This window comes from Bufo gargarizans, chromosome 2, assembly GCF_014858855.1.
Source record: "Bufo gargarizans isolate SCDJY-AF-19 chromosome 2, ASM1485885v1, whole genome shotgun sequence".
In the NCBI taxonomy this organism is placed as follows: domain Eukaryota; kingdom Metazoa; phylum Chordata; class Amphibia; order Anura; family Bufonidae; genus Bufo; species Bufo gargarizans.
In genome coordinates, this window is record NC_058081.1 from 545,139,464 (window position 1) to 545,283,642 (window position 144,179).

Sequence of the window (144,179 nt, forward strand, 5' to 3'; positions counted from 1 at the left end):
ATTGGAAGCAGTGGAGTGGCCTGGCTTCTGCTCATCGCACAGCAGAATGTCGTCCTCGGTCTCCTCCCCCCAGCAACTGACAGCCTGCTCTTCTTGGCCCTCCTCCTTCTCCTCCTCCCACCAGCCACCATCCTCCTCTGACTCCTCTTTAGACTCCTGCTGACTTGTCTCAGATGGAGTAGCCCCCCTGGGAATTCATTCAGCATTGCGACTTCATCATCTTCCAGCTCCTGCTCCTCGATGGCTAGATCAATGACACAACGCAATGCACACTCCAGAAAGAAGGCGTAATGTACAATGTCACTGATTGCGCCCTGGCTGCGACTGACCAGTTTAGTTATCTCATCAAATGACCGCAGAATGAACAGTCACTGGCACGGTAAAAAAAAAAAAAAAAGCTCCCCAGGGCCTGTCCTGCCGCAAAGTTCGTACAGGTTAACGGCACGTTTCTGCTGGAGCAGCCTATCAAGCATATACAAGACGGAGTTCCAGCGCGTTGGGCAGTCACAAATCAGACGTCTGACTGGCAAGTGGTAGAATAATACAGGATAAGCAGCACTACAGATTCCAACAATTGGAAGAAGTGTCTACCATTAGTAGGAAAGGTGGTGCTAGCGGGTAGAGATCCTGGCTGGGGGTCCCGACATGTACCAAAAATATGTAGAAGTCCGCAGCACTCTTCCATTTCTGAAAAAAAATCTAGTCTTTTATTTAAATCATCAGCATAGAGACAGCGACGTTTCGACCATCTCTGGTCTTTATTGAGCAGTGCTTGATAAAGACCAGACATAGTCGAAACGTCACTGTCACTATGCTGCTTAGTTAAATAAAAGACTGGATTTTTTTTCACAAATGGAAGAGTGCTGTGAATTTCCACATATTTTTGATGATCAAGTGATTTCGACGCTGAACATCAGCAAGGCAAGCCATGGCTGTGTAAGATCTTCTAAAATGTCGACAGATTTTCGTGGCCTGCCGCAAGATGTCCTGGACCCCGTGGTATTTTGCAACAAATCGCTGCATGACTAAGTTCAGGACATGTGCCATGAACGGCACGTGTGTCATTTTTCCCGGTTTCAGCGTGCTTAGCAGATTGTTACCGTTGTCCCATACCACTTTACCAACTGTCAAATTGAGCGGGGTTAGCCACTGATCGGCCTGCGACCGCAGAGCTAAAAGGACTGCAGGACCAGTGTGGCTCTTGGCTTCCAGGCACAACAGCCGCAGCACAGCATGGCAACGTCTCACCTGGGATGTCGAATAGGTTCTAGGGAGCTTGGGGGTTGCAGCGGAAGAAGCGGTAGTAGTAGAAAAGGAGGAGTCAGCCGAGGAGGAGACGGAGGATGGAGTAGGAGGAGGAGAAGAAGAGGCAGTCCTGAATGCAATCCGTGGCGGTAACAGCAAATTCAAAAGGTTGCCACGGGTTACATGCTTGACAGCCGTCAGAAGGTTTACCCAGTGGGCAGTAAATGTTATGTATCTTCCCTGCCCGTGTTTGCTAGACCACGTCTCTGTGATCAGATGTATCTATCTTTGTATAGTTCAGGGATGCCCTTCTAGGAGAAAAATTTCCTTCCGGGGACCTTTCATTGCAGGGTGTCAATGGCCACAAATTTTCTAAAGGCCTCCGAGTCCACCAATTTATATGGCAGTATTTGGTGGGCTAGCAGTTCCGACAAGCCAGCCGTGTGCCTTTGGGCACGAGGATTATCCAGTGTCATCAATTTTTTTACGCTCGAACATTTGGGCCACAGAAGCCTGCCTTGTGTCAGATAAACGCGACGATGGCATGGTGGAAGGTGGAGTGGAGGACAAATATGAGGAGACCAAGAAGAGGCTGGACGTGGAGCGCCGAGAGTGTGGCTTTGTGGGTTCTGACAACGTTGCGCCCACTGGGCTTCTTAAGGCGTGTGTCCCTAGGTGAGTGTTTTCGCTTACCGCAACTTATGCATTGACAGAAAAGGCTACAGTTGGCAACACTATTATCAGCAGTTGACATGTTAAAAAAAAGCCCACACTGCGGAACCGTGTGCCTGCATCCTGTGAGTGCAAGATGTGACCGTGCATGGTGGATGACTCGCTCCAGATACAATTGCAGTCTGCTTTTTGCCTCCTGTGCACTGCGAGTTCTGCCTGCTTCTCTTCCTTCTCCTCCTTATCTGCTGCTCCGTCTCTCTTCTTACTCTCTTGTGGGCACCCATCAACACGTCATCATCGTCACCTTCACCACCACTGACATTAGAGATCTCAAGGTAGGCAGCAACAGCTGGGACCACCCTAATTGGGCTGATCTGGGTACTGTTGTCAGACTGCTGGGTGGCGGATGTTGCTACCTCCTCTTCCTCATCCGATGCCAAAAATAGCTGTGAATCGGTAAGGTCTGGGAATGGATGAAAAAAAAAATCTCTGATTTGAGTGGAGGAGCTATGGTAGTGGTGGTAGTGGTGGTGGTGTATTTGCGGGGGGAAACAGCAGAGGATGTGGAGGGTGCAGAAATGGAAGGCTGAGTGAGCCACTCAACCAACTGTGGTGCACCCTTTGAAGTTATCGTACAGGCCTTCTATAATCTCCCACTTAGGCTCCGGCCTGGTGCATTTGCCCGAACCCTATCATCCCTGCTGAACAGTCTGCATCTTCCTCTGCCTGTTTTCTAAATGACCCTCTGCCTAAGTCCGTATAGAAGAGCAGTATTTGTGGAAGAAGGTATATTGCAGCCCTCGATCAGTATTTGGTGGAAAAAAGCATATAGCAATAGCACCCCTCAATCAGTATTTTGTGGATGAAGGTATATGGCACCCCATAATCAGTATTTGGCAGAATCAGGTATATAGCACCCCTCAATCAGTATTTGGCGGAAACATGTATATGGCACTCCTCAATCAGAATTTTGTGAAAGAAGGTATATCGCAGCCCTCAATCAGTATTTGGTTGAAAAAGGTATATAGCAATAGTACCCCTCAATCAGTATTTTGTGGAAGAAGGTATATGGCAACCATCAATCAGAATTTTGCAGAAACTGGTATATAGCACCCCTCCATCCATTTTTGGCAGAAACAGATACATGGCACTCCTCCTTCAGTATTTTGTAGAAGCAAGTGTATTGCAGCGCTCAATCAGTATTTGGTGGAAGAAGGTATATAGCAATAGCAACCCTCAATCAGTATTTTGTGGAAGAAGGTATATGGCACCCCTCAATCAGTATTTGGTTGAAACTGGTATATAGCACCCCTCAATCAGTATTTGGCAGAAACAAGTATATAGGTGCCTTCAATCAGTATTTCGTGGAAGAAGGTATCTAGCAATAGCACCCTTCAATCAGTATTTAGTGGAAGAAGGTATATAGCAACAGCACCCCTCAATCAGTATTTAGAGGAAAAAGGTATATGGCACCCCTCAATCAGTATTTGGCGTAAACAAGTATATAGCACCCCTCAATCAGTATTTAACAAAAACAGGTATTTGGCACCCCTCAATCAGTATTTTGTGGATACAGGTGTATCACAGCTATCAATTAGTATTTGGTGGAAGAAGGTATACAGCAATAGCACCCCTCAATCAGTATTTAGTGAAAGAAGGTATAAAGCACCCATCAATCAGTATTTGGCAGAAAAAGGTATATGGCACCTCTCAATCAGTATTTTGTGGAAGCAGGTGTATCGCAGCCCTCAAATCAGTATTGTCACGGAAGGTGTACAGGAAACAAGACAATGCAAAATGAATATATGACTCACTGGATCCAAAACTAAGGAACAAAAGGGAGACCCCTGCATCAGACCTGGCTCTCTCCCTGTCTGCTCAGCCTATGTGAAAATCCCAATGGTGGATGATCGCATATCCACGTACCTCGACTATATACCACCTGAACACCCTACAATAGTGAGGGGACACGACCACCGGCTCCCTACACTAGACACAGAGGGAGTCAGGGTCACCTGGGATCCAGCAAACAGAAAATCACAAATAAATGTACAGCACTTATCTTGTAGAAGGCTGGAAAATAGGATCAGCATGCACACACACTCCAGGAAGTTGTATAAGCCACACACTAATGCATTATGGGGAGGAATTTAAAGGGATGCAATCAGTCCAACTACATGACAGCTGAGAGAGGCTAACGAGATGAGGAACTGAAATTCAAAACAAAGAAAACTCAAGGAGGAGGTTCTGAAAGGCTTCTGTCAGAGCTTCTCAGCTGTCTGGTTGTGACAAGTATTTGGTAAAAGAAGGTATATGGCACCCCTAAATCAGTTTTTGGCAGAAACAGGTATATAGCACCCCATAATCAGTATTTAGCGGAAACAGATATATGGCACCCCTCAATCAGTATTTTGTGGATACAGGCGTATCACTGCTCTCAATTAGTATTTGGTGGAAGAAGGTATATAGCAATAGCACCCCTCATTCAGTATTTAGTGGAAACAGGTATATAGCACCTATGATTCAGTATTTGGCGGATACAGGTATATGGCACCCCTCAATCAGTATTTTGTTGAAGCAGGTGTATCACAGCCCTCAATCAGTATTTGGTGAAAAAAGGTATATAGCAATAGCACCCCTCATTCAGTATTTAGTGGAAGAAGATATATGGCACCCCTCAAGCAGTATTTGGTGGAAACAGGTATATAGCACCCATGATTCAGTATTTGGCGGATAGAGGTATATGGCACCCCTCAATCAGTGTTTTGTTGAAGCAGGTGTATCACAGCCCTCAATCAGTATTTGGTGAAAAAAGGTATATAGCAATAGCACCCCTCATTCAGTATTTAGTGCAAGAAGATATATGGCACCCCCTCAATTAGTATTTGGTGGAAACAGGTATATAGCACCCCTGGTTCAGTATTTGGCGGATACAAGTATATGGCACCCCTCAATCAGTATTTTGTTGAAGCAGGTATATCACACCTCTCAATCAGTATTTGGCAGAAACAGGTATATAGCACCCCTAATTCAGTATTTGGCGGATACAGGTATATGGCACCCCTTAATCAGTATTTTGTTGAAGCAGGTGTATCACAGCCCTCAATCAGTATTTGGTGAAAAAAGGTATGCAATAGCACCCCTCATTCAGTATTTAGTGGAAGAAATTTTCAATTATAATTTTCAATTATATTCAGGTCTGGGGACTGAGATGGCCATTCCAGAACGTTGTACTTGTTCCTCTGCATAAATGACTTAGTGGATTTTGAGCAGTGTTTAGGGTCGTTGTATTGTTGAAAGATCCAGCCCCGGCGCAGCTTCAGCTTTGTCACTGATTCCTGGACATTGGTCTGCAGAATCTGCTGATACTGAGTGGAATCCATGCGTCCCTCAACTTTGACAAGATTCCCAGTCCCTGCACTGACCACACAGCCCCACAGCATGATGGAACCACCACCATATTTTACTGTAGCTAGCAGGTGTTTTTCTTGGAATGCTGTGTTCTTTTTCCTCCATGCATAACACCCCTTGTTATGGCCAAATAACTAAATTTTAGTTTCATCAGTCCACAGCACCTTATTTCAAAATTAAGCTGGCTTGTCCAAATGTGCTTTAGCCCTCCTCAAGCGGCACTTTTTGTACTGTGGACTGAGAAAAGGCTTCCTCTGCATCACTCTTGCATACATCATCTCCTTGTGTAAAGTGTGCCGAATGGTTGAACGATGCACAGTGACTCTATCTGCAGCAAGATGATGTTGTAGGTCTTTGGTGCTGGTCTGTGGGTTGACTCTGACTGTTCTCACCATTCGTTGCTTCCGTCTATCCTAGATTTTTCTTGGTCTGCCACTTCGAGCCTTAACTTGAACTGAGCCTGTGGTCTTCCATTTCCTCAATATGTTCCTAACTGTAGAAACAGACAGCTGAAATCTCTGAGACAGCTTTCTGTATCCTTCCCCTAAACAATGATGGTGAACAATCTTTGTCTTCAGGTCATTTGAGAGTTGTTTTGAGACCCCCATGTTGCTACTCTCCGGAGAAAATTAAAAGAGGAGGGAAACTTACAATTGACCCCCTTAAATACTCTTTCTCATAATTGGATTAACCTGTGTATGTAGGTCAGGGGTCACTGAGCTTACCAAGCCAATTTGAGTTCCAATAATTAGTTCTAAAGGTTTTGGAATCAATAAAATGACAACAGTGCCCAAATTTATGCACCTGCCTAATTTTGTTTAAACAATTATAGCACACTTTCTGCAAATCCAATAAACTTCATTTCACTTCTCAAATATCACTGTGTGTGTCTCCTATATGATATATTTTACTGACATTTTTTATCGCAACAACCAACGATTTATACAGGAAAATCATGACGATTAACAAGGTTGCCCAAAATTTCGCATCCCACTGTTAATGGCACCCCTTAATCAGTATTTTGTGGAAGCAGGTGTATCACAGCCCTCAATCAGTATTTGGTGGAAGAAGGTATATAGCAATAGCACCCCTCAATCAGTATTTAGTGGAAGAAGGTATATCGCACCCTTCAATCAGTATTTGGCAGAAACAGGTATATAGCACCCCTCAATCAGTATTTGGTGGAAACAGGTATATGACACCCCTCAATCAGTATTTTGTGGAAGCAGATGTATCACAGCCCTCAATCAGTATTTGGTGGAAGAAGGTATATAGCTATAGCACCTGTCAATCAGTATTTTGCGGAAGATGGTATATTGCACCCCTCAATCAGCATTTGATGGAAACAGGTATATAGCACCCCTTAATTAGTATTTTGTAGAAGCATGCCAAAAAAACAATTCCTCTCTACCTGGAGACGAATCCTGTCAAGATTCATGCAAGTGCGGTATGGGCTGCTCATCGACTAATATACTTCTGAGGAAACCTGCCTGGCATGAACAGGCCTTCAGTAGCTACAGACAATGAGAAGACAAAGCTTAAAGATAGCTTGGAGCCTGGAAGAGTCGCAAAGTTAATTAATATTCAAACCAACCAACCAGGCCCCGGTCTCTTCGTCTGGTGAAAACATTACGGGTTCCCAGTCATCATGGAATTCAAAAGGAGTGCATCCTGTGGTGCACGGAGATGGAGCAGGTCTTCGGATTCCCCCTGCACTATACTGACATCTCAGAAATGAACTGCTGCTCCTTTGAAGGTCATTGAGCGTCCCGGTCATCCGGCATCTATTTGCCCCGCTGAAGGATTATTTTGAAAGTGTGTAGAAGCCGACATGGGGCCTCCACGCTGCAGATTTATCAGGGAGACACAGGATTTTACAATATTAAAATATTATTTTGTGCATTAGCAATACTGATGGATTATTGAGCAAATGCTGACCGAGTGAAGGCGGATGCTCCACAGACAGGAACCGTTTTTTGTGGGTTATTGTTCTGACGGATCAGAGGAAGGGCAAAATAATCAGTGACTTCAACACAAACTTACTGCTGATGCCTTCTCCACTCTGTCGGGGGGGTTCTACTTGTCTAAGCGTTTGATAGAACAGGTTCTGTTTACATCTATGTGGAATCAGCTGACAACGGTGTAAAAGGAGCGTGCTTCTTCTTGACACTGACAACGACCTGTAAGGCTGAGTTAATACTTGAGTTATTTGGTCAGTTTTGGCCCCGTGACTACCCAAATAAGTGAAGTGTGCAGTGATTCTAAGAGCGACGCCTGTCATCTGCGTTTCATACTGACAGTATTATTTCACCACCCCAGCACACTCCCTATGTGTGTCACTGCAAGGCTCAGTGTTCTACACCCATATAAAGGCTCTATGCAGACCTGAAATAGCAATTTTTATCGCGATTCTTCCCCAAACATTTTTGGAAATTGGCTCATTTCTAGGTATAATACATGCTGTTCTATGCTTCTGCTAATTCATGTTATGCCTTATACTTATACAATCCATTTGTATTCTTATAGTTTTACCAATTCACAATCCTGTTGACCAATAAACTACATAAGACTACATAAAACAGACTACATAAAACAGTCCTTTTATTTGGAAGACAGGAATGGTTTATACTGAATGTCAGATTGCACACTGTGTGAACGTGTATGAAGACAGAACATATAGGGATGTCCAGAGTACAGAACTTCTTCATAGGGGTTATGCAGAATTAGAAAAAAGGACCTGCTTTGTATCTGAAAACAGCACCACGTCTGTCCACAGGCTGTGTCTGGTATTGCAGTCATCCCTAATAAACTTAATCGGGTGAACTGCAAAACCAGTCACAATGCCAAGATAGAGAAGAATAGTCTGAGCGCATGTCAATTTGTATACAACTTTTGTCACTGTGTGCCATGTGTGCAGTAAAATAGAATATAGGAGGCCTGCCATCAATAGCTACGAGCTGCAGGATCCAAACAACCTGTTAGCTGTCGCCCGTGAAGCTTCATCATACAAACATGGATCCCACTGTTACTGCATGCATTTATTTTCAATATTGAATTTATTTTTTTCATACATTAAGAAAAGTAACAATTTCCTTTACTAGGTTAATCTGTCAATTCAAAACTAGAACTTTTGATTGGTAGAATGCCTGTTGGCCTGTTATCTTTGAATGCTTGTATCCCAAGGAAACTTCACGCTGAAATTCTGCATTTCTTCATTGTAGAGCTTGTCAAAATATTCATTTTGAGCGACAGTAAAATTATTTTTCCAGTCTCCAACTATTCCTGTGGGGAATAAAAAGTGTGGCAACAAAATATTTTAAGTTAGCTTCAAGAGATAAGTTATGTGCATATAGTAAAACCTTAAAAGGTAACTGAGTTTTAGAGCTTCTCACAAATTAATTTCTGCTTTTGCTGGGCACAGTGTGCGAAACCATTCCAGTGTACCCCAGTGCTCTGGTCTTATATTGACTTCTAGCTGCCCCACTGTTCTGCCCCTGCATCCAGGAGTTCTCCAGGCTTTAGGAGAGCAGTGCTGGTATAGACAGGAGCAGGGATGTGTTATGGAGCTTCTGCCAATCAGCTGTTTTAAGGGGCTATACTGCATAACGCTACACTGGGATGTTTTTTTTGCAAAGCTTTAATAAATCTTTCACTCATTTAATTAAAGCAGCTCATCTTGTACTGACCCGTACCTATCTCTAGAATGGAGCCAGGCATGCAAAGGAGAGTGGACCATGCAAGCACAGCTGCCCTTTATTCATTTCTATGGTTCTACTTAAAATAGCCAAGCGCTGGCTGAGCTATTTCCATCAGGCCAATAAAAGTGGAAAGAGCACTGGCCATACTTGCGTTTGAGCTTCCCATTAATTTCTATGGGACTTCTGAAAATAGCCGAGCGCTCTGCTTTGCTATTTTTGGCGGTCCCATATAAATGAATGGAGGGCGGCCGGGCATGCGCTGTCCGTTCTCCTTTACTTTGCAGGCTCCGTTCTAGAGATAGGTGTGAGTCTCAGAGTTGCTCATATAGCAATTAGAGATGAGCAAACCACTTGAGATTTGGTTCAGTTCAGATTCTCCTAGGACACTGAATTTTTAGGAAAAGTAATCTCTTTTCGTTGATTGTTTATGAATTTTCTATTTTTTCCTCCCACCGCCCCAAACTCTGGAACACAATGACTACAATAGTAAATGATGTGTGAGTGAAACTGATATACGTTGCTAGGAGTAAATGTTTGTTTGACATCCTTAACATACAGTGCATTTAAAAACACGCCGCTCCGGCACATGTTATACTTTTTCATATTCCATTTCCATTACCCTGTGTATTGATGTGCTGATTATGTATATGCTTGTTTCATTAAATTGATTTTAGAGGGTGAAAATAGGGAAAACATTTTTTTTAAACAAAAGGTGTGTTAATAATGGGCAACATGGGGATAAAGCATGAGGTACATGAACAGTAACTTACTATTAATGTTATCGGCACTGTCTTATGAATTTTGACTTCCATCATTCCATGTGCCTCACATTAATAATAAGTGGCCTGTATTCTGTAACTCACATTAACCCCACGTTGCCCATTATTTGAGAAGGTATAATACTCACTAATAATGTGAAGCATATGGGGCCCACTCCAAAAGCATGTGCCCATCCTGAAATTAAAAATAAGTGACCCCCTATTCATGTTTAAAACATGGCAGTGGCAACATTGGGGTTAATGAGTCACGTTAACCCCAATCTTGCTGGTTGCCTGGTATATATGTTTTTGCCTGCCTTTATTTTCAGGCAGGCTAATCACTTTTGTACTGGGGAGTTTCCTGCTGGCTCCTGATGAGTGCAGCCCGGGCTGATACTGAGGAACACAGGACAGTCAGGAGGGAAGGCTGCTGCTGCTGTTCGTCACGCTCACAAGTTCAGGCGGCACAGCAGTTTTTTTTCTCTCCCCAGTCCCTCCTCCTCCTTTAATTATCGTCATATTCATTGGTGGCAGTGGTGAATGCAACTTCAGAGCCTGCAGTTTTCATTGGTGGCAGTGGTGAATGCAACTTCAGAGCCTGCAGTTTTCATTGGTGGCAGTGGTGAATGCAACTTCAGAGCCTGCAGTTTTCATTGGGGCAGTGCTGGCCACATGATAGGAGGGAGGGACTCTGTCCCTCCTTCTATGCTGTGCTGCCAAAGTGAACATGACGCACGCCAAGCAGCGCACTGCGCACATGCTGCAGATGGGCAGGAATGCTGCCGGCCAGGCTGTCCATTATCCATGCCACATAGAAGCGCTGGGATCTTTCCTCTTCCTCAGTAGGTATCGTACATGCCAGGATCGATGTCCGGTCTATCGCAGGCTTATGCAGTACAGCCTGTGATGTATCGTCCACCCCTCTGTATTTGTTCTATAAGATGCACTATCATTTTCACCCCACTTTGGTGGCAAAAATTGTGCATCTGATAGGTGAAAAATATGGTAATTCCAATCATGTAGAGAAAGAAATAAACAGAAATGGACAATTGAGGCCTGACGCTTAATATCACTCACAGATAATTTGGTGCACTACCCTGTGTATTAGTGTACTGATCACCTATATGCTGGTTTAATGAAATTGAACAACCTTCCCCCCCCCCAAAAAAAAAAAGTGTTTGGATCTGTCTGGAGTTAGAAATAAACTGATTTAGACCTAATATTATAACTATTAACCACTTAAGGACCACAGGTTTATACCCCCCTAGTGACCAGGCCCTTTTTTACAAATCGGCACTCCACAACTTTAGCGGTTTATTGCTCGGTCATGCAACTTACCACCCAAATGAATTTTACCTCCTTTTCTTCTCACTAATAGAGCTTTCATTTGGTGGTATTTCATTGCCGCTGACATTTTTACTTTTTTTGTTATTAATCGAAATTTAACGATTTTTTTGCAAAAAAATGACATTTTTCACTTTCAGCTGTAAAATTTTGCAAAAAAAAAACAACATCCATATATACATTTTTCGCCAAATTTATTGTTCTACATGTCTTTGATAAAAAAAAAATGTTTGGGCAAAAAAAAAATGGTTTGGGTAAAAGTTATAGCATTTACAAACTATGGTACAAAAATGTGAATTTCCGCTTTTTGAAACAGCTCTGACTTTCTGAGCACCTGTAATGTTTCCTGAGGTTCTACAATGCCCAAACAGTAGAAAACCCCCACAAATGACCCCATTTCGGAAAGTAGACACCCTAAGGTATTCGCTGATGGGCATAGTGAGTTCATAGAACTTTTTATTTTTTGTCACAAGTTAGCGGAAAATGATGATGATTTTATTTTTTTTATTTTTTCTTACAAAGTCTCATATTCCACTAACTTGCGACAAAAAATAAAAAATTCTAAAAACTTGCCATGCCCCTCACGGAATACCTTGGGGTGTCTTCTTTACAAAATGGGGTCACTTGTGGGGTAGTTATACTGCCCTGGCAATTTAGGGGCCCAAATGTGTGAGAAGAACTTTGCAATCAAAATGTGTAAAAAATGACCGGTGAAATCCAAAAGGTGCACTTTGGAATATGTGCCCCTTTGCCCACCTTGGAATATGTGCCCCTTTGCCCAAAAAAGTGTGACACATCTGGTATCGCCGTACTCAGGAGAAGTTGGGGAATGTGTTTTGGGGTGTCATTTTACATATACCCATGCTGGGTGAGAGAAATATCTTGGTCAAATGCCAACTTTGTATAAAAAAATGGGAAAAGTTGTCTTTTGCCAAGATATTTCTCTCACCCAGCATGGGTATATGTAAAATGACACCCCAAAACACATTCCCCAACTTCTCCTGAGTACGGCGATACCAGATGTGTCACACTTTTTTGCTGCCAAGGTGGGCAAAGGGGCACATATTCCAAAGTGCACCTTTCGGATTTTGCAGGGCATTTTTTACACATTTTGATTGCAAAGTTCTTCTCACACATTTGGGCCCCTAAATTGCCAGGGCAGTATAACTACGCCACAAGTGACCCCATTTTGGAAAGAAGACACCCCTAAGTATTCCGTGAGGGGCATGGCGAGTTCCTAGAATTTTTTATTTTTTGTCGCAAGTTAGTGGAATATGAGACTTTGTAAGGAAAAAAGAAAAAAAAAGAAAAATCATCATTTTCCGCTAACTTGTGACAAAAAATAAAAAATTCTAGGAACTCGCCATGCCCCTCACGGAATACCTTGGGGTGTCTTCTTTCCAAAATGGGGTCACTTGTGGCGTAGTTATACTGCCCTGGCAATTTAGGGGCCCAAATGTGTAAGAAGTACCTTGCAATCAAAATGTGTAAAAAATGGCCGGTGAAATCTGAAAGGTGCTCTTTGGAATATGTGCCCCTTTGCCCACCTTGGCTGCAAAAAAGTGTCACACATCTGGTATCGTCGTACTCAGGAGAAGTTGGGCAATGTGTTTTGGGGTGTCATTTTACATATACCCTTGCTGGGTGAGAGAAATATCTTGGCAAAAGACAACTTTTCCCATTTTTTTATACAAAGTTGGCATTTGACCAAGATATTTTTCTCACCCAGCATGGGTATATGTAAAATGACACCCCAAAACACATTCCCCAACTTCTCCTGAGTACGGCGATACCAGATGTGTGACACTTTTTTGCAGCCTAGATGCGCAAAGGGGCCCAAATTCCTTTTAGGAGGGCATTTTTAGACATTTGGATCCCAGACTTCTTCTCACACTTTCGGGCCCCTAAAAAGCCAGGGCAGTATAAATACCCCACATGTGACCCCACTTTGGAAAGAAGACACCCCAAGGTATTCAATGAGGGGCATGGCGAGTTCCTAGAATTTTTTTTTTTTTTGCATAAGTTAGCGGATATTGATTTTTTTTTTGTTTTTTTCTCACAAAGTCTCACTTTCCGCTAACTTAGGACAAAAATTTCAATCTTTCATGGACTCAATATGCCCCTCACGGAATACCTTGGGGTGTCTTCTTTCCGAAATGGGGTCACATGTGGGGTATTTATACTGCCCTGGCTTTTTAGGGGCCCTAAAGCGTGAGAAGAAGTCTGGAATATAAATGTCTAAAAATGTTTACGCATTTGGATTCCGTGAGGGGTATGGTGCGTCCATGTGAGATTTTATTTTTTGACACAAGTTAGTAGAATATGAGACTTAGTAAGAAAAAACAAAAACAAAAACAAACAAAAAATTTCCGCTAACTTGTGCCAAAAAAAATGTCTGAATGGAGCCTTACCAGGGGGGGGGGGGGGTGATCAATGACAGGGGGGTGATCAATGACAGGGGGGTGATCACCCATATAGACTCCCTGATCACCCCCCTGTCATTGATCACCCCCCCTGTAAGGCTCCATTCAGACATCCGCATGATTTTTTACGGATCCATGGATACATGGATCGGATCCACAGAACGCATGCGGACGTCTGAATGGAGCCTTACAGGGGGGTTATCAATGACAGGGGGTGATCAGGGTAATCAGGGTGATCACCCCCCTGTCACTGATCACCCCCCCTGTAAGGCTCCATTCAGACATCCGCATGATTTTTTACGGATCCATGGATACATGTATCGGATCCACAAAACGCATGCGGACGTCTGAATGGAGCCTTACAGGGGGGTTATCAATGACAGGGGGTGATCAGGGTAATCAGGGTGATCACCCCCCTGTCACTGATCACCCCCCCTGTAAGGCTCCATTCAGACATCCGCATGATTTTTTACGGATCCATGGATACATGTATCGGATCCACAAAACGCATGCGGACGTCTGAATGGAGCCTTACAGGGGGGTTATCAATGACAGGGGGTGATCAGGGTAATCACCCCCCTGTCACTGATCACCCCCCCTGTAAGGCTCCATTCAGACATCCGCATGATTTTTTACGGATCCATGGATACATGGATCGGATCCACAAAACGCATGCTGACGTCTGAATGGAGCCTTACAGGGGGGTTATCAATGACAGGGGGTGATCAGGGTGATCACCCCCCTGTCACTGATCACCCCCCCTGTAAGGCTCCATTCAGACATCCGCATGATATTTTACGGATCCATGGATACATGGATCGGATCCACAAAACGCATGCGGACGTCTGAATGGAGCCTTACAGGGGGGTTATCAATGACAGGGGGTGATCAGGGTAATCAGGGTGATCACCCCCCTGTCACTGATCACCCCCCCTGTAAGGCTCCATTCAGACATCCGCATGATTTTTACGGATCCATGGATACATGTATCGGATCCACAGAACGCATGCGGACGTCTGAATGGAGCCTTACAGGGGGGGTGATCAGGGAGTGTATATGGGTGATCACCCGCCTGTCATTGATCACCCCCTGTAAGGCTCCATTCAGACGTCCGCATGTGTTTTGCGGATCCGATCCATGTATCCATGGATCCGTAAAAATCATGCGGACGTCTGAATGGAGCCTTACAGGGGGGTGATCAATGACAGGGGGGTGATCAATGACAGGGGGTGATCAGGGAGTGTATATGGGTGATCACCCGCCTGTCATTGATCACCCCCCTGTAAGGCTCCATTCAGACGTCCGTATGCTTTTTGCGGATCCGATCCATGTATCCGTGGATCCGTAAAAATCATACGGACGTCTGAACGGAGCCTGACAGGGGGGTGATCAATGACAGGGCGGTGATCAATGACAGGGGGGTGATCAGGGAGTTTATATGGGGTGATCATGGGTGATCAGGGGTTTATAAGGGGTTAATAAGTGACGGGGGGGGGGGGTGTAGTGTAGTGTGGTGTTTGGTGCGACTGTACTGACCTACCTGAGTCCTCTGGTGGTCGATCCTAACAAAAGGGACCACCAGAGGACCAGGTAGGAGGTATATTAGACGCTGTTATGAAAACAGCGTCTAATATACCTGTTAGGGGTTAAAAAATTCGGATCTCCAGCCTGCCAGCGAACGATCGCCGCTGGCATGCTGGAGATCCACTCGCTTACCTTCCGTTCCTGTGAGCGCGCGCGCCTGTGTGCGCGCGTTCACAGGAAATCTCGCGTCTCGCGAGATGACGCCTATTGGCGTTAGTGTGACCTGGGAGAGCCGCCGCGATGACGCCTTTCGGCGTTAGCGTGGCGGCAAGCGGTTAAGTTATCAATTAGTGATGTTTTTGTCCACTACCCTGTGTAGTTTATTCGGTTTTTAAAACATAAAAAAAAATTACGTTAACTATGTGAGTTGCCCTGACATGGAATTAGGACTAGTATTTCAGATGTTTTCAATGAGATTTAAAATGCTAGATTTATGTTAGAACATGCCCCCCCCCCCCCCCAAAAAAAAAAAAAAAAGTTATTTCTTGGCAGGTAGATGTTTTTGAGGTTTGCAGCAGCTGTAGCTGTTCTAGGAGGCAAAGCCAGCCTCAGCTCCTCACTTCTCACTCCCTGGCTGACAGCTTTCCCTGCCTTCTAAACACACAATTCTTCTTCTTTGTAATTCTAGCCTTTTCCTTCACTGTTCCTGGCAGTAGAATACAAGCTTTATTGACTTTTCACTGTCCCTGACTCACAAAGATGTTTTTTCTGGCAGACACACTGTAAGACCCATCCACCCTCGGTCACAGCCCATCACAGGTTGACGCTCTGCTCATTCTGCAAGGGCATCTCTTTGCCCACTGCAGAACTGATTGGCTTATCTAGGCTGTCTGTTGGCCTGTGAGCCAATCAGGTCTAGCCCTCCCTCCACTTTCCCTCAGGGTCATATGAGCATCCTTCATCTTAGGCCTCATGCACACGACAGAATTGCTTTTTCAGTGTTTTGCGGTCCGTTTTTTACGGATACGTTGTTCCGTTTTTTGTTTCCGTTTCCTTTCCGTTTTTCTGTTCCGTTTTTCCGTATGCCATATACAGTATACAGTTATTACATAGAAAAAATTGGGCCGGGCCGATGGTTCAGCAAAAACGGAACAGATACGGAAGACATATGGATGCATTTCCGTATGTGTTCAGTTTTTTTTGCGGACCCATTGACTTGAATGGAGCCAAGCACCGTGATTTGCGGACAAGAATAGGACATGTTCTATATTTTCAAGGCACGGAAATACTGAAATACTGAAACGGAATGCACACGGAGACACCAGTATTTTTTGCTGAACCATTGAAATGAATGGTTCAGTATATGTTCTGCATACTGAACTCAAAAAACGTCCAGTATACTGAACGTGTGCATGAGCCCTTTTCTGCTACTTATCCTTGTATCATGTACATTTTACCTACGTGTAACAATAAAGACTGAATTAGATTATTTTATGGGTATAGGATGGCTCAGTTATTATTGTGGGTGTTATATTATTCTTTGAGCTTTACCTAGTGATAAACATTAGTATATATCAGAAGCACAATAGCATTGCCTTATACATTTCTGTTTAATTGGTTATGAGTGCTTCTACATTTTGGTATCTTTTGTGTGTTCAAAATTTACAAAGAAACTGCTGACATTTAAATAAATAAATCAGTGACTGAATATAGCTGCCCTTCTTTTCAATAATAAATTATAAGCCTTCCATCCATGGAGTCTGTCAGTTTCCTATATCTGTTGAAATCAACTTTTTGTGCAGTATTCGCATGAATGACTACTGCTCCATTCAGCGTACATGAGATTGACAAAGATAGTCAAGTGCTGTACTCATTTTTTCTCTGTTAGTCGCATAGTTTCAGCTGTCTTCATCTGTCCTATAGACAGTTTATGGAGTCCTGGTCATGCGTGGACACTACCACTTCTTTCACTCTTTCACACTCGGGAGATGTGTGGATCCCAGCAATGTGACCCCCCAGCAATCATACATTTATCACTTATCCTGTAGTTAGGTGATAAATGTGGTTTATGGAAAAAAAAACACTTTAATGGGGCTCTCAGGGAATTAAGAAAATGAAAATACATGAATATTACTTTATTATAAATGTATTCCTAAATACCTTTCATTAGTTATAATGGCTACTTGTTTTAGAGAGCAATTATTAGGTGAATAAAATGGCAACTGTCCCATTACTACACACAAAACCTGCCCTAATCACATAGTGATTAGAACAGGTTACTTCAGAACACTGAGCAAAAGAGCTGTTTCATCTTCATATCTGCTCTGCTTGTCAGGGATTATAATTCTGAAGAGCTTTAGTTGAATCTCTGTAAGAAATTAAGTTCATGAGAAAACAAGTACAGAGAGGAGGTGGGGATGTGGCTAATGAGCAGCAGTATTTGTATGCAGTCGGCCACATTACCACAGCACCACATTACCGCAGCCCCACATTACCACAGTCTGTCTTGTCCGTCCTCTCTGTACTTCAGATGTTTCCTCATGAACTCTTTTCCTACAGAGAATCATCTGAAGATCACATTAAACTGTATTCAGGATCATAATCCCTGACAAGTTTAGCAGAGAGAAGGATGAGGCAGCTCTTTAGCTCAGTGTTGTGAAGTAACTTGTCCTGCTGTGTGATTAGAGCAAGTTTTGTGTGTACTAATAGGACAGCGGCCATTTTATGTCCCATGATGATTTCTCCACAGACAAAATGAGCAATTACAACTAGTGAAAAGTATTTGGGAATATATTTGTAATAAAGTAATATTTAAGTATTTTCATTTTCTTAATTCCTGGAGAACCCATTTAATTCCTGGAGAACCCCAGCAGTTTCCACTACACCAACATTGTCTTGCATAAGACAGACAATGTTTTTATGCTTGCTACCATATTTTGAACAACACTGCTGTTAGGAACCTGGTTGGTTGATCTATTAGTCTGGATGCTAGGCCATTCAGGTCCCTGGCTGGGCATCCAATCCCAGAGCTAAGTGTGGGATATAAATCAGGCACTTTCTGTCTTCCTGGTTCCTCTTTGCCCTGTGTTCTCAGAACATTGCAGCATTTTTGCTGTGAATTGACTTCAACTTGGTTCTGGAATAACCTCTTTTAAAGTGATTAGGTTTTAGCTGATTCTCCTGGCTTTTACTCCTTGGTCTATTTCTGGATTAACCCATTGTCTTCTGTTTTGGCTTTTATTAATTTTCATGTCTTTGACTCTGGCTTGTTTTTCTCTTCTATAGTGATGGATGAACATCAAATGTTTGCAAACTGCGCGTTTGCAGTGGGCCTTATTGACTTTAATGGCAGGCAAACCTAAAAAACCTTCAGGTCATATTTGCAGCCACCAAATACTGACTAGAAGTGCACAAATAGTCTCACAACATGGACAGTGACATACCAGAGGGGGATCATTGGCAAAAATTCCCCCCAAAAATATGTATTTTAATCAGGGGCCATTTTTATGCATCTTAAAGGCAAACTCTCAAAAATGTGCCCTGCTGGAGCCTAGAAATCTTTTACTTTAGGCTACGGGCGTACAGGCCCCAAAAATTAGTCATTCACCTGACAGAAAAGAACTTGTGATGATGTGGCTGTAGGTACATTAGGCGGTCACTGGATACAAATTGTACTGTAGGCCACTGGAGTACAGGCCCCAAAAATTAGGCAGTCAAAAGAACTTGTGATGATGTGGCTGGAGGTACAATAGGCGGTCACTGGTTAAAAATTCTACTGTAGGCGAGTACAGGCCCCAAAAATTAGGCATTTACCTGACAGAAAAGAACTTGTGATGATGTGGCTGTAGGTACATTAGGCGGTCACTGGATACAAATTGTACTGTAGGCCACTGGAGTACAGGCCCCAAAAATTAGGCAGTCAAAAGAACTTGTGATTATGTGGCTAGAGGTAAATTAGGCGGTCACTGGTTAAAAATTCTACTGTAGGCGAGTACAGGCCCCAAAAATTAGGCATTAACGTGACAGAAAATAACTTGTAATTATGTGGCTGGAGGTACATTAGGCAGTCACTGGATAAAAAATTTACGGTAGGCCACTGGAGTACAGGCCCCAAAATCTAGGCATTCACATGACAGTAAAGAACTTATGATTATGTGGCTGGAAGTACATAAGGTGGTCACTGGATAAAAATTTTACTGTGGGCCAGTACAGACCCCAAAAATTAGGCATTCACCTGACAGAAAAGAACTTGTGATTATGTGGCTAGAGGTACATTAGGCGGTCACTGGATAAAATTTTACTGTAGACCACTGGAGTAGAAGCCCCAAAGATTAGGCATTCACCTGACAGAAAAGGCCTTTTATGCTGCTGTATATACAGAAGACAAGGACCATTCTTTGCTTATGTGTGGGCTGAGGAAATTTAATTACACGAGATCGTCACAAGTGTTGAATTTCTCAGAGATCCATGCCTCATTAATTTCTAGAAATGTGAGGTAGTCCACACTGTCTTCAGCTAGGCGAGTGTGCTTATCGGTCACGATCCCCCCTGGTGCATTGAACGTCCTTTCAGACAGGACACTCAACGACGGACAAGCCAAGAGTTCCATGGCTAATTGTACCAGCTCTGGCCACAACTGCATACCCAGTAGTCCAGGGGTTCCTCACTTCTCAGAGCATCCACATCGGCCGTTAACCCGATGTAGTCGGACACCTTTCAGTTTAGCGTTCCCTGAGGCTGGATCTGGAGGGCGGCTGTCGATGGGTTGTATGCAAGAATGACCTCATATCCGAACTGACCAACACATAGGATTGGTACCCGCATCTGTTTCTCTGTGTGTGTAAATTCCTCTTCCAGCGCCCGCAACAGCAGAATGCAGCATCTCTCGCAGCAAGACCTGGAAATGCTGCATTCCAACAGCCCTCTGTGATGCTGGTAACATGTCCGCCATTTTGTGTTTGTACCGGGGGTCTAAGTACGTTGCCACCCAGTACTTGTCCTTTCCCTTCATGCTTTTTATACGGGGGTCCCTCTTCAAACACTGGAGCATGAAGGCCCCAATTAGCACTAAATTGGAAGTGGTGGAGTGGCCTGGCTCCTGCTCATTGCTCAGGAGAATGTCGTCCTCAGTCTCCTCCCCCCATACACGGACAACAAGGATCCCAGAAAATTGCTCCTCCTCCTGCTCCCCCCAGACACCATCCTCCTGTGACTCCTCTTTAGACTCCTGCTGACTTATGTCAGATGGAGTAGCCCCCCCTAGGAATTTATTCAGCATTGCAACTTCCTTATCTGCTCCTGTTCCTCGACGGCTTGATCAATGACACGACTCAATGCACGCTCCAGAAAGAAGGCGTAAGGTACGATGTCACTGATGGCACCCTGGCTGCGACTGACCAGTTTGGTGATCTCATGAAATGGCCGCAAAAGTCTGCATGCGTCGCGCATGGGCAGCCACTGGCGCTGTGAAAAGAAACTAAGCTCCCCAGAACCTGTCCTGCTGCAGAGTTCGTACAGGTAGTCGTTAACGGCACGTTTCTGCTGGCGCAGCCTATCAAGCATATACAAGGTGGAGTTCCAGCGCTTCGGGCTGTCACAAATAAGAAGTCTGACGGGCAAGTGGTGTCGACGCTGAACCATGGCCATGTAAGACCTTCTAAAATGGCCAGAGATTTTCCTGGCCTGCCGAAAGACGTCCTGGACCCCGGGGTATTTGGCAATGAATCGTTGCACGACTAAGTTCAGGGCGTGTGTAATTTTTCGCACACCACTTTACCAACTGTCAAATTGAGCGGGGTTGGCCACTGATCGGCCTGTGACCGCAGAGCTGAAAGCATTGCAGGACCGGTGTGGCTCTTGGCTTCCAGGCACAACAGCCGCAGCACAGCATGGCAACGTCTCACCTGGAACGTCGAATAGGTTCTGGAGAGCTTGGGGGCCGCAGCGGAAGAGGCGGTAGCAGTGAAAAAGGAGGAGTCAGCCAAGAAGGAGACGGAGGATGGAGTAGGAGGAGAAGAAGAGGAGGCAGTCCTGCATGCAACCCTTGGCGGTAACACCAAATCCACACGGGAGACATGGGTTACATGCTTTACGGCTGTCAGAAGGTTTACCCAGTGGGCAATACAAGTTATGTACCTTCCCTGCCCGTGTTTGCTAGACCACTTATCTGTGGTCAGATGTATCTTGGCACCGAAACTGTGTGCCAGAGATATATTCACTTGCCACTGAAAGTGGCCATATAGCTCTGGGATGCCCTTCTGGGAGAAATATATCCTTCCAGGCCACAACTTTTCTGAAGGCCTCTGAGTCCACCAGTTTATATGGCAGTGGTTGGCGGGCTACCATTTTCGACAAGCCAGCGGTCAGCAGTTGGGCAACAGTGTTATGCGGCATCATTAACATTTTACATTTGGGCCACGGAATCCTGCCTTCTGCCAGATGAATACGACAATGCAACGGTGGAAGGTGGAGGACAAATGGGAGGAGAGAGGAGAATAGGCAGGACGTGGACGTCGGGAGTGTGGCTTTGTGGGTTCTGACGGCGTTGCTCCCACTGGGCTCGGTAATGGGAGGCCAAGTGCCTTCTTAAGGTGGTTGTTCCTAGGTGAGTGTTGGGCTTACCCCGATTTATGCATTGACAGCACAGGCTGCAGATGGCAATACCATTGACAGCAGCTGACACTTTTAAAAAAAAGCCCACACTGCGGAGCCATGTGTCGGCATTCTGGGAGCGCCAGAAGTGACCGTGCATGGTGGATGGCTTGCTCCAGATACATTTTGCAGTCTCCTGTGCCCTGCAAGCTCTGCCTGCTTCTCGACCTTCTACTCCCTCTCTGCTGCTCCGTCTCTCCCTCTGAACTCCCCTCCTCTTCCTCTCTTATGGGCACCCACGTGATGTCCATTGACACGTCATCATCATCACCTTCACCACCACTGACATTTGAGATCTCGGAGTAGGCAGCAACAGCGGGGACCTCCCTCCTTGGGCTGATCTGGGTACTGTAGTCAGTTGCTACCTCCTTTCCTCATCCAGTGTTAAGAATGGATGCGTATATGTAAGGTCTGGGATTGGATGGAAAAATAATTCCTGTGACTTGAGTGGAAAGGCTATAGTGGTGGTGGTGGTGGTGATGGTGTATTTGGGAGTGCACACAGCAGAGAATGAGGAGGATGCAAATACAGAGGATGAGGAGGGTGCAGAAGCGGAATATATCACAGGCTTCAATCAATATTTGGTGGAAACAGGTATATCGAACCCCTTAATCAATAGTTTGTGGAAGCAGGTATATCGCAGCTCTCAATCAGTATTTTGTGGAAGCATGTATATCAAACCCCTTAATCAGCATTTTGTGACAGCAGGTATATCGCAGGCCTCAATCAATATTTTTTGGAAACAGGTATATCGAACCCCTAACCAGTATTTTGTGGAACCAGGTATATCGCAGACTTCAACTAGTATTTTGTGGAAACAGGTATATCGAACACCTTAATCAGTATTTTGTGGAAGCAGGTATATCGCACCCCTCAATCAATATTTGGTGGAAACAGGTATATCGAACCCCTTAATCAGTATTTTGTGGAAGCAGATATATCGCAGCCCTCAATCAGTATTTTGTGGAAGCAGGTATATCAAACCCCTTAATCAGTATTTTGTGGAAGCGAGTATATCAACGGCCTCAATCAATATTTGGTGGAAGCAGTTATATCAAACCCCTTAATAAATATTTTGTGGAAACAGGTATATCTCAGGCCTCAATCAATATTTGGTGGAAACAGGTATATCAAACCCCTTAATCAGTATTTTGTGAAAGCAGGTATATCGCAGCCCTCAATCAGTATTTTGTGGAAGCAGGTATATCAAGCCCATTAATCAGTATTTTGTGGAAGCAATTATGTCGCAGGCCTCAATCAATATTTGGTGGAAACAGGTATATTGAACCTCTTAATCAGTATTTTGTGGAAGTAGGTATATCGCAGCTCTCAATCAGTATTTTGTGGAAGCAGGTATATCAAACCCCTTAATCAGTATTTTGGGTATAGGTATATCGCAGCCCTCAATCAGTATTTTGTGGAAGCAGGTATATCAACCCCCTTAATGAGTATTTTGTGGAAGCAGGTATATCGCAGGCCTCAATCAATATTTGGTGGAAACAGGTATATCAAACCCCTTAATCAGTATTTTGTGAAAGCAGGTATATCGCAGCCCTCAATCAGTATTTTGTGGAAGCAGGTATATCAAGCCCCTTAATCAGTATTTTGTGGAATTAGGTATATCGCAGCTCTCAATCAGTATTTTGTGGAAGCAGGTATATAACATGCCTCAATCAATATCTGGTGGAAACAGGTATATCTAACCCCTTAATTAGTATTTTGTGGAAGCAGGTATATTGCACCCCTCAATCAAAATTTGGTAGAAGCAGGTATATTGAACCCCTTAATCAGTATTTTGTGGAAGCAGGTATATCACACCACTCAATTATTTTTTTTTACCAAAACAGTTATATCGCACCACCCTGTTTATTTGGGGCAATAGGTATATGGCAGCCCTCATTCAATATTTTGTGGAAGAAGGTATATCACACCCCTCAATCAGTATTTTTGGGGGACAACAGGTATAATACACCCGTTGCAATTAGTTGTTCCAATAGTGTTTGTTCCTCTATATAGCTACGGTATCGCAGCAGAACCGCACAGAACTGCTGTACAATACAAATGCACTATAATATACTTTCTATGTTAGAAAGTATAAGTATATCACACCCCTCAGTATATCACATCTATCTATAGCACACCTATACCAGTCCTTAAAATTTATGGCCCTATTAGCTAGCAATTGGTGCCCCTAACAGCCTGTCCCTGCTCCACAAAGCAACCTCTCCCTACACAGAATGTAAAATGGCTGCCAGATTGGGTTATTTTATAGGGTTGGGGTGTGTCCATGTGCTGAAACGTCTCAATTGGCTGTCCTGTCCCACCTGATGGATGTGTCATGGGTCAAAGTTTGGCGCAATGCAAAAGAATATGGTGCCGGCGGACATCCCCATATGTTCGCAAGTTCAGCGAATCGCGAATGCGCAAACGTGAAACGACCGCCGGGTGAACCGCAAAGCCGCCTCTACTCTTCTACTACATCTAATAGGTCTGCACACTTTGCACTTACACCTGTTTTTTGCTGCCTTGTTCCACAGACATAATCTGAGTCTCTAGCAACCAAGTTCAACTGGCCTTATGGTGGGCTCTGGTGACTACCTATGGTAGCCTTACAGTAGTGAAGAAAGATAGGTAGCAGATTTAGAGTTTGCTGGTGGTGGCTACAGACAGTGACCCTGTACTCATTTCTTACCACTCTATTCTTATATCTTAGTAGAGATCATTTGGGACAGCCTAGACTCTAACATTGTCCTGATAATCCTTGAAGCATGATGGATATACTGTAGCAATTTGTAGAGAGCAAATAAATATTTAAAGACTAAATAAAGGGAAATGTCTAAACTCTGATCAATCTATCACTTCAAATACCTAGATTTGTTTTGCTGTACAACATACAATTTAGGTTTTACCCTTCTAGAATGAACATAGTTGTACTGACGAAGCCAGTCAGTAAGGCAACATGGTTTTCCATCTATTAAAGATGTAAGCTTGTAATCATATATGTTTACTTTCCACTGTGATACATGTTTTTACCTTTTCTCATAAAGTGGCTCTTCTCATGGTCCATGTAACCAGGTGGGAGCATAGTGAAATTCGCCATCTTGTTCTCTTTCATGTTCTTGAAAGAAGCATTTTCAACCACAGAATCTATTGCTTTGTCATCTAACTCCTTTCCAATAAATTTGCAAATGTTGATTACGCTTCCTCGTAGATCCTGTAGCAGATTTGCACAGAGAGTAAAAATCATAATTTTGCTTCATATTAGAATAAGGGCTTATGCACACGACCATGTTTTTTGTCTGTATTCGATCTGCTTTTTATGGGTTGGGTGCAGACCTATTCACTTCAATGTGTGTTTGCATCTGTACGTCTGTTCTGTGTTCCTTCCAAAAAATTGAACATGTCCTATTCTTGACTTTTTTATGGACATGGATTGGACAATTCTAGCAGTGTGAACCTACCCTAAGGCATGTGTGCATAATTACAAGGAAGTAGTAAATATATAATACAAGTACAATGACTGTCTCCTCCTTATGTCAACTGTCTTATATTAAGGACTAGCAGAAGGACTCGACTTCGCACTGGTATATTTCATATATTTAATTTAATATTTGTGTGTGTCCTTAAAAGATATCGACAGTATCCCCCATAAGAGTGACCTCTACAGCACCCTGCCCCCTTAACAGTGAACTTCACAGCCCCTCACCCCTTAACACTGACCCCCCCACAGTGCTCCGCCTCCTTAAAGGGTTTCTACCACTTCGGTGTCACATATTTAGCTGTCAGACACTAGCGATCCGCTAGTGTCTGCTCTGCCCAACCATCCTAATATAATTGCTTTTGGGGCAGCTGTTTTGCTAAAAAAAGAACTTTTATTAATATGCTAATGAGCCTCTAGGTGCTATGGGGGCGTCATTAGCACCTAGAGGCTCCGTCTACCTTCAGAAACTGCCGCCGCCCAGCGCGTCCCTCCAGCCCGCCCATCTCCTCCTGAATGCGATCCTCCTTGTGAGCGTATGTATTCTGCGCATGCGCAGTGAATGTCTGACCGCTTCCTTGCTCAGACATCTCCACTGCGCCTGCGCGATGACGCCATAGTGCTCCGAGGAACAGGCGTAGTGGAGATGTCTGAGCAGGGAAGCTGTCAGACATTCACTGCGCATGCGCCGAATACAGGCGCTCACAAGGAGGATCGCATTCAGGAGGAGATGGGCGGGCTGGAGGGACGCGCTGGGCGGCGGCAGTTTCTGAAGGTAGACGGAGCCTCTAGGTGCTAATGACGCCCCCATAGCACCTAGAGGCTCATTAGCATATTAATAAAAGTTCTTTTTTTAGCAAAACGGCTGCCCCAAAAACAATTATATTAGAATGGTTGGGCAGAGCAGACACTAGCGGATCGCTAGTGTCTGACAGCTAAATATGTGCAGCGAAGTGATAGAAACCCTTTAAAATGGGACCTCCACAGCAGCCCACCCCCTTGACAGTGACCTCCACAGGGGCCCGCCCCTTTAACAATGACCTCTACAGCATCCTGCTTGTTAACACTGACCTCCATAGCAGACCAGTCCCTTAACTGTGACCTCCACCGTTCCTTGCCCCCTTAACAGTGACCTCCACAGTACCCCATCTTGTTAACAGTGATTTCCATAATAACACGCCCCCTTATACAGCTTTTCTCTTAGAGTCTGACGACAGTTGTCCAATCGAATTCCTTTTTTTTTTACGGGGTATTATTGTCTTTAATTGACAGTATATAAAACCCCACAGAATTAGTATACACTTAAGGTCATGTGATTTCCATCAGCCTCTACAACAACATTGGCTAAGCATCACAATCGAAATAATATTAAGTCACGCATAAGCTGTCTTATACTAAGAATGTCCTCCGTTGCCTATAGTAACCAATCAGAGCTCATATTAATGACCTGTAGCAAAATAGAAGCTGAGCTGTGAATGGTTGCTATATGCAACCTGCCAACAGACAATGGCTTCTATAGTTTGGCAGTTAGGTTACTAAGCGTATTGTGTGGCAAATAATTGGAATGCGCGGAGTAAAAATTTCCACTCAAAACATAGTCTATGACGTTCCCCGAGTCACAGGAGGCGGCTGTGCAAAATGTCGTCATTGTAAATGTGAGTGTGTGGATTCTTTTAGCGGACATACATACATATATACAAACATGCACTCAGCTTTACATATTAGACTAGCATTTAATGTTTGTGTATGTGTCGTGAAAAGATATCGACAGTATCCCCCATGACAGTGACATCTACAGTACCTCACCCCTTAACAGTGACCTCCACAGCCACACACCCCTTAACACTGACCCCCCACAGTGCCCTGCCCCCTTAAAATAGAACCTCCACAACAGTCCACCCCCTTAACTTTGACCTTCACAGCAGCCTACCCCTTTAACAGTGAGTTGCACAGCGCTCCATCCCCTTGACAGTGACCTCTACAAGGACCCCCCCTTAAAATTGACCTCTACAGCACCCGCTCCTTAACACTGACCATAGGTTACAGTGCCCTTAACTGTGACCTCCACCATTCCAGGCCCCCTTAACAGTGACATCACAGTACCGTGCTGCCCCTTTAATAGTGGCCTTCACAGTCCCCTTCTCTCTTAACAGTGACCTCCACAGTGCCCTCCCCTTTAACAGTGACCTCCACAGTGGCCTGCCCCTTTAACAGTAACATCCACAGCACCCTCCCCTTTAACAGTGACTGCCACAGCGGCCGCCCCTTAAAACTGACCTCCATAGCAGACCGTCCCCTTAACAGTGACCTCCACTGTTCCCTGCCAACTTAACAGAGACCTCCACAGTGCCTGCCCATTTAACAGTGATCTCCACAGCATCCAGCCCCCTTAACAGTGACCTCCACAGCGGCCTGCCCCTTTAACAGTGACCTCCACAGCGGCCACCCCTTTATCAGTGACCTCCACAGTACCTCATCTCCTTAACAGTAATTTCCACGACACCACGCCCCTTTAAAAGTGGCAATCGGCCTCTTAACACTGACCTCCATAGCGTACCGTCCCCTTAACTGTGACCTCCACAGCACTCCGCTCCCTTAACAGTGTCATCCACAGCGCCCTGCCCCTTTAAAGCTGACCTATAGCACTAAAGAGCCACTGAGGAAGGGGAGAGACGTCCCCGAAACGCGTCTGGCTCGTTCACCCCCATAAAGAAGGATCCAAAGGCTTTAAGAAAGTTTCTCAGATATCGGAGCGCTCCATAGAAATCTGACTTGTAATCACCCTGAGAAGAAACAGACCGGACCTCTTAACAGGCAAATCCCGCGAGACTAGCATCACGTGACAACTGTCTTGAGCGAGGACGCCAAACAGCGTACACGGAAGCTGACAAGACGTGGTGAGTAGCGGTGAGAGGGAGAGACTTTTCAGTGACCGGACCCGAACTTGAGGGTAAGAAAGACCCGGCCCCGCTGTAACCTCAATCTGCAGCATTGTATCCACTTTGCGACTCACCCTGTGATACACTGGTATCAGCTATAACCACACGCCTGAATTGTAACGTAAGCAAGATCCGGCCCCGCTGCAACACCAATCTGCAGCATTGTATCCACTCTGTGACTTACCATTTGATACATACGCATCAACCATAATTATACACTTTTTTCTCTGGATCAGTATTCTTATCTAGCCACAGGCCACTTCCGGACAAGTGTTGATTATTACCAGAGGATTCCATCAGGAAGGTTATTACTCCACATTAGGATGCACCTCGTGCTCTTTTAGGGACACTGACAACCACCCACAGATTGTTGTCCCCAGTGCTCATTCATTTGCGGTCTTATTCTCATATATTGTTATATATATATTGTTCTATATTTCCACAAATTTTAATCATTGTTTTACCACATTCAATATATGGTTTTAATTTTATGTCTGTTTTTTATCTGAATAAATCATCATCTTGATTGATCCCACATAATTGAGTGCCAGCCTTATACTTGCTCCACTAAAGAAAAATGGCTGGATTGTTATGGAAACCTGGTGAAAAACTGTGTGTATGCGGAGAGTAAGTGCCTGCAAACTTCTATTGGCTAATAAGGGTCATGTCACCGTGTGTATGGCAGTTTCTATTGGATAATGCATCTTTTTTAGAATATCTCAGGAACGGTACGTCCTAGAGAGCCGAGACCCGATCTAAAACCTTCCCGACACCTGATGTACCTGTGTGCAAAATTTCGTGATTGTAAATGCGACAGTGCGGATTCCTTTAGCGGACATACAAACACACTAGTGTTTATCGAGCATGCTCGGCTGAACACCAGTTCGGCTCGAGCATCTCGATGCTTGACACATGGCGGTATTCGGCCAAATACCGCATGTGCTCGAGTGCAATGCTCGAGTCTCCTCCACGCAGATTTGTTGCCTGCTACGCAGCCAATAAATGTGCAGGTAGGTGCTGCCCCTCTCTGTAATGCCGTAGCCATGTTGGTTACTGGCATTACAGTGATTGGCTGGCTGGAACGCGTCATCCAGTGCTATATAGCACCCGATGACATGTGTTCGGCACAGTGTTAGTCAGAGAGAGCTGTGCTGAGGAAGGGAAAGATAGTGGTTTTTTTTTTCTTGTCAGAGACTCAAAAGTCCTTTTAAGGACTATTATTGTGTGTGGCAGCAGCAATATATATTTTTAGCGCAACCTGCGCTAAATTACAAAAACTTTACAGACCCAAAAGTCCTTTTAAGGACTATTGTTGTGTGTGGCAGCAGCAATATATATTTTTAGTGCAACCTGCGCTAAATTGCTAAAACTTTACAGACCCAAAAGTCCTTTTAAGGACTGTTCTGTGTGACAGCAATATCTATTTTTAGCGCATCCTGCGATAAATAGCGTGCAATAGTTAGGCCGCTGCAGACAGCGACATTATCTGCGCTACATCTCCTGTGTAACGGGTGCGCATCTAAAAAATAACTGTGTCATCAAGTGTAATTTTTCCGTAGATGGTGTCCGCTGTGGACAGTGACATTAGCTGCACTACATCTCCTGTGTAACGTGTGCACATCCAAAAAATATCACTGACATCCAGTGTACTTTTTTCCGTAGATGGTGTCCGCTGCGGCCAGTGACATTAGCTGTGTTACATCTCCTGTGTAGAGATGTCCCGAACTATTCGCCGGCGAACAGTTCCTGGCGAATATCGCATGTTCGCGTTCGCCAGCGGCGGGCGAAGATATGCGATGTTCGATCCGCCTCCTATACGTCATCATTGAGCAAACTTTTACCCTGTACCTCACAGTCAGCAGACACATTCCAGCCAATCAGCATACCCTCCCTCCCAGACCCTCCCACCGCCTATCAAAGAGCAAGGACAGCATCCATCTTAGATTAATTCTGAAGCTGCAGTGTCACAAAGTTGTAATCGCAATGCGATTAATACAGGTTATATTAATCGCATTGAGATTACAACTTAGAGCTAGGTTCCTAATGGTTATATTGATAGAATATAACGAAGATTGAGAATATAGTGCTATATTCGTTATCAATTCTAGCAATACAACCATTAGGAACTCAGATCTAAGTTGTAATCGCAATGCGAATAATGCAGGTTATATTAATCGCATTGCGAATTCAACTTAGAGCTAAGTTCCTAATGGTTGTATTGCTAGAATTGACGAATATAACGAATATAGCACTATATTCTCAATCTTCGTTATATTCTAGCAATACAACCATTAGGAACCCAGCTCTAAGTTGAATTCGCAATGCGATTAATATAACCTGCATTAATCGCATTGCGATTACAACTTTCTCAAATCCGACAGTACATTCTAGCATGGAGTCGTTCCCATGGTTATGGGGACGCTCCATGAGCATGGAAGTCGGCAGGAGCTCTATGTTGAAATCGCAATGCGATTAATTAAAGTTCTATAAATCGCATTGCGATTTCAACTTAGAACTTCTGCCGACTTCCGTGCTCATGAAGCGTCCCCATCACCATGGGAACGGCTCCATGCTAGAATGTACTGTCGGATTTGAGAAAGTTGAAATCGCAATGTGATTAATTCAAGTTATATAAATCGCATTGCGATTTCAACTTACCACACTCTGCGTCATCTATGTAATTTTCCATGGGAGTTTTGCCAATGGATCCCCCTCCGGCATGCCACAGTCCAGGTGTTAGTCCCCTTGAAACAACTTTTCCATCACTATTGTGGCCACAAAGAGTACCTGTGGGTTTTCAAATTCGCCTTCCTATTGAAGTCTATTGCGGTTCGCGCAGTTCGCACTTTCGCAAACATTTGCGGAAATTTGCGTTCGCCGTCCGGAAAATTTTATGTTCGCGACATCACTACTCCTGTTTAACGTGCACGCATCCTAAAAATATCTGTGACATCCACTGTACTTTTTCCGTAGACGGTGTCCGCTGCGGACAGTGACATTACCTGAGGTACATCTCCTGTGTAACGTTTCCACATCCCAAATACCTGTGACATTCCCTGTAATTTTAAATTAGCCGCTGCTGACATCAGCGACATTATCTGCGGTATTTCTCCTGTGTAACGTTTCCACATCCCAAATACCTGTGACATTTACTGTAATTTTTTATAAGCCGCTGGTGACAGCCATGACATTATCTGCGGTATATCTCCTGTGTGACGTTTCCACATCCCAAATAGCTTTTTTTATTTTTTTGCGCATACACTTACAAATCCAACGCTACTGTACGTGTGACATACTTTCAAGCATATATAAAATTTAATATAAAAAAGGCGAGCAGTAAGGGACAGAGAAGTGGCCGTGATGCTGATGGTGCACGCAAAGGCCCTGGGCGCGTTGAAACTGTGCCTGCTGCCAGAGCACAAGAAAAATAATCATCCACAATACCTAGCTTCATGTCCCAGCTTGCAGGGCAGCGCAGGACAATGCTCTCGAAGTCTGACGAGTGCGACCAGTTGGTCAGTTGGATAACAGCAGAAAATGCTTCCAGTCGGTAAAGCACCACCCTGTCTTCCACCAAGTCCAGGCTCAGTAGCTAAAAGTCTGGTCAACACAATCCTCACCCTGATCCTCCTTCCTCCCACCATGGTTTTGCCAAACAAGTGATCCCACATTCGGATATTCCGAGAAGCGCCATTCCTTCAATTGGGCCTCTCGACAAGCCCGTTTGAAGAGGGACATGAGATCTTGTGCCCTGATTCCAAAACTCTTCAGCATCCACAGTCACAAGAAGATGACGGCGGAAAACTGCAATTAGTGTGTCATGAGGTGGATGCTGATGATGAGACACAGTTGCCAATAAGTCAATGGCAATTAGTGTCTCAAGAGGTTGATGATGAGGATGAGACACAGTTGTCAATAACTGAGGTTGTTGTTAGGTCAACAAGTCAGGAGGATGAGCATAGTGAGGAAGTGGAAGAGGAGGTGGTGGACGATGAAGTCACTGACCCAACCTGGGAAGGTGGCAAGCAGAGCGAGGACAGCAGTACAGAGTAGGAAGGATCCGCAGCACCGCAAAAAGGCTGGAAGAGGCAGTGGGGTGGCAAAAAGGAGAAGGCGGGCCACACCAAACAAGCCCGCAACTGTTCCCCGCAGCACACACTTGCGGAAATCTCCCTTGCCAAGGGGTAGGTGTTCAGCAGTCTGGCGCTTTTTTGAGGAAAGCGTGGATGACAAAAGAATTGTAATTTGCAAACTGTGCCATACAAAAATGAGCAGGGGCGTGAACACTAGCAACCTTAAAACCACCAGCATGGCATCAAAGCACCGTAATAGGTGGGCCGAACGCCTGGGTCCACAATCTGTGTTTCGGGTCACACCACTACCTCCTCTTCCCCTGTGTTATGTGCTGGCCAATCCCCTATCAAATGTGCAGGCCCGGATGCCTCCCACCCTGCACCTGGACCTTCGCAAGCACCATCAGTGACCACATCCACTTCCGTTTCCCAGTGCAGCGTACAAATGTCTTTACCTCAGGCATTTGAACGCAAGCTCAAATACCCAGCTACTCACCCACAGGCCATAGCACTAAATGTGCAACTTTCCAAAATACTGACCCTGGAAATGTTGCCATTTAGGCTTGTGGACATTGAGGCCTTTCACAGCCTGATGTCGGCAGCCATCCCTCGTTAAGCAGTCCCCAGCCACCACAATTTTTCATGGTGTGCCGTGCCCTCCTTACATCAGCATGTTTCCCGTAACATCACACGTGCCCTGACCAACGCAGTTACTGATATGGTCCACTTAACCACTGACACGTGGACAAGTGCTTTCGGCCAGTAATGCTACATTTCCCTGACGGCACACTGGGTGAACGTTGTGGTGGCCGGGAGCGAGTCATACCCTAGGATGGTACAGGTGCTACCGATGCCAAGGATTTCGGGCCCTAATTCCATCAGGGTTCTGCCACCACCTACGTTAGTGACTCCAACCCCCACTTCTCCTCCTCCACTTCCACCTCAGAATTATCCTCTTGCAGCACCAGTCAGCCATCAGTCGGTAGCTGGAAGCAGTGTAGCACTGCAGTGGGGAAGCGTCAACAGGCCATGCTTAAGCTGATCTGCTTACACCGCCGCAGAGCTGTGGCAGGGTATAAGAGACCAGACTGATCTGTGGCTCTCGCCACTCAACCTACAACCAGGCATGGTTGTGTCTGATAATGGCCGTAATTGGTGGCGGCTTTGGAGCTCGGCAAGCTCACACACATCCCATGCCTAGCCCACGCCTTCAACTTAGTGGTTCATTCGTTTCTCAAAACCTACCCCAATTTGCCTGATCTACTGGTGAAGGTGCGCCGCGTGCGAGCCCATTTCCGAAAGTCATCGACAGCTTCCGCTGGTCTGTCAATGCTGCAGCAGCGCCTACAATTTCCAGCTCACCGTAGGTTGTGCGATGTGAGCACGCGCTAGAACTCCACGTTCCACATATTGGCCAGATTTTGTGAGCAACAGAGTGCAGTAGTGGAATACCAGCTGCAACATGGTCGTCGCCTTTCCAGTCAGCTTCCACTCTTCACAAGCAAGGAGTGGGCATGTATGTCTGACCTCTGTGAGGTTTAAAGAAAATTTGAGGAGTCAACACAGATGGTGAGCGGCAATGCGGCTATTATCAGCATCACCATCCCACTTCTGTGTCTACTCAAACGCTCGCTACTCACAATTAAAGCCGACGCTTTGCATGTGGAACAGGTGGAAATGGGGGAAGACATTATACAGGGTGATAGCCAGACCACCCTCAGTTCGTCTTCTTAGTGCAAATTGGATGATGATGATGATGAGAAGGAGGAGGAGCAGGAGACGGTTGCCTCCACTACAAAGGGTAGTACCCATGGATGTTTAATTCTATCTGTTCAGCGTGGATGGGCAGAAGAGGAGGAAGAGGATGAGGAGATTGAGAGTCATCCTCCTGATGACGACAGCAAAGTCTTGCCTGTTGGGACTCTGGCACACATGGATGACTTTATGTTATGCTGCCTTTCCTGTGACCCACGCCTTTTGCGCATTTTGGACAACACCGATTACTGGTTGTTGACCCTTTTTGACCTCCGCTACAAAGAGAACTTCTCATCTCTCATTCCTTTGGTGGAGAGGACAAGTAAAATGCTGCAATACCAGAAGGTCCTTGTGGAAAAATTGCTCTAAAAATTTCCAGCTGACAACGCTGGCGGCAGAGTACGTAGTTCTTTGGGCAACCGAGGGGACGAGGGGAACACACAGCAGTTTTAACAGAGGAAGGGCAACACTCTCCAAAGCCTGGGACAGTTTTATGACACCCCGCCACGCGGCCTAATGTCACACGGAGGGAAAAATCTTCTAAGATGGTGAAGGAGTACATAGCATGCCGTGTCAGCTTCTTCAATGATCAATCTGTGCCTTACAACTACTGGGTGTCCAAGCTAGACATGTGGCACGAACTGTCTCTCTACGCATTGGAGGTGCTGGCCTTCTCTGCCGCCAGCGTTTTGTCACAGTGGGTATTTAGTGCTGCTGGGGGCATAATAACTCATAAGCTCATCTGCCTGTCAACTGAAAATGCTGACAGGATGACTCTTAAAAAAAATGAAAAAGGCCTGGATTGCCCCTTGCATTCTCTACTCCACCAGAGGAAAGTGGCTGAACATAAAGACACTTTAAATGTGTTTTTTATAATGTACTGAATACACTGTATTCCCATGCACCCCTTCCACCACAAAAAAAAGGTATATGGTTCAATCTTCCTTTTCTCGTCCTCCTCCTTTTTTTCCATCATATCAACATGCTTATTAGTCTGCCCCCGCTCCTAATGTTGTAGAGGTTCAGCTGACCTGCAGGCCCTGGCATATAAGGTTTTAGAGGGTCAGTTTACCAGCAGGCCCTCACCTACAATCTTTTAGAGGGTTAGCTCACCAGCAGGCCTTCGCATATAATGTTTTTGAGGGTCAGCTTACCAGCAGGCCCTCACCTACAATCTTTAGAGGGTCAGCTCACCAGCAGGCCCTCAACCATAATGTTTTACAGAGTCAGCTCACCAGCATGCCTTCACCTACAATCTTTTAGAGGGTCAGCTCACCAGCAGGCCCTCGCATATAATGTTTTTGAGGGTCAGCTCACCAGCAGGCCCTCAACCATAATGTTTTACAGGGTCAGCTCACCAGCAGGCCCTCAACTACAATCTTTTAGAGGGTCAGCTCACCAGTAGGCCCTCAACTACAATATTTTAGAGGGTCAGCTCACCAGCAGGCCCTCAAATATAATGTTTTTGAGGGTTAGCTCACCAGCAGGCCCTCAACCACAATGCTTTACAGTGTCAGCTCACCAGCAGGCCCTCGCCCATAATTTTTTTAATGGTTAGCTAAGCAGCAGGCACTCGCCCATAATTTTTTCGATGCTCAAATCAGCAGCAGGCACTCGTCCCTAATGTTTTTGAGAAGCAACTCTGCAGCAGACCCTCACCCCTAATATTTTAGATGGTCAGCTCAGCAGCAGGCCCTTGTCCGTACTGTTTTTGAGGGTCACCAGCAGGCCCTTGCTCCTAATGTTTTAGAGGGTCACCAGTAGGCCATCAATCATAATTTTTCAAGATTGTATGATGCCCTCCATTATGTGTAATAAAGGGTGTATTGGAGTGCCGGTTCCTTGTAATTTTTAGAAGCCCTTTCACTTAGTGCATAGGCTTTATGAGTGTAGGAGTCCCACTACCTGAACAATTGTACCACAATGTGAATGAGGCCCTTTATTATGTGATATACAAGTTCCTTGTAATTTTTGGCAGCACTTGCACTTTATATACAAGTAAATATACAGGAAAGAATGTTTCCTACATTTTTTTCCTCTAAAATCGATTTTATCTTCGGTTTTGTGCGTATTATTGTTAGTCTGTAAAAGTGGCGTACTACTCAGACAAAATCGTTCCCAGCAGCGACCTGCGAGTCCAAGATGCATCCAGACATCCTCCCCATTCTGTTCCCGGACCATTTCAGTGGTATTTCCATAAATTTCTGACCTTTTCCTATGAACCAGACACCCTCCCCTCTTCAGAGCAGGGGGTGCCTGGTTTAATGCTTGAGTTCTCATATTGACTTCCATTGTGCTCGGGTTGCTCAGTAGAGCACCCGAGCATCCCGAGGCGTTCGACCCGAGAACCCGAACACCCGAGCACTTTGTTGCTCGATCAACACTAATACACACACACATGCATACACTCAGTTTTATATATTAGATTTACCCTATGAAGATCCTCATAGGTTTGAAACATAAAGTTTTCTTTTCCCAGCATTTCCATCCATTCCTTGACATGAATAAACCAAGATCCAAAGGGAACTGAAACAGACAAGATATGGTAACATATGTTTGGCATTGAAAAAGTAAAATGTAAGCTTGCATTCATTTTGACGACTTACTGTTTTCGGAGAAGAAACTTTTCAGAAAATGATCCATACTTTCCGGATCTTTGTAGAATCCACTCATTTTGGAAAAATAATAAAGGGACACTGCAGTATCTTTGGGATTTCTGATTGTATATATGACCTAAACCAAACATTTTAAAAGCAAGAAAAACTTTTTTTTGTATGTACATTTATAAAATACAAAAAAATCATCACAACATTTATGATTAAATTATGGGTTAAATAGCCAAACTACACACGTTGGAGGAAAAAATATCTGCAGCACTTGTCTACTTCAAGCAATGGTTATTTTATTTCACCAAAAAGCTGAAAACATGCTTTTTGGTGAAATAAAATAATCATTGTTTGAAGTGTAGGAGTGCTGCAGATATTCTCTCTCCCTATATGCTGGGAATTGGAGCCAGTATCGAACACTGCATGCACCAACACCCAGTACCCAGTTACTAGGAGTTACTTTGGAGTGCTGCTTTCATTCTATTTCTTCAAACTACACAGGTTGTCAGGGAGAAAACTAAGGGTGAACATTCAATTTATTTGTAATTATTAGAGATGAGCAAATTGATTCTGCACAAAGAAAATTAATTAGGAACTTCCCAAAAGATTCTAAGTTTTTAAAATCTGAAACTTTTGTTATTCATCCTGCACATTTTGCTCAAAATGGAAACCATTATTTTACAGTTCTGAAGACAAAGAAAAAGGCATTTACCACCAAAGTAGTTAAAAGGGTTTTCCGGGTTCATCCAGGTAGCCCCCTGATATTAGTATCATGCAGGGCAATGGCATTTTGTTTATATTTTCGCACTGCTAGGCGGAGGCTCCGACTAGCAGTGTATTCAATGATGTCACCGGCTCTGATGGGCGGGCTTTAGCACTGCCCTAGCCATTTTACAGGCTAGGGCAGCTCTAAAGCGTGCCCATTAGTGCTGGTGACGTCACCAGGCTCACTGCTAGGCAGAAGCCTCCGCCTAGCTTTCCCCATGGAGATCCCAATACATCACTGGATCTCCAAAAAAAGCCTTTGCCCTGCGCGATTCAGCGCAAAGGAGAGCATCGGAGCATCAAATGCTCCGCTGCTATTATTACGGGGCATGCCAGGGTGAAAATGTGGATATTAGCTTTGAACCCAGACAACCCCTTCTATATTTTTTTATTTAAAAAAATTGGAAAGTGTAGCGTGTTTTTAAGAAGGCTGTTTGTTACAAACACTATCAACTCTTGTTTACCCATAGCCATATATGTTACTTTTACTTTGACATTAGTAGTGCAGTCCAAGATCTTGAAAGGAGTCAAATACAATCCTAGGAGACCTCAGAGTATCATACATGACTATTCAGGGCCATTGGGGCACTTTCAATTCAGTTGAGTTTATTCAGATTGAATTAATCTGACAGCTGAATCGAACATATTAGTAGTAATGGACGAACATCGGCCGGGACGATTCGCTAACGCAATCGCGCAAACGAGGTCAAATGTTCTCGTACCGCAAGTTCGCGGCGGGCCCCATTCACTTTAATGGCAGACGAACCTGAAAAACTGTCAGGTCATTATTGCAGCCACCAAATACTTACAAGAAGCGCACACATCATCCCACAACATGGACAGTGACATACCAGAGAAAAATCAATGGTAAAAATTCCTACAAAAAATATGTATTTTAATCAGGGGCCATTTTTATGCACCTAAAGGGAAATTGTCAAAAATGTGGCCTGCTGGAGTCTAGAAAATTTTTATTTTAGGCCACGGGAGTACAGGCCCCAAAATTAGGCATTCATCTGACAGAAAACATCAAGTGATTATGTGGCTGGAGGTATATTAGAAGGTCATTGGATATCAATTTTACTGTAGGCCAGTACAAATAGATGTCAAATACATATGTTTAAAAAAAACGAAAAATATTAAATTGGATTAAAAACATGGCTAACGAAATCCCCCTCTTGAAAAAAAACCAAATGATAATAGTTGAAATTCGATAACACGTGATTGTGGTCAACAGGTGTTGAATTCCTCCGAGGTCCCAAACATTAGGTATTCACTGGACATAAAAGAACAAGTAATTATGTGGCTGGAGGTATATTAGAAGGTCATTCAATAACAATTTTACTGCAGGCCAGTGTAGTACAGGCCCCGAACATTAGGCATTCACCCGACAGAAAAGAACAATTGATAATATGGCTGGAGGTAATTAGGCAGTCACCGCATACCAATTTTACTGTTGGCCAGTTAGATTAAAGGCCCCAAAAATTATACAATCAATGTACATAAATGATCAAGTAATTATGTGGCTGGAGGTATATTAGACGGTCAATGGATATCAATTTTACTGCAGGCCAGTGGACTACAGGCCCCAAAAATTAGTCATTCACCGTACAGAAAAGAACAATTGATAATGTGGCTGGAGGTACATTCGGCGGTCACCGTATAACAATTTTACTGTTGGCCAGTTAGATTACAGGCCCCAAAAATTATGCATTCAATGTACATAAATGATCAAGTAATTATGTGGCTGGAGGTATATTAGACGGTCAATGGATATCAATTTTACAGCAGACCAGTGAACTACAGGCCCCAAAAATTATTCATTCGCCCTACAGAAAAGCACAATTGGTAATGTCGCTGGAGGCAGGGACATCGCTAGGCACCAGATTACAAGCATTTTGCCCCGAACCTCTGGCCAGCTGTCACGGACGGTGTACAGGAAACAAGGCAAAGCAACATGTATAAACGACTCGCTGGATCCAGAAACTAAGGAACCAAGGGAGACCCCTGCAGAAGACCTGGCACTTTCCCTGGCTGCTCAGCCTATGCAAAGATCCGAATGGTGGAGGTCTGCATATCCACGAACCTTGACTATAAAGCCCTGAGCACCCTACAATAGTGAGGGGACACGACCACCGGCTCCCTACACAAGATACGGAGGGAGTCAGGGTCACCTGGGATCCAGCAAACAGATAATAACAGATAAAGGTACAACACTTAGCTTTGAAGCAAACAGGAGGACAGAGTCAGCGTGCACACACACTCCAGGAAGTAGTATAAGCCGCCCAGAAAAGCCTTCTGGGGAAGAATTTAAAGGGAAGCAATTAGTCCAACACATGACAGCTGAGAGAGGCTGACGAGAGGAAGAGCTGAATACCACAACACAGAAACTCAAGGAGGAGGTTCTGAAAGGCCTCTGTCAGAGCTTCTCAGCTGTCTGGTTGTGACAGTACCCCTCCCTCTACGAGTGGACTCCGGACACTCAGAACCCACCTTCTCAGGATGGGACCTATGGAAAGTCCTGATGAGACGAGAGGCCTTAATGTCCGTCACTGGGACCCACATCCTCTCCTCAGGACCATACCCCTCCCACTGAACAAGGTACTGAAGAGAACCGCGGACAAGACGAGAATCCACAATCCCAGAGACCTGAAATTCAAGATTCCCATCAGCCATAATCGGAGGAGGAGGCAAAGGCGAGGGTACAATGGGTTGAACATAAGGTTTCAATAAGGACTTATGAAAAACATTATGGATCTTCCAAGTCTGAGGAAGATCAAGACGGTATGCAACAGGATTGATGACAGACAGGATTTTGTAAGGCCCAATAAACCTAGGACCCAACTTCCAGGAGGGAACCTTCAATTTGATATTCTTGGTAGACAACCACACCAGATCACCAACTTTCAGGTCCGGACCAAGCACACGTCTCTTATCAGCCACACGCTTATATCTCTCACTCATGCTCTTTAGATTATCTTGAATCTTTTGCCAAATAGATGACAAAGACGAGGAGAATCTGTCCTCATCAGGTAAACCAGAAGACCCCTCTCCCGAGAAAGTCCCAAACTGTGGATGAAACCCATATGCACCAAAAAATGGTGACTTATCAGAGGACTCCTGACGACGGTTATTTAAAGCAAACTCAGCAAGGGACAAAAAAGAACACCAATCCTCTTTATTCTCCGCCACAAAACAACGCAGATATGTCTCCAGATTCTGATTGACGCGCTCTGTCTGGCCATTCGACTGCGGGTGGAAAGCAGAAGAGAATGACAACCGAACCCCCAAGCGAGAACAGAAAGCCTTCCAGAATCTGGAAACAAACTGCGTGCCCCTATCAGAGACTATGTCTGAAGGAATACCGTGCAATTTGACAATGTGATCAACAAATGCCTGCGCCAGCGTCTTAGCATTGGGCAAACCAGGAAAAGGGATGAAATGCACCATTTTGCTAAAACGGTCCACCACCACCAGAATCACAGTCTTCCCCGAGGAACGAGGCAGGTCCGTTATGAAGTCCATGGACAGATGTGTCCAAGGACGGGAAGGAATGGGTAAGGGAAGGAGAGGACCTGATGGCCGTGAATGAGGGACTTTGGCACGAGCGCAAGTCTCGCAGGCTGCCACAAAACCCTCAACCGACTTACGAAGCGCAGGCCACCAGAATCTCCAAGCGATGAGATCCAGTGTGGCTCTTACCCCCGGGTGCCCAGCAAGGACCGTATCGTGGTGTTCTTTAAAAATCTTGTGTCTTAAAGCGAGAGGCACAAACAACCTCCCAGGAGGATAAAGATCAGGAGCCTCTGACTGGGCTGCCTGCACCTCTGCCTCCAATTCAGGAAAAAGAGCAGAGACCACCACACCTTCAGCCAAAATGGGACCCGGGTCTTCAAAATTCCCGCCTCCCGGAAAACAACGTGACAGGGCATCTGCCTTCACATTCTTAACTCCAGGGCGGAACATGACAACAAAATTAAACCTAGAAAAGAACAATGACCATCTGGCCTGTCTCGGGTTCAGACGCTTGGCTGACTCCAAGTAGGCCAGATTTTTATGGTCAGTAAATACGGTAATAGGGTGTCTGGCTCCCTCTAGCCAATGGCGCCATTCCTCAAAAGCCAACTTGATGGCCAACAATTCCCTATCTCCCACATCGTAATTTCTCTCTGCGGAGGAGAGTTTTCTTGAGAAAAAGGCACACGGTCGCCATTTGGCAGGAGAGGAACCCTGAGACAAGACCGCCCCCACACCCACCTCAGAAGCATCAACCTCAACTATGAAGGGTAAAGAAACATCAGGTTGCACCAAGATGGGAGCGGAAGCAAAACTCTCCTTGATATCAGAAAAAGCCTTACGCGCCTCTACTGACCAAGAAGAAAAATCTACCCCCTTTCTGGTCATATCAGTGAGTGGTTTAACAATAGAAGAATAATTCAAAATGAACTTCCTGTAATAATTGGCAAAGCCCAAAAAACGCATCAGTGCCTTTTGATTCTCAGGAAGTTCCCACTCAAGCACAGCGCGGACCTTCTCGGGGTCCATGCGAAAACCAGAAGCGGAGAGAAGAAACCCCAGAAATTGAATTTCTGGAACCGCAAACACACATTTTTCCAGTTTCGCATATAATTTATTCTCCCGCAGGATGAGCAAGACCTGACGTAAATGTTCCTTATGAGTTTTGAAATCGGGAGAAAAAAATCAAAATGTCATCCAAATACACCAATACAAATTTTCCCATCAAATGATAAAAAATGCTGTTCACGAAATGCTGAAAAACGGCTGGGGCATTCATCAAACCAAAAGGCATAACCAAATTTTCAAAATGGCCCTCAGGGGTATTGAAGGCCGTCTTCCATTCGTCCCCTTCTCTGACCCTGACCAGGTTGTATGCCCCTCTTAAATCTAATTTGGAAAAGACTTTAGCCCCAACAACCTGGTTAAATAGGTCCGGGATCAGAGGAAGCGGATAAGGGTCACGAATTGTGATATTGTTCAGCTCCCTGAAATCCAGACAAGGTCTTAAAGAACCATCTTTTTTCTTAACAAAGAAAAAACCAGCGGCAACAGGTGACTTCGAGGGTCGTATGTGTCCTTTTCTCAGACTCTCAGAGATATAAGCACGCATAGCGATCCTCTCAGGTTGGGAAAGATTGTATAAACGAGATTTAGGCAGCTTGGCGTCTGGGATGAGATTAATAGGGCAATCGTACTCCCTGTGCGGGGGCAAATCCTGAACTCCACTCTCAGAGAAGACATCCGAAAATTCTGAGAGAAAAGATGGTACAGTCTTAGTAGCAACCTCAGAAACAGATGTCATGAGGCAATTCTCTCTGCAAAAGTCACTCCAACCATTTATTTGCCTCGCTTGCCAATCAATGGTGGGGTTATGCTTAGTGAGCCAGGGCAGCCCCAACACCAGAGGGGTGGGTAAACCGCTAAGGACGAAACATGACACATCCTCAACATGAGCATCACTCACAATTAAACGGATATTGTGAACTATGCCCTTTAATGATTTTTGAGAAAGTGGAGCGGAATCGATAGCAAAAACAGGAATATCCTTTCCCAAAGTGCGCACCTGGAAACCATGAGTTATCGCAAATTGATTATCAATGAGATTAACCGCTGCTCCACTATCCACAAAAATCTCACAAAAATGTTCTTGCTCTCTAGCGCCACCCTAGCCGGCAGGACAAAACGGGAACTACAAGCAAATGGAAAACCTTCAATTTCCGCCTCAACCCTGCCAATAGTAACAGACGGAACATTTTTAAAAGATTTTTTCCTGTTTGTTTCTTTACTACTCCCAGAAAACTGCCTGAATCTCCTAGAGGGACAAATATTTGCCAAATGATTTATACCTCCACAACAAAAACAAACCCTCCCATGCGAGCTGAATCTTCTATTGTCAGAAGCAATCAACCCCAGCTGCATGGGCTCCTGCTCAGAAGGGGCTGACGGCGACTGAGACCCCTGCGCACAGAGCGGGACCGCTGCACTGTCCTGGGACTGCGTATGACAGGAAGGAGACATCTCTCCTCTCTCTCTAAGACGCCTGTCAATACGAACGGCCTGAGACATAGCAGAGTCCAAAGAAATAGGCCTCTCATGAAAGGCAAATGCATCTTTCAATCCCTCTGAAAGACCATGGCAAAATTGACTTCGGAGCGCAGCATCATTCCAACCAGTATCAACTGCCCATCTCCGAAATTCTGAGCAGTATATTTCTGCGGATTGTTTACCCTGGCATAATAGACGTAGTTTAGACTCAGCCAGAGCAATACGATCCGGATCATCATATATCTGACCCAGGGCTAAAAAGAATTTATCCACTGAACGGAGAGGCCGTGCCCCCTCTGGCAGCGAAAAGGCCCAGGACTGAGCGTTACCTCTGAGCAGCGATATAGTGATCCCCACCCTCCGTTCCTCATCACCAGAGGAGTGGGGAAGAAGGCGAAAATGGAGTTTGCAAGCCTCTCTAAAACGCACAAAATTCTCACTACCCCCGGAGAACGTATCCGGGAGCGAGATCTTAGGCTCCGAACAAACTCCATGAACGCAAGCTGAACCGGTCACTTGAAGCTGAGAAAAAGTCTTACGGAGATCAGCTACCTCCAATGAAAGACCCTGGAAGCGTTCAGCCAAAAGTGAAACCGGATCCATGCTTGAGACGGTTATGGCGGCTTATAATGTCACGGACGGTGTACAGGAAACAAGGCAAAGCAACATGTATAAACGACTCGCTGGATCCAGAAACTAAGGAACCAAGGGAGACCCCTGCAGAAGACCTGGCACTTTCCCTGGCTGCTCAGCCTATGCAAAGATCCGAATGGTGGAGGTCTGCATATCCACGAACCTTGACTATAAAGCCCTGAGCACCCTACAATAGTGAGGGGACACGACCACCGGCTCCCTACACAAGATACGGAGGGAGTCAGGGTCACCTGGGATCCAGCAAACAGATAATAACAGATAAAGGTACAACACTTAGCTTTGAAGCAAACAGGAGGACAGAGTCAGCGTGCACACACACTCCAGGAAGTAGTATAAGCCGCCCAGAAAAGCCTTCTGGGGAAGAATTTAAAGGGAAGCAATTAGTCCAACACATGACAGCTGAGAGAGGCTGACGAGAGGAAGAGCTGAATACCACAACACAGAAACTCAAGGAGGAGGTTCTGAAAGGCCTCTGTCAGAGCTTCTCAGCTGTCTGGTTGTGACACCAGCACTTTCTCCATTGCTCTGCACTGAGCCACCAGTATGGAGCTGCTAGGCAGCTCAGTATGAGTTTAGCAAGAGACACACTAAACATATAATTAGGAGCTCCATTTACTGCCAGTCTAGTGTAGGTGAATGAGCCAGCAGCCCCACACTGGTGGCTCAGTAAGGGTCTAAGAAGAACATCCTGTAGTTATCCTGGGCCCTTAAGCAGGCCTAGCAGCTGAGCACCTCATCCCAGACAGGACAAGCAGATTACAGAGCTGCTGTGTCCTGTCCTCACCAGTGCTGGTACCAGTAAAAGGGATGTGTAAATTGCTTCTTCCAGCCCAGCAGCAACCAGTGCCAGTGTGAAGGAGCACAGAGAAGTGCAAGAAATGCAGGGAAGCTAAATGTAAGTCCACTTTCATCCATGTCTGTTTTTGGACCCATTAGTGTGTTACACTATAAACTGCTTCTACGAGCTGTGCGCATATACTGTATACTGTGGGTGGAGGAGCTGTGCATATATACTGTATACTGTGGGTGGAGGAGCTGTGCATATACTGTGGGTGGAGGAGCTGTGCATATACTGTATACTGTGGGTTAAGTAGCTGTGCATATACTGTATACTGTGGGTTAAGGAGCTGTGCATATACTGTATACTGTGGGTGGAGGAGCTGTGTACATACTGTATATTGTGGGTGAAGGAGCTGTACATATACTGTATACTGTGGGAGGAGGAGCTGTGCATATACTGTATTCTGTGGGTGAAGGAGCTGTGCATATACTGTATAATGTGGGTCAAGGAGCTGTGCATATACTGTATACTGTGGGTGGAGGAGCTGTGTATATACTGTATACTGTGGGTGGAGGATCTGTGCATATACTGTATACTGTGGGTGAAGGAGCTGTGCATATACTGTATACTGTGGGTGGAGGAGCTATGAATATACTGTATACTGTGGGTGTGGAGGAGCTATGAATAACTGTATACTGTGGGTGGAGGAGCTGTGCTTATAGACTGTGAGTGAAGGAGCTGTGTATATACTGTATACTGTGGGTGGAGGAGCTATGGATATACTGTATACTGTGGGTGGAGGTGCTGTGCACATATACCATATACTGTGGGTGAAGGAGCGGTGCATATACTGTGGGTGGAGGATATGTGCATATACTGTATACTGTAGGTGGATGAGCTGTGCATTTATTCTGTGGGTGGGAGAGCTGTTTGCTGTGGGTGGGGGCACTGTGCATATAGACTGTGAGTGGAGGAGCTCAGTTTTGAGAAGGAGGGGAGGGTTGGGGTAGACATATGCCTCGGGCTCGTGCCCCTCATGTTTTAAGACCCTAGCAACACCCCTGGCTGGAGGTAAATTAGGCGGTCACCTTATAACAATTTTACTGTTGGCCAGTTAGATTATAGACCCCAAAAATTATGCACTCACCGTACATAAATGATCAAGTGATTATGGCTGGAGGTATATTAGACGACCATTCAATATAAATTTTACTGCAGGCCAGTACAAATAGATGTCAAATACATATGTTTAAAAGAACAAAAAATATAAAATTGGATCTAAAACATGGCTAACGAAATCCCCCTCTTGAAAAAAAAACAACTGATAATAGTTGAAATTCGATAACACATGGTCGTCACAGGTGTTGAATTCCTCCGAGGTCCCAAACATTAGGCATTCACCGGACACAAAAGGCATTTTATGCCGCTGTATTTACCTAAGACAGAGACCATTATTTGTTCTGGGTGGTGGCGGATATTTGTGGGCTGTCATGAGGAAATTCAATTAAACATGGTCGTCACAGGTCTTGAATTCCTCCGAGATCCATACCTCATTCATTTTTAGAAATGTGAGGTAGTCCACACTGTCGTGAGCTAGGCGAGTGCGCTTATTGGTCACGATCCCCCTCGCTGCGCTGGACGTCCTTTCGGACAGGACACTCGATGAGGGGCAAACCAAGAGTTCCATGGCAAATTGTGCCAGCTCTGGCCACAGGTCAAGACTGCACACCCAGTAGTCCAGGGGTTCCTCGCTTCTCAGAGCGTCCACATCGGCCTTTAACCCGATGTATTCGGTCTAGGCGTTCCTTGAGGCTGGATCCGGAGGGCGAGTGTCGATGGGTTGACTGAAAGAATGATCTCATATCCGAAGTGACCAACACATCTTCAAACTGCCCTCTTCTTGCATGTGCTGTAGGATTGGTACTCGTAACAGTTTCTCTGTGGTAGGAAACTCCTCTGCCAGTGCCCGCAACAGCGGAATGCAGCATCTCTCACAGCAAGGCCTGGAAATGCTGCATTCTAACAGCCCTCTGTGATGCTGGTAACATGTCCACCAATTTGTGTTTGTACCGGGGGTCTAAGTACGTTGCCATCCAGTACTGGTCCTTTCCCTTTATGCTTTTTAAACGGGGGTCCCTCTTCAAACACTGGAGCATAAAGGCTCCCATTTGTGCTAAATTGGATGCGGTGGAGCGGCCTGGCTCCTGCTCATCGCCCAGGAGAATGTCATCATCGGTCTCCTCCCCCCATACCCGGACAACACCAGGGATCAGAGAAAAGTTTAAAGCCTGCTCTTCTTGTTCTTCCTCCTCCTGCCCCCAGGCACCCTCCTCCTCTTCAGACTCCTGCTGACTTGTTTCAATTGGAGTAGCCCCCCCTGGGAATTCATTCAACATTGCGACTTCCTCATTTTCTAGATCCTGCTCCTCGACGGCTTGATCAATGACACGATGCAATGCACGCTCCAGAAAAAAGGCGCAAGGTACAATGTCACTGATGGCGCCCTGGCTGCAACTGACCAGTTTGGTGATCTCATCAAATGACTGCAAAAGTCTGCATGTGTCGCGCTTGTCAAAACCTGTCCTGCCGCAGAGTTCGTACAGGTAGTGTCATGCCCCACTCTGACGATGTGCAGAGGTCGGCCAGGATAGCAGCACGAAGTTAGTGGTTGCTTTGGAGCCGTGCTGAATCCGCCTCTCATCAGGTGCACTGGGTGGAGTCATTAGTTTAAATAGCACACTGCCCAGTGCCCTGAGCGGATTATACTGTTCATTTTGGTCTGGGAAGCTTGGAGGGAAGGTTGGCTGTCAGTTCCTGCTCTCAGAGATAAGTGTCGTTTCTAATTTGGTTGTTTGTGTCATCTATTCCACCCAGGTTCTGTGCGAGCAGACTGCTCCTATCTCCCCACTTCACCATCTTAGGGAGTTCAGGGTTTTGTCAGCCCAGACTGGAGGACGCAGCACACCTACCTTCAAGGTCTGCTTGTGGGCTGAGCAGTGCAGGGAAACAGGTCAGGAATAAGCTAGGAGGTGACCCTTCCCCCGTCTCTCGTCCAGAGCCTGGTTGGTGTGTTATCTTTTGTACTGAGTGCACGTCCGTCGTGACAGGTAGTCATTAATGGCACATTTCTGCTGGAGAAGCCTATCAAGCATATAGAAGGCGAAGTTCCAGGGCGCCGGGCAGTCACAAATCAGACATCTGACTGGCAAGTGGTGTCACCGCTGAACGTCAGCAAGGCGAGCCATTGCCGTGTAAGATCTTCTAAAATGGCCAGAGATTTTTCTGGCCTGCCGCAAGACGTCCTGGACCCCGGGGTATTTGGCAACGAATTGCTGTATGACTAAGACGTGTGCCATGCACGTGTGTCATTTTGCCCTAATTCAGCGCACTCAGCAGATTGGCACCGTTGTCGCTCAACACTTTACCAACTATCAAATTGAGCGGGGTTAGCCACTGATCGGCCTGTGTCCGCAGAGCTGAAAGGAGTGCAGGACCGGTGTGGCTCTTGGCTTCCAGGCATAACAGCCGCAGCATAGCATGGAAACGTCTCACCTGGCACGTCAAATAGGTTCTGGGGAGCTGGAGGGGTTCAGCAAAAGTGGCGGTTGCAGTGGAAAAGCAGGAGTCAGCCAAGGAGGAGATGGAGGATGGAGTAGGAGTAGGAGAAGAAGAGGCAGGCTTGCATGCAATCCATGGCAGTAACACCAAATCCACATGGGTTCCATGGGTTACATGTTTGACGGCCATCAGAAGGTTCACCCAGTGGGCAGTAAAAGTTATGTACCTTCCCTGCCCGTGTTTGCTAGATCACGTGTCTGTGGTCAGATGTATCTTGGCAACGACACTGTGTGCCAGAGATACATTCACTTGCCACTGAACGTGGTTATATAGCTCTGGGAAGCCCTTCTGGGAGAAATATTTCCTTCCGGGGACCTTCCATTGCGGTGTGCCAATGGCCACAAATTTTCTAAAGGCCTCAGAGTTTACCAATTTATATGGCAGTAGTTGGCGGCCTAACAGTTCTGACAAGCCAGCGGTCAGCCGTTGAGCAAGAGGGTTATCCGGCGTCATAAGTTTTTTTACGCTCGAACATTTGGGCCACGGAAGCCTGCTTTGTGCCAGATGAACGCGATGACGGCACGGTGGATGGTGGAGTGGAGGACAAATGGGAGGAGAGAGGAGAAGGAGAAGAGGCAGGACGGGGAGCGCCAGGAGTGTGCCTTTGTGGGTTCTGACGGTGTAGCTTCCACTGGGCTCGGTGATGGGAGGCCAGGTGACTTCATAAGGCGGTCGTCCTAGGTGAGTGTTGGGCTTACCGCGACTTATGCGTTGACAACACAGGCTGCAGATGGCATCACTATTATCAGCAGCTGACAAGTTAAAAAAAAGTCCACACTGCGTAGCCATGTGCCGGCGTCACAAGATGTGACCGTGCATGGTGGATGGCTCGCTCCAGATACATTTAAAGTCTGCTTTTTGCCTCCTGTGGATTGCGAGTTCTGCCTGCTTCTCTTCCTTCTCATTCCTATTTGCTGCTCCGTCTCTCCCTCTGAACTCCCCTCCTCTTCCTCTCTTGTGGGCACCCACGTGACGTCCATCGACATGTCATCATCGTCACCTTCACCACCACTGACATTAGAGATTTCGAAGCAGGCAGCAACAGAGGGGACCACCCTCCTTGGGCTGATCTGGGTACTGTTGTCAGACCGCTGGGTGGCGGCCGTTGCTACCTCCTTTTCCTCATTCGATGCCAAGAATGGCTGCACATGAGTAAGGTCTGGGACTCGAGTGGAGGAGCTATGGTGGTGGTGTCTTTGGGGGTACACACAGCAGAGAGTGAGGAGGGTGCAGATACAGAGGATGAGGAGGGTGCAGAAGCAGAAGGCTGAGTGAGCCACTCAAATAAGTCTGGTGTGTCCTTTGACGTAATCGCACGCATCTTCTCCAACTTCCCACTTAGGCTCTTGCCTTGTGCACCTGCCCGACCCCTACCTCCCCTGCGGAATTGCCAGCTTCTTCTTATGCCTGTCATTTTCAAAATGACCCTGTGACAAAGTCCCTATAGAAGAGCAGTATTTTTGGAAGCAGGTGTATAGAACTGCCTAATGATTATTTGCTTGAAGCAGGTATATCAAACCCCTTAATCAGTTTTTTTGGGGGGCAACTGGTATATCACACCAGTTGAAATTATTTGTTTTAATAGCGTTTGTCCCTCTGTATAGCTGGGGTATCTCAGTAGAATCGCACACAACTCCTGTAAATTACAAATGCACTATACGGAAAGTATATTCTCGGTAAATCGCACCTCTACCCCCATCAGTTTTTTTGGGGGGCAAATATTATATCACACCAGTTGAAATTATTTGTTCCAATAGCGTTTGTCACTCTGTATAGTTGGGGTATCTCAGCAGAACCGCACACAACACCTACAAATTAGAAATGTACTATATGGAAATTATATTATAGGTATATCACATCCCTGCCTCAATCATTTTTTTGGGGGGAGGGGCAACTGGTATATCACACCAGTTGAAATTATTTGTTCCAATAGCATTTGTCACTCTGTATAGCTGGGGTATCTCAGCAGAACGGCACATTCCGAACAAGCATTTGCATGGCAAACTGGACGAGGACATAAATGCCTGAAGGGATGGAACTGCTGGCTAACCCTCTTCCCTAGGAAAACCTAATCACTTATAGCTACACACACACACACACACACACTCAAGATCGAACAAAACATCACTATTTAACCTAAATCCTTACCATTCCTGTCAGAAGCCGAGGAGGAACATTCATCAATTATGTTCTGATATGTGTTAATTGTAGCAATGAGACATGTTAACTGAGTTTACTTTTATACCTTATGTGGGGATTTGATCTGGTAGACAGGCTTGGGAACGCCGTATAGAGGCAATGACAACATCTTTAACTTAAACAGTTCAGTGTTTATTCAAACATAAGGATAAGCAAAACAAAAAGTCAGTTTCAAAGAAAACAGTCACCTTGAGTCTGGTGTTTGTTCACACCATGCAGCAATGCCGAAGTCCCTGGACATAGCAGAAACCACCTGCTCTCATGCCAACAAGGTAGCAGGCCTTTACGCAGGCCCAAACTCCCAGGTCCCACCACAGAGACGGTCAGAGAGGAGTAAATTCCTACCAGCTGACAGTGCTGCCTGTGTTTTATAGCCCAAACCAAGACCCGGCTTGGAACGTGGGGAGAAGCCACCCACCCTGCACTTTGGCTGCTCCCAGTAAGAGCCGGCCCGGATCGGCTTTACAGCGATACTAAATAGCAAAACCATGTCAGCCAGCACTTACCGGGTCTTACCTCACCGAGGCCATGAATCTTGGTGACACATACCTTCTGTCAATGATGGACCCTTGCGCCTTCCTACACTTACAACAAAACGAAAATTCTTATTAGTTTATCATACCACCTCTGCGAAGTAAAAAGCAGAGATCAGCTTGTGCTTTGGACTTATTTTAAAGCCACAATGACTAGAAGACTAGATGTTGATAACGCTGTAACATACACAGCGTTTTCTTTTATCTTTATAACTTTTTTCTTTATTTCTATTTTTTTGGTTTATTAAAAAGATGATTATGCTTCCAGTGCAAATTAATGTACATACTCTGTAACAATACTACTGTGATATATCTAATGAAAATATGTATACTTAAAGGGGTATTCTCATCTTCCCTTTTTATTCTTACCTTCCTTGAGCACAACGTTCACTTCCTGGATTCTTCTCCCGGCCGCGCCGCGCTTGCGCAAAAGACTAAAGATTTTCTGCCGGCCGGGCCGCACAATGTCCTGAACGCGCACGCCGCCGCGCATGCGCCATGGTGACTTATTCCTGCCTGTATAGTACAGAGACGGCGTGCGCGTTTGCAGCTCTGTACTATACTGGCCAGGAAGAAATTATCATAGCACATGTGCGGCGGCTTCCGCGTTCAGGACATTGAGCGGCCCGGACGGGAGAGAATTTTCAGTCTTCTGCGCAAGAGCGGCCCGGCGGGCTCCGACAGGAGAGGTGGCCGTAACCAGGGGAGACCAAAGACATCAGGTAAGAGGGGACTTATTTAAAAAAAAAAAAAAAAAGTGGGAATTAGGTAATAAAATGTATTTAGAAAAATGATCACTGTCAAATCATTAACAGATTTAACAGTGATCATTAAGATGAGAATACCCCTTTAATATCAGTACGTACAGTGTTTTGTACGATCTTTTCTTTACAATAAAACTTGGGAAAACCCAATAAAAATAAATTTTTAAGGAAATTATATTATAGGTATATCACACACCTGCCTCAATCAATTTTTTGGGGGGGCAACTGGTATATCACACCAGCGGAAATTATTTGTTCCAATAGCGTTTGTCCCTCTGTATAGCTGCGGTATCTCAGCAGAACCGCACACAACTGCTCCACACAGCAACTTCTCCCTACACTGGCAAAAGACTGAATGTAAAATGGCGGCCAGATAGGGTTTATTTATAGGGTAGGGGGTGTGTCCATGTGCTGATACGTCTCAATTGGCTGTCCTGTACCACCTGATGGATGTGTCATGGATCAAAGTTCGGTGCTATGCAAAAGAATATGGCGCGTGCGAATATCGCCATATGTTTGTGAACAAGCAAAGTTTGCTGCGAAATGACCGTCGGGCGAACCGCAAGGCCATCTCTATAAATCAGACCTGAAACAAATTTAGCAAAATCCGCTCATCTCTAATAATTATGTAAAGTTGTTCTACAGAGGAACAAAAGAAGCAGAAACCGGATTACTTGCAGCAATGAAATAGATAGCTGAATTTAGTTGTGATCAGTAACTTCTTTGTCACACATCTTGACCCACTGATAGTAATTTTACATACAATAATAATAATTGCAACATCATTTTACCAGAGAGTTTACTATTCTATGGTATTTGAGAATGTTATTTACAGAATTCAATTACCTTGGCCTTGGAATCTTGAAACGTTTTCATAAAAATATGTTTAGGCAAGTGGCTGGTAATTAGACGTGGCTGTCCGTCGCTTAGTTTCAGTCTTTGAGCAATACCCAAGCATTCAATCCAAGGTACTCTGTCCCAGTTTGGTACAGTCTTGTTCCATGTCGGGTCTCCATTCTTTTGGATGAGGCTTAAAATTTCTATCATCCACGTAGTGCCTACAAATTATTCTTATTTAAACACTTAACATGTAAATTACTTCTAGTTATTCATGCATCACTTTGTTTATTTCTCCTATTGATAAGTATTAAATGATTAACCCCTTCAGGACCAAGCCCGTTTTAACCATAAAGGGCTTGTCTCACTTCAGTAAATAGCATTTACTGTGTAGACAAAGTGAATACAAGGAACTTACTAATGTATTGTGATTGTTCACATTGCTTCCTGTGTTGGCTAGATTCATTTTTCTATCACATTATACACTGCTCGTTTCCATGGTTACAACCACCCTGCAATCCAGCAGTGATAGTCATACTTGCACACTATAAGAAAAAGCACTACGGACTGCAGGGTGGCCGTAACCATGGAAACGAGCAGTGTATAATGTGATGGAAAAATGAATCTAGCCAACAAAGAACACAATATGGATAGTCACAATACATTCTAGTGCATGCGCATTCACTCCTGGCCCTGGCCACCTAGTCAGTGCTGAGCAGTCTCTGGCACAAGTACAGGGCACACACTACAGCCCTGTAACTGTGCTATACAGAGACGCTCCAACATTTAGGACTATCACAGCTGTGTCCAAGCTTATCTGGAGCTGGAACACCGAACTGTAAGCATCTTATGGAAACACATAAGGAGATATCAGCATTCATATTCTCATATACTCTGTGCAGACAGCAACATGTAAGTTACCTTTCTTCTAAAATACTCCCTTATTTCTACTTACAAAATGTATCCAACCAATGATATTATAATTTCTTTCATGCTAAACACCAAGGAGATCATTTATCAAACTGGTGTAAAGTAGAACTGGCTTAGTTGCCCATAGCAACCAATCAGATTCCACCTTTCATTTTGGACAGCCCCTCTGGAAAGTGAAAATAAAAATTAGATTCGTTGCTATGGGCAACTAAGCCAGTTCTACTTTACACCAGTTTTATAAATGACCCCCCCCCCCAAGTTACCACTTTTGTATACCCTATATGCTGGGAAGGTTTGGTGTACATGGTTTACATCTATATATATACTCCAAACCATATCTATGTACATGGTTTACAAATATATATATATATATAGACAAAATCAAAATAAATTAATTTCTTATTTATTTATTTTATATAAAATGTATTAAATACTCCTTGTGAAACATAATTTTAAATGTCATAACATCCTAACATTGCTGTTTTCAATATGAAATAAACTTGGATGAATGGTTTGGGCACAATTGGGGACAGTTCATAATGCCTTCTTTTGGCACTGATTTTAGAGGGTTTTGGTGTCATTTATCAAACTGATGTAACATGGAACTGGCTTAGATGTTCCTATCAACCAATCAAATTTGATCTTTCATTTTCCAAAGGAGCTGTCAAAAATGAAAGGTCAAATCTGATTGGTTGCTATTGGAAACTAAGCCAGTTCTACTTTGCACCAATTTGATAAATTAACCCATTTATGTCTCAAAATCAGCTCCAAAATATGCCTCCCAACAGCCTTCCATTGGTTAAAATGTGAAGCAAATTTGTTATTATTAAGCGTATGAAAAAAAAATTGGGGTAGATTTATCAAACTGGTGTAAAGTATAGCTGGCATAGTTGCGCATAACAACCAATCATTTTCCACCTTTCATTTTTGACAGCTACTTTGGAAAGCTGTCCTGTCTTGGTGTGTAAACTGAAATGATGCAGCTTCTTATTGAAATGATCAACCATTGTTACAAAAAAAAAAACATAAACAAGCAAAACCCTACTTGAAACAACAGCAAAAAAAATGGACAAAAAGGCAACACAGGTATTTTGTGCCATTTTTTTCTCAATGCATTATTATAAATCTGGTAAGGGTAGTGTTGGGCGAACATGCTCAGCCGAACACTAGTTCGGCTCGAGACTCGCTATGCTTGAGCTCGATGCTTGAGTCAGTGTATTTAAATCTACTTTAGCCTCTATTTCTGAAAAGTTTCTGCAACCAAACTCAAAACCTTCTACATTACAGCCAAGAATGTTAACCACTACACTATAGAACTGTATGGCCAGTTACAAAAAATAAAATAAAAAATGAAATATGAGACTTATGCTTTATAGGAATAGTTACTAGTAGTAAGTATTCCTATATAGCAGAAGTCTCATATTTTTTTATGTTTTTTGTAACTGGCCATGCAGATCTATAGTGTAGCTGTTAAGGTTCTTGGCTGTAATATAGAAGGAAATATAAGACTAGTAGTAAGTATTCCTATAGTGCAAAAGTCTCATATTTTTATTTTTTTTAAGTAACTGGCCATGCAGTTCTATAGTGTAGTGGTCAAGGTTATTGGCTAAAATGTAGAAGGTTGTGAGTTCAAATCCTTCCAGAAGCCTTTTAGAAATAGAGGGTAAATTAAATTTATATATTTCAGATTTTTTTAGTACTTGTAAAAAATGTCTAATTACAAAAAATGTATAGGAAAAAAATATTTATAGACTTCTGATATATATGAATGCATAATATGTGGGAAACTACTACTGATGTTTTAGCCGTAATACAGTACAGACCAAAAGTTTGGACACACCTTCTCATTCAAAGAGTTTTCTTTATTTTCATGACTATGAAGGCATCAAAATTATGAATTAACACATGTGGAATTATATACATAACAAACAAGTGTGAAACAACAGAAAATATGTAATATTCTAGGTTCTTCAAAGTAGCCACCTTTTGCTTTGATTACTGCTTTGCACACTCTTGGCATTCTCTTGATGAGCTTCAAGAGGTAGTCACCTGAAATTGTCTTCCAACAGTCTTGAAGGAGTTCCCAGAGATGCTTAGCACTTGTTGGCCCTTTTGCCTTCACTCTGCGGTCCAGCTCACCCCAAACCATCTTGATTGGGTTCAGGTCCGGTGACTGTGGAGGCCAGGTCATCTGGCGCAGCACCCCATCACTCTCCTTCATGGTCAAATAGCCCTTACTTTCAAGGTTTTCCCAATTTTTTGGCTGACTGACTGACCTTCATTTCTTAAAGTAATGATGGCCACTCGTTTTTCTTTAATTAGCTGCTTTTTTCTTGCCATAATACAAATTCTAACAGTCTATTCAGTAGGACTATCAGCTGTGTATCCACCTGACTTCTCTTTAACGCAACTGATGGTCCCAACCCCATTTATAAGGCAAGAAATCCCACTTATTAAACCTGACAGGGCACACCTGTGAAGTGAAAACCATTTCAGGGGACTACCTCTTGAAGCTCATCAAGAGAATGTCAAGAGTGTGCAAAGCAGTAATCAAAGCAAAAGGTGGCTACGTTGAAGAACCTAGAATATGACATATTTTCAGTTGTTTCACACTTGTTTGTTATGTATATAATTCCACATGTGTTAATTCATAGTTTTGATGCCTTCAGTGTGAATCTACAATTTCCATAATCATGAAAATAAAGAAAACTCTTTGAATGAGAAGGTGTGTCCAAACTTTTGGTCTGTACTGTATATCTACATATATTATAATATATTTTAAATATATAATAATATATGTAAATATATTATGGCTAAAAACTTTAGCATCTATTTCTGAAAAGTTTCTGACGGGATTTAAACTCACAACCTTCTACATTTATTTATACAGAAGATTATTTGCGGACTATACGCCAATACAGGAAATCATGCTTTTTTGCCTCCCCTTTACTGAGAAACCCATAGTTGTCATGTGTGCAGAGTTTGCCAGTAGTAGTTATCTTAGTCCCCTTCACTGAGAAACCCAAAATTGTCATGTGTGCAGAGTGTGCCAGTAGCATTGGCATACCAATGGGGGGAGGGGTGCAGTCCGCCCCGGGTGCCCGTTTTTAGGGGTGTGCCAGAAGCAATTAGTAGTGATGAGCAGCAGGGGCAATATTCGAATTCGCAATATTTTGCAAACATTTGGGCCAATATTCGTCATAAATTTGCAAATTTGAGAATTCACCATTATTTTCTTGATTGCGAAGTGGATCACTTTTGCTACATTTCTCAAGCTGCTAGAAGTTTCCTGAGACTGGAGAAAATGGTTGGCACTGCAGAACATTACATAGCTTTATATGCAGATAGAGTGCTCCAATATATTCAGGATTGCGTAAATTGGCAATTAATGATGCACATATTTTGGCGCAATACATGCAACTTCACATTTTAGCAGGTCTGACTACATATTACTGATTGGTGCACTAAGTATTGTTGTGAACTTGTGACATCACAGCACTATTTCTGTAGCATGTATGTATGGACAGCAAAACCTATCAGCTACAGTATATCACTATCTAACCTACACTGACTATCTCCCACTAACTATCTGTATTATATATATATAAGCTAACTAACTATCTAATGTACTGACACAGGAAAGCAGAGAGCACAGCAATAACACTGCTGTCTCTCTCAGACCAGTGCAGCCGTACTAAGCGCAGCCTAGGGGGAGGCTGGCATGATAGGTTTGGGGACGAGGGGACGGCGGGGTTAACAGGCGGGCGGAATCAGGTAGGAAAAGGTTAAGGTTAGGGGGCCGGGTTAGCAGAGGGGGGGGGGGCGGAGTTAGGGATTTAAAAGAGGTAGAGGCGGGAAGAGCGGGCGCCATTTTAGGGTAGAAAACTCGTGGTGTGCTCGTGCGTGCGCTATGGAGGCGATGCTGAATAGATTGCGGGCGGCGGCAGAGTCCCGGGGCCCTGAGTGGTTGGAGGCACAGGTGGCGGCGGTGCTCGGTGGGGAGGATGCAGGCGCGGCTGGCTTGACACCGGAGGGCAGACGGCCGCGGCGGGCACGGCCGCCGGCGCGCCTTAGCCCGAGTGAGACCCCACGGGCTCGGCGCCGGATTGGGAGCCCCTCCAGGGACCCTCCACGTCGGGGAGGCTCTGCTAGAGCTCCGGCAGCGGCCTCCCGGCGTGGGAGGAATCCCGTTGTACGGCGGAGCCCAGCGCAGGGCAGGGGTTCCCCCCCCTGCTTTTACCAGCTTGCGGCGAGGGATCGGGACCAGGACCTGCGGGATCCCCCCTGTCACCTGTGGGTGGGAGGCCTGCGCGGCGAGGGAGCGTGCGGCAGAGCGGTCACGAGGCTGGGCTGGCTGCTGGAGCGCAGGGGTCCAGGCCTTGGGAGGAAGATAGAGGCGGGGAGAGCGCTGGTAGGTGCCAGCCAGAAGAGGTGTCGTCGCCATCATCGTGCGCACCCAGCACTGTGGAGGCTGGGGTGCTGGGAGTCGGATCCGTGATTGTGTCGGCGCAGGAGGACGTGGCCGTGCTGAGAGGAGATCGTCTGGAGTCAGGACTGACGGCTGCGGGGTCCACAGCGCCTGGGCAGCCAGGTAAGAACACTGCGGGATCTCTGTGTGCGTTGTCAGGGGCCCCCTGGGGGGGGGCTGGGGGGAGTCCCGGTGAGTTGGTGGGGGGTCTGAGTCAGTTGTTGGGGAGTCTGGCGGGGTGGGTTGCGGGTCTTGGGGGTGCGGGTTTGTCTTCCCTGCCGGCGTGGGGGGTTGGGGGGGGCCCCGTGGTGCCGGTGCTGGGGGGAGCTGGGGGGGCTGGTGCTACGGTGCGGGGGGGGAGGCGGTGTCAGTGCAGACACAGGCGGGTGGTGAAGAGGAGCGTCGGAAGGTGGACGATACGGCCCAAGGGGAGGTGTACGTTTGTTTTGAGGGTCCCTTGGGGGCGCATTTGAAGGCGGATGTGGGAGCGGATTTGGAAAGGGGAATATGTTGAGATATTTTCGTTGTTGCCTTTGGAGAGATTTCAGTTAGATAGGTCGCGGCGGGAGGAGGGGAAGAAGGAGGAGGAGGAAAAGCGTCGGTATCGGTTGATTCCGCGTACCTTCTCTAATTGGTTGCAGGCGTTTGCTATCCTGGCGAGCGTCATTGGGGAAAAGGCGCCGGAGTGCTGCTCCGCTTTGTTTTGTTACATGGACGCGATCGGGGAAGCGTATCGGGTGTATGGGGGTGTGGGCTGGCTGCGCTATGATGAGCAGTTTCGGCAGAGGAAGGCGGTCCGTCCGAATATGCGATGGGACCATAAAGATATTGGTTTGTGGATGCGGGTGGCGGCGCCAGGGCGGCAGGGGCAGTCCTTTCGGGGGGACGCGGGTAGTGGGGCGGGACAGTCTGGACTGTCCACAGCGGCGGCAAAGGGGTTGTGCTTCCTTTTTAATGAAGGAAACTGCAGGTTTGGAGCGAAGTGTAAGTTCAAGCACGAGTGCACGGCCTGTGGGGGGGCTCATGGGGTGTCCAGGTGTTTTCGGAGCGGTAGGCCGCGGGGAGGGGATTCAGGTGGAAAAGGGGGTGACGCCGGTGCGGGTGGGAAGGATGGAGCCGTTTTAAAATAGATATCCGGTGCGGGCGGCGGCTCAGTTATTGTTGGATGGTTTTAGTTTTGGTTTTAGGATCCCGTCGGACGCAGGTCCCACCAGGTTCACTGGTAGGAATTTGCGGTCAGCAGGGGAGCATGCGGACGTAGTGTCCGATAAGCTGAGGAAGGAGGTGTTGATGGGGCGGATGGATGGCCCGTTTGCAGAGCCGCCGTTGGCTGACTTTAAGGTTTCACCGGTGGGGGTGGTGCCTAAAAAGGAGCCGAACAAGTTTCGGCTGATTCATCACTTGTCCTTTCCGAAAGGGGCGTCGGTCAACGAGGGTATTGATCCTGACTTGTGTTCGGTGGTCTATACCTCGTTTGATGCGGCTGTGGCGTGGGTGCGGCGTTTGGGTCCGGGTACGCTGTTGGCAAAGACGGACATCGAGGCGGATTTTCGGTTGCTCCCGGTTCATCCAGATAGTTTGCATCTTTTGGGATGTTACTGGGATGGGGGTTTTTATGTGGATAGGTGTCTGCCGATGGGCTGTTCGTTGTCATGTGCTTACTTTGAGGCGTTTAGCTCCTTTCTGGAATGGGTGGTGGTGGATGTTTCGGGTTGTCGGTCGGTCATCCATTACCTGGATGATTTCTTGTGCTTGGGACCGGCTGGCTCGCAGGTGTGTCAGTTGTTGCTTTCTACGTTGCAGTCGGTGTTTTCGTCTTTTGGGGTGCCGCTGGCGGATGGGAAGACGGTGGGGCCCACGACTGAGTTGAGTTTTTTGGGGATTGTTTTGGACACGGTAGCTATGGAGTGTCGGTTACCGGAGGATAAGTTGTGCGACTTGAGGGGGGAGGTTGACAGGGCGAGGAGGTCTGTTAAGATTCGTTTGAGGGATTTACAGTCGTTGTTGGGGAAGTTGAATTTTGCGTGTCGGATTATGCCGATGGGTCGGATTTTTTGCAGGCGGTTGGCGGCTGCGACCGCGGGGGTGACGGCAGCGCATCATTTTATTAGATTGGGGCGGGAGTTGCGGCGTGATCTGGAGGTCTGGGCTCGGTTTTTGGCGGAGTTTAATGGGAGGGCGTTGGTGTTGGGAGATGCGGTGGACAGCGTGGATTTTGAGTTGTTTTCGGATGCGGCAGGGGGGGTTGGTTTTGGGGTTTACTGTCACGGGCAGTGGTGCGCTGATCGCTGGCCTGGGTCTTGGGAGGAGAGGGGTTGGACCGGGAATGTGGCCTTGTTGGAGCTGTTTCCTATTGTGTTGGCCTTGGAGTTGTGGGGGAACGTGTTTCGCAACCAGAAGGTGAGGTTTCATTGTGATAACATGGGGGTGGTGCAGGTGATTAATAGTTTGTCGGCTTCATCTCCCCCGGTAGTTAAGTTATTACAGCATATGGTGTTGCGATGTTTGGAGCTGAATGTGTGGGTGGTGGCGGTCCATGTTCCAGGTGTTTCTAACGGTATTGCGGATGCTCTTTCTCGTTCGCAGTGGGAGCGCTTTCGGCAGCTGGCACCGGAGGCGGAGGTCGTCGGGTTGGAGTGTCCGGTGCTGTTGTGGGAGGTCTTGGAGATACTGTGAGTGGGTTGTTCAGGGCTTCATTGTTGACCGGGACGTGGGCGGCGTATGAGGGGGCCTGGGAGTGTTGGGTTGGGTGGTGCGACATGCTGGGTGTGGGGGTGGATGCAGGTGAGGTCCCCTTGTTGTTGTTCTTGGGGGTGAAGAAGGAGGAAGGGTGGTCGGTGGCGCGGGTGAACAAGTGCATGTCTGGGCTGGCGTTTGGCTTCAAGTTGCGGGGGTTGGTTGACTGTACTAAGGCTTTTGTAGTGCGGCAGGTGCTGAAGGGTTGGAGGCGGGGCTGTCGGTCGGCGGACAGGCGGTTGCCCGTGTCTTTCGAGCTGTTGTTGAGTCTGGGGGGGGGCGTTTGGAGGGGGTATGTAGCTCTGGGGGGGAGGTTCGCTTGTTTAAAGCGGCTTTTTCGCTGGCCTTTTTTGGGGCTTTTCGTTTAGGGGAGCTGGTGAGCGGGAGTGTTAGTTGTGCCGGGGGGTTGAGGGATGAGGATGTGGAGGTGCTGCAAGACAGGGTGGTGGTTCGTTTGCGGAAGTCGAAAATGGATCAGGAGGGGAGGGGGTGTAGTATTTGCCTGTTTGCAGTGCCGGGTTGCTCGATGTGCCCGGTTCTTTGTGTAGGTCGGTATCGGTTTGGGGGGGGGGGGTCGGGAGGGGCCCCCCTGTTGCGCCATGCGGATGGGTCCTTTTTGTCCAGATTCCAGTTCGTAGCGGTGTTGAAGCGGTGCTTGGGGGAATTGGGAGTGGATCCGAAGCGTTATACGGGTCACTCGTTTCGGATTGGGGCGGCGACGGAGGCGGCCCGACTGGGTATGGGCGAGGAGGTTATTAAGAGGATTGGGAGGTGGGAGTCGGGACGTTTTCGTTCGTATGTCCGCTTAGGAGGTCTGTAGGGGCGGTGGTTTTGGGGCCCTGGCAGTAATGAGTGTTTTGTCTGTTTTTTCATTGCAGGTGGTTCTCCGGCTCTGGTGTGGATTATCGGCCATTCGTTTGTGTTTTGGGGGGCGTTGAGGGCGGATGTGAGGCCTAATGGTCGTCAATTGGGCTTTGATAGGGAGGTGGCGGCCATCCGGTGGCTGGGTTACAGAGGTATGTTGTGGGGGGGGGGGTGTTGAGGGAGGTTCACAGGTTCGTTCAGCTGGACCGGCCTCTGGACGTTTTGGTGTTGCATGCAGGGGGGAATGACTTAGGCATGAAACCGGTTAGGGAGCTGATCAGGGACGTTAAGTTCGACCTGTTACGGTTATGGGCGTTGTTTCCCGGGATGGTGGTGGTATGGTCTGATATAGTGCCCAGGCGGCGTTGGCGCGAGGCGCGTTCGGTGGAACGGATTAATAAGGCCCGGATTAAGGTGAACAGGGCGGTTGGGAAGTTTATGGCGCGGAATGGGGCGGTGGTGGTGCGGCATTTGGAGCTGGAATCCGGTATTGGTGAGTTTTGGAGGGCGGACGGTGTCCACCTCAATGCGGTGGGCATCGATTTGTGGTCGTTAGGTTTGCAGGGTGGGATTGAGCGAGCCCTGGGTGTGTGGAGGGCCGCGCAAGCTTGAGGTTGAGGGTCAAGTTGCGCGTCTGTGGCGGTAGGAGGTCCTGGAAGACGGTGGTAGGGCTTGGTGTTTGTGGATGGGAGGGCCTCAAACGGTGGGGCTGTACTCCCAGGTGTGGAAAGTTGGTTGGTTTCAGCGGGTGACCATCACTCGGTGTCTCCGAGCTGGAGTGATACGGCTGGAGGCAGGGTGGCTTAACCGGGTGTTTGGGGCATCAGCTGGAATCGAATCAGGGGCTTCTAGGACCTCCTTCGTCAAGGTTTATATTTATATGGTATATTGTTATTTATATTATTATATGGAGTTTATATGTTATGTTTGTATTAATAAAAGGCTGCTGTGGCCATTTAATTCCAACTCACGGTGTGGCGTCATTTGTTGGTGGGTTGGTAGGTGGGGGGTAAGGTAATGTGGGGAAAATGAGGTGGTAAGGTGGGCGTGAAGGACCCGAGAGAATTCCCCATAACCTTATCATGCAAAAAACTGCAGAAAGTGGCTGCTGGGGAGGTTCTTGTATAGTAAGGGGTAGGCAACTTTCCTATTGGTTGCTAGAGATGTTGCTAAGCTCAAACAAAGACATTGCAGCTTTCTCATTGGCCCACAACCAAGAAGGGATAGCACTATATTCTAAATCTTCTCGAAGTGGCGATATTCGCAATTAAAATTTGCGATTCGATTATTCGCGCCCAACACTAGCAATGAGTGCTTTCATTAATACAGAAGGAAGCAATCATTGCTGGAGCACTGGGAGCTGCCGTCCTGTCACTCACTGACCGCTCAGCTTCCCATGCGTCTTCTCTTCTTCAGACCGATGAACTGAATCGTGAAGAAGGGAGCCTTCTGCTCCCTGCTCCACTATTCAGCCTGTAGACACAGTTCATGCTGCTGGCCTGTGTGGGAGGAATCTCTGTGGGAGGAATCAGCCTGTGTTCCTCTCACACAGCGCTGCACAGCGATCTTTGTCTGCAGGGGAGAGCTGAATGTGAGCATCAGTAACGGGACAAGAAGAGTAGTTACTGATTTTGTGTTATATTAACACAGATGGGGGTTACTTCTGTGAAGGGGACACAGAGGACTTTAGTACTATGAAGGGGGCACAGAGGGCAATACTGCTATGAAGGGGGCACAAAGGGCATTACTACTGTGAAGGGGGCACAGAGGGCTTTACTATTATGTTAAGGCACAGAGGGCATTACTACTGTGAAGGGGACACAGAGGGCTTTACTACTGTGAAGGGGAACAGATGGCTTTACTACTATGAAAGGTCACAATGGGCATTAATACTCTGACATGGGCACAGAGGGGATTAGTACTGTGAATGTGGCACAGAGGGCATTAATAATGTGAAGGGGCACAGGGGGCATTACTAATGTAAAGGGGGCACAGAGGGCTTTACTAATGTGAAGGAGGCATAGAGAGCTTTACTACTGTGAAAGGGGCACAGAGAGCTTTACTACTGTGAAAGGGGCACATAGGGCATTACTACTGTTAGGGGCACATAAGGCATTACTACTATGAAGGAGACACAGAGGGCATTACTACTATGAAGGGGGCACAGAGGGCATTACTACTGTGAAGAAGGAACAATGGGCATTATTACTGCAAAGGGGGCACAGAAGGCTTTACTACAATAAAAGGGCAAAATTGGCATTACTACTTTGGAGAGGGCATGGAGGGGATTAGTACTGTGAAGGTGGCACTGAGGGCATTACTAATGTGAAGGGGCACAGGGGGCATTGCTAATGTGAAGGGGGCACAGAGGGCTTTACTACTGTGAAGGGGGTACAGAGGGATTTACTTCTGTGAAGGCGGCACAGAAGGCTTTACTACTGTGAAAGGGGCACAGAGGGCTTTACTACTGTGAAGGGGCACAGAAGGCTTTACTACTGTGAAGGGGGCACAGAGGGCTTTACTACTGTGAAGGGGGCACAGAAGGCATTACTACTGTGAAGGGGCACAGAAGGCATTACAACTGTGAAGGAGGGCACTTAGGGCTTTAATATTGCAAAGGGGGCACAGAGGTCTTTACTACTGTGAAGGGAACACAGAAGGCATTGCTAATGTGAAAGGGGCACAGAGGGCTTTACTACTGTGAAGGGAGAACAGAGTGAATTAGTACTTTGAAGGGGACACAGAGGGCATTACTACAGGTGAATGGGCATAACTGTTATGGGGTACAGAGTTGGCATTACTACCGTGAAGACGGGCAATGTGAGCATTTCTACTATAAAGGGGGCACAATGTGCATTACTATTGTGAAGGGAGCACAGAATGAATTATTAGTGTGAATAGGGCACAATGGGCTTTACTACTGTGAAGGGGGCACAGAGGGCATTACTCATGTGAAGGGGCATAACTGTTATTGGGTACAGAGTGGGGATTACTACAGTGAAGGGGGAATACTCAGCATTACTTCTATGAAGGGGGCACAATGGGCATTACTACTGTGAAGAGGACAGAGAGGGCATTACTACTGTGAATGGGCAACAGAGGGCATTTCTACCGGGAAGGAAGCACAGAGGGCAATGCTGCTGTGAAGGTGGCATTAAGGTCATTACTACTGTGAATGGGGCACAGAGGGCATTTCTACTGTGAATGGGGCACAGAGGACATTACTACTGTGAATAGGGCACAATTGGCAGTACTACTGTGAAGGGGACACAGAGGGCATTGCTACTGTGCAAGGGGCACAGTGGGCATTACTCCTGTGAAGAGGCATAACTGTTATGGAGCAAAGAGTAAGCATTACTAATGTGAAGGGGGCACAACGGACATTAGTACTGTGAAGGGGGCACAGAGGGCACTACTGTTAAGAGGGCACAGAGGGTAAAACTAGTGTGAAGGGGGCACAGAGGGAATTACTACTGTGAAGAGGGCACAGAGAGAATTACTACTGTGAAGGGGCATACCTGTTATGGGGGAGCAGTGAGGGCATAAGTACTCTGAAACTGTACATTGACGACATGGAGGGGGAACATTTTGCACAGTGCAGAGCAGATCATGACAAGCAACTTACCATTGGATGTCTCGATCTGCTCTGCCCTGCTTTGCTATCCCAGAGGCTAAAACTGATTCTACTACAATGATGTAGTGTCCTGAAACACACTGCTTAATGTTGTGATTGTGTTTCATGTAAACTGTGCTTGCAAATCTGTTCTCATGAAGTTGCATAGGGAGGAGGAGGTTCTGGCAAGCCGCCCAGGGCTAACTCTGCCCTACACTCAGTGTGTGCACAGTGCAGGAAGAAGAAGGTCAGTGTGTGATAATGTCTGAGGACAAGCTGAACCTCAGCAGCCATTTTGCAGAGGTATAAAAGCTCCATACTTAGTTCCATGTACAAGCCCATAAAAACGAAAAGATTACAGTATCTCCAGGCAACTCAGAGAGGGGATGAGTATATTGACAAAGGAAGGTAACTGTCATTTATCAGACTCCAGACTCCTTTGCATTAGGTGGAGAGATCTCAAACTACAAGCTATCCATCACAAAAAGGCCATTTGTCAGAGTATAGTATTCGGAAGTATAGGATTATACTGGACAGCGAAGATAGTTCATCCCTCCAGCCTGGAGAAACAAGAGAGAGAAAGACTGATTGTTATAGAGGACAATTCCTTATGCAACTTCTGGGAACTTGTGAATCACTGTGAAAGCTGCCTTTATGTAAATGACTGTTGCATACCTTGATGATCCGTGGAACAGCTTCAGTAAAGTACTGGGCATTTATTAAAAGATCTAGTCTCCCTTATTCTATATCATCATTACTACCAGCAACATTTGCACCTAATGGTGCTGGCATCACGAACCAGGGGCCCAGCCACAAAAGCACCTTACACCAATTACCATCAAGGGCACTTCAACCAACATCTGGCTGTTGTTCCCTGCAACCGAGAGTGCCCCGGAGGATTTTGTGCTGTCTTCCCACCCACCTCACTGCCGGCCCCAAAGGACAACTAAACGGTGAGTACTACGATCCTTGGCACCTTATCACTAGTATGCTCACGCGCGCATCCTCCATAGGGAGCCCTGGCTTGTTGCATGAATTGGCGTCACTATGAACAGGATTCGTGCAATATAACTGTGTGCCATTGCTTTATGAGAATAAGCCCCACTTGTTTGCCTGAGAGACTGTCAATGTGCTTTAATACAGTGCAAACTTAATACAGAGCAGAACTGTCCAAATATATATATTGAGAGTTGCCTGGATATGCAGTACTAGTCACCTGTTATTAAACTGCAGTGTCAAATCGCTAATTTCTGTGTCATTGTCATTGCTTGCTGTCAGTGAATGGACTTTTCTATGCATCTAAAATGGCCACCTGAAGTCTCTTTATTAGTTGTGCTGTGCTATTGTTGTGAGGCCACGCCCCCTATAAAGCGGGAAAAGGTAAGCCAATCCGCTTATGCAAAATAACTTTTTACAATTGTGCCAATACTAACGCTGCTACTTATACTTGCAAATCAGCGCCGCCACTCCTGCCTTGCAAACGGACCTACGGGGAGGGCCGCACATGAGAAAGGAGTGTGACGTGTGCGCGCACGCTTAAGAGACGTGAGAATACGTGAGGGTGAATGGAAAGAAAAAAATAGGGAGACCAACAACCCTTTTCCACAGAACAAATATAATCGTGTTCCGATTCCCCTGCAACCTGAGAACCTTCCAGGAATGTCAGAGTGAGGGCCGCTGGGAAGAAGTAACCTTAAGTGGAACTGTTTGGGAGCATAATCTGCCTTACAGAGCACCATACTGCTCTATATTAAGTTGTCACAATGACTCTTAAAGGACCAGACACCTAAAAAGTAGCAGTTGCCCATACCAATGCAACACAAAAAAGTGTGTAAAACTATATTTAACCTGCAGCATTTTGAAGGCCTGTCATTGCCATGTCTGAACAAGGAAATAGGATAGTGAGCAGCCTGACCTTAACAGGTCCCCTGCAGTAGCCGCAGCTGGTCCTAATGCATCACCAGCCACTGTAGCACCAAGCATGATGCCTTTAACAATGCCTTATTTCTTTAGAGCTCCCTGGTTCCGACAATAAGTGGAGGAAGCTCATACTTTAAGGGAATTTAAAGAAAAAATGTTGGCTATATGTACCCTGTGTCAGCAGAACAGCAAATGGAAATCCTCATTGCTCAATTGGAAGGAGCTGCGCTCAGAGAAGTGAAGTCCTGGCCAAGCTCAGAGAGAAAAACATTGAAGCAGATAATTGAACGACTCTACACCACCTTCGAACCCAGGACTGTGTCAGAGGTCAAGATGAGATTCTTCAGCATGAGACAGCAGCCTGGTGAGTCCCCTTAGAGACTTTGTTACAAACCAGAAGTGGACAGGCACTCATAGTTGGAGTCTCCGTTGAGATAACACCAATCCAAAATGTATTGCATTAAAATTTTAAATATGTGTATACATAAAAATAGTAAAACAATTAATATAAAAATTTGTATAAAAATTAGTATACAAACAGTAGTAACAGTTGGAGCACTTTGACATAACAGGTATCATAGATCAAGTTGATATCCATAATCTATTAGGGATAGTTGTATTGCTCCCAATGGCAAAAGTGCTCTTTTTGTCTTCATTAGTATTTATTCACTGTTAGTATATTCCTGATATTCCACATAGGTTAGTCCTGAAAACCAGCTTAGTATGGTCAATATCAGTTAAATGTTCATGTGTCTAAACCCTATCAAAAGTTAGTAGAGGGTTAATAGTCTCTTGATATTACCCCAACTTTGGTATAAAAGACCGGACTCATACAATGCGAGTGGAACCACTGAGGAAGAAGAAGTATTTACTTCGAAACGTGTCTGGTGTCACAATTGACCACTCGCTGTTAATCTTAATACTCTAAAAGCATGGCCATGCATTAAAAAGAATTACAAGGCTGTAAAACAAGTGATTTCACATTTAAACACGTCCTCTCATCTCGCGAGACTCCGAGGTGGGAATAGACGAAACATACGAGACGCCAAGTACACAAGCCGGCCGCTCTTCCGCTCCTGCTCCAACTGCAGAAGTAAGGAACAAGAGCCCACATGAGGGACGCCACAGAAAACAGCCGATAACATTCAACCGTGAGTACGGACAATCAAAAAAAGTGCATAGCCTGTTTATATTGCCACACCATACGCAGAGGCTTCATTAAACAGAAGTATTATTATATGCACCTACTTTGAAGATATCTGGAAATATCAAGAGACTATTAACCCTCTTCTAACTTTTGATAGGGTTTGGACACATGAACATTTAACTGATATTGACTGATATTGACCATACTAAGGACTAACCTATGTGGAATATCAGGAATATACTAACAGTGAATAAATACTAATAAAGACAGAAAGAGCACTTTTGCTATTGGAAGCAATACAACTACTGTATTTTTTGCCCTATAAGATGCAATTTTCCCCCCAAAAAGTGGGGGAAAAATAGCAGGGCGTCTTATGGGGTGAATGCTGCGGCTGTCGGGTGTATCGGCTGAGAGGGAGGAGGGGCTGGGGGTCGGCATCTGGTTCTGTAATGGCAGCGGGGCCCGGTGCAGTATTCTACTACACCGGGCCCCTCTCACAGTATTATAATCATATATAACCTGTAGGTATTGTTAAACTATTCAAATCATCTGAAATCCAGCGCTTGTAGTACTTACTACTAACTTCATAGCAGTCAGGAGGCCAGGCTGGCGGCAGCGTAACTCATTACGTCAAGCGCCTGCTCCGCCCACTTTATGAATGAAGCAGGGGGCGCAGGTGCGTGATGTAGTGAGTCACGCTGCCGACGCCCGCCCGGCCTACTGCCTGCTACGAAGTTAGTAGTAAGTAGTACATGCGCTGGATTTCAGATTATTTGAATAGTTTAACAATACCTGCAAGATAGATATGATTATACTACAGTGAGCGGGGCCCGGTGTAGTAGAATACAGTGACTGCATCGGGCCCCGCTGGCATTACAAAATCAGAGGCTGGCCTCCATTCACTACACAGGGACACTGTTATGGGGGGTCTGTGGATGACACATTAGATAGGATGCTATATATGTGTCATCAACAGATCCCCCCATAGCAATGTCATGCCATCCACAGATGCCCCCATAACAGTGCCATCAACAGATTCCCCCATAACAGTGCCATCCACAGATGCCCCCATAACAGTGCCATCCACAGATGCCCCCATAACAGTGCCATCCATAGATCCCCCATAATAGTGTCATCCACAGACCACCATTAGTTAAAAACCCACCAAAAGCACACCTTTTGGTTCAAATTTTTTTTTCTTATTTTCCTCCTCAAAAGCCTAGGTGCGTCTTATGGGCCGCTGCGTCTTATAGGGTGAAAAATACGGTATCCTCAATAGATTATTGATATCAACTTGATCTATGATACCTGCTTATGTCAAAGTGCTCCAACTGTTACTACTGTTTGTATTCTAATTTTTATACTAATTTTTATATTAATTGTTTTACTATTTTTATGTATATACATATTTTAAATTTTAATGCAATAAATTTTAGATTGGTGTTATCTCAACAGAGACTCCAACTATATGAGTGCCTGTCCACTTTTGGTTTGTAACAATTTAACCATTTTGAAGAGGGTGACTCAAAAAGGACAAGAGCACCAGACCAGGGTGACGGATGAGCCATCTCACAATATTGTTGTAAACAAACTTAGAGACTTTGCATTATCCTTACAGGAAGCCCTGCAAGATGTTATACAGGTAGACCCTCATGAAGCAGAGGATCAAGATAAAACACTGAAAGAACAATTCATTGGAGGTGTTAGGATAGAAACCTTAAAGAGACAGTTAAAAATGCTAGCTGCACAGCACCCAAGTTCTACCTTCCTAGACTTCAAAGAACTAGCCATCAGCATTGTGGGGAAAGACCCACAACCATAACCTGCTAGGCCTGCTGAAATGTCTGTGTATAAGATAACTACATCTCCAAAATGTCACTCTATAGTCAGTCAGAAAGCCCAAGCTCCGGTTCCTGATGTAGTTGCTGCCTTCAGAGAGCAAGTTAACTTCCTAACTAGTGATGAGCAGGAGGTGCTTTATTTGATTTCGAGATATTTCACGAATATTAGATTGAATATTCGTCTTATATTCGTCGAAATCGAATATTCGTCATTATTCTATTTATCACGAATAATATGCGATTTAATTATTCGCGTATTGCGATTTTTTTTTTTAAACTGTATAAGGCAACTTTCCTATTGGTTGGCTATGGCTATTAGCTAATATGTGTATTTTACGAAGTTATAGCAATATAGCGAATATTTGTAAAATACACATATAGACTGCAATTTAACTAATATAGTGCTATAGTATTTTTTTTAATAGTGTACATTTTTTCCAAATCTGAAGTCCAGAAGAGACAAAAAAAATTAGACTATACAAAAAGATTATAGCACTATATTAGTTAAATTGCAGTCTATATGTGTATTTCACAAATATTCACTATATTGCTATAACTTTGTTTTTTAGAATATTCGTCATATTCTAAAACAAGAATATATGGCAATATAGCGAATACAGTGGGATCCGAAAGTTTGGGCACACAGTGATATTTGAGAAGTGGAATGAAGTTTATTGGATTTACAGAAAGTGTGCTATAATTGTTTAAACAAAATTAGGTAGGTGCATAAATTTGGGCACTGTTGTCATTTTATTGATTCCAAAACCTTTAGAACTAATTATTGGAACTCAAATTGGCTTGGTAAGCTCAGTGACCCCTGACCTACATACACAGGTGAATCCAATTATGAGAAAGAGTATTTAAGGGGGTCAATTGTAAGTTTCCCTCCTCTTTTAATTTTCTCTGAAGAGTAGCAACATGGGGGTCTCAAAACAACTCTCAAATGACCTGAAGACAAAGATTGTTCACCATCATGGTTTAGGGGAAGGATACAGAAAGCTGTCTCGGAGATTTCAGCTGTCTGTTTCCACAGTTAGGAACATATTGAGGAAATGGAAGACCACAGGCTCAGTTCAAGTTAAGGCTCGAAGTGGCAGACAAGAAAAATCTCGGATAGACAGAAGCGACGAATGGTGAGAACAGTCAGAGTCAACCCACAGACCAGCACCAAAGACCTACAACATCATCTTGCTTCAGATGGAGTCACTGTGCATCGTTCAACCATTCGGCGCACTTTACACAAGGAGATGCTGTATGCAAGAGTGATGCAGAGGAAGCCTTTTCTCCGCCCACAGCACAAAAAGTGCTGCTTGAGGAGGGCTAAAGCACATTTGGACAAGCCAGCTTCATTTTGGAATAAGGTGCTGTGGACTGATGAAACTAAAATTGAGTTATTTGGCCATAACAAGGGGCGTTATGCATGGAGGAAAAGGAACACAGCATTCCAAGAAAAACGCCTGCTACCTACAGTAAAATCTGGTGTGGTTCCATCATGCTGTGGGGCTGTGTGGCCAGTGCAGGGACTGGGAATCTTGTCAAAGTTGAGGGACGCATGGATTCCACTCAGTATCAGCAAATTCTGGAGACCAATGTCCAGGAATCAGTGACAAAGCTGAAGCTGCGCCGGGACTGGATCTTTCAACAAGACAACAACCCTAAACACTGCTCAAAATCCACTAAGGCATTTATGCAGAGGAACAAGTACAACGTTCTGGAATGGCCATCTCAGTCCCCAGACTGGTGTGACTTAAAGAGAGCTGTCCATGCTCGGAAGCCATCAAACCTGAATGAACTAAAGATGTTTTGTGAAGAGGAATGGTCCAAAATACCTTCAACCAGAATCCAGACTTTCATTGGAACCTACAGGATGCGTTTAGAGGCTGTAATTTCTGCAAAAGGAGGATCTACTAAATATTGATTTAATTTCTTATTTGTGGTGCCCAAATTTATTCACCTGCCTAATTTTGTTTAAACAATTATAGCACACTTTCTGTAAATCCAATAAACTTCATTTCACTTCTCAAATATCACTGTGTGTCTCCTATATGATATATTTAACTGACATTTTTTATCGTAACAACCAACGATTTTATACAGGAAAATCATGACTATTAACAAGGTTAATACACATATAGACTGCAATTTAGCTAATATAGTTCTATAATCTTTTTTTTATAGTCTAATTTATTTTGTCTCTTCTGAACTTCAGATTTGGAAAAAATGTATACTATAAAAAAAAATACTATAGCACTACATTATCTAAATTGCAGTCTATATGTGTATTTTACGAATATTCGCTATATTGCTATAACTTTGATTTTTAGAATATTCTAAAAAATGAAGTTCTAGCAATATAGCGAATATTCACAAAATACACATATAGACTGTAATTTAGCTAATATAGTGCTATAATATTTTTTTCACGATCTCGGGGAAAACTCAGATCCGATATTATTTTCTAACCCACAGGCGTTCCCATGGTGACGGGGACGCTTGTCGGGGAGGAGTATGCAAACAACTGTACAGATTGGAAAAAAAGGCGAATATTCTAAATAATGAATATATTCACTATATTGCTATATATTAGTTTTTTAGAATATTCGTCATTTTTTTTCATATGAAAATATGATTCCTTCCTGCTTAAGTTGCTTGTGAGCCAATGACTTATTGACCCACAAGAAAGAAGCAGGGAGGAATCGTGTTTTCAGATGTTAAAAAATGAAGAATATTCAATATAGCGAATATATAGCACTATATTTGAAATATTCGCGAATTAGCGAAGTTGCGATATTCACAATTAATATTCGCTATTTGAATATTCGCGCTCAACACTATTCCTAACCAAAAGTCTGGAGAAAGTATGCCAAAAACTAGAACAGTGGGAGAAATCCTTATTGCTGGAGGATGAGACATCGTCTCCAAGGAAATATTTCCCTCCTGATTATAAAGAAACTTATCCTAGAAACTCTGGTAGACATCCCACTGACCGCTTTTCGAGCCAAAGCGACCCATTTGCAGATACTATCACAAGCCAGGTCATACAGAAATTATGTGCTGGCAGTTAAAAGGTCAACTCCCGTGGCCAACGACCACCCCTCGGGAGGTAGAGCAGTAGGTAGAGAAGATCCCAGCTGGATGCCCAGATATGTAGGTTACCGTCCAGAAGTGGTTGTCCGAATCAATGGGGTTCCCTTTGTTGCCTTATTGAATACCGGGTCTCAAGTCACAACTATCCAACGGAATGCCTTTAAGGAATACTGGGACCAAAACCAGCTGACACAGCCACCAAAACCAGCTGACACAGAATCCTGGCTGAGCATTATAGCCAGCAACGGCAAACCTGTGCCAGTGCATGGATACTGGGAGCCAAATCTTCAAGTGGGAGGAACCACACTACCCCAACAAAGTATCATTGTTGTACAAGTCAGGGAAGATAACAAACCCCCAATAGTCCTAGAAATGAACCTTCTTAGGAACTGTTATACTGAAATGTTTGGAGCTTTGCACAAGTCTATGCCTTTGTTGTGCTCGCATCAATGATAACCAACCAGTGATACTGAAACCCAGTACTGAAACACTCCTATGGTGCCGAGCGGCTCTTGGAATCCAAGGTCAAGACTACCAAGCCTTAGTTTTACCTATCAACCTACAGGACCATCCTCTAGTCCAAACTGCAAGAAGCCTAGTGACTGTTTCTCAAGGTAAAGTGCCAATTCGTCTCCTGAACTTAAGTAGTAGCAGTATAACTTTGACCAAGCACTGCCCTGTTGCTCAGTTGTTACAAGTCACTTTTCAAGATGTTATCAGTGTAACTGCAGCTACGACTGAACAGTCTACTCAGAAGCTGAATATTCAAGATCATACTCCAAATAAATCATGGTGGACAGAACTCAATATGGGAGATGCTTCTACACCTGAGGAACAAATTGAAGGAGTCTTAAAAGTTGTAAAGGAACATCATCAAGCCTTCAGTAAGCATCCTTCAGATTATGGAGAGGTCAGTATAATCAAGCACACCATCCCTACCGATTCACACCCTCCAATTAAACAAAGGTACCGGCCTATACCACCAACGATGCACCAATCTGTGAAAAAGATGATCCAAGAGATGAAGGATTCAAAAATCATCAAAGACAGCCATAGTCCATGGGCTACACCTCTTGTCCTTGTCCGAAAGAAAGATGTTAACATTCGGTTCTGTGTGGACTACAGGAAGATTAATCAAATTACCCATATGGATGCCTATCCTTTACCAAGAATTGAGGAGTCCTTGACAGCATTAGGATCCTCAGCTTACTTTTCTACTCTGGATTTAAGCAGTGGGTACTGGCAGGTAATCATGGCTCCTGAAGATCGTGAAAAAACAGCATTTACTACCCCTATGGGCCTATTTGAATTTAACTATATGCCGTTTGGACTTTACAATGCACCTGGAACTTTCCAAAGACTAATGGAACACTGTTTAGGCCTCAAGAACTTTGAAACTGCTATACCTAGATGATGTCATCATCTAATCTAAATCCTTTGAAGACCACTTAAAACATCTTGCAGAAGTTTTTCAAGTCCTCATCAAGCACGGACTAAAGATCAAACCCTCTAGGTGCTACCTACTGAAACCAAAAGTCAAGTACCTGGGACATATTGTCAGCTCCGAAGGTGTCAAGCCAGATCCAGGGAAGATAGATGCAGTCCGGAATTGGCCTACTCTTACCACAGTAAAAGAGGTGAGAAGTTTTCTTAGTTTTGCAGAATACCACAGACGTTTTATCCGTCACTTCGCTCAGATTGCTGAGGCAATACAAGAACTCCTGTGAAGACATCCCAAGAAGTACCAGAAAGCCTAGATACCAATCGAATGGAATGAAGACAGAGATATCGCTTTCCAACTCCTGAAGAAAAAGTTGACCGAACCACCTGTCTTAGGCTATCCAGATTACCAACAGTCATTCCATCTCTACACTGATGCCAGTAAGAAAGACCTGGGAGCTGTCCTGTCTCAACTGCAAGAAGGTAAGGAGCGAGTGATTGCTTTTGCTAGAAAATCTCTTAGAGGTGCTGAGAGAAATGACCAGAACTACAGTTCCTTCACCTGGAATTCCTCGCACTTGTGTGGGCTGTCACTGAAAAATGTAAAGACTACCTTGTAGCAACCCCAGTTGTGGCCTATACAGATAACAACCTACTGGCGCACCTCAACACAGCCAAGTTAGGAGCCTTAGAACAAAGATGGGCCTCACGTCTTGCCATGTACTTCATGGTCAAGTACAGATCAGGACAATCAAATGAGAATGCAGATGCCTTATCCCATATGGCTACCAGAGAAGACACTACTTAACAGGAAGACATATGGGAAGAAGTAGAGACGCCAACTTTCTATAAACATTTTGCTCAACAAGATGTTGTCACCATCAAAAGCCAAGGTAAAGAAGTCCTCAACTTCCAACAGCACAGAAATCCAGAACCCCACGTTGAGAAAAAAAGGTGGATCAAATTGCAAGCAGAGAGCAGAGTATTAGGTGAGCTACGAGATTTCTTCACTAGTGTAAGAACACCAGAAAGAATCTGCAGAAAGAATGCTCAAGCTATGGAGACACAGAAAGCAACTCTTTATGCAAAAGGGACTAATAATGAGAAGAACCCTAGATCCCATCACCAATGATCAGCTGTATCAAATTATAGTACCATGCCGAGATGCCAGAATTGTCCTCGAAATGTACCACGACAGGTCAGGACACTTTGGTGTACAAAAAACAGAACATATCATCCGCCGAAGATTTTATTGGGTTGGAATGAGAGAAGATATTGAGAATTGGTGTACAGAATGTTCCACTTGTGCCATTGGAAGAAATAAGAGACATGACCAAAGAGCACCATTACCTACCATTATAAGCAAAACACCTCTAGAAATAGTGATTATTGATCACGTAAAGCTAGAACCAAGTCGCTCAGGATATGCCTACGCCATGACAATAATTAATCACTACACCAAATTTGTAGTAGCTCTACCTGTTAAAGACTTGACAGCCAAAACCACCGCAAACGTTTTCTGGAAGAATTTCCTGTTGCTCTCTGGATGTCCTGAAAAGATTCTCACAGATCAAGGATCTGCTTTTGAATCCCAACTATTCCATGAACTATGTTCACTTCACAATTGTCAGAAGATGAGAACAACAACGTACCATCCTCAAGATAACAGACTTTGCGAGAAAATGAACCAAATCTTGATTGAGATGTTGAGAGCTGAACCACCTGCTAAAATAACTTATTGGCAAGTGGTTCCACTACCTCAAAAGAAGTATATTTACAACAGCACCATTCATTGTTCTACTGGATACACTCCAAATTACCTTATGGTTGGCCGTCAAGGAAGATTACCTGCAGATCTCGCCTTGGATGTACAAGTTCCAGATTCCATCAATCTTTACCACAAACAAATTGGGTCAGTGAACATCAAAAATGCCTAGCTGATGCCCAAGAGATTGTCCAAATATGCCAAAAGCAACAGAAATACTATGATCAGTCTGCAAAAGCAGAACCCTTAAAACTTGATAACCATGTGTGGCTGAAAAATAATCATCGCACCAATAAACTATAGGATAGTAAATGGGAAAGAGAACTCTAAGTCAGGGATGGCCAACCTGAGGCTCTCCAGCTGTTGCAAAACTACATCTCCCAGCATGCCCACACTGCCTACGGCTATCAGCCTACAGCAGGGCATAGTGGGAGTTGTAGTTTTACAACAGCTGGAGAGCCACAGGTTGGCTATCCCTGCCCTACGTCATCACAGCTATTCCCAATCCTGAGACTGATATCTACGAAATCATCAAAAGGGAACAGAGCACCACAAATAGTGCATCACAACCGTCTCAAGCTGTGTTCGAAGGAAAAAACTCCAGTCCAAGAAGAAACTCCGTCCACAGAGCAAGTGTCTGAAAAATCACCTGATCCAGAGGAACCAACACAGCCTATTGCAAAACTATTATTGGAATCAGATTCCCTACAGTGGTTTCTTGTGCCGGAACTTAACTTTCTTGTTCCAGCCACAACTAATACAGCCCCACCTCTGCCAGGAGAAGTACCTTGTGAAGGATCCTCAGAAGCTCAATATGTACCAAGTGACCTTGAACCAAGGCCTATAGCGCCACAGCCACATTGCAGATCTGATCTGATTACTAAAGGTCAGCCCCCTGCCCGTTATAGGGAGTTCTTTCAACAGCAGCCAAGGAGGAGACTTCCAGCCCTTCCAGTTCAACTGTGATTACATTCTTACATCATTTGGAGCTACAGAGCCAGAGTAAGAGACTCATTGCTTTGATTATTTGCCTTGTGCTAAGGACTCTCTAAAGACTCCTTTGCCCTTGTTTTGCTATGTTCAAGTCTTGTGCCCGGAGATGGACTTTGACACACTAGAGCCCTCCGTTATGTTCTGCAACCTTTATGCTTCATGTCCAGGGAACGGACTCATGCCCTGTGAGCCTCCTGAGAAGTTTCCCTTTTTGTTTTACATTATGGACTATCCTGGTCCTTACTGTTCGCTGTACCAGGTCATCGCCCCCAGTTTCCCAGTTACAAGAGAAACCTCGGCCCTTGTCACTCATTTTATATTGTGATGCTCCTGATATAGATATGCCTAACCCAATTCTCTTGCAGCAAAAGGAAAGAGAAACTGCAGGAAGGGGTTAATGCTATTGTGTATATGCATGCTTTTATTTGTATTTTTCAGGTGATGCTTCATCGTGGCAAGAGTGTGTCAAGGACGACTTTCATTAAAAAAGGGTGTAATGCAGTGTCCTGAATCACACTGCTTAATATTGTGATTGTGTTTCATGTAAACTGTGCTTGTAAATCTGTTCTCATATAGTTGCATTTGGAAGGGGAGGTTCTAACAAGCCTCAAAGGGTTAACTCCGCCCTACACTCAGTGTGTGCACAGTGCAGGAAGAAGAAGGTCAATGTATGATGATGTCTGAGGACAAGCTGAACCTCAGCAGCAGTATCTCCAGGCAACTCAGAGAGGGGATGAGTATATTGACAAAGGAAGGTAACTGTCATTTATCAGACTCCAGACTCCTTTGCATTAGGTGGAGAGATCTCAAGCTACAAGCTATCCACCATAATTAAATACAAAAAGGCCATTTGTCAGAGTACAGTATTCCTAGAGGAGGATACTGAAGTATAGGATTATACTGGACAGCAGAGATAGTTCATCCCTCCAGCCTGGAGAAACAAGAGAGAGAAAGACTGATTGTTATAGAGGACGATTCCTTATGCAACTTCTGGGAACTAATATACATCACTGTGAGAGCTGCCTTTATATAAATGACTGTTGCATTCCTTGATGATCTGTGGAACAGCTTTAGTAAAGTACTGAGAGTTTGTTAAAAGCTCTAGTCTCCCTTATTCTATATAATCATTTCAACTACTACCACCAAGATTTGTACCTAATGGTGCTGGCGTCACAAGGGACAACTAAACCGTGAGTTCTATGATCCTCGACACCTTATCACTAGTACGCTCATGTGCGCATCCTCCATAGGGAGCCCAGGCTTGTTGCAATGACATCCTCTGGAGTGAGCACATACCTGACTTAGGATATGTGACATTGAAGACGTCATCATCCCGGACTTGAAATTCATTTTCCACAAACTCCAGGTCTTCCAGACAGGATGACATTCGCGGAAAAAGAGTTCCCTTGTAGTCTATGTAAAGATCAGACATTTTCTTCCCTTAAAAAGAAATATGTAAACATAAGAGCCTGTACATCAAACAACAGTTTATATATTTATATACAGTGGATATAAAAAGTTTACACACCCCTGTTAAAATGTCAGGTTTCTGTGATATAAAAAAAAAATGAGACAAAGATAAATCATTTCAGAACTTTTTCCACCTTTAATGTGACCTATAAACTGTACGACTCATTTGAAAAACAAACTGAAATCTTTTAGGTGGAGGGGAAAATAATATTGTGGTTGCATAAGTGTGCACACCCTCTTATAACTGGGGATGTAGCTGTGTTCAGAATTAAGCAATCACATTCCAAATCATGTTAAATAGGAGTCAGTATACACCTGCCATCATTTAAAGTGCCTCTGATTAACATTAACCCCAAATAAAGTTCAGCTGCTCTAGTGTAATGACCGGCGTCACACAAAGGGAGGGAAAAGGGAAGGCCCTGCCCAAGGGAGAGGGAAAGGTGGTGACCCCTGACTCACCTTGCGGCTGGCACCTGACTGCCCTGACGTCCCTAGATGGGTTCCTCACCCGTACGCCGATCACGTGCCTAAACCCTGGCTTTCCCTAAGATGAGCCCTAGGTAGTGAACGGGGCGGTGGGATCACTAGTCCGCACCACTGACACTAAAAGGAAAACACCAAGGAGAGGACAGACAAACATATAATTCCAGGTGGGCGACAACAGCAGACCACAAAGGCTCAACAGGGATCCGGAGGGTAACGTTCTGGAACAAGAACCAGGGAACGCAGCAACACAGCTCCAGTGGGTCAGTATAGAAGTCCAGGCAGGAAGCTCTATATCTGGCAACCAGAGAAGTGTGAGAGGGGAATATAAGGAGGTTTGGAGTGCTGGACAAGGAACAGCTGAGGAGAAGGAGCTACTGATCCCTGAGTGAACCAAAAAGGGTTGCAAAGCAAACCCAGAAAGCTACCATAAAGAAACAGCCCTATCTTACTACATAGAGCGCGCAGCCAACAGCTGCGACTTCCTGATCCCGGGTATAACGGAGTCAGGCGTGGTTCTTGACACCCTCGTGACAGAACCCCCCTCTCTACGAGGGGCCTCCGGACACTCAGGACCAGGTCTCTCAGAATGAGAGGCATGAAAAGCCCGAACTAGCCTGTCGGCATTTACCTCAGACGCAGGAACCCACATTCTTTCCTCGGGACCGTAACCTCTCCAATGCACCAGATATTGAAGAGAGCGGCGGACCCGACGAGAATGAACAATTTTGGATATCTGAAACTCTAGATTACCATCCACAACAACAGGAGGGGGTGGCAGCGGTGACGGTTCTAGAGGTGGAACATATTTTTTGAGTAACGACTTATGAAAGACGTTATGGATTTTAAAAGTCAGGTAGCTCCAGGCGAAAAGCCACGGGGTTGATGATGGCTACAATTTTGTAAGGGCCAATGAACCTAGGACCCAGTTTCCAAGAGGGAACCTTTAATTTAATATTCCTACTAGACAACCACACATAGTCATTCACTCCTAGGTCCGGACCTGGCGACCGTCTCTTATCAGCCATGCATTTGTATTTACCTCCCATATTTTTCAAGTTAGCTTGCACCTTCTACCATACCGATGAAAGAGATGACGAAAACCGTTCCTCTTCGGGAACCCCAGAAGACGCCCCCTCTTTGAAAGTACAGAATTGGGGATGAAAACCATATGCACCAAGAAATGGTGACTTGCCAGTGGATTCCTGACGACAATTATTTATGGCAAACTCAGCTAACGGTAAATATGATGACCACAACTCTTGGTTTTCAGACACAAAACATCTTAGATATGTCTCAAGGTTTTGGTTGGTACGCTCAGTCTGTCCATTCGACTGAGGATGGAAAGCTGAGGAAAACGACAACAAACGGGAACAAAAAGCTTTCCAAAATTTAGAAATAAACTGGGTACCCCGATCCGAAACAACATCGGAAGGGACCCCGTGAAGCTTCACGATTTCACTGATGAATACCTGAGCAAGAGTCTTAGCATTAGGTAGTGCGGGTAACGCAATGAAGTGTACCATTTTGCTAAACCTGTCCACTACTACCAAAATAACTGTTTTACCCGCAGACAAAGGTAAGTCAGTGATAAAATCCATTGACAGATGTGTCCATGGCCTATTGGGAATGACAAGTGGCAATAAAGACCTTGCAGGACGTGTATGAGAGACTTTCGCGCCCGCACAAGTAGTACAAGAAGACACAAAATCCATTACATCCTGAAGCAACCTTGGCCACCAAAAACGACGAGACAATAGCTCCAAGGTTGCTTTACTACCCGGGTGCCCAGCAAGTGCCGAATTATGATGTTCCTTTAATAATTCGAAACGCAGGTTCAACGGTACAAACAATTTCTCTGAGGGGCAAGAGACCGGGGCGTCCCCCTGGGCCTCTAACAGCTTCCCCTCCAGAGCAGAGTGTACAGCAGAGACAACCTACTCCTCTTGGTAGAATGGGTCCCGGATCACTCACATTCCCCCCTCCAGGGAAACAACAAGATAATGCATCAGCCTTGGTATTTTTTGCTCCAGGACGATAGGTAATAACAAAGTTAAACCTGGTAAAAAATAGCGACCACCTAGCTTGTCTAGGGGTGAGACGCTTAGCTGATTCGAGGTACTGAAGGTTTTTGTGATCCATAATCACAGTGACAGGGTGGATTGCCCCCTCTAAAAAGTGACGCCATTCTTCAAACGCTAGTTTAATAGCTAATAGTTCCCTATTGCCAATATCATAGTTCCTTTCTGCTGCAGATAGTTTTTTAGAAAAGAAAGCACAAGGACGCCATTTGCCAGGAGACGGACCCTGAGACAGCACAGGCCCCACTCCCACCTCTGACGCATCGACTTCAACAATAAAAGGCTGGGAGACATCAGGTTGGACTAGTACAGGTGCCGAGGTAAACCTCTCTTTTAGAGAGGAAAAAGCAATTTTAGCGGCGTCAGACCATTTAGAAAAATCAGTCCCCTTCCTAGTCATGTCAGTAAGGGGTTTTACAATAACTGAATAATTTTTAATGAATTTTCTATAGAAATTTGCGAAGCCCAAGAACCGTTGCAGTGCTTTGAGGTTCTCAGGAAGATCCCAATCTAAAATTGCCTGGACCTTCCTAGGATCCATACGGAAACCTGAAGCAGATAATAAATAACCTAGGAATTGTATTTCCTGAACGGCGAAGACACACTTTTCAATTTTAGCATATAATTTATTAGTCCGTAGGACCTGCAGTACTTGTCTGACATGTACCCCATGTGTTTTCAGATCTGACGAATAAATTAAAATATCATCTAGGTGTATTACCACAAACCTGCCGATAAGATGACTAAAAATGTAATTAACGAAATGTTGGAAGACAGCAGGAGCATTGGTCAGACCGAAAGGCATGACTAGATTTTCATAATGCCCCTCAGGGGTGTTAAAAGCTGTCTTCCACTCATCCCCCTCCTTGATACGAATCAGATTGTAGGCCCCCCTAAGATCAAGTTTGGAGAACCACCTAGCACCTGCAATCTGATTAAACAGGTCAGGAATGAGAGGAAGAGGGTATGGGTCTCGGATGGTTATCCGGTTTAATTCGCAAAAATCTAGGCAAGGACGCAGGCCCCCATCTTTCTTTTTAACGAAGAAAAACCCTGCAGCCACGGGTGAAGAAGAGGGTCTGATGTGTCCCTTAGCCAAGCTCTCGGAGATATAATCTTTCATGGCTTGTCTCTCTGGACCCGAAAGATTATATAACCTGGTCTTGGGTAATTTTGCGCCAGGAATAAGGTTAATCGGGCAATCATAAGGACGGTAAGGTGGTAACTTCTGACAACCCTTTTCAGAAAAAACGTCCTCAAAGTCCGACACAAATGTAGGTAGGGTAGCTATGGAGGCGACTAAGCAATTGCTATTTAAGCAATTTTCTCAGCAATGCTCACTCCACTCCAATATCTCCCTGGCCTGCCAATCCACCACTGGATTGTGCGCTACCAACCAGGGAAGGCCCAGCACCACCGGAGTGGGAAGCCCCTCCAGAACATAACATGAAAGCATCTCGTTATGGTGGTCCCCTACCCGAACGTGTAAGTTATGGACAATGTGAGTGAGGTTTCTCTGAGACAGAGGAGCAGAGTCAATAGCGAAAATAGGAATAGGTCTCTGTAGCGTACAGAGAGACAAACCCATAGTGTGGGCAAAATGGGCATCAATCAAATTTACTCCTGCTCCACTGTCTAGAAAAAAAGAAATAGTCTCCGTCTTAACGCCAAAAACAACAACCGCTGGCAACAAAAATTGTGATGTTCGTATGGAGGAAACATATACCTCCCGGCTGACATCCTCCACACAGCCTGGGGTTAGTAGTTTTCCGACGGTCTTTTGTTTTTTGAGGAAAGAAGGACAGACATTAATGAAATGACCCCTCTCCCCACAGAAAAAACAAACCCCACGCCTACGGCGAACCTCAGAAGGATGGACCTGACGAGTAGTTCCTCCTAGCTGCATAGGCTCGTCTAAGTCCGTACAGACTAACTGCTGCTTGGGAGGGGTTACCAATTGCTCCGGGTTTTTCAATCTGTCCCTAAGACGTCTATCTATTCGGATAGAAAGGGACATAACCGCATCAAGGGAAAAGGGGGTCTCATACAGCGCAAGCACATCCTTAACCCTTTCGGATAACCCAGAGCAGAACTGACTCCTGAGAGCCGGGTCGTTCCACTGGGTATCCGTAGCCCACCTACGGAACTCAGAGCAATACTCCTCTACTGACCGCTCTCCCTGTAGGAGTCTCCGTAATTTTGATTCAGCCAGTGCGACTCGGTCAGGGTCGTCATATATGAGACCCAAGGCCCCAAAAAATTCATCCACTGACCGGAGAGTCTGGGAATCAGTGGGTAAAGAGGATTGCGGGTCCCCCTGCAGTAGGGAAATAACAACCCCCACCCACTGTTCTTCCTTACCAGAGGAGTAAGGGCGCAGCTTAAAATATAATTAACAGGCCTCATGGAATGTCACAAACTTGTCCCTTCCCCCAGAAAATCTGTCAGGAAGAGCAACCTTGGGTTCCGCAACAACCTGGTTACCTGTAGCAACCGCTGGGCTTGCGGTCTGTTGCAATTGCTGCTGTTCCTGGAGGACCGACGCCTTCAATCCTGCCACCTCCAAAGAAAGGCCATGAAATTGGTTTGACAAAGCAGCAATTGGATCCATACTGGATTCTAAGTAGGTAAAAAAAATAAAAATTTTATTTATTTATTTTTTACCTACACAACATAAGGGCCAGATATAATGTAATGACCGGCGTCACGCAAAGGGAGGGAAAAGGGAAGGCCCTGCCCAAGGGAGAGGGAAAGGTGGTGACCCCTGACTCACCTTGCGGCTGGCACCTGACTGCCCTGACGTCCCTAGACGGGTTCCTCACCCGTACGCCGATCACGTGCCTAAACCCTGGCTTTCCCTAAGATGAGCCCTAGGTAGTGAATGGGGCGGTGGGATCACTAGTCTGCACCACTGACACTAAAAGGAAAACACCAAGGAGAGGACAGACAATACAGACAAACATATAATCCCAGGTGGGCGACAACAGCAGACCACAAAGGCTCAACAGGGATCCGGAGGGTAACGTTCTGGAACAAGAACCAGGGAACGCAGCAACACAGCTCCAGTGGGTCAGTATAGAAGTCCAGGCAGGAAGCTCTATATCTGGCAACCAGAGAAGTGTGAAAGGGGAATATAAGGAGGTTGGGAGTGCTGGACAAGGAACAGCTGAGGAGAAGGAGCTACGGATCCCTGAGTGAGCCAAAAAGGGTTGCAAAGCAAACCCAGAAAGCTACCATAAAGAAACAGCCCTATCTTACTACATAGAGCGCGCAGCCAACCGCTGCGACTTCCTGACCCCGGGTATAACGGAGTCAGGTGTGGTTCTTGACACCCTCGTGACATCTAGTTGGTCTTTCCTGAAATTTTCTTAGTCGCATCCCACAGCAAAAGCCATGGTCCACAGAGAGCTTCCAAAGCATCAGAGGGATCTCATTGTTAAAGGTATCAGTCAGGAGAAGGGTACAAAAGAATTTCCAAGCCATTAAATATACCATGGAACACAGTGAAGACAGTGAACATCAAGTGGAGATTTGGAAGACTAGACAGTGATTGGCCTGAGGGAGGAGATATGTCTTAAGCTATGAAACTCAGGTTTAGATAATAGATGACACACACAGTGAACCACAAGGAGCTAATTTGGTTAGTTTTGGGATACATGTTGATTCTGGGGGGGAGGGGGGTATTTAGCGTACAAAAAACAAAAAAAATGAGAAAATGATTATACATTGTTTTCGATGTCTTGTCCCTCAATCAATTGTAAAGATGGAAATGTAATTGATTTTGATCAGTTGTAATTTATTATATCTACTGATATGTAATCTATTCCCACATAATCTGTCTGGTGGGGCGTGTCGTGCCATATACTGTATTGTCATTTTCTGCCAATAAAATTTGTTTAAAAAAAATAAATAAAACATCAAGTGGAGAAAATATGGCACAACAATGACATTACCAAGAACTGGACGTCCCTCCAAAATTGATGAAAAGACGAGAAGAAAACTGGTCTGGGAGGCCTACAGCCACAGCAACATTAAATGAGCTGCAGGAATATTTGGCAAGTACTGGCTGTGTGGTACATGTGATAACAATCTCCCGTATTCTTCATATGTCAGGGCTATGGGTTAGAATGGCAGGACAAAAGCATTTTCTTACAAAGAAAAACACAAAAACCAGGCTACATTTTGCAAAAACACATCTGAAGTCTCCAAAAAGCATGTGGGAAAAGGTGTTATGGTTTGATGAAACCAAGGTTGAACTTTTTGACCATAATTCCAAAAGATATGTTCGGTGCAAAAACAACACTGCACATCACCAATAGAACACCATACCCACAGTGAAGCATGGTGGTGGCAGCATCATGCTTTGGGTCTGTTTTTCTTGAGCTGGAACTGGGGCCTTAGTTAAGCTAGAGGGAATTATGAACAGTTCCAAATACCAGTCAATATTGGCACAAAACCTTCAGGCTTCTGCTAGAAAGCTGAACATGAAGAGGAACTTCATCTTTTAGCATGACAACAACCTAATGCATACATCCAAATCAACAAAGGAATGGCTTCCCCAGAAGAAGATTAACGTTTTAGATTGGCCCAGCCAGAGCCCAGACCTGAATCCGGTTGGAAATCTGTGGGGTGATCTGAAGAGGGCTGTGCACAGGAGATGCCCTCTCAATCTGACAGATTTGGAGTCTTTTTGCAAAGAAGAGTGGGTAAATTTTGCCAAGTCAAAATGTGCCATGCTGATAGACTCATACCCCAAAAGACTGAGTGCTGTAATAAAATCAAAAGGTGCTTCAACAAAGTATGTTTAAGGGTGTGTACACTTGTGTGCAACCATATTATTTTATTTTTATATTTTTTCTTCCCTCTACCTAAAAGATTTCAGTTTGTTTTTTAATTGAGTTGTACAGTTTATAAGTCACATTAAAGGTGGAAAAAGTTCTGAAATGATTTATCTTTGCCTCATTTTTTTACATCACAGAAACCTGACATTTTAACAGGGGTGTGTAGCCTTTTTATATCCACTGTGTATATATAGACATCAAAAGGATGAGGCAGCACTCCAGGTAAAGTGAAAGTAGTGGATCTTTTATTCCCTCTGCAACGTTTCAACCGTCTCAATGCGGTCTTTCTCAAGCATATTACACAGTGTCATACAAGGGTATATATACCCACAATCCATAGCAAGCAATTATAGTGACAATTATTCAATATACAGCATGATTAGTCCATACAAAATATAATAAAGTGCATTGTGCAATCTACAGTGAATCTGTCTAAACTGTGTATATATATATATATATATATATATATATATATATATATATATACAGGTGAAACTTGAAAAATTAGAATATCGTGCAAAGTTCATTTATTTCAATAATGCAACTTAAAAGGTGAAAATAACATGAGATAGACTCATTACATGCAAAGCGAGATATTTCAAGCCTTTATTTGTTATAATTTGGATGATTTAGGCTTACAGCTTATGAAACCCCAAAATCACAATTTTGAGGTACCCTTTGCTCAGGGGGTATGGATTAATTAGCTGACTAGAGTGTGACACTTTGAGCCTAGAATATTGAACCTTTTCACAAAATTCAAATTTTAAGATGCATTTATGCAATTCCTTTTAATTTACATTACTGAAATAAATGAACTTTTGCACGATATTACACACATATATATATATAGATATATATATATACTCAACAAATGACGAGGCAGCACTTCCAGCTTTTGGTGACAGGGTGACAACCCCAAAACGTTATTCCCAGCAACGTTTCGGCCTACTCAATGAGGCCTTTGTCAAGCTATACAAAATTAGACTACGGTCAGGGATCGTAGGGATCAGAAACGACATAAAGCGCTGCAAACCGCAGGTCTGAATTGACCTGCGGTTTGCAGCGATCGCCGATATGGGGGGGTCACAGGACCCCCCTCGGCATTGACCTTGGGTGCCTGGCTGTGTGTAACAGCCGGCACTCAGCGCTGTCACCATGTCTGCAGACATGATGACAGTTTAATATCAGGACGAGTATACTCGTCCTGGTGCGCTAAGTACCGTTGCTCCAGGACGAGTATACTCGTCCAAGGTCCTGAAGGGGTTAAAACATTATTTCTCTCATCATTCTGGCATTTGGCAAATAATAATAATTATGGTAATCCAAATTGACCAAAAACAGGAAAGGTTTATTCCGTTTTCATGTTTGAAAAAAATGCATATGTGTCTTTTTATATAGTGCATGTACAGTGAACTTCTGGTTTCAACTGTCGATGTCCAGTTACAGGCGTTCCATCAACCTCACGCCACTGCTCTCAAAGGCTATCATGGTGTACAGCAACATGGCAGTGGAGGCTGCAATGGAGGTTTGTCTTCTTCAGGAATGAGTCCTGCTTTTGTTTAAATGTTAAGAATAATTCGGTGGCTCACCTATTGAATGCAACCAAATGGGTGCACACCTCCTGGACTCGCCCGTACCAAGAAATGCAAAATTAATAGAAATATAGAGGGGCACTCACTATATGGGAATTATGGTACACAACAATGTTTAATACAATCACTCCAAATAATTTGACATAATAAAACATATCATCAATTGCACATATCTTAAAATACATATGTTAAAATTCATGCGGTATTACATAATATATTAAAACTTCAAAACAGGCACAAGTCAAGAAATTGGTTCCAAAGGCAATGATGTATCCTAGTAACATACAGCCTGAAGTTTATTTTGGCTGCAATGATAGCTGGAGATTGGTATGGAGACCACATGGGCAATGCCATGAAGAAGCCTTCACAAAGGAACCTCACGCCAGTCCCACTCCCAGAATTATGGTGTGGAGTGGCATAATATACAGTATGTTAGCCAGACCCCTCTAGTCTTCATTTCTGGCACACTAACAGCTTAGTGTTGCATTGATTTGATCATAGAACCAGTGTCACAGGAGCAGTTTTTCAATAGGACAGCACCAAGTCACATGTTGCTTGTGCTACTATGAGCAGCCTGCATGACCTAAACTTGCTCCCATGGCCTGCAGTTCCATTGGACTTGTCTCCCATTGAGCACATCTGGAACGTCATTGGTTGGCAATTGAAAAGGGAGCTGCCAGCATTGGATCTTGATGAGTTGCATTCAGCATGGCAGAACATTCCTCAGGCAACCAATACTGAATTAATTGAGATCTTATGACTAATTTGTTTCCATTTGTATTGCTTGCATATCATTAACATGCATTATAGCAGTGGCAACTGCATGCCCTGTGAAACTTACTTGGCGGGCCAGACCCAACTCTCACTGCTTTTTCCTCTCCTCCTGCTACCATAGGGCGCGCTCTTCATCCAGCTCTTAAAGGGCTACTGTACTTGTCCCAATCCTCACCACTCAATGGCTAGCAACCTTGGGGCATTTTAGGCAGATTAAGCAGTGGAAGGGTTCCTGAGCAATAACGTTTTTCAGGTGTGCTGTTCTTTTGTCTGCCCATGTAATGACTGCTGCCTATTTACCTGTATAGACCCACCACGAACTGACCTGTGTCTGATTAGTGTTTTTTCATGTTATCTCTGACCTGTTTCACAGTCACAAACTCTGCCTGCCCAACCTCTGCCTTTTATTGACTACAAGTAACAGGCAGTAGCATATTTAAAAGTGACTTGCCTCAGTGACAACAGTCTTATAGCTTTTTAGCTCTGTAGCTCTAGCTCTTGAAGAAGAAACCACAACCCATCTGTACTATGCTGGCAACTTTTTGTATAACAGCTGACTTTATTTTTTTAATCCCATATAGGAACAACAAGTTGCAAATTGTGGGGCAATCTGCGCCCGAAATACACCTAATATAGGAGTATTTCAGCTTAATAAATCACCCCTTAATCTTTTATTTTTTTGTATAATTTGTAGATAAGAGTTAAGTGCTCAACTTCCAGTTATTACCGTGAACTGATAGTTGGTCTAGATATATGAAGGGATTTATCACTACTTAAATAGGAAAATTTAGGAATTCAGTAGTTTGGGAAAACTTGGCAACCTCTATTGAGATGTAAAGGAGGTCTGATATACATATTCTATATACACATTACTACTACTTTTCAAGATAAGCCCAAAACACCCAAGAACTCCAGTGACAAAACTACATCCTAAAAATTATGTCCACTGTCTTTAAGTTTACACCAAAATAAAGAATACCTCATATATAATCAATGTCTATATAAGCTTTATTAATAAATCAATAGATAAAAAAAAACTATTAATGAGTTGGCTGCAAACGATTACCCAGAGGACATAAGAGGGCGCTAAAATATCAGATCATTATAATCAATTACATAATTCAAAGAACTGTGTAGCAAGAGAACCAGCCTATTGGAAAATAAGTAAGCTCCAATGGGAGTTGCCAATAAATATCATATAATACCACACTGTAATACAAAAGAAAAATAAATAGATTACTGACTCATATGATAGTGCCCTCCTCCCAACACAGTTTCGTCCAGCGGTATCTTCCGGGGATTAGTCCTAATATAGGCGTATTTCAGCTTAATAAATGACCCCCTTAATCCTTTATTTATTTGCATAGTTTGTAGATAAGGGTTTAATTGTCAACTTTCAGTAATTAATGTGAACTGAAAGTTGGTACAGATATATCACTCACGATGAGAAGAGAGAAAATAACAGTTGCGGCACTCACCGGAGTAATAGTTGCTACTTTATTTGGGCTTCCTTAGAAGACAACACATAAAGGATCCAGGGGCGGACACAATGTTGCAAGCAGCGACGGCCGTTTCGCGCGTGGGATCGCACTTCCTCGGGCCGCTGTATACGTCATCGTGCAGACTTGCGCTTTATACAGGCAGACAGGGGGCGGCCGGCACCGTCAGCCACAACTGTGCGCACATAAATTGATGACATAGATTAAAAACATGCAAACAGCAGGTACAGGTGTGGATGTTAGAAACAAATTGATAAGCACAAATCGGATACAGATTAACTAGTGGTGCCCACCCCGAACGGGCTATAACTACAAATGCATACATAGGTGGCAGGGGAGGTTTCAGGCACCGCGATGTAGATTCAAATGTGATAGATACATTAGAATTCAGATAGTGATTATATTCGAGCTGAAAAAGCCACATAGTGCCAGTATGGAAAATCGCGAGTACAGGAAAAATCGTAAGTGCACAAAATCGCAAAATACGAGATATCGCAAGTGCAAAAAATCGCATCATGTAAATGATCGCCTCTCTACTCTGAACGCATGCGAATTATAAGAACACTGACATATCGTTCTTGTCGTTTATGCCTACTGCACCCATTGCTCCAATTTGCATAATCCACCTTGCCTCCCTCTGAAGGAGCAGGCGATGCCGGTCACCTCCCCTAGGGATGGGACGGACATGCTCAACCCCCGCAAAAGAGAGGCAGCGCGGATGGGCATCATGGGCAGTGCGGATATGGTCAATAAGGCGTGGGCTACCTCTGCCCGACCGTATAGAACCGACGTGTTCACGGATGCGTTCAAATAGGGGGCGAATTGTTTTGCCTATGTAAAAACGTTTGCAGGGACAAAAAACTACGTATACCACGTAAGATGTGCGTCAGTTTATGAATTCCCGTACGGTATGTTGTATCCCCCCTATCAGTAGATGTTTACTGCAGGCATTCAGTGCACAAAATGAACAGTGGCCACATTTGAAGTTGCCCCTAGGCTTCCTAAGCCAGGTCTCGCCTTTAGCCATAGAAAATACACTCCTGACAAGTTTGTCCTTGAGCGTGGGGCACTTTCTAAATGTGACCAACGGTTTTTCATTAGTGAGACTGCTGAGAGAGGAGTCTCCCTTCAGTAAGTCCCAATTCTGATTAATTACCTGTCTGATTACCTCAGCGGCAGAACTATATTGGAAGGAGAAGGCAAAGCGTGAGGGTTTAGCATTAGTTCTTCCCTCCATGAGCAAGGAATTACGATCCAATTTGGCAGCCTTATACAGGACTGCTGAGACACTTCTCGGTGGATAACCCCTATCCAAGAGCCTACCCCTAAGCTCTCCAGCCTGCTTAAAAAAGCCCTCATCGGTATTGTTTATCCTACGTAATCGGACAAATTGTCCGTACGGGACTGCACGTTTGACCGAAGGCGGATGAAAGCTGGTCTGGTGGAGGAGGGAGTTAGTCGCCGTGGGCTTGCGGTAGCCACTGGTATGTACAATACCATCCTTTACAGTGACATGCATGTCCAAGAAGTCTAGAGCCTCACCACCAAAATTGATGGTGAATTTCATATTCATTTGGTTACGTGCATTCAGATAGTCAACGAATGCATGGCATGACCCCTCGCTCCCCGACCAGACCAGAAAAATATCATCCACATATCTTAAAAACAGGTGGATATGGCGCAGGAAGGGGTTATCCATCGAGAAGATGTAGGTCTCTTCAAATACCGCCAGGTACAGGTTAGCGAATGTGCACGAAACAGGGGTGCCCATCGCAGTACCTAGTACCTGGCAGTACCACTGTCCATCAAATTGAAAGAAATTGTTTCTAAGGACAAGGTCCAATGCTTCATGGATGAAGTTATTAAATGTCGCACCCTTGTCGCTTTTACTAAGAACCGTACTGACAGCCCGAAGTCCTAAATCATGGGGGATTCGGGTATACAGACTTTCGACGTCCAAAGACACAAGGTTAAACTCGTCCTGCCACTCAAGACCTCTGAGTGCCCGGAGAAGGTCACCTGTGTCCTTTAAATATGTCGAAGTGCTACTTAGCAAGGATCTAAGGAGCCAGTCAATGTAGCCAGACAGAGGCTCAGTCACTGAACCGATCCCCGCGATAATGGGACGACCCGGAGGTCAGGTCAGCGATTTATGAATTTTAGGTACGAAGTACCATGTAGGAATTTTGGGGAAGGCAGGAATAAGTCGATCTTTCATAGCTTTGGATAAAAATCCGTTGAATACATACTTATTAATAAGAGTGAACAACTTAGAAGACACATCAGGTATAGGGTCTCCCCTAAGCTTTAAATACACCGTGCTGTCTCCTAATTGCCTGTGTGCCTCCTCCAAATAATACTCCCTGGGCATCAGGACCACATTCCCTCCCTTGTCGGCCGGCTTAATGACCATATTAGTCTGTTTACGTTAGGTTAGAAGGTGCTGCAGGATACACCAGCGCACGCATTTCTCTCAATACTCGCTTGTGGAAAAGGTCTATGGCTGAGCCGGCCGGCATGGGAGGAAGGAAGGTGGACCTGACGCCCCCTGTTACTTATTAAGATGGCCTACAGTGTTTACGGGCTCTTCTGGTTCAGTATTAGACAAAAAGTGAATACAGGCTATCTCCTCCTCACTAAATCTGCCTAATAGATGAAAATCGGTAAGGGACATGGTAGCTGGGACCTCTCCCGGTAAGGGGTCAGAACCCTGGAGGAGGGTCTCGGCAAACAGCTTTTTAAGATACAGCTTACGAACCGACAGAAATAAGTCAATCTCAAAATCCACTAGGTTGAACTGCCCAGGTAGGCTGTATCCCAGCCCTCGATTGAGGAGTGGGATACAGCCAGGGGGCAGTTCAGAGCCCGTGAGATTGATAACTATGTTCTTAGTAGGTATATTAGAGTTCAATTCATCGTGTTCTACTGTCGCCAGGAAACCTGGCGTCTCCTTCTCGTGGATTTTCGAATCTCTCTGGATTTTTCTTGAGTGTCCGCCACGCCCCCTTCTCGTGCCTTTTCTAAAGGGGTTGGTTCATCGCCTGAGTTGGCTCCGTTTCCTTCAGATTGGCTTGACTCAGAGTCAGTGGCCCAGAAGTTATGGCGTCCTTTGCGTGGCATACGCTTGGGGCGGATCCGTTTTTTTCCCCCAGTCAAATACACGGTCCAGTTCGTAATCGTTTTTATCTCTGATGAACTTGTCTCTTTTACGATCTTTTATATCTGCCTGCGTGGTCAGTAGTTTTTTGTTTAACCTCTTTACAAACCCGGCAAATTGTGATTCAAGGAGTCGTTTTTGGAGCTCCTCTCGTGCTTTTGCCAACTCTTCTGTGACCGTTACATATTCCTGCTAGTCACGGGCCAATACAAGCTCCATAATTTCTAGGGAAAATCGCTGGTGTGCAGCCTTCCACTCCCCTATGAAATGGGGGTCATCGTCATATTGTACGATTTCTTTGAACAAGCGTAAGCCCCTAGGGACCCGTCCGCTCTCTTTATAGGACTTAAGAGATTCAATAGTCCAGAAAAGTCTGACCTCCTCATCCGCCAGCTGAAATATTTTAGTTTCCAAACCAGAAGAGCCCATAGACACTGTAGGCCATCTTAATAAGTACACAGGGGGCGTCAGGTCCACCTTCCTTCCTCCCATGCCGGCCGGCTAAGCCATAGACCTTTTCCACAAGCGAGTATTGAGAGAAATGCGTGCGCTGGTGTATCCCGCAGCACCTTCTAACCTAACGGTAGAAGAATCCCGCGCTCTTGTGGCTAAGTAAACAGACTAATATGGTCATTAAGCCGGCCGACAAGGGAGGGAATGTGGTCCTGATGCCCAGGGAGTATTATTTGGAGGAGGCACACAGGCAATTAGGAGACAGCACGGTGTATTTAAAGCTTAGGGGAGACCCTATACCTGATGTGTCTTCTAAGTTGTTCACTTTTATTAATCAGTATGTATTCAACGGATTTTTATCCAAAGCTATGAAAGATCGACTTATTCCTGCCTTCCCCAAAATCCCTACATGGTACTTCGTACCTAAAATTCATAAATCGCTGACCCGATCTCCGGGTCGTCCCATTATCGCGGGGATCGGTTAGAAACAATTTCTTTCAATTTGATGGACAGTGGTACTGCCAGGTACTAGGTACTGCGATGGGCACCCCTGTTTCGTGCACATTCGCTAACCTGTACCTGGCGGTATTTGAAGTGACCTACATCTTCTCGATGGATAACCCCTTCCTGCGCCATATCCACCTGTTTTTAAGATATGTGGATGATATTTTTCTGGTCTGGTCGGGGAGCGAGGGGTCATGCCATGCATTCGTTGACTATCTGAATGCACGTAACCAAATGAATATGAAATTCACCATCAATTTTGGTGGTGAGGCTCTAGACTTCATGGACGTGCATGTCACTGTAAAGGATGGTATTGTACATACCAGTGGCTACTGCAAGCCCACGGCGACCAACTCCCTCCTCCACCAGACCAGCTTTCATCCGCCTTCGGTCAAACGTGCAGTCCCATACGGACAATTTGTCCGATTACGTAGGATAAACGATACCGATGAGGGCTTTTTTAAGCAGGCTGGAATGCTTAGGGGTAGGCTCTTGGATAGGGGTTATCCACGAGAAGTGTCTCAGCAGCCCTCTATAAGGCTGCCAAATTGGATCGTAATTCCTTGCTCATGGAGGGAAGAACTAATGCTAAACCCTCACGCTTTGCCTTCTCCTTCCAATATAGTTCTGCCGCTGAGGTAATCAGACAGGTAATTAATCAGAATTGGGACTTACTGAAGGGAGACTCCTCTCTCAGCAGTCTCACTAATGAAAAACCGTTGGTCACATTTAGAAAGTGCCCCACGCTCAAGGACAAACTTGTCAGGAGTGTATTTTCTATGCCTAAAGGCGAGACCTGGCTTAGGAAGCCTAGGGGCAACTTCAAATGTGGCCACTGTTCATTTTGTGCACTGAATGCCTGCAGTAAACATCTACTGATAGGGGGATACAACATACCGTACGGGAATTCATAAACACATCTTACGTGGTATACGTAGTTTTTTTGTCCCTGCAAACGTTTTTACATAGGCAAAACAATTCGCCCCCTATTTGAACGCATCCGTGAACACGTCGGTTCTATACGGTCGGGCAGAGGTAGCCCACGCCTTATTGACCATATCCGCACTGCCCATGATGCCCATCCGCGCTGCCTCTCCTTTGCGGGGGTTGAGCATGTCCGTCTCATCCCTAGGGGAGGTGACCGGCATCGCCTGCTCCTGCAGAGGGAGGCAAGGTGGATTATGCAAACTGGAGCGATGGGTGCAGTAGGCATGAACGACAAGAACGATATGTCAGTGTTCTTATAATTCGCATGTGTTCAGAGTAGAGGGGCGATCATTTACATGATGCGATTTTTTGCACTTGCGATATCTCGTATTTTGCGATTTTGTGCACTTACGATTTTTCCTGTACTCGTGATTTTCCATACTGGCACTATGTGGCTTTTTCAGCTCGAATATTATCACTATCTGAATTCTAATGTATCTATCACATTTGAATCTACATCGCGGTGCCTGAAACCTCCCCTGCCACCTATGTATGCATTTGTAGTTATAGCCCTTTCGGGGTGGGCACCACTAGGTATTCTGTATCCGATTTGTGCTTATCAATTTGTTTCTAACATCCACACCTGTACCTGCTGTTTGCATGTTTTTAATCTATGTCATCAGTCCATGGGCGCACAGTTATGGCTGACGGTGCCGGCCGCCCCCGTCCGCCTGTATAAAGTGCAAGTCTGCGCGATGACGTATACAGCGGCCCGAGGAAGCACGATCCCACGCGCGAAACGGCCATCGCCGCTTGCAACATTGTGTCCGCCCCTGGATCCTTTATGTGTTGTCTTCTAAGGAAGCCCGAATAAAGTAGCAACTATTACTCCGGTGAGTGCCGCAACTCTGTTATTTTCTCTCTTCTCATCGTGAACCACAGTCTGAACCTCTGTGTTGCCGAGCACCACACAGCGGAGCATATTGTACCACATTTACGGTTATCCCACTACTGAAGGCCATACCAGTGGAAGCAGTGCCGCCGTGTTTCCCTCTCTTCGCATATCTTACAGATATATCACTACTTAAAGGGATTTATCACTACTTAAATGGAAACATTTTGAATTCAGTAGTTTTGGAAAGCTTGGTAACAACCTCTGTTAAGATGTAATTGAGGCCTGATACATATATTCTATATACACTTTACTACCACTTTTCAAGATAAACGCAAACCAGTGACAAAACTACATCCTAAAAATTAAGTCTACTGTTAAGTCTCCAAAGTTATGGGGGTAAGAATATGGTGATGCAAAAAAAATGTTTAGATTTAATTTTACACTATTTAGAACCTATTTAAAACCTATACATATGTGGCACATATGTGGTATCGTTGTAATTGTACTGACCTAGAGAATGAAGGGCACAGGTCAGTTCTGCCGCAAATGGAACGCTGTGGGAGGAATATTTTTTTTTTCAATTCTACCCCATTAAATTTTTTTTTTCCTGCTTCTCACTACATTATATTCTACAATAAATGGTGACATTAGAAAGTACAACTTGTTCAGCAAAAATTAAGCCCTCACAAAAAATTATGACTCAAGAAAGATAGGGAAAAAAATGAAAACGCAAAAACAAAAAAACCTCCGGTATCCTAAGAGTTAAACTGCTGATAGGCAGGGGTGCCAGGTGCTGGACCCCTGCTGATCAGATATTGATGACTGTGCACAGCCCCTTTAAGTCTTTAATATGAGGGGTTTTAAGTCTTTCTTCTTCTTCAGCGCAGTGTCTCCACCTTAGTCTGGATAGGGCCTTGTAAGGGGGCTTGTAAGGTATGCAGAAGGGTTTGTCTCTTCTGCCAGGGACTGATTCAAGAAACCCCAGCCCTGCTTGATATACTCAATACACTATAATGTAGTCATACGCTAACAGAGAAATGTACAATTTAATGTGAGGATAGGGAAAAACAATATTGGATTTCAGTAAGTGATAAGCTAATAGTGCGTTAAGAAAATACAAATCCTGCAGTATACAATCCTCTCATGCTGAAAAACACTCAAAAATAGGGATAAAATGTTCAGATAAGACAAATGGCACTAACAAAAAGTAAAAAGGTTGATGGTGGGATCACAATAAAATTATGGACTCTTAGAAATGACTGATCTTTTCAAATGCAGTTTAGAGCTATTGCCTACCTTCTCCGAATCCCAAACGTGAAGGTCTTGCTCGTCACAGTTTTAGGTTTCACTTCATTTCATAATTCGAATTAATTTGTGGGTGGATAAAATGGATTGTTGGCATTATAACTTTGAGGACACAAGCAGTTAATAATTTACCTTTATTTGAGAATTGTGGGTTACAGTTCAGAAACTCCCATCACCTTACTTGGCATGCATGATAAACTTTTTCAAGTTCATTTCAGGTGAATCCAGTAAAATGGCACGTATTTTACTGCAAATGTCAGCGGTAAAAAAGCACTAGGGAGTAAAAAGAAGGATGCTTACATGATCCTGAGATAAAGAAGGAGGGTCTTGCCATTATTGGCTCACAGGCCAACAGCCTAGATAAGCCAATCGGTGTTGCAGTAGGCAGGAATGTTCCCTAGCAGAATGAACAGAACACCATTCTGTACTAGGCTGTGAATGAGGGTGGATGGGTCTATTTGTCTGTTAAAGAAACAATCTTAGGAAGTCAGAGACAGTAAAAAATCAAAAATCTTGCATTTTACTGTGTGCATGGAATACAGAAAGGAAGGGAACGCTGGTGCAGCTCAGCCCCATTCAAGCGATACCAAGCACAGCCGCTTTACAATGTATGTGTAACTGGTCGCGTACACACACACACACACACACACACGGGGAGGATAGTGACCACTGCGCTCCATCCTCAGCCCTGGCCCTGCCTACTTGCCTCGCAAGTCCTAATGACAGGGGACAACTGGACGGCAATCCCTATCTTGGAATAAGTTCTGGGAGGACTGACCAGACAAACAACAGAGAGTGAACGGACCTATTCAATACCAGGAGAGCAACGAAGTACAAATGGAGCAAGCAAAGAATAGTCAGGAGAAGCCGGGGTCATAAATACTAGGAGCGTCGTGAAGTACCAAAGGAGCAGGCAGAGGATCGTCAGGAGATATACAGAGGGTAAGTATGCCAGGTATGCAAAATCACAACAAAATCTAAATAACAGGCAACCTGTGGCCAGCAAGCTGCCTCTTTAAATACTGAGTAGCAGGAATCATGTGATGTGGCTTGTGTCACATGACTCACCCTGCTGTTCATGGCTGAGCACCAAGTGCCCAGCTCGGTGCTCAGGCTTAATCAGGATGCTGGGGGAACCGAAGACGCCGGCCGCGCTGAGAAAACGTGCGCGGCCGGGTCCGTCCCACCCCCATCACCTAGGAGACAAAGACGCTGCACGCGTCCTTGCACCTGTACAGAGGCGGGGCGAAATCAGCGCTGTGGAGAGTAAGTGTGTCCGCGGCGCCCCCTGACAGTACCCCTTCCCTTATGCAGGGCCACTGGACCCAAGACTTCAGGCGATAGCTTCAAAGGATGGTCAGCATGAAATTTTCTAACCAGTGTAGAGGCATGAACCTCCCTAGCTGGTTCCCAAGACCTTTCCTCGGGTCCATAGCCCTTCCAGTGGACCAGGTACTGTAAAGAATTGCGCACTCTCCTGACGTCCACAATCTTTGACACCAATCATTAAATCATTAACAAGAATCCGCGGAGGCGCAGCTTGCGATGGTACGACAGGTTCAATATATTTTTTAAGTAGGGATTTATGAAACACAACCTAAACGATATCGGGTTAATCACATTCGTAATTTTATACGGCCATATAAAACAAGGAGCAAATTTTCTAGAAGCTACCTTGAGTGAGAGATTCTTGGAGGACAACCACACCTTATCCCCAACCCGAAAGTTCACACCCTTAGAATGTCTCCTATTGGCCTTGATGTTCTGAGTATTTTGAGCCTTTTCTAGGTTCAATTGAACCCGAGCCCTAAACTGTGCACAGTTTAGAGGAGACCTTATCCGCCTCGGGGTTAGAGGAGGAGTCGAATGAACCAGAATGAAAATGAGGATGGAAACCATAGTTACAAAAACGGGGAGACATCAGCAAAATAATTTACATGGTTATGCAAAGCAAATTCGGCCAATGGAAGATATTTAACCCATAATTGCTGGTCATCAGCAACATATGACCTAAGGAATTGTTCCACAGACTTATTAAGGCGTTCAGTCTGCCCATTACTCTCACCGTGGTAGGCGGACGAAAAAGACAATGAAATCTGACATTTATGACAAAAGGCCCTCCAAAACTTGGACACAAACTGCACACCCCTGTCAGATATTCTATGGAATACCATGTAAACGTGCAATCTGTTTCACAAATATAGACGCCAGGATTTTAGCATTCGGGAGTTTAGACAGGGGAATAAAATGAACCATCTTGGTAAACCTATCGACCACTACCCAAACCACAGTCTTACCCTCCGAAGGCAGCAGGTCAGTAATAAAGTCCATCGAGATATGGGACCAGGGTCTACTGGGAATGGGTAGGGGTCGTAGGTCACCAGCAGGACGAGTACTAGGTGTCTTAGACCTGGCATAAACCTCGCAGGTGACAGAACTTAACATCCCTAGCTAGAGTGGACCACCAATATGATCTAGAAACCAGCTCCTTAGTGCCCTCAATACCAGGATGTCCACAAAAGGCAGAATCATGACACTCACCCAACAGCCGGAGACGAAACTGTACGGGAACAAACAACTTATCTGTTGGGGTGGGTGCCGGGGCCAGATGTTGTTCAGCCTTAATGAGAGCCGTGATATCCGGGGTCAAGGCTGCTACAAAGATATTAGCTGGTAGAATGGATTCAGGTGGTGCCTCTGTAGGCTGAAACGCACGGAAGCTCCGAGACAATGCGTCAGGCTTCACGTTTCTCTTTCCTGGCCTGAAAGTAATGGATAAATCAAAACGAGTAAAAAACAATGCCCATCTGGCCTGAATGGAATTCAACCTTTTAGCAGTCTTGAGGAACATTAGGTTCTTATGGTCAGTGACAGAATGTTTTGCCCATTCCAGAAAATGCCTCCACTCCTCAAACGCCCATTTAATGGCCAGCAATTCCCGATTCCCTATGTCATAGTTTCTCTTGGTGGGGGAGCATTTTCTGGAAAAGAAGGCACAGGGTCCCAGGTTAGTATGGCTAGCGGGACCTTGTGAGAGGACCGCTCCTGCCCCGTCTTTGGACGCATCCACCTCCACAATAAAAGGTTTCTCCTGATCTGGCTGGATCAGAATGGGAGCGCTACTAAATGCCTTTTTAAGGGTTTCAAATGAAGTTACAGCCTCCGTAGACCAATCCTCCAAATTCACCCCTTTCTTAGTGAGTTAGGTCAATGCTCTAGCAATTACCGAAAAATTCTTTATGATTTTACGGTAGTAATTGGCAAACCCTAGGAAACGTTGTAAGGCCTTTAAGGATGAAGGCCTTACCCATTCCTTAATTGCTAGTATCTTAATAGGATCCATTTTGAAGGCATGAAAAGTCAGAACATGACCTAGAAATAGTATTTTGTAAGACACATTTCTCTTGCTTAGCAGATAACTGATTTTCCCTCAAAACCTCTAACACTTGCCTAACATGAAACACCTGAGATTCGAAATCAGGGGGAAAAAATCTAAATGTCTTCAAGGTAGACAATGACAAGTTTTTCCCAAGAACTCCCTGAGAATATCGTTCATGAAGTTTTGGAACACAACTGGGGCACTGGGGGGAGTCCAAAAGGCATAACCAGATATTCAAAGTGTCCAGCCGAAGTATTGAACGCTGTCTTCCATTCGTCTCCCTGCTTGATTCGGATAAGGTTATATGCCCCTTTCAGGTCAATTTTAGAAAACCAGATCGCCCCAGTACCTGGTTAAATAAATCCGGAATCAATGGGATGGAGTATCTATTCCGTATAGTGATCTTATTTAATTTCCGGTAATCGATGCAAGGTCTGAGACCACCATCCTTCTTCTTAACAAAGAAAACCCTGCCCCCATCAGAGAGACAGAGGGTCTAATGTGCCCCTTACTGAGGCTTTCCTTAATATAATCCTCCATATCCTTGCGTTTGGGCTTAGAAAGATTATAACTACGCCCCTTAGGAAACCTGGCACCCTCTACTAATTCTATGGCGTAATCATAAGGTCTATGGGGTGGTAGAGCCTCCGGGGTCGATGATGAGAACACATCTGTATATTCCTTAATAACTGTGGGAAATGTATCACATTCTACTGAGACCCCAACCTGTACCACAGACAAGCACGAGTCACACTTAGGTCCCCATTTCACCAACTCCCCTCTGGTCCAATCTATAGTGGATTTGTGTAATTGGAGCCAAGGCAACCCGAGTACCACCTAGACCGGTAAGTTCTCGAGGACTAACAGGGAGCATTTCTCAGAGTGACACACACCCACAATTAAAGAAATCTCTGAGGTACACGACCTCACCGTACCTCCCACCAGGGGAGTGGCGTCAATAGCCATGATGTGGATAGGCGTAGGTAGAATAATAATTGGAATTCCCAGTCTTATAGCGTATTCAGAATCAATAAAGCTGGCCGCTGAGCCAGAGTCAATAAAGGCCTTACCGGACCACTTATTTTCACCCAGAGATATCATTATAGGTACTAAAAGCCTACATTTCATAATATTAGGGTGTACATGGTCTTTAGGTTGCCTTGCCTTGGGATATTTGATGGGGAGGATCTTCTTAGGACACTGGTTTATCCCATGGTCAGGATCTCCGCAGTAAAAACACACTCCATGTGTGTGGCGCAGATCCTCTCGGGTCATGCCGACCTGAATGGGTTCTTCGGAAGAGACCTCTGCTTCATTCCTGGGACAGACCTCAGGCTGGACCACCACCTGAGAAGAGAACTGTCGTTCCTGTTGTCTCTCTCTAACCCGTCGGTGGAGTCGAACAACTAGGGTCATCATCTCCTCTAGAGTTTCTGGAAGCTGATAACTCACTAGAAGGTCTTTCAGGTTATCAGACAGACCTGACCTGAACTGACTCTCAAAGGCTGGTTCATTCCACCCTGAGGGAACATACCACCTTCTAACTTGGGTGCAAAACTCCTCCGCAGGTTGATCGCCCTGAACCAGTGCCTAAAGACCGGTCTCGGTTACCAATGACGGGACAACTGGACGGCAATCCCTATCTTGGAATAAGTGCTGGGAGGACAGAACAGACAAACAACAGAGAGTGCATGGACCGAGTCAATACCAGGAGAGCAACGAAGTACAAATGGAGCAAGCAAAGAATAGTCAGGAGAAGTCGGGGTCATAAATACCAGGAGTGTCGTGAAGTACCAAAGGAGTCAGCATAGGATCGTCAGGAGATAGCCGGGGTCTGAATACCAGGAGAGCAGCGCAGTACAGAAGTAACAGACAGAGAATCGTCAGGAGATACACAGAGGGTAAGTATGCCAGGTATGCAAATTCACAACAGAACCTAAATAACAGGTAACCTGTGGCCAGCAGGCTGCCTGTTTAAATACTGAGTAGCAGGGGTCATGTGACGTGGCCAGCATCACATGACTCGCCCTGCTGTTCATGGCTGAGCACCGAGTTCCCAGCTCGGTGCTCAGGCTTAATCAGGTTGCTGTGGGAACCGAGGACGCCGGCCACGCTGAGGAGACGTGCGCGGCCGAGTCTGTCCAGCCCCCCATCACCTAGGCTCCTGTACAAAGGTGGGGCGCCGTCGGCGCTGTGGAGAGTCAGTGCATCGGCGGCGACCCCCATGACAGTATGGCACTGTGCTTGATACAGAGAAGGCCGCATTGGTGCTCTCTCAAATAGCTGACCGGCGGGGGTCTCATGTGACGGACCCCCACCAATCAGATACCGATGACCTATCCCAGCAGCACTGTTTAGTAGGCACTAGTCTTTGGGGCACTGGGATTGCTGCCAATATCCCTGGTAAGCACTGAATGGCTGGCACTGTTCTTCAGCATGTTCTTCAGAGGGCTCTGTGTGGTGGATGCTATTCCTAGGGGCCCTGTATGACACTATTCTTATAAGTACTAATTGTATGGCACTTTCAAATAGCCACAAATAGCCACAGTACAGAATGCTTCCTTGCTGTCACACCATTTATATGAAGCTAATGGTAATAATATATATAAATATGAACAGATATCATTATGGCCAAGCATCCTATAGTTTTAAGAACACTGTCTGGAAAGTGTATGGGATATTGACCGACGAATGCAAAAATATTTATTTCAGGTCCAGATTAATGTGTATTGGTAAAGCATGGGAGAAGAACAATTCAATATAGGTCACTATGTATACCGTGGCCATACCTTTGTTAGCCAATTAGGGAAACTGTACTCGGCTATCTTCGGAACCATAAAAATTAATGGAGCAGCTGTGTGCATGCCCATCCAAATGCTCTGTTAATTTCTGGGGGTTCCACAGAGTATAGGGTTCCCGTTCTCATTATTGGTTGAGGACCCCTATCAATCTAATGGCTATAGCTTCACATAACCAGAATACCCCTTTAATAATGTTGGATTATTACTGTGGGGGCTTAAGTGGAATCTGCACAGTAAAAAGTCCTAGTAAAATTCTAATTGGCCTTTTGTGCAGACTCCACTTAGCCCCCCCACAGTAATAATATTAAGCCATTCCTATTTAGACTCCATGCCCCCAGCCAGCCCCACTGGGAATTTAATTTGTACTACTCTCAGTTGGGCTGAATGGGATTCAGGAATGGAATTCCTTTCTGACCCCTGCAATAGTCAGCGGAACGCAAGAACTGTATGTTAAGAATCATCCGCTGATCCCATGCCATACACGGCTGGGGTGTGTGGGGCATGGTTCTATAAATAGGGAGCGTTTCTGCAGGTTAGGGGGCACAATAATTGGCTTTCCTTGGGAGCCGGCAATGCACACTAAGTCACTGTGTGAGCCTAAAGGGAACATAAGCACTGTGGGAGGTACTAAAAGCAATGCTATAGCCATGTGGGCTCAAAATGTTAGTACAGCAAAATGCAGTGAAGATTATCAGCTCATCACCAGTCCAGGTCTGCGGACGTACAGTACGTGTTCATAGGGCTTTGTTCTGATGAAAGGAAACAGGAGACACCAAGTCAATGTTGATAGAAGTCCGTCAGCACCAATAAACTTTAAAACCAAGAGGGATATGCATGAAATATTGTAGGCCATGTGTCTAGCATTAAAATGTTGCTGGTGCATGCGCATTTTGTGAATTTGCCCCCCTGCACCACCCTGTGCCACTTTCAAAAGTGTGCTGGGATTAAGGCCAAGTTTACAGATTAGGTCAAGTCTCATTTATCTTCTGCGACATTTACAAAACATGTACAAATGTTGCAGTGGCTAAAACTACATCTCACTTGCACCAAATTCATTATTACTGTGTGCCATTTTATAAATTCGTTGAACCTACAATAAACCAAAGGCAGACCAAAACTGAAAACCCAAAAAACAATCCAAACAATCCACCCATGAGGTTAAAACAGTGGGTTCACATTCAAATAATAAGTCCTGGCTTTTACATTTTAAACATAATGAAACCTCTGAATATAAAACCATAGGGGGACAGTTACTAGTCTGTTTAACCACTTAAAGATTGGATACATTTGCGTTTTTCACATTTTTTATTTTTTATCCCCATATTCCAATAGCCATAACTTAATTTTTCATTCACATAGTCTTATGAGGGCTTATTTTTGCAGGACAAGATGTATTTTTTAACCCCTTAGGGACGGGGCTCATTTTCACCTTAAAGACCAGGCCATTTTTTTGCAAATCTGACCAGTGTCACTTTATGTGGTGATAACTTCAAAGCACTTTGACTTATCCGGGCCATTCTGAGATAATTTTTTCGTCACATATTGTATTTCATGACACTGGTAAAAGGAAGTCAAAAAAATAAATTTTTATTTATAAAAAAATACCAAATTTTAGTTTCAATTTCTCTACTTCTATAATACATAGTAATACCTACAAAAATAGTTATTACTTTACATTCACCATATGTCTACTTCATGTTTGGATCATTTTGGGAATGACATTTTCATTTTTGGGGACGTTACAAGACTAAGAAGTTTAGAAGCAAATCATGAAATTTTTCAGAAATTTTCAAAAACCCAATTTTTAGGGAAGAGTTCAGGTCTGAAGTCACTTTGTGAGGCTTACATAATAGAAACCACCCAAAGATGACCCCATTCTAGAAACTACACCCCTCAAGGTATTCAAAACTGATTTTACAAATGTTGTTAACCCTTTCGGTGTTCCACAAGAGTTAATGGCAAATGGAGATAGAATTTGAGAATTTAGATTTTTGGGTGAATTTACCATTTTAATCCATTTTTTCCAGTAACAAAGCAAGGGTTAACACTCAAACAAAATGCTATATTTATTGCCCCGATTCTGTAGTTTGAAGAAACATCCTATATGTGGCCGTAAACTACTGTACGGGCACACGTAGGGCTTAGAAGGAAAGGTGCGCCGTGTGGTTTTTGGAAGGCAGATTTTGCTGGACTGGTTTATTTACACCATGTCCCATTTAAAGCCCCCCTGATGCACCCCTAGAGTAGAAATGGTGAGTGGTGGTGTATTATCACACCACCGATCACCATCCAGTTCCGGGTTATCGGGTCCCCAGAGACCTGAATTGACCTGCGGTTTGCTGCGATCGCCGACGCGCGTGGTGGGGGGAGGGGGGGGGGGTGAGGGCTAACAGGAGCCTGCTAATTGTCCCTTGGTGCCTGCTCAATGATTTGAGCAGGCTCCCAGTTACGATCACCGCCCGCCGTGTGGCGGTGATCGGAACTACACATGACGTACCGGTACATCATGGGTCCTTAAGTACTGGGACAACATGCCGTACCGGTACGTCATGTGTCCAGAACAGGTTAATTCCAACATTTAATTTACCCTATCTTATTGGAAAATGGAAAAAAATAATATTTGTGGAGTAAAATAAAAAAAAACAACACAATTCCGCCAAGAGTTTTTGGGTTTTGATATTGTGATGTTCCCTGTGCGCTAAAAGTGATATGATGTCCTTATTCTGCAGGTCATCACGGTGATGCCAAATATATATACTTTTTATTTTGTTTTATTACTTTAAAAAAATCTAAACCTTTGAAATTGTCAACTTTTTCTATGCATCATCGTGTCCTGACAGCCATACATTTTTTATATTTCCATCTACAGAGCTGTATGAGAGCTCTGTAGAGCTCATCCATGGTGCTTCTGAAAGTGTCATTGTAGTATTTTGAAGCCAGTTCAAGAGAGGGAAGAAATTGGGGACAATGATTACTGTAGAGAGTGTGTAATTTCCCTACTGTCAATGGCATGTAGATTTGTGAATGTGTGATAAGTAGGAGTGTGCTAAGATGGATACGGACTGGTGACAGTGATGGAAAGAACAGGAGAGTAGAGTTAGTAAAGTCAGAAACGGAGCAGAGACAGAAAAAGACCAGGTCTATTGTCTTACCGTCTTTATGCATATGAGAGTTAGAAAGTTGTGAAAGCCATGAGAGGAGATCAGAAATAGAAGCTGGAAGGCAGATGGAGATAGAGCTGTATATGGGGATGTTAAAGTTGCCCAAACTGAACCTTGATAATTCCGAGGACAGGAGGTGTGGCAGCCATGCAGCAAAGTGATTCATTAATGGAACTGGCTGGGGGAGTCAGAGGGTCGGTGAATAACTACCATTCTGAGGGAAAGAGGATGTAAGAATCTGAGAGTGTGAACCTCAAAAGATGGGAATGAAAGTGATGGTACTAGAGGAATGACTTGGAAAGTGGATTGTGGGGAAAGATGTCAGGTCTGGGGATATGTAAATAAAGGTAAGCCATCATAAGAATGGGCAGCAGGAGAAGCAGTGTCAGATTGCTCTAATCAAATTTTAGGTGAGACCCTGTAGGTTAAGAGAATTAGTAAGAAAGAAGTAGTGAATATAGGAGAGTTTGTTATACTCTGACCGATGGTTCCTGAGAGCACTGTTAAAAGAGGCAATAGAACACACCCAACAAATGATTATGAGATTAGCAGGTGTACTATTTGAGATGGGGAAGGGGTTGAAATTAGAAAAGCGTGAGCTGAGGTTAGGAGAGATATCTCCTGAAGTGAGAAACAAAAGTATACAGAGAAAGCACAAATGGTTGTGTGATATATAAAAGTGCTTATTGCGCTAGGACATGATGGGTTAAGACTAATCAGGAAGGTAAATAAAGCATGTGAGTGGTACATGGGGAGGGAAGAAGAGAGGGGCTGTTGGGGAGAGTGTTAACAAAAACAGCACATAAGAAAATAGACATAGACAAGGAACTTAATTATTGAATAATGTGAGAATGCAAATGTGTTTCTCTCATAGCCTACCCGTCTCCATCCCTGTCTAACTGACATGTTTAACTACTAAACACTTGTTAACAATGACACTTTGCGTAAGATGACCCATGAACAAACAATGCACTGGTGCTCCCTTATACTCTGTCTAAATTTATAGCGTACAGTCGTGGCCAAAAGTTTTGAGAATGACACAAATATTAGTTTTCACAAAGTTTGCTGCTAAACTGCTTTTAGATCTTTGTTTCAGTTGTTTCTGTGATGTAGTGAAATATAATTACACGCACTTCATACGTTTCAAAGGCTTTTATTGACAATTACATGACATTTATGCAAAGAGTCAGTATTTGCAGTGTTGACCCTTCTTTTTCAGGACCTCTGCAATTCGACTGGGCATGCTCTCAATCAACTTCTGGGCCAATTCCTGACTGATAGCAACCCATTCTTTCATAATCACTTCTTGGAGTTTGTCAGAATTAGTGGGTTTTTGTTTGTCCACCCGCCTCTTGAGGATTGACCACAAGTTCTCAATGGGATTAAGATCTGGGGAGTTTCCAGGCCATGGACCCAAAATGTCAACGTTTTGGTCCCTGGGCCACTTAGTTACTACTTTTGCCTTATGGCACGGTGCTCCATCGTGCTGGAAAATGCATTGTTCTTCACCAAACTGTTGTTGGATTGTTGGAAGAAGTTGCTGTTGGAGGGTGTTTTGGTACCATTCTTTATTCATGCCTGTGTTTTTGGGCAAAATTGTGAGTGAGCCTACTCCCTTGGATGAGAAGCAACCCCACACATGAATGGTCTCAGGATGCTTTACTGTTGGCATGACACAGGACTGATGGTAGCGCTCACCTTTTCTTCTCCGGACAAGAGGCTTCATCGGAGAATATGACTCTGCCCCAGTCCTCAGCAGTCCATTCACCATATTTTCTGCAGAAGATCAATCTGTCCCTGATGGGTTTTTTTGGAGAGAAGTAGCTTCTTTGCTGCCCTTCTTGACACCAGGCCATCTTCTAAAAGTCTTCGCCTCACTGTGCGTGCAGATGTGCTCACACCTGCCTGCTGCCATTCCTGAGCAAGCTCTGCACTGGTGGCACTCCGATCCCGCAGCTGAATCCTTTTTAGGAGACGATCCTTGCGCTTGCTGGACTTTCTTGGACGCCCTGAAGCCTTTTTTAACAAGAATTGAACCTCTTTCCTTGAAGTTCTTGATGATCCTATAAATTGTTGATTGAGGTGCAATCTTAGTAGCCACAATATCCTTGCCTGTGAAGCCATTTTTATGCAACACAATGATGGCTGCATGCGTTTCTTTGCAGGTCACCATGGTTAACAATGGAAGAACAATGATTTCAAGCATCACCCTCCTTTTACAGGTCAAGTCTGCCATTTTAACCCAATCAGCCTGACATAATGATCTCCAGCCTTGTGCTCGTCAACATTCTTACCTGAGTTAACAAGACGATTACTGAAATTATCTCAGCAGGTCCTTTAATGACAGCAATGAAATGCAGTGTAAAGTTTTTTGGGGGATTAAGTTAATTTTCATGGCAAAGAAGGACTATGCAATTCATCTGATCACTCTTCATAACATTCTGGAGTATATGCAAATTGATATTATAAAAACTTAAGCAGCAACTATTCCAATTTCCAATATTTATGTAATTCTCAAAACTTTTGGCCACGACTGTAGTGTGAGCATGGTTCTATGGGTAATCAAGCTTACAATACATTGGTAAGTGGCTGGTATTAATTTTGTCTACATGATAAATGCCATTTGATCAAGTGAGACAACCTCTTTAACCATAATACTGTAAATAAGAGGAAACTCCGGAAATATAGGGTCACAATGATTTAGTTTAAAAACACACAATTTACCATCTTCTGACCCTTATTTGCTAATTCCCCGCTGCCACAAGATCACTAAATGTCATGGAGAGTGGAGAGGTGGCCATGCTTCTATGTATCCCTCTCTACTGAGGTGTACAGGAGTTATGGAAAGAGCCAAGTGCTGCTTGCTTCATTCTTTCTGTAACTCTCATAGACTTCAATTGAGAGCAATCTATGCTAGGGGCCACCTCTTCATATGGAGATTGTGGACCACAATTCTCCCAATAGCCGTGTGTCCACAAGGTGCAATTTAGATAGGAATATACCACATTAAGGGCAGGATATCAGTCTCTGCGCGGGAGAGTTTTAAAATAGCGTTGAACAAGGAGATGACTATAGACCGTAAGGGAACAGATGTAGCTGAGCTAAAATTGACTCTGATAACACGTTACATTGTTATTTAATGGCAAAAGCCATTGAAATCCATTGAAAAATGTCAGTTGACATTTTCATGCCATACGTTGACTATCAAGTTTAGCTCAGCTACTTTTGTAGTTATGGGGCTCCTTAGGTGTTACTGTTAGGGGTCTCTGCAGCTAGCACAGTTGCACTAGCTTTCTTCCTAGCAAGGTGATACTTTATTGTAGGCCAGGGCTCAGTAAGCTCCAGCACTCCAGCTGTTCATAAACTACAGCTTCTAGAATGTTACCTTCAATTCTGTGAGAACTTAGAGAACTGCCAAACATGTGTATGCTGGGTATTGTAGTTTCATAACAGTTATAATGGCAGAGGCTGCTGCACCTTGCTGTTGGCACTGTTAATGGAAAACTCTCCTTTATGGATGTACTCAGATCAGTCATAACATTAAAGAACCACTGCCATGGCCTTTTTTCAGACTTGCATTTCAAATAGATATTAAACTTCCTTTATTAATAAAGTCACATTTTTAGATGCTTAGTTTATACAGAAATTTCACATCTTCATTTTTAGTTACTGCATCATGTGACTTAGATAAGACTAACCATTCTTTTCTTATACTTTTTTTCCGCAGGAAGCCAGTTTCTGTCCTCCCTGTGCAGATGGAAACTACAAGCATGGTCTGAAGGAAGATTGTCATCTGCTGTATCTCCACCTCTCAGCAGCTCTTCATTCCTCCTACAACAGACCCAACCACTTCCTCCTCCACACCAGCATAGAACGCTTAGAATCACTAAGTTGCAAAGACCTTTTGATATCACATGGTCAAGTGACCAGATCAAGTCACATGACCAGAAAATAAAAAAATGTACATTAGCTATTCTATAATCTCATTTATGTTAGGAAATCAATAATTTAATCCAATAAGTGTTTTGAATGCTTGCAAGTTTAAAAATAGGGGTCACATGACCGAGTGACATCATAAGTTCCTGTCTTGAATATGAGAATACAGACTGCCAGGAGGAGGATCAGTGGGTGAAACAACAGTATAGAGGAAACGCCCACCCTCATTTACACTCTCCAAGATCCAAAGTAAATTGTCAATAATTAAGGTACAGATAGGATGTAGTGTTGATCGAGCATGCTCAGCCAGCCATACACCAGTTCGGCTCAAGCATTGCGATGCTCGGCACATCGCAGTGTTCGGCCGAATACCGCATGTGCTCTAGCACAATGCTCAAGTCTCCTCCCCGTACGTTTTTTCGCTACTATGCAGCCAATAAATGTACAGGTAAGTACTCTTCCCTCACTGTAATGCCGTAGCCATGTTGGTCAGTGGCATTACAGTGATTGGCTGGCCAGAACGCATCATCGGGTGCTATAAATCACCCGATGATACGTGGTTCGGCCAGTCTTGGTCAGGAAGAGCTGTGCTGTAGAAGGGACAGATAGTGTAGGGAATTGAATTTTATTTTTTTGTTAGGCGGGGTTGGTGTTAGAGACCCAAAAGTCCTTTTAAGGACTATTGTTATGTCTGGCAGCAATATATTTTTTTAACGCAACCTGCGCTAAATTGCATGCTATTGTAGAGACCCAAAAGTTCTTTTAATGACTATTGTTGTATCTGGCAGAAATATATATTTTTAGCGCAACCTGCGGTAATTGCATGCTATTGTAGAGACCCAAATGTCCTTTCAAGGACTATTGTATCTGGCAGCAATATATATTTTTTGCGCAACCTGCGCTAAATTGCTTGCAATTGTTTGGCCGCTGCATTAGCGCTGCGACATTGCCTGCGCTACATCTCCAGTATAACGTTAGCGCATCTGAAATATCAGTGACATTTAGTCAAATTTTTTCTCTGCTGGTGTCAGCGACATTACCTGAGCTACATCTCCTGTATAACATTAGCGCATCAGAAATATCAGTGACATTCAGTCAAATTCTTTCTCTGCTGGTGTCAGCGACATTACCTTAACTACATCTCCTGTATAACGTTTGCCCATCCTAAATATCAGTGAGAATCAGTCTAATTTTTCGCTGCTGGTAGCAGCGACATTACCTGTGCTACATCTCCTGTATAACATTTGCCCATCGTAAATATCAGTGACATTCAGTCTAATTTATATGCGCATACAACTTACAAAACCTGCGCTACTGTACGTGTGACATACTTGCAAGCACATATACCATTTAATATGCGGAAGGCGAGCAGTAAGGGACGGAGAAGTGGCCGTGGCACTGTGTGCGGTGCAACTGTGCCTGTTGCCAGAGCACAAGAAGCACACTCATCAACGATACGTAGCTTCATGTCCCAGTTTGCAGGGCAGCGCAAGACACCACTCTCGACGTCACACCAGTGCGACCAGGTGGTCGGTTGGATTGCAGCAGATAATGCTTCCAGTTGGTTAAGCACCACCCTATCTTACACATAGTCCAGTCTCATTAGCCAAGAGTCTGGTCAACAGAATCTTCACCCTGATCCTCCTTCCTGCCACCATGGAGAGTCATGGCAAAAAAATGATCCCACACTCGGATATTCCGAGGAGCTCTTTTCAGCCTCATTCCTTCATTTGGGCCTCTCGACAAGCCCGCTTAAAAGGGACATAAGGAGATCTTGGGCACTGATTCCCAAACTCTTGAGCATCCACAGTCAGAAGAAGATGATGGTGGGGAATGGCAATTAGTGTTTCACAAAGTGGGTGATGATGATGAGACACAGTTGCCAATAAGTTAACGGCAATTAGTGTCTCAAGAGGTTGATGGGAGGATGAGACACAGCTGTCAATAAGTGAGGCTGTTGTTAGGTCAACAAGTCAGGAGAATGAGCAGAGTGAGGAAGTGGAAGAGGAGGTGGTGGACGATAAAATCACTTATACAACCTGGGAAGGTGGCAAGCCGAGCAAGGACAGCAGTACAGAGGGGGAGGGATCCGAAGCACCGCAATGAGCTGGAAGAGGCAGTGAAGTGGCAAAAAGAAAGAAGGCAGGCCACACCAAACAGGCCCACAACTTTTCCCAGGAGCACCCCCTTGCGGCAATCTCCCTTGCCAAGGGGTAGGTGTTCCTTTTTTGAGGAAAGTGTGGACGATAAAAGAAATGTAATTTGCAACCTGTGCCATACCAAAATGAGCAGGGGCGTGAAAACTAGCAACCTCACCAACACCAGCATGATCTGCCACATAGCATCAAAGCACCCTAATAGGTGGGCTGAACGCCTGGGTCCACAATCAGTGTCTGTGGGTCACACCACTGACTCCTCTTCCCCTGTGTTACATGCTGGCCAATTCCCTGTCCAAAATGCAGACCTGAATGCCTCCAGCCCTGCACCTGGACCTTCGCGAGCACCATCAGTTAGCACATCCACTTCTGTGTCCCAGTGCAGCGTACAGATGTCCATACTGCAGGCCTTTGAAAGAAAGCGCAAATACCCAGCCACCCAGCCACAGGCCATAGCAGTAAATGCGCACCTTTCCAAATCGCTGGCCCTGGAAATGTTGCTATTTAGGCTTGTGGACACGGAGGCCTTCCGCAGCCTGATGGCGGCGGTCATCCCTCGTTACTCAGTCCCCAGCCGCCACTATTTTTCCGGGTGTGCCGTCCTCGCCTTACACTAGCATGTGTCCCGTAACATCAACCATGCCCTGACCAACGCAGTTATTGGGAAGGTCCATTTAACGACTGACACATGAACAGGTGCTTTTGGCCAGGGACGCTACATTTCCCTTACGGCACACTGGGTAAATGTTGTGGAGGCCAGGAGCGAGTCGTACTACTAGGTGCTACTGACACCAAGGATTGCGGGCCCGACTTCCATCAGGATTTCCGCCACTACCTACAGTAGTGGCTGCAACCCACCATTCTCCTCCTCCACTTCCACCTCTGAAGTCTCTTCTTGCAGCACCAGTCAGCCATCAGTCAGTAGCTGGAAGCAGTGTAGCACTGCAGTGGGGAAGCGGCAACAGGCCGAGCTGAAACTAATTTGCTTAGGTGACAAACAACACACCGCCGCAGAGCTGTGGCAGGGTATAAGGGACCAGAATGAGCTGTGGCCCTTGCCACTCAACTTACAACCAGGCATGGTTGTGTCTGATAATGTCCGTAACTTGGTGGTGGCTTTGGAGCTCGGCAAGCTCATACACATAACATTCCTAGCCCACGAGTTCAACTCAAAACCTACCCCAATTTGCCTGAGCTACTGGTGAAGGTGCGCCGCGTGTGTGCCCATTTCAAAAAGTCATCTACAGCTGCTACCACTCTGTCAACGCGGCAGCAGCGCTTGCAATTGCCAGCTCATTGACTGTTGTGCGACGTGAGCACGCACTGGAACTCCATGTTCCACATGTTGGCCAGGCTTTGTGAGCAGCAGAGGGCAGTAGTGGAATACCAGCTGCAACATGGTCGTCGCCTTTCCACTCAGCTTCCGCTCTTCACAAGCGACGAGTGGGCATGGATGTCTGACCTCTGTGAGGTTTTACACAACTTTGAGGAATCAACTCAGATGGTGAGTCGCGATGCCGCTATTATCAATGAAGCCATCCCACTTCTGTGTCTACTGAAACACTCGCTGCTCACAATGAAGGCGGACGCTTTGCATGTGGAAGAGGTGGGAATGGGGGAAGACAGTACACAGTGTGATAGCCAGACCACCCTCAGTTCGTCTTCTCAGCGCTAATTGGATGATGAGGAGGAGGAGCAGGAGACGGTTGCCTCCGCTACAGAGGGTAGTACCCATAGCAGGTTTATTCCACCCTCATCCCTACACTGTTGTTCTTCTGATATCCTGAAAATTTAAAGAACAATTGTTAAACATTAAGGATGTGAAATGTAGGGTATAAAATAGTTAATCGGCAGTACAGTTCCTGGTTACATAAGTGAACTAAAGTGAACCTAAGGGGAACAATCTACAATCTACGGAGAGACCGACTCTGTCTTTTCCGCTGCCATTCTGTGCCTGCCCAATTCTAAACTATTATAGCACTTTACCCTATATTTATTTTAAAGGAAAGGGGTGAAAGGGTTAATGTGCAGTCGGACTGGAGGTCAGGGTTAGGGTTACTTTCAGCAGGCGTGTCAATAACTTTCCGCTGTAACAATTGACACTGTAAAGGTAATAATTATCCGCTCTGGCAATTACCGCAGCCTGTATCTATATACTGTATCTCCACTATACTGTACCTGTAGAAGTTAAGACAAAATGTGTCCATAAATCTCCACTGTGACAGCAGCATACTGTATATTTTCAAATCTCTGCTATAGCAGTTATGTCAGCATGTATTTATAAATCTCTGCACTTGAAGGGGTTAAAGAGCCATATACCGATTTATTTATACATATTTTATTGCTATTATACATATTTTATTGTTTACTACACTATAATTATGAATTAGAAATATACTATATATAATTATATAACATTATAATTGTAAAAAGTCTACCTGCCAAATTACATGAATTGCATATTAAACAATACATACATGATTCAATAAGGAAATTGTAAAAACTGTACAAGGGGAACACATATCCATGAAACATTCATTACATCGTGTATATACCGTATATTTTTATTGCACATCAGACACATCATATATCAAATGACACATATTATAATAAAAAAAAGAAAAATAAAAGCATCACAATTAATTATATTTTATAAAAACTATAAAAAAAGGATTCTAATTTTATATTGCTTAATTTGGTATATATTACATAGAACATCATGCACTGTTATTTACAGAAATAAACTATTTCATGCTAAAAAAATTATACAAATAAAAACAAATTTACAAAATTATACAGTATCTATATAAATATATATACTGTATATACTGGCGTATAAGACTACTTTTGAGCCCTAGAAAATATTTTCTAGAGTGGGGGGACGTCTTATACGCCGGGTATGGCGGGCGCTGCAGTGCCGGGACGCACGAATTATCAACAGAGAGAGCCCGGGCTATTGCCTTGTATCCCCAGCAGCTGAGAGCTGCGATGTAACCCACGGCATACCCCCCTGCGCTGTACCTTGTATACCGCCCCCTGCTCTGTACCTTGTATGCCTCCCCCCTGCTCTGTACCTTGTATGCTCCTTGTACCGCCATCCTCCCGGCCGCTCGCATCTCGCTCCTACGCATGTGTGAGATTTCATGCGGCGAGCGTGGATACACGGGATCCTCACGGCCGCTCGCATCTCGCTCCTGCGCATGTGCGAGATCTCCGTGCGGCGTATCTAAGTGCGGCGCAGATGTGCATATGTGAATGTGAATATGAAGAATAACATAACAAAAACATGTTCAGGGTATAGGTGGCACATGTTTAGGGTCTGGGAGGCAGGACAAGGAAGGTGGTGGGATGCAGGGATGGTGGTGATACCATGGGATGGCGGTGGTACCTAGGGATGGTGGTGGGATGCAGGGATGGCAGTGGTATCCATTTTATAAAATTTTCCATTTTAATCAATTTTTTCCAGTAACAAAGCAAGGGTTAATAGCCAAACAAAATGCTATATTTATTGCCCGGATTCTGTAGTTTGCAGATACACCCTATATGTGACCGTAAACTACTGTACGGGCACACGGTAGGTCATAGAGGGAAAGGTGTGCCGTGTGGTTTTTGGAAGGCAGATTGTCATGCCTTGCTCGGACGGTGTGCGGAGGTCTGTCAGATTGGCAGCACGTGTCTAACCTTTTTTTTTTTTTAAATCAAAATTTTTACTCAGATCTGGTGTCAGTCAATGTTGTACAGAAAGCAATATAGTACATACAATGGTTGATTCAATACAGAGAGATATGACATGTATATTCAAAAAGATGCAAGGTTAACATCAACCACTGCATGTCGAAGAAAATTCTGCCTAGATCCCTTTTTTTTTATTTTTTAAACCTCCAACCCTCCCTTCCCTCCCCCCAAGAAAAACAAGTCAAGATCCGGACCATCCTTTAAATATTGGATTCCTACCAAGATGGCTCTAAAAGATCACAAATAGCAAGAGAGGTAGTTTTGTTATTCTTGACATCCTTTTTCTCTTTCCCAGTAAACATTTTCAACCGGTCAAACTGCAAAATAGCATTACAGATAATCCAGAGTATTCTAGGTTATATTAGTAGGTCTCCTAGTCTACTCTCGCCTTCATGTACCAACAAATTGTTTTATCATAACCTCTTTTATCCCGTATAAAGTGAGTGAATTTTCAATAAATGGTCTCCACTTGTGAATAAAGGATTGTATGGATGTTTCCTTGTTGCGCTCCGCATCCAATCCATCCATATACATGAGCACTTTCACTGTGCCAATGACTTCATCCAGAGTGGGCATCTGGGGCTGTAGCCATTTCCTCAATATACATTTTTTTGCCGCAAGCAGTAAGACATGTGGTCCTTTGGTGCCCACTATGGGTGAATCAGCATCCTCCTGATCACTGGGAATGAACTGGAACACGCATTGTTGGGGTACATCCTTAACTTCAATCTTCCATGTATCTTTGACATATGCACATATCTGCTCCCAGTACATTCTTAACTTACTGCATCCCCACATCCCATGCAGAAGGTCGGCTTTATGCATATCACACTTGGGGCAATGTCTCAGGTAATGCGCTGGCGCATTGTCATAAGACAAGTTATAGGTATAGGTTGCCCTGTGTATTATTCTAAATTGTGTTTCTCTCCAATGCTCACTGCTGATGGCATATCTTATTCTATCCATCCCTTCTCGAATTTTAAAAGTAAGTTTGTCATCAGCTAACTGATTCTCCCATTCTTTAAAGACCGTCTGCGCAACCCCCTCCAACTTAACATTCATTAGTTTTCTATATAGTATGGAAATAGAGTCAATATTATTCGCATAGTTCATCAAACTTGCGAACCTAGTTATGGTTGTCTCAGTGCCTAGTGTTTTTGATTGGGCTGTACAGAATGCCCTTATCTGCAAAAACTGCAGCTACTGGTTTGGGGGTATGGAGTATTTGGACTGTACTTCCTCCCAGGATAGTAGCTTTAGCCCATTAGTAGTCAATAGATCTCCTAGGGTCCTCACATTTTTCCTACGCCAATCTTGAAATAGTCTATTAGCTCTCCCCTGTGGGAAAGATGGGAGGGACCACAACGGCATGTAGGCTGAAATATAATTGGAAGCCTACATAATTTTCTGACATGTTTCCACGTCGCTATTGTGTCCCTGAGTATTAGAGCTTGTTTGGCACTATCTGGAAGTAATGAGATTTTGGTGTGCAGCAGAGCATGTAGGTCAAGTGGCGCTACTAGTTCTTGCTCCAACGCCCTATCGGCATAATGTGAGGTTCCCCACACCCAATCTCGTATATACCGCCAAAGTGCTGCCAAGTTGTAGCCCCAGATATCAGGTAATTGCAAGCCCCCCTCCCATTTTAGAAGGCAAAGTTTCTTATATGCAATACGGGGTCTTTTTTTCTTCCAGAGGAAAGCTACTGACACTATTGCCCTTCCTAATAGTGTCAGTGGGAGTTCTTGCCATCTCTGCAATTCGTGAATAATTTTAGCTATCAAAGGGTCATCATTTAATTTGTACATCATGGCCGGGGATTTGCCTATTTTAATTCCTAGGTATTTTATATAGTCACGCGCTACCGTAATCAGACCCCCGTCATATCTCGCTCCTAATCCCTTCCCTATGTGGAGCAGCTGACATTTAGCTACATTGATCTTATATCCCATAAAAGTTCGCACTTTATCCAGGGTATCTAGAACTTTTGACAAATCCTTGGTGGGGTCTTTTAGAAACAACAACATATCGTCCGTGAAACATGTCAGTTTAATTTCCTTATTCCCCACTTTTATTCCTTCATAGACATCCGAACTTAGCAGGTGTCTTGCAAGTGGTTCAAGAGCTATGTTGAACAAAAGTGGGGAAAGTGGGCATCCCTGTCTCGTACCTTTCCGAAGTTGGAACGTGGCGGACAAAAAACCTGGGAGACAGATCCTTGCTTGTGGGGCAGTATAAATTGCCTGAACAAACGCCCTAAAGGGACCTTGAATTCCTATCTTATATAATACTAGATCTAACCGCTGCCAATTCACGTTGTCGAAGGCTTTTTCGGCATCCAAAGCCAAAAGAGCCTCTCTTCCCATCTGATCCGTCTGCCGTCTCCTGAGGAGCCAATCCTGGACTGCCAAGACTGTCCGTATGTTAATTGTGGCTGAGCGGCCTTTCACAAATCCAACTTGGTGTGAGCCAATCAGTTTGGGCATAATGTTAGCTAGTCTATTAGCCATTATCTTTGCCAGGATCTTTAGATCTTGATTTATCAGGGAAATTGGTCTATAAGACCCCGGAAGAGTGGGATCCTTATCTTGTTTGGGTATCAATTTAATATGTGCCAAGTTACCTGAGGGCATTACCGTATGGGTTTGGATAATGGACTGAAATAACAATAGCAAGCTAGGGACTACCTCCGGGCCCAGAGATTTATAAAATTCCGCTGGGAAACCATCGGACCCCGGGGCCTTCCCGTTATGTAAGGATTTAATCACCAGATTAATTTCTTGCTCCGTGATAGGAGCGTTAAGCATTGACAAATCAGGCTCCTTAACAGACGGCAGAGAGACTGAGTCTAGGAAAGCACGCCCCTCTTTAATGTCACAAGGGTCCTGGGCATATAACTGTTCATAATAGCTTTTAAATATCTCTAGTGTGATTTTTGGGTCACTAGTCAGATCCCCCTTCCCTGTTTGAAGTCTGGGAGGTGGCAATTGCACTCTCTTCCCTTGTGCAAGCCTGGCCAACAATCTACCTGACTTGTTTCCAAATTTAAAAAAATATGCTGAAGAGTGATCTGCGTGGATCCTTTCCAGTTTTTCTGTGTAGTGATCATAGTTATGTTTAGCAGTAACCCATTTAGTTTTTTGGGCCTCTGTGGGGTTCTGTTGGAACCCTGTGTAGAGTGTTCTTAAGTTATTTGTAGCTTCTAAGAATTTGGAGCATGTATCCTTTTTTTGAGCCATAGTGTAGGAAATGATATTTCCTCTTAGTACAGCTTTTGCTGTGTCCCAAAAAAGGGACGGGTTGTCCTGATGTTGCCCATTCCTATCTTTATATTCCCACCACCATCCTAGTAGCTTAGATCTAAAAGTTTCGTCCATAGCTTAATACCCCGATAACCGCCATAGAATATCCTGACCCTTTGCGTTAACTTCTCTCAGTTTCAATGATACCGGTGAATGGTCCGAAATTACCATCTCCTCTATCTTCACCTCCCTCACTTTGGTAGTCAATAAACTGGATCCTAAGAAGTAATCTATCCGGGACCAAACACATTGAGAGTGAGAGAAGTGTGTATATTCCCGTTCCATGGGGTTGTAATGTCGCCAGATATCTGTCAATTTAGTAGCTTCCATCATATTAGGAAGCATGGACAATGTCTTCTGCTTGTCTGCTCTACCAATCCTGGTTCGTTTCCTATCTTCATGGACCGAGTGTACCATGTTAAGGTCTCCTCCAATTAACACTAAATTGTTGGAGTCTTGCAGGATTAGCCTTTCTAAATTCCCAATGAAGGGACCTGCTTGCACATTTGGGGCATATAATTGATAATTTTCCTGCAGGGGTCTCAATGGTTAGGGTAACCAACCTCCGCCTGTCATCCGCTTCCGTTGTCAGTATCTTATAATGTAGTTTTTTATACAACAATACAAGCACCCCTGCCTTCTTCCCGTCAGATGGGGACCCTAACACTTCTCCCACCCATAGCTTCTGCATTCTTTTAAAATCTGTTGTCCCTAGATGCGTTTCTTGTAATAAGGCAATATCTGCATGCAATTTTTTCAAAGACGTAGAACCATCATCCTCTTATGTGGAGAGAGTAGGCCTTTGATATTCCAGGTTACAATTTTGACCATCCTAATACTGTATTAATTTCTCTCACAAATTATGGGTTGAGTATCCGTAGTGCTATGAAACCCCAACTCCCTCCCTTCCCAACTCAAAAACAAAATAACCCCTTTATCACCTAGGGCGATTGCGAACTTATAAATTCCTGACTTCACCTTTTTCTCGTCTATCTAGAGACTTCGCTATCTCTCGTCCTCCTGTACTCAGTCTCAGCAGTAAGAACATTATCACTAACCGCTATCCGGAAGAACCTTTGCTCAGTACACAGAAAGGGGGGGGGGGGGGGACTCCTTGGAACTATGTCATTCCCCAGCTTAATGCCTATACAGGCAATCAATATGAGATTCCAGGTCAATCATCTGATGGCGATTCAGCTGAGTAGCCTACTAATATCCACCCATGAGAGCCATGGAAGCCAACTATAGCATAGATAAACATCAGGTAGAACAGATACAATATACGGGAGAACTCACTGACACAATAGCAATTTACATGTAGATTCGAGTGTTCCCAGAACAAGCGCCTAGCACTTTAGTCCCTCCTGGAACGTCGATCCGCAAAGTTTTGATTTCCTCGTCGGCGTGGTGATCGCGGCCTTTGTGAAGCTGGCATGTCTCGCTGTGTTGATGGCGGCCTTCCTGATGGTGTAAGCGGGTCAGGTGACCACTCTGCCCTGCCATCCTGTGTTAACATATTTATACTTTTCTCGGCCTCCTCTGGTGTCTCGAAAGTCTCCGAGGAGCCATCCTCCTTAAACACTTTAAGTATCGCCGGGTATATCAATGCAAATTTTCGCTTCTTCCTCACGAGATTTGAGCAAATCGCTGAGAAAGCCCTTCTCCTTCTCGAGACCTCAGCGCTATAGTCACCAAACAACAGTACCTTATAGCCTCTGACGTCAATTGGCTTCCCTCTCTTCTTGAAGTGTCCCAAGATATCAGCTTTTTCTGCATAGTTCAGGTACTTAACAATGGTGGGACGGGGCCTTGCAATTTGATCACTATTTTGCTCATCATTTTGGTACGTCCGCATTGGGCCCACACGATGTGCCCTTTCCACTACGCAGGGGCTGCGGATACCTAGGGCTTTTGGTATATCCACCGCGCAAATCGATGCAAGCTGGCTGGAAGGGATCGACTCTGGTAGGCCAATTATTCTTACATTGCTGCGTCGGGACCGATTTTCCAGGTCCTCTATTTTGTCGCGGAGACCCGAGGTAGACTTTAGCACTGCCTGTAGCTGCATCTGGGACTGGCCCAGGTCACTTTCGAATGAGTTGATTCTGTCTTCCAGGTCAGAAATCTGGGACGAGTGCCTAGAGACGTTGGCCTGTAGCTGTGCCAGCGTGGTCTCCACGGCGGCCTCAAGCGCGGCTTTAATATCTGGGGCTAAAAGTTTAGCGACTTCCACTGCCAATGCCTTACAGCCAACCCCTAGCCCTTGTAGTACCTCAGGCTCCTGGTCAATACTGTCCGTATCCACAACCGGTTCGATGGCCTTCGAGGTGATGGGGGGGGGGGTTGGGATGAGGATCTGGCTGAGCGCATGAGACGATCTGCAGCGCCCGCCATCTTGTCTTCCCCAGCTTCACACTTTGCGTGCCTGCAGTGTGCCGGGCTTCCCACACTTGCGCCACTCCTTGTCAGGTATTTCTCCATCCACTCCGGAGGAGATATGAGGCAGGTGAGTGAGGTTTGCACCCCTCTGAAAACGCTTGCGGCCTTGTGATCGGTTCTCCGGAACGGAGCTCTCGTCTCCTGCTGCTTCACATACAAGCGCCGGAACCGGAGGTCGTGTCTAACCTTTTTGTTTGTTTTGGAATCATGCTGGATCCGCCTTCCTTCAGGTGCTCTGGGTGGGGTCATTGGCTTAAATTGTCTTCTATCCCAGAGGGCCGTGCCGGTTATAGTATTCATTCTGGTCTTGGATTCAGGAAGGAAGGATTGTCTGTTCCAACTCAGATAAGTTTAATTTCTGTTTGTGTTGTTTGCGGTCTAAGCTATTTGTGTGTCTTCTGCCCCTTCTCCCCTTTCCCCATCTCAGGGATTCTAGGGTGTTTGCAGCCCAGGCACGAGGACACTTCTTACCTACCATCAAGGTCTGAAAGTGGGCTTTAGGGATAGGGAGAGAAGTCAGGGATGTGCTAGGAGGTGACCTGTCCCCAGCATCTAGCCTAGACACTTGTGTATTTGGTTGTTTGTATATCTGAGTTCCTGTCCGCCGTGACATTACAGGTCCTTCTCAAAAAATTAGCATATTGTGATAAAGTTCATTATATTCTGTAATGTACTGATAAACATTAGACTTTCATATATTTTAGATTCATTACACACCAACTGAAGTAGTTCAAGCCTTTTATTGTTTTAATATTGATGATTTTGGCATACAGCTCATGAATACCCAAAATTCCTATCTAAAAAAATTAGCATATCATGAAAAGGTTCTCTAAACGAGCTATTAACCTAATCATCTGAATCAACTAATTAACTCTAAACACCTGCAAAAGATTCCTGAGGCTTTTAAAAACTCCCAGCCTGGTTCATTACTCAAAACCGCAATCATGGGTAAGACTGCCGACCTGACTGCTGTCCAGAAGGCCATCATTGACATCCTCAAGCAAGAGGGTAAGACACAGAAAGACATTTCTGAAGGAATAGGCTGTTCCCAGAGTGCTGTATCAAGGCACCTCAGTGGGAAGTCTGTGGGAAGGAAAAAGTGTGGCAGAAAACGCTGCACAACGAGAAGAGGTGACCGGACCCTGAGGAAGATTGTGGAGAAGGACCGATTTCAGACCTTGGGGGACCTGCGGAAGCAGTGGACTGAGTCTGGAATAGAAACATCCAGAGCCACCGTGTACAGGTGTGTGCAGGAAATGGGCTACAGGTGCCGCATTCCCCAGGTCAAGCCACTTTTGAACCAGAAACAGCGGCAGAAGCGCCTGACCTGGGCTACAGAGAAGCAGCACTGGACTGTTGCTCAGTGGTCCAAAGTACTTTTTTCAGATGAAAGCAAATTTTGCATGTCATTTGGAAATCAAGGTGCCAGAGTCTCGAGGAAGACTGGGGAGAGGGAAATGCCAAAATGCCTGATGTCCAGTGTCAAGTACCCACAGTCAGTGATGGTCTGGGGTGCCATGTCAGCTGCTGGTGTTGGTCCACTGTGTTTTATCAAGGGCAGGGTCAATGCAGCTAGCCATCAGGAGATTTTGGAGCACTTCATGCTTCCATCTGCTGAAAAGCTTTATGGAGATGAAGATTTCATTTTTCAGCACAACCTGGCACCTGCTCACAGTGCCAAAACCACTGGTAAATGGTTTACTGACCATGGTATTACTGTGCTCAATTGGCCTGCCAACTCTCCTGACCTGAACCCCATAGAGAATCTGTGGGATATTGGGAAGAGAAAGTTGAGAGACGCAAGACCCAACACTCTGGATGAGCTTAAGGCCGCTTTCGAAGCATCCTGGGCCTCCATAACACCTCAGCAGTGCCACAGGCTGATTGCCTCCATGCCACGCCGCATTGAAGCAGTCATTTCTGCAAAAGGATTCCCGACCAAGTATTGAGTGCATAACTGAACATAATTATTTGAAGGTTGACTTTTTTTTGTATTAAAAACACTTTTCTTTTATTGGTCGGATGAAATATGCTAATTTTTTTAGATAGGAAATTTGGGTTTTCGTGAGCTGTATGCCAAAATCATCAATATTAAAACAATAAAAGGCTTGAACTACTTCAGTTGGTGTGTAATGAATCTAAAATATATGAAAGTCTAATGTTTATCAGTACATTACAGAAAATAATGAACTTTATTACAATATGCTAATTTTTTGAGAAGGACCTGTATAACCCGCCATAGTTTACTTAGATGACATTTTAATTTACTCTCCTGATCTGAAGACCCATCAGGATCATGTGAGACAGGTTTTGACAATCCTTCAGGAGAATAAGTTATTTGCCAAATTGGAAAAATGTGTGTTTTCTGTGCAGGAGCTTCCGTTTTTGGGATATCTGCTTTCCGACTCTGGCTTTCGTATGGACCCCGAAAAAGTCTGGGCGGTTCTGGAATGGGACCGACCAGAGAATCAGAAAGATTTGATGCGGTTTTTGGGGTTTACTAACTATTATAGAAAATGTATTCTAAACTATTCCACCATTGTTAAACCTCTGACTGATATGACAAAGAAGGGCACTGACGTCTCTGTTTGGTCGGAGGAGGCATTGCAGGCCTTTTTCGACTATTAAGGAGTGTTTTGCGTCTGCTCCCATTCTGGTGCAGCCCGATCTGTCTCAACCATTCGTGGTGGAGGTGGATGCATCAGAAGTGGGGGTGGGAGCGGTGCTGTCGCAGGGTTCTTCTCCTGGCAAATGGGTCCCGTGTGCTTTCTTTTCCAAGAAGCTCTCGGTCGCCGAGAGGAACTATGATGTGGGAGATAGAGAGTTGCTGGCTATAAAGTTGGCCTTTGAGGAATGGCGTCACTGGTTGGAGGGGGCTTCTCACCCTGTTACTGTTTATACGGATCATAAGAATTTGGCTTACCTGCAATCTGCCAAGCGTCTGAACCCTAGACAGGCCAGATGGTCACTGTTTTTTTACTAGGTTTAATTTTGTTGTTACTTTTCGTCTGGGGGTCAAAAACATCAAGGCAGATGCGTTGTCTCGCAGTTTTCCTGGGGGAGGTGATTCAGAGGATCCTGTTCTGATTTTGGCTGACGGGGTTGTGGTTTCCGCTCTGTATCCCGAATTGGAGATGGAGGTGTTGGGAGCCCAGGAGGGGGCTCCTGGTTCCTGTCCCCCAGGGAGGTTGTTTGTTCCCGAAGAACTGCGATACAAGGTTTTCAAGGAACATCACGATACTGTCCTTGCCGGACATCCTGGTGGTAAGTCCACCTGTGACCTTGTGTCTCGGAGGTTCTGGTGGCCCGGGTTACGTAGAAGCATTGAGGATTACGTGGCAGTGTGTGAGACCTGTGCACGATATAAGGTTGCTCATACTCGACCGGCTGGTTCTCTCCTTCCTTTATCTATTCCGTCTCGTCCTTGGACGCACTTGTCCATGGACTTTATTACGGATCTGCCGAGTTCCTCAGGGAAAACAGTAATTTTGGTGGTAGTTGATCGTTTTAGCAAGATGACTTATTTTATATCGTTAACTAGTCTGCCTAATGCCAAGACTCTTGCGCAAATTTTTATTGACAATATCGTGAGATTGCATGGTATTACTTCGGATGTGGTTTCTGATAGGGGCACGCAGTTTGTCTCCAGGTTCTGGAGGGCATTCTGCTCTCGGCTTGGCATTCAACTTTCGTTCTCTTCGGCTTTCCATCCGCAGTCGAATGGACAGACTGAGCGTACTAATCAGAACCTGGAGACCTACTTGAGGTGCTTTGTGGCGGAGAATCAGGAGGACTGGTCCTCATTAGAGTTGAGCGAACACCTGGATGTTCGGGTTCGAGAAGTTCGGCCGAACATCCCGGAAATGTTCGGGTTCGGGATCCGAACCCGATCCGAACTTCGTCCCGAACCCAAACCCCATTGAAGTCAATGGGGACCCGAACTTTTCGGCACTAAAAAGGCTGTAAAACAGCCCAGGAAAGAGCTAGAGGGCTGCAAAAGGCAGCAACATGTAGGTAAATCCCCTGCAAACAAATGTGGATAGGGAAATGAATTAAAATAAAAATTTAATAAATAAAAATTAACCAAAATCAATTGGAGAGAGGTCCCATAGCAGAGAATCTGGCTTCACGTCACCCACCACTGTAAGAGTCCATTTTCATAAATTTAGGCCCAGCACCCAGGCAGAGGAGGGAGGTCCCGTAACAGAGAATCTGTCTTCATGTCAGCAGAGAATCAGTCTGCATGTCATAGCAGAGAATGAGGCTTCACGTCAGCCACCACTGCAACAGTCCATTGGCATATATTTAGGCCCAGCACCCAGGCAGAGGAGGGAGGTCCCGTAACAGAGAATCTGTCTTCATGTCAGCAGAGAATCAGTCTGCATGTCATAGCAGAGAATGAGGCTTCACGTCAGCCACCACTGCAACAGTCCATTGGCATATATTTAGGCCCAGCACACACACAGGCAGAGGAGAGAGGTCCCGTAACAGAGAATCTGGCTTCATGTCAGCAGAGAATCAGTCTGCATGTCATAGCAGAGAATGAGGCTTCACGTCAGCCACCACTGCAACAGTCCATTGGCATATATTTAGGCCCAGCACACACACAGGCAGAGGAGAGAGGTCCCGTAACAGACAATCTGGCTTCATGTCAGCAGAGAATCAGTCTGCATGTCATAGCAGAGAATGAGGCTTCACATCAGCCACCACTGCAACAGTCCATTGGCATATATTTAGGCCCAGCACCCAGGCAGAGGAGGGAGGTCCCGTAACAGAGAATCTGTCTTCATGTCAGCAGAGAATCAGTCTGCATGTCATAGCAGAGAATGAGGCTTCACGTCAGCCACCACTGCAACAGTCTATTGGCATATATTTAGGCCCAGCACCCAGGCAGAGGAGGGAGGTCCCGTAACAGAGAATCTGGCTTCATGTCAGCAGAGAATTAGTCTGCATGTCATAGCAGAGAATGAGGCTTCACGTCAGCCACCACTGCAACAGTCCATTGGCATATATTTAGGCCCAGCACCCAGGCAGAGGAGGGAGGTCCCGTAACAGAGAATCTGTCTTCATGTCAGCAGAGAATCAGTCTGCATGTCATAGCAGAGAATGAGGCTTCACGTCAGCCACCACTGCAACAGTCCATTGGCATATATTTAGGCCCAGCACCCAGGCAGAGGAGGGAGGTCCCGTAACAGAGAATCTGTCTTCATGTCAGCAGAGAATCAGTCTGCATGTCATAGCAGAGAATGAGGCTTCACGTCAGCCACCACTGCAACAGTCCATTGGCATATATTTAGGCCCAGCAACCAGGCAGAGGAGGGAGGTCCCGTAACAGAGAATCTGTCTTCATGTCAGCAGAGAATCAGTCTGCATGTCATAGCAGAGAATGAGGCTTCACGTCAGCCACCACTGCAACAGTCCATTGGCATATATTTAGGCCCAGCACACACACAGGCAGAGGAGAGAGGTCCCGTAACAGAGAATCTGTCTTCATGTCAGCAGAGAATCAGTCTGCATGTCATAGCAGAGAATGAGGCTTCACGTCAGCCACCACTGCAACAGTCCATTGGCATATATTTAGGCCCAGCACACACACAGGCAGAGGAGAGAGGTCCCGTAACAGAGAATCTGGCTTCATGTCAGCAGAGAATCAGTCTGCATGTCAGCAGAGAATGAGGCTTCACGTCAGCCACCACTGCAACAGTCCATTGGCATATATTTAGGCCCAGCACCCAGGCAGAGGAGGGAGGTCTCGTAACAGAGAATCTGGCTTTATGTCAGCAGAGAATCAGTCTGCATGTCATAGCAGAGAATGAGGCTTCACGTCAGCCACCACTGCAACAGTCCATTGGCATATATTTAGGCCCAGCACCCAGGCAGAGGAGGGAGGTCTCGTAACAGAGAATCTGTCTTCATGTCAGCAGAGAATTAGTCTGCATGTCATAGCAGAGAATGAGGCTTCACGTCAGCCACCACTGCAACAGTCCATTGGCATATATTTAGGCCCAGCACACAGGCAGAGGAGAGAGGTCCCGTAACAGACAATCTGGCTTCATGTCAGCAGAGAATCACTCTGCATGTCATAGCAGAGAATCAGGCTTCACGTCACCCAACATTGGAACAGTCCATTGGCATATATTTAGGCCCCGGCACCCAGACACAGGAGAGGTTCATTTAACTTTGGGTAGCCTCGCAATATAATGGTAAAATGAAAATAAAAATAGGATTGAATGAGGAAGTGCCCTGGAGTCCAATAATATATGGTTAAGGGGAGGTAGTTAATGTCTAATCTGGACAAGGGACGGACAGATCCTGTGGGATCCATGCCTGGTTCATTTTTATGAACGTCAGCTTGTCCACATTGGCTGTAGACAGGCGGCTGCGTTTGTCTGTAATGACGCCCCCTGCCGTGCTGAATACACGTTCAGACAAAACGCTGGCCGCCGGGCAGGCCAGCACCTCCAAGGCATAAAAGGCTAGCTCTGGCCACGTGGACAATTTAGAGACCCAGAAGTTGAATTGGGCCGAACCATCAGTCAGTACGTGGAGGGGTGTGCACACGTACTGTTCCACCATGTTAGTGAAATGTTGCCTTGTGCTAACACGTTGCGTATCATGTGGTGGTGCAGTTAGCTGTGGCGTGTTGACAAAAGTTTTCCACATCTCTGCCATGCTAACCCTGCCCTCAAAGGAGCTGGCATTGACACAGCTGCCTTGGCGACCTCTTGCTCCTCCTCTGCCTTGGCCTTGGGCTTCCACTTGTTCCCCTGTGACATTTGGGAATGCTCTCAGTAGCGCGTCTACCAACGTGCGCTTGTACTCGCGCATCTTCCTATCACGCTCCAGTGCAGGAAGTAAGGTGGGCACATTGTCTTTGTAGCGTGGATCCAGCAGGGTGGCAACCCAGTAGTCCGCACAGGTTAAAATGTGGGCAACTCTGCTGTCGTTGCGCAGGCACTGCAGCATGTAGTCGCTCATGTGTGCCAGGCTGCCCAGGGATAAGGACAAGCTGTCCTCTGTGGGAGGCGTATCGTCATCGTCCTGCCTTTCCCCCCAGCCACGCACCAGTGATGGACCCGAGCTGCGTTGGGTGCCACCCCGCTGTGACCATGCTTCATCCTCATCCTCCTCCACCTCCTCCTCATCCTCGTCCTCCAGTAGTGGGCCCTGTCTGGCCACATTTGTACCTGGCCTCTGCTGTTGCCAAAAACCTCCCTCTGAGTCACTTCGAAGAGACTGGCCTGAAAGTGCTAAAAATGACCCCTCCTCCTCCTGGGCCACCTCCTCCTCCTCCTCCTGGGCCACCTCCTCTTGCATCATCGCCCTAAGTGTTTTCTCAAGGAGACATAGAAGTGGTATTGTAACGCTGATAACGGCGTCATCGCCACTGGCCATGTTGGTGGAGTACTCGAAACAGCGCAACAGGGCACACAGGTCTCGCATGGAGGCCCAGTCATTGGTGGTGAAGTGGTGCTGTTCTGTAGTGCGACTGACCCGTGCGTGCTGCAGCTGAAACTCCACTATGGCCTGCTGCTGCTCGCACAGTCTGTCCAGCATGTGCAAGGTGGAGTTCCACCTGGTGGGCACGTCGCATATGAGGCGGTGAGCGGGAAGGCCGAAGTTAGGCTGTAGCGCAGACAGGCGAGCAGCAGCAGGATGTGAACGCCGGAAGCGCGAACAGACGGCCCGCACTTTATGCAGCAGCTCTGACATGTCGGGGTAGTTGTGAATGAACTTCTGCACCACCAAATTCAGCACATGCGCCAAGCAAGGGATGTGCGTCAAATTGGCTAGTCCCAGAGCTGCAACGAGATTTCGCCCATTATCGCACACCACCAGGCCGGGCTTGAGGCTCACCGGCAGCAACCACTCGTCGGTCTGTTGTTCTATACCCCGCCACAACTCCTGTGCGGTGTGGGGCCTGTCCCCCAAACATATGAGTTTCAGAATGGCCTGCTGACGTTTACCCCGGGCTGTGCTGAAGTTGGTGGTGAAGGTGTGTGGCTGACTGGATGAGCAGGTGGAAGAAGAGGAGGAGGAAGCCGAGAAGGAGGAGGTGGCAACAGGAGGCAAAGAATGTTGCCCTGCGATCCTTGGCGGCGGAAGGACGTGCGCCAAACAGCTCTCTGCCTGGGGCCCAGCTGCCACTACATTTACCCAGTGTGCAGTTAGGGAGATATAGCGTCCCTGGCCGTGCTTACTGGTCCACGTATCTGTGGTTAGGTGGACCTTGCCACAGATGGCGTTGCGCAGTGCACACTTGATTTTATCGGATACTTGGTTGTGCAGGGAAGGCACGGCTCTCTTGGAGAAGTAGTGGCGGCTGGGAACAACATACTGTGGGACAGCAAGCGACATGAGCTGTTTGAAGCTGTCTGTGTCCACCAGCCTAAATGACAGCATTTCATAGGCCAGTAGTTTAGAAATGCTGGCATTCAGGGCCAGGGATCGAGGGTGGCTAGGTGGGAATTTACGCTTTCTCTCAAATGTTTGTGAGATGGAGAGCTGAACGCTGCCGTGTGACATGGTTGAGACGCTTGGTGACGGAGGTGGTGGTGGTGGTGTTGGTGGTACATCCCCTGTTTGCTGGGCGGCAGGTGCCAACGTTCCTCCAGAGGCGGAGGAAGAGGCCGAGGCGGCAGCAGCAGAAGAGGCCGAGGCGGCAGCAGCAGAAGAGGTAGCAGGGGGAGCCTGAGTGACTTCCTTGGTTTTAAGGTGTTTACTCCACTGCAGTTCATGCTTTGCATGCAGGTGCCTGGTCATGCAGGTTGTGCTCAGGTTCAGAACGTTAATGCCTCGCTTAAGGCTCTGATGGCACAGCGTGCAAACCACTCGGGTCTTGTCGTCAGCACATTGTTTGAAGAAGTGCCATGCCAGGGAACTCCTTGAAGCTGCCTTTGGGGTGCTCGGTCCCAGATGGCGGCGGGCAGTAGCAGGCGGAGTCTCTTGGCGGCGGGTGTTCTGCTTTTGCCCACTGCTCCCTCTTTTGCTACGCTGTTGGCTCGGTCTCACCACTGCCTCTTCCTCCGAACTGTGAAAGTCAGTGGCACGACCTTCATTCCATGTGGGGTCTAGGACCTCATCATCCCCTGCATCGTCTTCCACCCAGTCTTGATCCCTGACCTCCTGTTCAGTCTGCACACTGCAGAAAGACGCAGCAGTTGGCACCTGTGTTTCGTCATCATCAGAGACATGCTGAGGTGGTATTCCCATGTCCTCATCATCAGGAAACATAAGTGGTTGTGCGTCAGTGCATTCTATATCTTTCACCGCTGGGGAAGGGCTAGGTGGATGCCCTTGGGAAACCCTGCCAGCGGAGTCTTCAAACAGCATAAGAGACTGCTGCATAACTTGAGGCTGAGACAGTTTCCCTGGTATGCATGGGGGTGATGTGACAGACTGATGGGGTTGGTTTTCAGGCGCCATCTGTGCGCTTTCTGCAGAAGACTGGGTGGGAGATAATGTGAACGTGCTGGATCCACTGTCGGCCACCCAATTGACTAATGCCTGTACCTGCTCAGGCCTTACCATCCTTAGAACGGCATTGGGCCCCACCATATATCGCTGTAAATTCTGGCGGCTACTGGGACCTGAGGTAGTTGGTACACTAGGACGTGTGGATGTGGCAGAACGGCCACGTCCTCTCCCAGCACCAGAGGGTCCACTAACACCACCACGACCATGTCCACGTCCGCGTCCCTTACTAGATGTTTTTCTCATTGTTATGGTTCACCACAACAACAAAAATATTATTTGGCCCAATGTATTGTATTCAAATTCAGCGGGATATAAATTTGAGGCCTAGTATTTAGGCGCTGGGTGACCGGTATGGATTTACTAACAGAATTAGACTTGGAAATGCACAGTAGCGTGTGTGTGAAGTTATTCTGAATGACCCTATGTGCACCTTGAATATTATATACCCTTTTAGGGATAGATTTCAAATAGCTCTGATACAGCAGAAACCACTAAATTTTTAAATTGCTAAATTGGGAATTGTATTTCAACCCAGAACAAAAAATGTGCTTTGACGGACACTAAATAACTTTCCCAGCCACAACAGGACAGCGGTAACGAGAGATTTAGCGGGATATAAATTTGAGGCCTAGTATTTAGGCGCTGGGTGACAGGTATGGGTTTAGTGACAGAATTAGACTTGGAAATGCACAGTAGCGGGTGTGTGTGAAGTTATTCTGAATGACCCTATGTGCACCTTCAATATGATCTACCCTTTTAGGGATAGATTTCAAATAGCTCTGATATAGCAGAAACCACTAAATTATGAAATTGCTAAATTGGGAATTGTATTTCAACCCAGAACAAAAAATGTGCTTTGACGGACACTAAATAACTTTCCCAGCCACAACAGGACAGCGGTAACGAGAGATTTAGCAGGATATAAATTTGAGGCCTAGTATTTAGGCGCTGGGTGACAGGTATGGGTTTAGTGACAGAATTAGACTTGGAAATACACAGTAGCGGGTGTGTGTGAAGTTATTCTGAATGACCCAATGTGCACCTTGAATATTATATACCCTTTTAGGGATAGATTTCAAATAGCTCTGATATAGCAGAAACCACTAAATTATGAAATTGCTAAATTAGGAATTGTATTTCAACCCAGAACAAAAAATGTGCTTTGACGGACACTAAATAACTTTCCCAGCCACAACAGGACAGCGGTAACGAGAGATTTAGCGGGATATAAATTTGAGGCCTAGTATTTAGGCGCTGGGTGACAGGTATGGGTTTAGTGACAGAATTAGACTTGGAAATGCACAGTAGCGGGTGTGTGTGAAGTTATTCTGAATGACCCTATGTGCACCTTCAATATGATCTACCCTTTTAGGGATAGATTTCAAATAGCTCTGATATAGCAGAAACCACTAAATTATGAAATTGCTAAATTGGGAATTGTATTTCAACCCAGAACAAAAAATGTGCTTTGACGGACACTAAATAACTTTCCCAGCCACAACAGGACAGCGGTAACGAGAGATTTAGCAGGATATAAATTTGAGGCCTAGTATTTAGGCGCTGGGTGACAGGTATGGGTTTAGTGACAGAATTAGACTTGGAAATACACAGTAGCGGGTGTGTGTGAAGTTATTCTGAATGACCCAATGTGCACCTTGAATATTATATACCCTTTTAGGGATAGATTTCAAATAGCTCTGATATAGCAGAAACCACTAAATTATGAAATTGCTAAATTGGGAATTGTATTTCAACCCAGAACAAAAAATGTGCTTTGACGGACACTAAATAACTTTCCCAGCCACAACAGGACAGCGGTAACGAGAGATTTAGCAGGATATAAATTTGAGGCCTAGTATTTAGGCGCTGGGTGACAGGTATGGGTTTAGTGACAGAATTAGACTTGGAAATACACAGTAGCGGGTGTGTGTGAAGTTATTCTGAATGACCCAATGTGCACCTTGAATATTATATACCCTTTTAGGGATAGATTTCAAATAGCTCTGATATAGCAGAAACCACTAAATTATGAAATTGCTAAATTGGGAATTGTATTTCAACCCAGAACAAAAAATGTGCTTTGACGGACACTAAATAACTTTCCCAGCCACAACAGGACAGCGGTAACGAGAGATTTAGCGGGATATAAATTTGAGGCCTAGTATTTAGGCGCTGGGTGACAGGTATGGGTTTAGTGACAGAATTAGACTTGGAAATGCACAGTATCGGGTGTGTGTGAAGTTATTCTGAATGACCCTATGTGCACCTTGAATATTATATACCCTTTTAGGGATAGATTTCAAATAGCTCTGATATAGCAGGAACCACTAAATTATGAAATTGCTAAATTGGGAATTGTACTTCAACCCAGAACAAAAAATGTGCTTTGACGGACACTAAATAACTTTCCCAGCCACAACAGGACAGCGGTAACGAGAGATTTAGCAGGATATAAATTTGAGGCCTAGTATTTAGGCGCTGGGTGACAGGTATGGGTTTAGTGACAGAATTAGACTTGGAAATACACAGTAGCGGGTGTGTGTGAAGTTATTCTGAATGACCCAATGTGCACCTTGAATATTATATACCCTTTTAGGGATAGATTTCAAATAGCTCTGATATAGCAGAAACCACTAAATTATGAAATTGCTAAATTGGGAATTGTATTTCAACCCAGAACAAAAAATGTGCTTTGACGGACACTAAATAACTTTCCCAGCCACAACAGGACAGCGGTAACGAGAGATTTAGCGGGATATAAATTTGAGGCCTAGTATTTAGGCGCTGGGTGACAGGTATGGGTTTAGTGACAGAATTAGACTTGGAAATGCACAGTATCGGGTGTGTGTGAAGTTATTCTGAATGACCCTATGTGCACCTTGAATATTATATACCCTTTTAGGGATAGATTTCAAATAGCTCTGATATAGCAGGAACCACTAAATTATGAAATTGCTAAATTGGGAATTGTACTTCAACCCAGAACAAAAAATGTGCTTTGACGGACACTAAATAACTTTCCCAGCCACAACAGGACAGCGGTAACGAGAGATTTAGCGGGATATAAATTTGAGGCCTAGTATTTAGGCGCTGGGTGACCGGTATGGATTTAGTGACAGAATTAGACTGGGATATGGCCAAAAAATAACCACACTATTGCTGGTTAAATGCACTTGGTGACGGGCGCAGCTTGCCCCTGATGTAGTATATGGCCAAAAAATGAACAGACTATTGCTGGTTAAATGCACTTGGTGTCACAGCTTGACCAACCACACTACTGAGGGTTAAATGCACTTGGTGACGGGCGCAGCTTGCCCCTGATGTAGTATATGGCCAAAAAATAAACAGACTATTGCTGGTTAAATGCACTTGGTGTGACAGCTTCACCCTGATGTAGGCTTTAGCCAAAAAACAACCACACCATTGAGGGTTAAATGCACTTGGTGACAGGCGCAGCTTGCCCCTGATTTAGGTATATGGCCAAAAAATGAACAGACTATTGCTGGTTAAATGCACTTGGTGTGACAGCTTCACCCTGATGTAGGCTTTAGCCAAAAAACAACCACACCATTGAGGGTTAAATGCACTTGGTGACAGGCGCAGCTTGCCCCTGATTTAGTATATGGCCAAAAAATGAACAGACTATTGCTGGTTAAATGCACTTGGTGTGACAGCTTCACCCTGATGTAGGCTTTAGCCAAAAAACAACCACACCATTGAGGGTTAAATGCACTTGGTGACAGGCGCAGCTTGCCCCTGATTTAGTATATGGCCAAAAAATGAACAGACTATTGCTGGTTAAATGCACTTGGTGTGACAGCTTCACCCTGATGTAGGCTTTAGCCAAAAAACAACCACACCATTGAGGGTTAAATGCACTTGGTCGCAGCTTGGATGCACTTGGTCGCAGCACCGCACAAGACACAAAATGGCCGCCGATCACCCCAGAAAAAAGTGACTGACAAACGGTCTGGGCAGCCTAAAAACAGTGAGTGAGCATTTGAATTTCAGCAGCTCAATGATGCACAGCTGCAGATCGATCGATTAATCAAGTGAAGTCCTTTGGAGGAGTTAATCTGCCTAATCTCGCCCTACTGTCGCATCCGCAACCTCTCCCTACGCTAATCAGAGCAGAGTGACGGGCGGCGCTATGTGACTCCAGCTTAAATAGAGGCTGGGTCACATGGTGCTCTGGCCAATCACAGCCATGCCAATAGTAGGCATGGCTGTGACGGCCTCTTGGGGCAAGTAGTATGACGCTTGTTGATTGGCTGCTTTGCAGCCTTTCAAAAAGCGCCAAGAAAGCGTCACAAAAGCGCCAAGAAAGCGACGAACACCGAACCCGAACCCGGACTTTTACGAAAATGTCCGGGTTCGGGTCCGTGTCACGGACACCCCAAAATTCGGTACGAACCCGAACTATACAGTTCGAGTTCGCTCATCCCTAGTCCTCATTCCTGCCCTTAGCAGAGTTTGCTTTGAAAACCATAGACAGGAATCCACGGGTAAGTCGCCATTTTTTGGCGCATATGGTTTTCATCCTCAGTTTGGTACCTTTTCTGGGACTAGTTCCTCTGGGATGCCAGAGGAGGAAAGATTTTCTTCTACCTTATCCTCTATCTGGCGGAGGATACAAGTGAATTTGGAGACAATGGATGAGAGATATAAGCGAATGGCTGACAGGAGACGTGCGACTGGTCCGGACCTGTGTGTGGGTGATCTGGTGTGGTTGTCCACTAAAAACATTAAATTAAGAGTGCCATCTTGGAAACTGGGTCCAAGATTTATTGGCCCGTTCACAATATCTGCGCTGATCAATCCAGTAGTGTTTCGACTGGATCTTCAGCAGACTTGGAGGATCCATGATGTGTTCCATAGAGCTTTATTGAAAAAATATGTGAGACCAGTGGAACCATCGCCATTGCCCCTCCTCCTGTTCTGGTGGATGGGAATTTAGAGTTCGAGATCTCCAGGATTCTTGATTCTAGAGTTCTTCGGGGTTCCCTTCAGTACCTGGTACACTGGAGGGGATATGGCCCCGAGGAGAGGATGTGGGTTCCGGCACTGGAGGTCAACGCCAGCCGACTGGTTAGGGCTTTTCACAGAGCCCACCCGGATAAGGTGGGTCCGGGGTGCCCGAAGGTCACCCATAGAAGGGGGGGTACTGTCATGCCTTGCTTGGACGGTGTGCAGAGGTCTGTCAGATTGGCAGCACGTGTCTAACCTTTTTGTTTGTTTTGGAATCATGCTGGATCCGCCTTCCTTCAGATGCTCTGGGTGGGGTCATTGGCTTAAATTGTCTTCTATCCCAGAGGGCCATGCGGGTTATAGTATTCATTCTGGTCTTGGATTCAGGAAGGAAGGATTGTCTGTTCCAGCTCAGATAAGTTTAATTTCTGTTTGTGTTGTTTGCGGTCTAGGCTATTTGTGTGTCTTCTGCCCCTTCTCCCCTTTCACCATCTCAGGGATTCTAGGGTGTTTGCAGCCCAGGCACGAGGACACTTCTTACCTACCATCAAGGTCTGAAAGTAGGCTTAGAAGCATAGGGAGAGAAGTCAGGGATGTGCTAGGAGGTGACCTGTCCCCAGCATCTAGCCTAGACACTTGTGTATTTGGTTGTTTGTGTATCTGAGTTCCTGTCCGCCGTGACACAGATTTTGCTGGACTGGTTTATTTACACCATGTCCCATTTGAAGCCCCCCTGCTGCACCCCTAGAGTAGAACTCCATAAAAGTTACCCCATCTAATAAACTACACCCCTTAAGGTATTTAAAACTGATTTTACAAACTTTGTTAACCCTTTAGGTGTTGCACAAGAGTTATTGGCAAATGGAGATGAAATTTGAGAATTTTAATTTTTTGGGCAAATTTTCCATTTTAATCCATATTTTGCAGTAACAAAGCAAGGGTTAACAGCCAAACAAAATGCTATATTTATTTCCCTGATTCTGTAGTTTGCAGCTACACCCTATATGTGGCCGTAAACTACTGTACGGGCACGCGGAAGGGAAAGGTGTGCCGTGTGGTTTTTGGAAGGCAGATTTTGCAGGACTGGTTTATTTACACCATGTCCCATTTGAAGCCCACCTGATGCACCCCTAAAGTAGAAACTCCATTAAAGTGACCCCATTTTGGAAACTACAGGATAAGGTGGCAGTTTTGTTCGGACAATTTTTAGGGTACATATGATTTTTTGTTACTCTATATTACATTTTTGTGAGGCAAGGTTACCAAAAATAGAAATTCTGAAATTTCATCTCCATTTGCCATAAACTGTTAAGAAACACCTAAAGGGTTAATAAAGTTTGTAAAATCTGTTTTGAATACCTTGAGGGGTGTAGTTTCTTAGAGGGGGGCGCTTTTATGGAGTTTCTACTCTAGGGGTGCATAAGGGGGGCTTCAAATGGGACATTGTGCAAAAAAAAAAAGGCCATCAAAATCTGCCTTTCAGAAACCATACGGAGTTCCTTTCCTTCTGCGCCCTGTCGTTTGGTCATACAGCAGTTTACAACCAGATATTGGGTGTTTCTGTAAACTGCAGAATTAGGGTAATAAATGTTTTGTTTGGATATTAACCCTTGCTTAGTTACTGGAAAAAAAACGGCTAAAAATGGAAAATTTGCCAAAAAATTGCTGTTTTAGCACCGTTTTTATTAAATTTTTTGACCATATTCATCTGAGGGGTTAGGTTATGGGGTATTTTTATAGAGCAGATTCTTACAGATGCGGCGATACCTAATATGTCAACTTTTTTATTTTATTTATGTTTTACACTATATTATCTTTTGATAAACAAAAAAAAAAAAAACATTTTTGTATCTCCATAGTCGGGATGAGAGGACGGTTTAATTGGCACTATTTTGGGGGGCATTTGACTTTTTGACCGCTTGCTATTACAATTTTTGTGATGTAAGGTGACAAAAATACCTTTTTATGCACAGTTTTTATTTTATTTATTTGACCGTGTTCATCTGAGGGGTTAGGTCATGGGTTATATTTATAGAGCCGATTCTTACGGACGCGGTGATACCTAATTTGTCTACTTTTGTATTTATTTTAGTTTTACTAAATAATATTTTTTTGAACCATTTTTTTTTAGTTTTAGTGTCTCAAGTCTAAGAACCATAGTTTTTTATCCGATTGTCAGTGGCTAAATTGGGGAAGGGGAACATAAATTTAGTACTCCATGGAAGTGTGGTACTCCCTGAAGCTACCAATAATGCAGAGGCTCGGATGATCGGGGCACGTGTCACACTGAGTAGTGGTGTCCTTCCGTATCCCCCTCCCGTGACACACTCTGCACCTTTTTTAGATCTGTCCCTTCTTTCCAGTATGGGGGACCACACCTGGAAAGTGTTGGCCAGGGACGATCCGGGCTCTTCCAGTACTCGAGGTACTCCGGCCTGCTCTTTCCTGTCAGAAAAGAACAGGTCCTTGAGGACTGCCTCATAGAACTGAAGGAATGTCCCTGTGTTGCCAGCGCTCCTGGACAGCACAAAAGATTTGTACAAGGCAACCTGTACCAAGTAGACCGCAACTTTTTTGTACCATGTCCGGGTTTTGCGCATGGCATTATATGGCTTGAGGACTTGATCAGAGAGATCAACTCCTCCCATATACCGATTGTATTCGACGATACAATCGGGCTTGAGGACCGTTGCCGCGGTACCTCGCACAGGGACAGGGGTGATGTAATTACCATGAATTGTGGACAGTACAAGGACATCCATCTTGTCCATATATCTGACCAGCAACAGGTTTCCACTGGTAAGGGCACGGGTCGCACCCCTGGGGATAGGTACCTGAAGGGGGTGGGTAGGGAGGCCGCATTGATTTTTCCCGCACAGTCCCACAAGCGGATCTGGATCTGGCGGTGAGGGACTGGAACAAGGGGATACTAGTATAAAAGTTATCCACGTACAGGTGGTAACCCTTATTTAGCAGTGGGTGCATAAGGTCCCACACAAGTTTCCCGCTAACACCCAGAGTGGGGGGACATTCTGGGGGTTGAATACGGGAATCTGGAATAATGCAGGCATTTCCGGATGGCCTCAAACCAGGAGCGTGTCATGGCCGTACTGTAAAGTGGGGTCTGGTAGAGGACGTCACCACTCCAGTAATGCCTGACACTAGGTTTCTTGACTATTCACATGTGCAGCATGAGGCCCCAAAATGTCCTCATCTCGGCTGCACTGTCCAGTCACCGGGCCTAGCCAAAAAGGAGCCCGGGTGTTGAGCAACAAACTGTTGGGCGTACAGGTTTGTTTGCTCCACCATTAGATTTACAAAGTGATCACTGAAAAAAAGACTAAAATAGTCATATTCAGTGATGTCCACTGTGGAACTCTGGATTCCTGGTTGGCCTATAAATTCAGGAATCGCGGGCTCAAAATGCTCTGGGGTATACCAGACAAGTTCATCGGCAGGTTCCTTAGCATGGCGTTTCCCTTGCTCCCCCTGGCGGCGTCTCCGCTGCCTTGAGGGCTAATTATCATTGCTAAATGATGAGGAGGGCGTGGATTACAAAAGGAAAGTGGGGTCATCCTCATCCTCACTGCGGCTCTCGGACTTGGAGGCAAGCTGGGCGTATGCCTCCTCGGCTGAGAACATGCGGCGGGCCATAGGGGAGTGTGTGTGTGTGTGTGCGTGCGTGATACACTTTATTTGGTTTGCGTGTGTGGGAGCACGGGTGTTCGCGAACTTACCCTAAATCTAACAGACAAAAAAATAATAATAAAAAAAGGGCAAAAAATTAGAAAAAAAAAAAATTCAAAATCACATTTCAAAATCACTGATCAACCTTCCGAAGTTGATCAGCGGTGGGGTGTGCGATGCGCTAACAGTGGCTGGACACTAAGAGTGCTGTCCATAGTCAGCGTACGCAGAAAAAAAACGAATAAAACTGCTTGCGCCCCAAGAAAAGTTGTGGGGGGTAGGGGGGAGGGGGCCAAAGGGGGGCAAGCTGCAGCATCCTTGGGGGGTCTAGGGTCAAACTGTGGACCCCAGACACCCGATTTGTTAGTTTTTTCTCAAATTTTTCTGAATATCCCTGCCTAACCTAACCTTTCCCTAACCTTTCCCTAAATACCTTGGTGCACAGATGGGGGTGCTGGGGCACAGATGGGGTGCTGCCTGATGATCCCTGCACAGATGGGGGTGCTGGCTCTGAGACTTCTCTCCGCGGCTCCCAGACTGAAAAGGAGCAGGAGAGGAGCGCTGCAGTAATTTGAACTGCCTGCCCACCCAGTCGACCAATGAGAGGCGATCCTGAGAGGTGATGTCACCATAACCTCTCAGTTGTCCTTAAGTACCGGGACAACATGCCGTACCGGTACATCATGTGTCTGGAAGAGGTTAAGAGCTGCACAACGGCAAAGCTTGTATCAATAAGACATTTTTTTTCCATTTAATACCGCTGTGGGATTTTTTTCCATCTGTTAATAGAGAGACCGAGATAATATTTTAGAGAGACCGAGATAATATTTTATACTGTACTTTATATTATGTTTATTTTTATTTTTATGAAGTGCTTTTATATAAGGTTATGGTATTTTATATTTATTCTGGAAAATAAATGTGGATATATTATGTATAAAAAGCCGGCCATTTATTGAATAAGCAGCTAAGCGGTATAGCAGCCCGAGCTATATTTCAGTGAGCTCCCTTTCTTGATATTGTTACTGTAGTAGATCCACCAAAACTGCTGGCACACTACCAGATCTGCTCACACACTCTCTGTAATTGAGAGCCAAAGGAGTGACCCTACTGCAAGAAGATCATAAGCGCTGACATCCCGGGCATCTGCGCATCTCGGGCACCCTTTCACAAACCACCACCGAAGTGACAAGGCCCCCCCATCCCCCCCAGTACCAAGCACCCACCAAAGGAAACACAGACATAATGTACACTGATTTATTTATTTATTCAGAGATCAATTACAACAAAACACGCATTAGGGCTATATGAGATGTATATGTAGGTGTATATATATGTACGCATTTCCTTGGGCAATTGAGGAGGGGAGATGAGCGGGACAAACAGCAGTTCCAACAGAGGCAACACTTTCCAAGTCCTGGGGCAAAAAAGTATTTAGTCATTCACCAATTGTGCAAGTTCTCCCACTTAAAAAGATGAGAGAGACAGAATGGGGGGAAAGAATACATGAAATCACATTGTAGGATGTCTAATGAATTAATTGATAAATTCCTTGGTAAAATAAGTATTTGGTAACCTACAAACAAGCAAGATTTCTGGCTCTCACAGACCTGTAACTTCTTCTTTAAGCGGCTCCTCTGTCCTCCACTCGTTACCTGTATTAATGGCACCTGTTTGAACTTGTTATCAGTATAAAAGACACCTGTCCACAACCTCAAACAGTCACACTCCAAACTCCACTATGGCCAAGACCAAAGAGCTGTCGATGGACACCAGAAACAAAATTGTAGACCTGCGCCAAGCTGGAAAGACTGAATCTGTGATAGGCAAGCAGCTTGGTGTGAAGAAATCAACTGTGGGAGCAATTATTAGAAAATGCAAGACATACAAGACCACTGATAATCTTCCCTCGATCTGGGGCTCCACTTAAGATCTCACCCCGTGGGGTCAAAATGATCACAAGAACGGTGAGCAAAAATCCCAGAACCACATGGTGGGGCCTAGTGAATGACCTGCAGAGAGTTGGGACCAAAGTAACAAAGGCTACCATCAGTAACACACTACACCGCCAGGGACTCAAATCCTGCAATGCCAGATGTGTCCCCCTGCTTAAGCCAGTACATGTCCTGACCCATCTGAAGTTTGCTAGAGAGCATTTGGATGATCCAGAAGAGGATTGGGAGAATGTCATATGGTCAGATGAAACCAAAGTAAAACTTTTTGGTAAAAACTCAACTTGTCGTGTTTGGAGGAGAAAGAATGCTGAGTTGCATCCAAAGAACACCATACCTACTGTGAAGCATGGGGGTGGAAACATCATGCTTTTGGGCTGTTTTTTTGCAAAGGGACCAGGATGACTGATCTGTGTAAAGGAAATAATGAATGGGGCCATGTATAGTGAGATTTTAAGTGAGTACCTCCTTCCATCAGCAAGGGCATTTAAGATGAAACGTGGCTGGGTCTTTCAGCATGACAATCATCCCAAACACACCGCCCGGGCAATGAAGGAGTGGCTGTGTAAGAAGCATTTAAAGGTCCTGGAGGGGTCTAGCCAGTCTCCAGATCTCAACCCCATAGAAAACCTTTGGAGGAAGTTGAAAGTCCATTTTGCCCAGTGACAGCCCCAAAATATTAGTGCTCTAAAAGAGATCTGCATGGAGGAATGGGCCAAAATACCAGCAACAGTGTGTGAAAACCTTGTGAAGACTTACAGAAAATGTTTCACCTATGCAAAGGGAATATAACAGAGTATTGAGATGAACTTTTGTTATTGACCAAATACTTATTTTCCACCATAATTTGCAAAAAAAATCTTTAAAAACCAGACAATGTGATTTTCTGGATTTTTTTTTTCTCATTATGTCTCTCATAGTTGAGGTATACCTATGATGAACATTACAGGCCTCTCTCATCTATTTAAGTGGGAGAACTTGCACAATTGGTGGCTGACTAAATACTTTTTTGCCCCACTGTATATATATATATATATTAAAGATGTTTTCTGCTTTTCCCATATTGATGACCTATCTTGAGTTTAGGTCATCAATATCAGATTGGCAGGATTCTGTCTCCTTCTACCCCACGCCGATCAGCTGCATGAAGAGAACGCGGTGCTCATGAAGGATTGACAGGGCCAGACATTCTTCCTAGCCCTGTCAGGAGGGAAAACAGAGCCTTTAGGATTAGTGGCAACACCATTCATTTTTCACAAAAAAGGAGGCACGTAGAAAGAACAGACAAGGACTGTTAGCTTCAACTGACATTAGCACATATCTAGAATCTAGCTTTTGTTGCAATTCTGCACCATTTCCTATCTTTCATAAAGTATTCTCCCTTGTTTATAAAGTCTTTTGAGCTGTCCACACAGAGGTCTTGTCCATTAAATGGCAGCTGATGGAGGGTCATGTGACCAGACAAATCACCTCCATGTGATGTCTTCTTCATCCAAATACACTTTATCTGCACAAAACTCCCAACAGAACAAGTGCAGATGTCAGGTGCAGTGTGGACTTCTTTCTTCAACCCATTGTTCTAGGACTACCCTCCTATGTACGGGATTCTCTCC

The 144,179-nt window shown here is 45.0% G+C and overlaps 1 protein-coding gene and 1 long non-coding RNA gene across 4 annotated transcripts; one reads left to right on the forward strand and one right to left on the reverse strand.

Annotated features, from left to right (window-relative positions):
* Window positions 1–8,348: 8,348 nt before the first annotated feature.
* On the reverse strand, window positions 8,349–106,930 carry LOC122926652 (sulfotransferase 2B1-like). 3 transcript variants are annotated; one of them, XM_044278084.1, is made up of 8 exons: window positions 106,906–106,930; window positions 104,479–104,502; window positions 78,889–79,032; window positions 52,798–53,009; window positions 36,578–36,704; window positions 36,403–36,497; window positions 24,760–24,940; window positions 8,349–8,610 (listed from the first exon to the last, which is right to left on the reverse strand). In XM_044278084.1, exons 1-8 carry the CDS (start codon window positions 106,916–106,918, stop codon window positions 8,486–8,488), a joined length of 921 nt encoding a protein of 306 aa, XP_044134019.1. In that variant the 5' UTR covers window positions 106,919–106,930; the 3' UTR covers window positions 8,349–8,485. The 3 variants fall into 3 exon arrangements, with proteins under 3 accessions (XP_044134019.1, XP_044134020.1, XP_044134021.1); XM_044278085.1 differs by lacking the exons at window positions 104,479–104,502; window positions 106,906–106,930 and adding an exon at window positions 97,565–97,680; XM_044278086.1 differs by lacking the exons at window positions 104,479–104,502; window positions 106,906–106,930 and adding an exon at window positions 84,111–84,129.
* A 204-nt stretch (window positions 106,931–107,134) lies between these two features.
* Window positions 107,135–110,883, forward strand: LOC122926654. The gene is made up of 2 exons (XR_006387698.1): window positions 107,135–107,261; window positions 110,642–110,883. It is a non-coding gene; the product is annotated as an uncharacterized LOC122926654 (long non-coding RNA).
* The last annotated feature ends 33,296 nt before the right edge of the window (window positions 110,884–144,179 follow it).

Coding starts and splice junctions, on each gene's coding strand:
- LOC122926652 (XM_044278084.1), bottom strand. Junction 53,010..78,888: donor TGTCACATATCCTAAGTCAG/GTATGTGCTCAC, acceptor AATAATTTGTAG/GCACTACGTGGATGATAGAA. Junction 36,705..52,797: donor TTCAAGATTCCAAGGCCAAG/GTAATTGAATTC, acceptor TGTTTGGTTTAG/GTCATATATACAATCAGAAA.